The sequence below is a fragment of the Daphnia magna genome, linkage group LG9 (genome assembly GCF_020631705.1).
Source record: "Daphnia magna isolate NIES linkage group LG9, ASM2063170v1.1, whole genome shotgun sequence".
NCBI lineage: Eukaryota > Metazoa > Arthropoda > Branchiopoda > Diplostraca > Daphniidae > Daphnia > Daphnia magna.
The window spans coordinates 9,817,943-9,956,118 of record NC_059190.1 but is presented as its reverse complement, the minus strand read 5'-3'; the positions used below and the strand labels follow the sequence as shown (position 1 = coordinate 9,956,118).

At 39.6% G+C, this 138,176-nt stretch overlaps 14 protein-coding genes and 7 long non-coding RNA genes across 31 annotated transcripts; 13 read left to right on the top strand and 8 right to left on the bottom strand.

Annotated features, from left to right (window-relative positions):
- Positions 1-16,779: 16,779 nt before the first annotated feature.
- LOC123475740 lies at positions 16,780-18,245 on the bottom strand. The gene is made up of 4 exons (XM_045178750.1): positions 17,685-18,245; positions 17,513-17,613; positions 17,327-17,444; positions 16,780-17,263 (listed from the first exon to the last, which is right to left on the bottom strand). Exons 1-4 carry the CDS (start codon positions 18,027-18,029, stop codon positions 17,117-17,119), a joined length of 711 nt encoding a protein of 236 aa, XP_045034685.1. The 5' UTR covers positions 18,030-18,245; the 3' UTR covers positions 16,780-17,116.
- A 7,447-nt stretch (positions 18,246-25,692) lies between these two features.
- On the bottom strand, positions 25,693-28,241 carry LOC116930822 (glutamate [NMDA] receptor subunit 1). Its single transcript, XM_045178823.1, has 9 exons — positions 27,965-28,241; positions 27,773-27,861; positions 27,621-27,702; positions 27,387-27,545; positions 27,112-27,304; positions 26,829-27,046; positions 26,625-26,753; positions 26,400-26,548; positions 25,693-26,321 (listed from the first exon to the last, which is right to left on the bottom strand). The coding sequence occupies exons 1-9, from the start codon at positions 28,118-28,120 to the stop codon at positions 26,012-26,014; spliced, it is 1,485 nt and encodes a 494-aa protein (XP_045034758.1). The 5' UTR covers positions 28,121-28,241; the 3' UTR covers positions 25,693-26,011.
- Positions 28,242-28,474: 233 nt separating this feature from the next.
- LOC116930728 lies at positions 28,475-28,818 on the top strand. Its single transcript, XR_004398540.2, has 2 exons — positions 28,475-28,625; positions 28,698-28,818. It is a non-coding gene; the product is annotated as an uncharacterized LOC116930728 (long non-coding RNA).
- A 1,221-nt stretch (positions 28,819-30,039) lies between these two features.
- On the bottom strand, positions 30,040-30,966 carry LOC116930727 (28S ribosomal protein S33, mitochondrial). The gene is made up of 4 exons (XM_032938130.2): positions 30,720-30,966; positions 30,534-30,652; positions 30,237-30,269; positions 30,040-30,177 (listed from the first exon to the last, which is right to left on the bottom strand). Exons 1-4 carry the CDS (start codon positions 30,846-30,848, stop codon positions 30,111-30,113), a joined length of 348 nt encoding a protein of 115 aa, XP_032794021.1. The 5' UTR covers positions 30,849-30,966; the 3' UTR covers positions 30,040-30,110.
- An 802-nt stretch (positions 30,967-31,768) lies between these two features.
- Positions 31,769-32,273, top strand: LOC123475782. The gene is made up of 2 exons (XR_006651142.1): positions 31,769-31,830; positions 32,011-32,273. It is a non-coding gene; the product is annotated as an uncharacterized LOC123475782 (long non-coding RNA).
- LOC123475783 lies at positions 31,835-32,343 on the bottom strand. The gene is made up of 2 exons (XR_006651143.1): positions 32,287-32,343; positions 31,835-32,221 (listed from the first exon to the last, which is right to left on the bottom strand). It is a non-coding gene; the product is annotated as an uncharacterized LOC123475783 (long non-coding RNA).
- A 21,448-nt stretch (positions 32,344-53,791) lies between these two features.
- LOC123475815 lies at positions 53,792-54,877 on the top strand. The gene is made up of 3 exons (XM_045178902.1): positions 53,792-54,157; positions 54,221-54,388; positions 54,450-54,877. Exons 1-3 carry the CDS (start codon positions 53,989-53,991, stop codon positions 54,494-54,496), a joined length of 384 nt encoding a protein of 127 aa, XP_045034837.1. The 5' UTR covers positions 53,792-53,988; the 3' UTR covers positions 54,497-54,877.
- A 148-nt stretch (positions 54,878-55,025) lies between these two features.
- LOC116925957 lies at positions 55,026-55,790 on the top strand. The gene is made up of 3 exons (XR_004395814.2): positions 55,026-55,132; positions 55,203-55,356; positions 55,426-55,790. It is a non-coding gene; the product is annotated as an uncharacterized LOC116925957 (long non-coding RNA).
- A 7,084-nt stretch (positions 55,791-62,874) lies between these two features.
- LOC116924640 lies at positions 62,875-64,235 on the bottom strand. Its single transcript, XM_032931166.2, has 4 exons — positions 63,756-64,235; positions 63,262-63,690; positions 63,106-63,198; positions 62,875-63,047 (listed from the first exon to the last, which is right to left on the bottom strand). Exons 1-4 carry the CDS (start codon positions 63,820-63,822, stop codon positions 62,875-62,877), a joined length of 762 nt encoding a protein of 253 aa, XP_032787057.2. The 5' UTR covers positions 63,823-64,235.
- Positions 64,236-77,277: 13,042 nt separating this feature from the next.
- On the top strand, positions 77,278-87,716 carry LOC116925135 (formin-binding protein 1-like). Of its 2 annotated transcripts, none has more exons than XM_045179391.1 (11): positions 77,278-77,480; positions 79,024-79,139; positions 79,206-79,256; positions 81,934-82,081; positions 82,805-83,077; positions 83,525-83,695; positions 83,800-84,057; positions 84,710-84,933; positions 85,512-85,808; positions 85,883-86,088; positions 86,417-87,716. In XM_045179391.1, exons 1-11 carry the CDS (start codon positions 77,457-77,459, stop codon positions 86,575-86,577), a joined length of 1,929 nt encoding a protein of 642 aa, XP_045035326.1. In that variant the 5' UTR covers positions 77,278-77,456; the 3' UTR covers positions 86,578-87,716. The 2 variants fall into 2 exon arrangements, with proteins under 2 accessions (XP_045035326.1, XP_045035327.1); XM_045179392.1 differs by having other exon boundaries at positions 77,279-77,480; positions 84,740-84,933.
- On the top strand, positions 77,512-79,017 carry LOC123476030. Its single transcript, XR_006651603.1, has 3 exons — positions 77,512-77,602; positions 77,682-77,886; positions 77,944-79,017. It is a non-coding gene; the product is annotated as an uncharacterized LOC123476030 (long non-coding RNA).
- LOC123476031 lies at positions 79,271-80,685 on the top strand. The gene is made up of 2 exons (XR_006651604.1): positions 79,271-80,046; positions 80,131-80,685. It is a non-coding gene; the product is annotated as an uncharacterized LOC123476031 (long non-coding RNA).
- Positions 87,424-89,476, bottom strand: LOC123476028 (protein obstructor-E-like). The gene is made up of 10 exons (XM_045179394.1): positions 89,311-89,476; positions 89,204-89,246; positions 89,086-89,119; positions 88,988-89,015; positions 88,887-88,905; positions 88,743-88,828; positions 88,577-88,662; positions 88,395-88,509; positions 87,955-88,159; positions 87,424-87,731 (listed from the first exon to the last, which is right to left on the bottom strand). Exons 1-10 carry the CDS (start codon positions 89,474-89,476, stop codon positions 87,713-87,715), a joined length of 801 nt encoding a protein of 266 aa, XP_045035329.1. The 3' UTR covers positions 87,424-87,712.
- Positions 89,435-92,031, top strand: LOC123476027 (protein obstructor-E-like). The gene is made up of 10 exons (XM_045179393.1): positions 89,435-89,575; positions 89,635-89,901; positions 89,986-90,089; positions 90,173-90,272; positions 90,784-90,854; positions 90,959-91,082; positions 91,175-91,265; positions 91,339-91,383; positions 91,477-91,554; positions 91,647-92,031. Exons 2-10 carry the CDS (start codon positions 89,730-89,732, stop codon positions 91,861-91,863), a joined length of 1,002 nt encoding a protein of 333 aa, XP_045035328.1. The 5' UTR covers positions 89,435-89,575; positions 89,635-89,729; the 3' UTR covers positions 91,864-92,031.
- A 914-nt stretch (positions 92,032-92,945) lies between these two features.
- LOC123476029 (protein obstructor-E-like) lies at positions 92,946-94,400 on the top strand. Its single transcript, XM_045179395.1, is given in 7 exon segments — positions 92,946-93,107; positions 93,185-93,373; positions 93,458-93,646; positions 93,766-93,836; positions 93,920-94,024; positions 94,026-94,045; positions 94,208-94,400. Coding segments are annotated over 7 exon segments (669 nt in total). The 5' UTR covers positions 92,946-93,055; the 3' UTR covers positions 94,251-94,400.
- Positions 94,401-97,975: 3,575 nt separating this feature from the next.
- Positions 97,976-108,445, top strand: LOC123466264 (epithelial discoidin domain-containing receptor 1-like). Of its 5 annotated transcripts, none has more exons than XM_045178811.1 (24): positions 97,976-98,414; positions 99,742-99,925; positions 100,387-100,492; positions 101,299-101,419; positions 101,490-101,600; positions 101,684-101,791; positions 101,863-101,902; positions 102,236-102,334; positions 102,462-102,518; positions 102,667-102,806; positions 103,465-103,602; positions 103,763-103,835; positions 104,083-104,199; positions 104,473-104,639; positions 104,735-104,987; positions 105,114-105,418; positions 105,770-105,846; positions 106,008-106,205; positions 106,289-106,381; positions 106,447-106,588; positions 106,657-106,704; positions 106,801-106,908; positions 107,080-107,209; positions 107,271-108,445. In XM_045178811.1, exons 2-24 carry the CDS (start codon positions 99,817-99,819, stop codon positions 107,291-107,293), a joined length of 2,763 nt encoding a protein of 920 aa, XP_045034746.1. In that variant the 5' UTR covers positions 97,976-98,414; positions 99,742-99,816; the 3' UTR covers positions 107,294-108,445. The 5 variants fall into 5 exon arrangements, with proteins under 5 accessions (XP_045034746.1, XP_045034743.1, XP_045034745.1 ...); XM_045178808.1 differs by having other exon boundaries at positions 97,977-98,352; positions 102,233-102,334; XM_045178810.1 differs by having other exon boundaries at positions 97,977-98,414; positions 102,233-102,334; positions 104,738-104,987.
- A 2,000-nt stretch (positions 108,446-110,445) lies between these two features.
- On the bottom strand, positions 110,446-114,507 carry LOC116925129 (uridine-cytidine kinase 2-B). 4 transcript variants are annotated; one of them, XM_032931755.2, is made up of 9 exons: positions 114,282-114,507; positions 114,169-114,208; positions 113,983-114,102; positions 113,781-113,877; positions 113,578-113,723; positions 113,423-113,520; positions 113,268-113,316; positions 111,919-112,044; positions 110,446-110,801 (listed from the first exon to the last, which is right to left on the bottom strand). In XM_032931755.2, the coding sequence occupies exons 1-9, from the start codon at positions 114,489-114,491 to the stop codon at positions 110,776-110,778; spliced, it is 912 nt and encodes a 303-aa protein (XP_032787646.1). In that variant the 5' UTR covers positions 114,492-114,507; the 3' UTR covers positions 110,446-110,775. The 4 variants fall into 4 exon arrangements, with proteins under 4 accessions (XP_032787646.1, XP_032787645.1, XP_032787644.1 ...); XM_032931754.2 differs by lacking the exon at positions 110,446-110,801 and adding an exon at positions 111,121-111,170; XM_032931753.2 differs by lacking the exon at positions 110,446-110,801 and having other exon boundaries at positions 111,393-112,044.
- A 1,101-nt stretch (positions 114,508-115,608) lies between these two features.
- On the top strand, positions 115,609-119,067 carry LOC116925127 (poly(A)-specific ribonuclease PARN). The gene is made up of 14 exons (XM_032931752.2): positions 115,609-115,847; positions 115,915-116,049; positions 116,158-116,394; positions 116,486-116,633; positions 116,750-116,866; positions 116,977-117,160; positions 117,228-117,279; positions 117,342-117,411; positions 117,587-117,705; positions 117,777-117,884; positions 117,968-118,040; positions 118,126-118,181; positions 118,241-118,327; positions 118,732-119,067. The coding sequence occupies exons 1-14, from the start codon at positions 115,829-115,831 to the stop codon at positions 119,055-119,057; spliced, it is 1,731 nt and encodes a 576-aa protein (XP_032787643.2). The 5' UTR covers positions 115,609-115,828; the 3' UTR covers positions 119,058-119,067.
- Positions 119,068-119,799: 732 nt separating this feature from the next.
- LOC116925131 (mitochondrial import receptor subunit TOM20 homolog) lies at positions 119,800-120,973 on the top strand. The gene is made up of 4 exons (XM_032931759.2): positions 119,800-120,045; positions 120,104-120,198; positions 120,264-120,437; positions 120,767-120,973. Exons 1-4 carry the CDS (start codon positions 119,913-119,915, stop codon positions 120,824-120,826), a joined length of 462 nt encoding a protein of 153 aa, XP_032787650.1. The 5' UTR covers positions 119,800-119,912; the 3' UTR covers positions 120,827-120,973.
- Positions 120,974-123,062: 2,089 nt separating this feature from the next.
- LOC116925132 lies at positions 123,063-125,451 on the bottom strand. 2 transcript variants are annotated; one of them, XR_006651599.1, is made up of 4 exons: positions 123,970-125,451; positions 123,863-123,904; positions 123,324-123,802; positions 123,063-123,245 (listed from the first exon to the last, which is right to left on the bottom strand). It is a non-coding gene; the product is annotated as an uncharacterized LOC116925132 (long non-coding RNA). The 2 variants fall into 2 exon arrangements; XR_006651598.1 differs by having other exon boundaries at positions 123,448-123,802; positions 123,970-125,443.
- Positions 123,696-128,398, top strand: LOC123466261 (protein dimmed-like). 2 transcript variants are annotated; one of them, XM_045179390.1, is made up of 5 exons: positions 123,696-123,841; positions 125,453-125,591; positions 125,775-125,998; positions 126,075-126,211; positions 126,906-127,882. In XM_045179390.1, exons 2-5 carry the CDS (start codon positions 125,453-125,455, stop codon positions 127,003-127,005), a joined length of 600 nt encoding a protein of 199 aa, XP_045035325.1. In that variant the 5' UTR covers positions 123,696-123,841; the 3' UTR covers positions 127,006-127,882. The 2 variants fall into 2 exon arrangements, with proteins under 2 accessions (XP_045035325.1, XP_045035324.1); XM_045179389.1 differs by lacking the exon at positions 126,906-127,882 and adding an exon at positions 128,161-128,398 and having other exon boundaries at positions 123,700-123,841.
- The last annotated feature ends 9,778 nt before the right edge of the window (positions 128,399-138,176 follow it).

Below are 138,176 nucleotides of genomic sequence, written 5' to 3'. Positions count from 1 at the left end.
ACGCTCGTGGACGTCTTCGACAAAGCCTTAAGTGAAGAAGAGATTGAAAAGGAACTAGAAAAACACATTTTTATCCCGTCCAGTAGGAAGGCGTTCTGGAAGAAACTCGTCGAAGCTGGTGCCTTGAAGATTCCAAAGATCGGCATCGAAATGGAATGCGTCATCATGTCAGACATTCAGTGCAAAGGCGTACCCGAGCTTGATAGAGATGATACTATCACGCTAGATTTTGGATACGACACTTACGATCGCGAAGTAAACTGCCTTACCATCTAGTATAATCCGATGTACGACAACAAACCGGGATGGGATGACAGCAAAAAACTTATGTTTTCCAAAAAGTGTGTCAAGCAAATCTTGAACTATGAACTTGAAAAGCAAAATTTCCAGTTCAATAAGATCACTCGACTTGACCTCGACAAGCCCGAAAAAATAGAACTAAGAGAATTCAGTCGTCTGCTCGATGATGACTTCTTTCGAGCAAATATTGTTCCAGCTGAACGAAAAGGCGTTAGGGAGGAACTGATAAAGCAAAACATCATCGATGATCAGGGTTTTCTAGCGCCTGATTGTGATATAACCAAAGACTTTGACTATCCGCAGGGCCCAGTCTATTCAAACGCTGTGATGCATCTCATCGGACAAAAGTTTGTCTTAGAAATAGCATGGTCTATAAACTGGAGGTCGAAGAACTGTCGTCTACTAGGGCTGTTTTGCTCGTCTCGTCTGCTAAACCTTGAGAAAATTTTGGGGAATCTGCTAGGGGCGCGGACTAGCCGGGTTAGTCATCATTTTGCCGCGTAAAACAATGGAGAGGGACGGCTGAGTGGTCTCAGTTCGTAGTTTAATCATCGAAAAAATCGGTTTTAAGCTAAAATAATTACAAATTAATTCATTTTGTTTATCTATTTTTCAATATCCCATGTAATTAGCTCTAGTTTATTTGTTTTCGTTCGATGTAAATGACACTATGAGCATGATATGTGATTCATGCAGATGATTTTATGCAGTGCTATTTTCTCTTAATCTAATATTTTAACGTTTCCTTGCAATAGGACAAAGAAGATGCCGAACCGTTGTTATGTCCCCGGATGTAAATCTAGTTTTTCAGATTACCCAAAATATCTTGGTAAATTTACCATGTTTAGAACACCTAAGGATGGAAAATTATTGAAGCGTTGGAATGAATTCATCCCCAGGAAGGGAACTTTGAAACGTTCTTCTAAAGTATGTTCACATCATTTTGCAAGTGACCAACAACGTGGTTTTCAAACAAACAACGCCTTCATAAGAAACTGCTTTGACCAGATCATCGTTGCAGTTGCGAAAGATGGGATGGGTTGGGGGTTTCCAAAAATTTGTTGTTCTGAACACAACCAACAAACGGTCACTTTCTTTATTTTTTAATACGTAGAAATAAGGTATCACATCGAAGCTAAGTGGTACAAATAACATCATTCAGCAGTTGAAAACAAAGCATCAAAATTTACATACATTGTCATTGATGGTAGTTTAAATAAAAAGCCGGAGACGGATAATGAGATGAATGATAAAGCGTCGAATTATTTTTTATTAATATATTATATTAGGTTATTCTTCCTTAAGTCGTATTCCGCATAACTCGTTTGCTTTAAATAAAATAAAAACCCTAAAAGTAAGTAGATTTTGTAATGAAGGCTATGCCTCACGCGATGATGACTAACCCGGGTAGTCAGCGCCCCTAGCAGATGCCCCGAAATTTTCTCAAGCTTTAGCAGACGCCAAAGCAAGCAGACGACAGTTCATCGACCTCCAGTTTATAGATCATGGAAATAGTACGAAATCAATTGCTAAAAATAAAAGATCGGGAAACAATGTCCTAAGAGGATCCTGATTATTTGAAAGCGATCAACTTGTTACCACTAAAACCACACCGAGACATGCTTGGAGATTTAATGGCAGCTCACGTCGTTTCTGGGCCTCGAGTTACGTACGACATGGCAAGTAAACTAAAAGATGTAATTTCGAAAATCAAAGATGTTGACGAAGAAGAACAAAAAGCTCTTTTGAAGTTCTTGGAAGATCGAGGATGTTTGATGATGGCTGAAACGCAAGAATTCGCTCTCAACCCCTTGGAACAAACCATTCGCATGATGCCCTCTGCGGTTAACGTCTTCAGCGAACTTCATTGTCTTCCTTCTAATTGGACTAGACAGTGTCATAGAAGTAAAAGGTTTAGGAACGGTCGTTGAAAAGGAAAGTGTTAGCCCCACTGTTTTCTACACTCATCGTTGCTGGCGGAATCACATGCTGGAGTTTTACTGCTCATTTGCTGCCCAGAACTACCATTTTTGACTTTATTAAAATGTATTATAGGGGGAGGCTTCTCTGACATTACTTATGCCATTACGACTGTATTGTCGCACAAGGACTTCACCTGGGACGAATACTGGCACCAAAGAATCAGGAGTGCATCAGGGAAAGTGTGTCCAATCAATACTGTAACAGATTCACTGGGTTTAAGGGATGTATTCAGTCATAGACAGCTTACACGACACACACACACAGCATTACACAGAAACAGCACTGAGAGCACTAACAACTAGTCTGAATCACTACATTGGACTGCCCCTCTGGCCTGCCAAAGACGGACTTTTGAGTCTTCTGACATCCGGCCAGAGTGGAAAGTCCATAGACATCGCACATTTGCATCTCTTAGCAACTTGCGCTAAGCGACAAAGAACATTGACGCTACATACACACGCTTACATACATACGCTTGCCTGCTGACATAGGTTCCCTAGACTGGATAACAAACCCAACAAGGTATAACAAACAGAGTACCCCATGTTTTCTACTTTAACATTTATTAAAACTAATCCGGGTTAAACGACAATATTCACACGACTACATTTTGGCCAGGCTGGCCTTGATCCTTTTCTCCTGGCTCTCGCACTTCCACAAAACGAGCCAACAGTAGGGTGTCTACGTGACTACTCAGCCTCCGATACTCGATCCACAGGTACACCAACATTGGCAACGGGAACAGGCATCCGATCCACCATTCAAAAGGAAAACGCTTGGAATTCTCCTCTTCTTCCCATTGGCGTTGTAGGCGTTCGACCGCTTTCACATGTGAACTCGTCCCCGCTAGGTCTATACGCGAAAGTGTTCTTAGGGCGGCGGGCACTTCCTCCATGATGGGGCTCTTTGTCACCGGTTGCGATTGCTCGACCATTGGTACCAATAGACCACTCAGCATCCCTGCAGCCTTCTCGTCGATAACGCTCGTTACATTCACTGGCATCTTCTGTCGGAAGCTCGCTTGCAGAACCCATTCGTCCGAAGTTGCCGAACACAACCATGGGATTTTTATGACCCCCACTGCTGGCAGCACTTGCGGTAGGCCAATTCCGCCTATCCTTTTCCCAGGGCTCTGGAGCACTATGGTTACGTTGTCTTTACCAGCGTAACCCCACTTCCCTTTCTCCAATGTAGATCAGGTCAATGCCGGTCCGCTTCTTACTATCTAGGTGACAGTTCCTCTGGATTCCTTCCTGCTCCTGCAGAAAGACAGACGCCGCGCAGCTCTTTATCCTTCCTTTTCGGTCAATTGGCTTCAAGAATGGGCACACACTGCCCATGTATGGAGCGCATTTACGGACTTCGTCCACGTTGAACTCGACGAACAGCTGCTGATCTGGCGATACCCCCAGGTATGGAGCCAATCCCGCGTACGAGTGGGATACCGACTCCTCGTTGCTGGTGGCTACCGGCATAGTAAACACACTGTAAATCTGCAATGCATAATTAAACTCAAATACCGGCAGATGAATGAACAAACGAACGTTGCCGTCCACCCTGCCCTCTCCAGCGATTTCCTCCTTGCAATGCTGGTGTCAGTCCCCATCCTTGGAGCAAGGCTTGTCGAACAGAATTCGGTGCTTTAGCCAGTACATTTGGAGGACAAAGGAGTGGTGACAGTCTCCCTATAGCTGCATCTGCTAAGCCAGTTTGACAGCCGTGCAAGACGTCAGCCTTCCAATCTCGCACCCTATTTGCCTTTTCCACAGACCTCGTTACCTTCTGCAGGCAAGGTGGGTCCAGCTGTCATTAAAGTCTTTTCTCAGCTACACCTGCTCTCTCCGCATCTGACCCGCCGCTGCCATGAGAGCACTGATTTCGGACTCTCCGCTCCGCTCCGCTAGGTGCCCCATGGTCACATTTAACAGGGTCGCCTGCTCCTGGAGAAGGTGTACCACCTCCAGACCTTTCTTGTCTCTGTGACTCGATCCTCGACTGCTTTGATTCCAGGTCCTTTGTCGTAGCGGTCCCGAAGAGCCAGTTAAGCAGCAGGCCACCTCCGTCGAAAAACCCACGCCCCGCTCTTGCTTTGTCAAACGCACGCGCCATATCGTCTACCCAAGCAATGACAAGTTTAATTACTTGCAGGGCTGGGCCTGGTACTTTTAAAAAGGTAGCGGTAGGTTCACTTTTTTTGAAAACTACCGCGGTAACGGTACTGCCGCAGAGATCTTACAAAGTACCGCGGTAACGGTACTTTTCCCGGTACTTTCGAAATTGTAAAAAGAAGCATTGTGGGCCTACTTACTATTCAAATTTATTCACTTTTAGAAAAAGCAATTTTTCAAAGTTTTCATCTGAAAGATTGGCCCTTGTCGGAATGAAAATGAGACCTCCGGCACTAAATAAACGCTCAACGGAAGCGGACGATGGGAGAGCAGCATTGCACTTCATGTACATTTTTTTCAAAGTAGGGTAATTCTCCAAACCTGAAGTCTCGGTGCTCTCGTCGACCAGGAATAAATCCACTTCATTCGCTTCAGTACAAACTTTCTTCTTTTTTAGGCTTCTAAAGAAATCCTTTCTTTTCTTTGGTTGTGGACTGTTGAAGTCGCTGTCAGTATCTGAACGGTCATCGTTTTCAGCAGAAGCCAATCTAAAAAATAAACAATTTTTTTTTAATTCTTTACAAATTTCTAACAGAGAAATATAAAATAGATCAAAGATAAAAAAAAGCAATATACCTATTCGCAGGATTACTTTTTTTGAAGGAAAGATAAACCGAAATTAAAAGATCATTGTTTTCTTTTTTATCGATATCATCAATCCACGAAGTTTTAAATTGCGGATTCAACATTGCAGCGATCTTAAGCTCTTCATCATCGAAACATTCGGCAAATCTCTTCTTAACGGAATTTATAAGATTATTGACAACAGACTTGCAGTGCTTCACCTCCGAATTGTGCTTCCATTTTTCCATTTTCTCCAACAAAAGCTTTAAAGTGGGAAGGAGGTAACCGACATTAACTTTAATTGGCTTGCAAAACATCTAATGCTTCCAAAATCGGCCTCATAGCTTTGACATATTCTTTGATAAATCCTTCTTCCGCTGGCCGAAAATAATCAATTTTGAAATGAGTGAAAAGTTTTTTTAAGTCTGCTTTCTTGGTGTTGAGAAAGTGCCTCACTCTTACGAGGGCGTCGAAATAAGAATTCCATCGAGTTTCATTGTTGACAACAAAAAGACCGTCCAAGCTTGCATAAATATTGTCTGCAGCTTTTGAACTTCTATTTTGCTTACTCCAAAGAGCAAGTAGCTTTTTCTCAGTAGAATCCATTAAGTTTTTCAAAGATGCGTCAAGGCCAACAAACATGTCCTTTTTGGCGACTAAACTCAATAAATGACAGGCACATCTTCTATGCTTTGGAAGGCAATAGATTTTGCGAGACGATGCTTTCTTCTTCAAAATGTCCGTCAAGAAAATAAAGTTTACTGCTCCTTCATCTGGTTTTCCACCTTGAACAAGTTGTTCCTTATCCTTTGTGCCGTTGTCAGCGCCAATTTTACGGATACCTGGGACCAAATCTGCATATTCTGCATCATCTAATCCATCTTCCTCACTACTTTCGTGGAATTCGGATTATATGTCGCTCAACATGTCCGTAATAGATTCCTCGTTTAGATAGTCATTAGTTTGTTGACGAAAAACTTGATAGTGGGATAGTGGCCGTGGAAAATATCGGGAGGAGAGTCTTCAAACAAAGAAAACCCAATCCAGTAGAGCAAATCAACGCAGTGGAATTGGCAGTTCTGGGCACCTGGAAAGGAGCCCCACTCGTCAAAATAACAGCCCTGGAAACGGACTACATCGGAGACACTGGACCCTACTCCCACACGGCATTCGCAAGACACTTGTGGTTGGAAGACGAAAAAATGGCTGACGACAGGTTTGAAACCAACAGCCAAGAAAAAGAAGTTGGCATTTTAATCGGAGTCGACCAAATGTTTGAGATCATTCCTAACCAAACGGCTATCCAAAGTCTGTGCGGTTTTAGAGCACACAACACATAAACGAATATTATTTTACGAATTCATCCGAAGATATGGACGTAATGGAAGCCGGCAAGGAGGCCAAAGAATTTTCGCCCGCCCAGCCTAGGCCTATGGAAGAAATTTCCAGTCAGGAGCACAACCATACCTCCAAAAACAAAAAGGAAAAACGGAAAATCGTAACAGAAGAATTGAAGCGGCAAACGGACTTTGACTTATCTCTGTTCTGGAAGCTGGAACACTTCGCCATTTTAGACGATTGTGATGCAGTGGAGTCAGACGTTGCTCTCAGCTCCTTTGGCGACAAAATCACCCGTAAAAAACATGGGCGATACTGCACCCCAATCGCGTGGAAGACGGACCAATGGAGGCTAGAAAAGAATTTCCTAATGGCAAAAAGAAGACTGGAGAGTTTATTGAAAGGACTCAAAAGAACATCAGAGCTTCTATCGGCCTACCACAAGGAAATAGACCAGCTGCGCGCCCAAAACTTCGTAGAGGAGGAAGACCAGAACTACGAAAGACTCCACACTTATCTGCCACACCATCCTGTCATCCGAAAGGACAAAAAGCCCACGAAGATTCGACCGATATTCGATGGGGCGGAAAAATTGATGTATGGCCCAAGCCTCAACGATGTCTTGGAAACCGGCCCGAACCTCAACCCCGATCTGCTAGCCGTCTTAATGTGATTCCGTTTACACAATATTGCATGGGTAGCAGACATCGAAAAAATTTTTTTAAACATCGCCCTGCATCTGAAGACGCCGAAGCTGTCAGATTTCTGTGGATCACGGAGCCAGAAACTCCATATTCGCCTCTAGTAGCATACAAGTGGAAACAAGTCCCATTTGGGATCAGCTCCAGCCCATTTTTGCTGCGAGTTACCCTAAACAAGCACCTAGACGGCATGGAATCAATCTACTTCACAACAGTAAGACCGTTCAAGGAGAAAATTTATGTTGATGACTACCTTGGAGGCGACGACAACATCTCCACAGCTAAAACCAGGATACAGGAGACAAAATCCATCTTCCAGGATGCAAAACTCAACATGCAAAATTGGGTCAAAATGACCAAACAGTTCGCAAATTTTTCAGTGAAAAGGGGCTCATCAACCCCATAGTGAAAATCTTCACTCAGAAACTGGAAGAAGGTCAGCCTAAGGTCCTAGGGATTCAATGGGATACCGAATCCGACACCTTCCAATTCGATCCCGCACCTATCATCGAAGCTGTGACGGAATTGGGAGAACTAGTGACCAAAAGAAATATTTTAAGAATATCGGCAAGAGTATTCGATCCCATCGGGTTCTTAGCACCCACAACGCTCCTGCTGAAAATATTCTACCAGAAACTTTGGGAAGCCGAAATTGACTGGGATGTGCAAGCGCCTTCTGAAATACGGAAGACATGGATAGCAGCCATGACCTGGTTGAACAAGTTTGCCAACTTAAAAATCCCACGTTGGATAGGCTACTCGAAAGAGTCATACAAACTCCAGAAATTCATGTGTTCGGCGACGCATCCGAGGCCGCTTACGAAGCCGTTGCCTACGCAAGGCTCCAAACCAAAAACGGCGACACAGTCATCCATTTTCTTGCTAGCAAGAAAAAAGTGGCGCCTTTCCCAAAGAAAATGGTCAACTCACCTAGATTTGAGCTATTAAGCTCACTTCTGGCGGCACGATTGGGAGAAAAACTCAAAAACTTTCTCCACATCGAATCGTGGCGAACAATATTCTGGGCTGACTCTCTAGTGGCACTTGGCTGGATCCGAGGAGACACCAACAGGTGGAAACCATTCGTCAGGAACCAAGTCGAAGCTATTAAGAAACTTTCTGGCCCAAATTGGTGGCGACACTGTCCAGGCGTCCAAAATCCTGCGGATCTCGCCTCGTGGGGAGCGCCAGCCGTAACGCTGGTACACTCCGAGCTATGATGGAACGGACCATCATGGCTGAAAGAAGACGAAACCAAATGGCCGGAATCAACGCCCGAGGTAGAAAAACCCAGTGTCCATGAAAGAATCGAAGCGGAAGCAAAATCGAAAACCATCATCATGTCGGTAGCTTCCGTGGAGCCAGCCACTCCAGTGGAATGGGATCTGGATCGAATTTCGTGTTGGAATCGACTACTCAGAAGAACTGCTTGGATACTGAGATTCGCCTAAAACCGTCCCACAAACGCCACACAAGTGAAGACTCCAATCAAGACAGGAGACGGAAAACAGATAATGGTAGAACATCTAAAAGTAGAGAAACTGACGAGGGCGGAGCTACTTATTTATAGGCAGCTGCAAAAAGAAGCCTTTCCCAAGACGTTTCAGGATCTGCAAGAAGGGTGGCAACCACCCCATAAGGAGAAAATTGCCGCACTCCGACCCGTGTGGGACGCAAGAGACAAGTTGATTAGAATAACAGGAGGAGTAGAGCTAGCGCTAAGAGACAAGGACATTGAACCCGCCATCTTGCTTCCCGCTCAACATCCAGCAGTCAAATTAATCATCCAAGATCGACATGTCTCGCTAAAACACGCTGGAGTTAAAACCACCCTATCGGATCTAAGAGAACGATTTTGGATCATCAAAGGACGCCAACAAATTAATCAGTCTGGCACGCCTGCGTCAAGTGCCAACGGCTATCTTCACCACCATTCAGAGAAATAGCTGCACCTCAACCGATTAACCGACTGAAACAAGCGAAAGCCTTCGAAATCACGGGTGTTGATTTCGCAGGGCCGCTGTATTACAAACACCCAATTTCGCGTAAGAAACGCAAGGAAACGGATCCTATATCCTCCACGGATCCCTCGCCAACGGATGGTTCGGCTTTGAAGCCTACGGTAGAGCCTCCAGCGATGGAGCCCGTTGAAGAACCTCCAAGCACAGAACCAACGGAGGAAAACGAAGAAAACCTCCAATTGGGCGAATCCTCAGCCAAAAAGAAAGGCACAATTTAACAGCCGAAGAGCTATGCCTGCCTATTTACTTGTGCTGTAACGAGGGCCGTCCATCAGGAGCTAACAAAAACGATGTCCGCGCGCGACTTCCTCCTCGCATTTCGAAGATTTTCCGCCAGGAGGGGTAGCGTCTCTATCATGTATTCGGACAATGCCCAAACATTTAGATGCGTCTCCAATCATTTGAAAGTCCTAAGATTCGATCCATCGATCCATGACCTTCTGGCAATGCGAAAAACCGAATGGATTTTTTCGGCCAGACTAGCCCCATGGTGGGGAGGGTTTTGGGAGCGCATGGTGCGGACAATGAAGGACTTATTAAAGAGCTACCAATGGTCGTGCTTGTTTAGAATACGACGAGCTAGAGGTAAGTCTTATTGAGACCGAGAGCATGGTGAACGCACGGCCACTTACCTACGTGGCGGAGGGGAGCGACGACCCGCTCCCCATCACCCCGAACCAGTTTCTCAACAATAGGCGTTCGAACTGCACTCCGCCGGAGCCAGCCGTAAACCTCATGGCTCCCGATGCAACCAATTTGAAACTGCTGGAAATGGATCGTCAACGTAGGGAGTATGTCAGTGACATCTGCGAGCGTTTTGTCACGGACTACCTACTCCAAATCGACAAATTCCACTGCAAGGGTGCACCCGGCAGCAAGATCCGGGTAGGAGAAGTTGTCATCATTCACGATGACAACACTAAGCGCCTTATATGGACGGTAAGAGTAGTGGAGGAGTTAATCACTAACAAGGACGGATTAATCCGCTCGGTTATGATCAAGACGTCGAACGGAAACATTATCAACCGCGCCATCCAATCCGTTCACCCCTTGGAGCTACGTGAGGACCAACCGGAAGACGTCGAGGTTCCACCTGCGCCGGAGCCGGAGCCGGAACCAGAAAGGACACCTCCATCCGTGTCCGCCGCGGATCCGGTCGAGCACTTAGAGTCGTGGACCACGGGCTCTAGTGGGGAGTGTGTTGGGAATACACCGTATTCCCAACATCCGACAACGCGAGCTGGACGACGGACGTGACTTCCACAACGTTTTAATTTATATGATTTGGGTAGCCCTCGCTAGGAGGCCACCATCTTACGATTTATTTTGTGTAGCCCCGCCCCTCGGCCTACCGGCCGGCAAATGTACAGGGCAAGGGGCAGTCAGTTACAATACACACCTCACACAGTCGAGACCACAGCCAGTGCTCCCGTGTTTTCTTCTTTTCATCTTTATATTTTCATCTTTACTAAGGTAAGTTCAGTCACAGACTGAACTAAATCTTACACTGAGTTAAAACGTGTACCTCATCAGTGAACAACGCAGGAGCATCTCAACCATGTAATAGATTCACTGGGTTTAAGGGATGTATTCAATCATAGACAGCTTACACGACACACACACACACAGCTTACTGTGTAAGTAACAGCACTGACAGCACTAACATTTAGTCTGAATCATTACATTGGACTGCCCCTCTAGCCTGCCCCTCTGGCCGGTCATAGACGGGCTTTTGAGTCCTCTGACATCCAGACAGAGTGGCAAAATCCATTGACATCGCAGATTTGCATCTCTTAGCATCCGGCGCTAAGCGACAAAGTACATTGGCGCTATTCATTTTTTCATTTCCCAATTTTTTTTTCTAGCCATAGTTCATCTAGTTTATTTTTATTTTATTATTGTTTGTAAGTGGCTCGTCTCTTTTAGCCGAAGAATTTCGTTTGTTGCCAGAAATTCGTCTGCTACAAGGGGATGAGCAACAAACCATTCACAAATAATAGCTAAATAAAAATAAACCAGATTGAACTGGGGCTAGAAAAAAATTGGAAAATGAAGAAAGGAATAGGGTACCCACTGCTAGGAAGAAAAGGTGGGAAATCTTAATTATAGTTATGAAAACTTATATTTTAACGTGAAGAAGTTGGTTTCTCCATAAGACGCTGCAACCCAATCTGCAAAGTATTAATCTTAACCTGTAACAATAATTACGCTAATACCTGCGATTAAATATTTTTGAAGGTTAAACTTAGGCTTGTTCTATCACTGATTTATTTTAACTGACTTTTGACACAATAATGGCATCTGCTTCTACAGGGGGGGGGGGAATTCGAACAACGGCTATTGCTGATATCGGCCACCAAGAAGGCTCTGCTTGGCAGCGCCCCTGGTGGCCTACACGAAGTTTACAATTACAGCATAGTTTACAAGTAAAAAATAATAGGTCGTCTCACGGGCCTTCCAAATTTAGAGACCCTATCTTCTAACAGACTTTGACAATCCGCAACATCCTCCCCGCCAGAATCGCAAGCGTCCTCGCGCGATTCCAAATTCTTCTTACGGAGCAGATTCTTCTTTTTCGTATACGTAGTCTTCTCCACTAAGCCGATTCCAGTATCATCGACGGGCGAATCGGCTTGGAATTCTAATGGATAGACAGTCGGATGCTCCTGGTGGTTTCCTTACCCGAATGTAGTCGTAAAACAACCGCTAGCACCATGCACTCGGTTCCAGGGATAACTCCTGTAACAATGGCCGTCGGCCACGAAACACGTTTGATGTTAGGTTCTTTCAGCAGGACGATTTCACCAACACGCGGAATTCTGGTGCCGTTTCCCTTGCGACAGTGAAATCGCTTAAGATCAGACAGGTATGACTCTTGCCACAGCCTCCACCATGTCAAGGCTTGTTCACTCCTCTGTTTGTCCAGCTCGATGAGGTCGTCACGGCTCAACTTCGTTGAGTCGAGTGACTCTGATGTAGCTCCAGGTTGTCTTCCGGTCAGCAACTTTTGTGGAGACAAAACTTCGTAGGAATGTGCGTCGCCAGACACATAAGTAAGGGGCCACGAATTCACGATAGCTTCAATTTCCACCAGTATGGTGTGAAGTTGGTCGAAACTAACCTTCATTTTCCCCAGCACCTTTCTTAGCAGTTCTTTAACGGAGTGAACCATCCTCTCCCAAAACCCACCCCACAATGGAGCTAGGCTAGGAGAAAACTTCCATTCCATACCCTTACTTGAGAGCCAGTTGGCTAGGGTAGCATCTTCTGTCACTAATTTCGCTGCACAATTAAACGTTGACGCGTTGTCACTGTAAATAATTTTGCAATCTTCTCGACGTGACATCATTCTTCTTAACGCGTACATAAAAGTTTGTGTAGTCAGATCAGTCACAAGCTCTAAGTGCACAGCCCTTGTGACCGCACAAGTAAACAAACACGCATGTACTTTCTTTTCGCCAACACGAGTCTTCTCGATATCGTTCCCATCACTGTCTTTTTTAATAAGAATCACTTCTTCTCGCACATACATTGTGCCGAAGTAGTCGATCCCGATCACTTCAAATGGGTGCGCTTTCTTGGTTCGATCCAATGGCATTGCAGCAGATTCTTCATTAAAGGGACGCGATTGAACTCGTTGGCACTTAACATACTTTTTATGTCACTTTTAATCCGTTGGCGTGCATGAATGATTCAAAAACGATTTCGTAAGAACGCCAAAGTGTTTTGAACCCCAGTATGCTTCCGTTTAACATGATGATAGTGAATCATCATGTTGACAATCCTCTCGTTTGATGGAAGAAGAGGGGCGGATCGATGAGCAGCTCTTTTAGGGCCGGGCCTACTCTTCCAGTCACTCGGATGAGTTGCTCCATTGCATCCCAAATAGGCCTTAGTGTATCAATACCGTGAAGCAGTTTACCACGTGGTTTTCCCTTTTGTAGGGACTCGTAGATTTCTGCAAATGCCTTTTTTTTTTGAATGAGTTTTAAGATGTAGTTCTCTGCGACGGCGATTTTGTGAACCGAGAGACAGGAAACTTCCACTCCCCTGATCATTTTGGTTGCTTCGCCGGGCGACTCCTTCCTAAAAATCCTAAACATCCAGGCGATTGTACGTAAAACTCGCAGATAACTGCTTGCTCTTGATACCAGTACGTCAAACCAATCCGAAGTACTATTAGCTGCAACAATTTGCAGTTTCTGCTTCAATTTTGCTTCGATCTCCATCAATTGCATTACTTCTGATGGGATATCTTGTTGCAGCCATTCCGTGTTTTCCAGTCTCAGCAATGAGGGACCTCCCCACCAGGAGGAAGCCGCAACTAACTTCTTTGCTGTCAAGCTTCTTGATGCGTGGTCTGCTTGATTGTCCTTCCCCGGACAATGTTTCCAGTGATCTGGTTCAAACGTCTTCAGGTTGGCTTCAACTCTGTTTCTGACGAACATCTTCCAACGGTTTGCTTCTCCGCGAATCCATCCAAGGGTTGCCATGGAGTCAGTCCATAAATGCACTTCCCAATTTACTTTGTCAACTGCGTTGACGATTCTTTCAGCTAGAACACTGCCGAGTTCGGCACTAAGTAACTCTACCCATGGTAGAGATACCTCGTTCTTCAGGAGTGGTGCTGCTCTGGTTTTGCAGCAAATTAGCCGAGTGAAGTTTGGATGTCTGGATTTCACGTAAACAACAGCTCCATACGCTTTGGTTGAAGCGTCACAAAAAACATGCAGTTCTTGCGTGTTTTTGCTAGATGCCATAGAAATCAACCTTGGCACTTGTAACTTGTTAATGTATCTTAAATCTTTAACAATTGTTCTGAATTTGTTTTCCGTGTCTTCGGGCACCTTCTCGTCCCATCCAATCTTGACTTGCCACAATTCTTGAAAAAAAAGCTTAAATTGAAGCGTTACGGGTCCAAATAATCCAAAGGGATCAAAAAATTTTGTTTAAATTTTTGCAAAAGCTCGTTTAGTCAACACTTGAACTTTTGCTGCTGTGTCTACGATAACGTCTGCCTTGAAATAAAAGCAATCCGTGCTAGTATTCCATCTAACTCCAAGTACTTTTTGTGGGTCTAAATTAAGACATGAGTGCGATTTGGCTGAGTCATCAGTTAGGCCTTGTTTTTGTAGATATCTACGCAGCTGTTGGTTGTTTGTCACCCATTTTCTTAAGTCCATCTTTGCGTCAGCAAAAAGTTTCAGCACAATTCCGATTACGGCCATTGCTTCTTCTACTGTAGATGCATTTGACAAGTAGTCATCTACATATAGGGGGCGTAGAATTTGTTTGCTGTTTTCTGATAAGTCACCTTCATAGGACTCCAAATGTTTCTTCAGGACGGTCCTGAGCACTGCCGGGCTGCATGTGAGTCTAAATGGAAGCCTGTTCCATTCATAAAATTGCAGTGATCCTGGGACGTTTTCATCCTCTAGAAAAAACTTTAACGCTTCCGCGTCTTCTTTAAGCAGTTTCACCATTACAAACGCTTGTTTAATGTCAGCTGTCCAGGCAATCGGGTTGAGCCTAAACTGTAACATGATGTCAAGAATGTACGGGTTCAGATTCGGTCCTTCTTGTAGGCAATCATTGGCGCTGAAACCCGTTTTCGGTTTTGCTGAACCATTGGAAACTGGCCTGACTCTACTGGTGGTTTTTTCTTTTCTGAAGACCGGATGATGGGGCAGAACCATGTAGTTACCGTCGAATGACAGATCCGCCTTGAAAATGAACCTAAATTCCTTTAATTTGCCGAACTCGGCTTCGTATGAAGTCTTCATCTCCTGGTCTCTGTCCAATCTTCTTATCAGTGCCTTTGCCTGACCTTCTGCCATGGCTTCATTCTTGCTAAGGTATCTTATGTTTACATTCCATGGGAGTGGTGCTACATAATGACCATCATCATCTTGAGTGATGGACTCTGAATAGGTCTTCCATTGTACTGAAAGTGGCACCTTTTCCAATGGATCTAGACTCTGTAGTTTCCACCATCTGGCAAAATCAATTTCTTCTTTTTTCGGGTCAGTGTCTCCATGTAAATCTTTGGGTGTTCCTAGTTTAGCTTTTAAGAGAAAGCTGATAGCCGTTGTAGACGATATCGCCACCTTCTCATCTTGCCCTAGTAGTAGCCATCCCAATTTACTTTCTATCGCTCGAATACCTGTATTCGACACGATCTGTTTTGAGCCGAGAACCTTCCAAACTTGATTCGCTCTGATCAAGACGTCTATTTGGCAGGTTCCTGCTTTTACGCTCAGTATTTTGTCGTCGGCCAGTTGGTATCCTTTACTGCAAAGTTCGCGGACAAATTCTGTCTTACTTGACCCAGTAATTTTCCCGATTTCTGGTTCCTCTATTGCTTCCAGATCAATATCTTCCGCCTGTGGGATTGTTCCGCGAAGTCGTAGCCTTCTTACGCTTCTTTCCTTTTCTGGATGGATGTATCCCACTGCTTGCAGCTTCAGATGGATTTTCCCGACCTCTTTTAGTCCTAAAGTCTGTGCTAATTCACTCCTAACAAGGGTTGCATTCGATCCTTGATCGATATAGGCAATCGTTTTATGCCACCCGTTTGGGCCCTCCACTACCACCGTTGCCGTTCGGACGTATACGCCACCAAATAGGCGTGCTTCGATTTAAAGAGGAGCGCCATCTGCTACTTTTAACATTGGAGACGCTGCCACAGTTGCTGTCACCGATTTCGGCTTAACTGAGGGCCAATCGGGGCGCTTTTTTGTCAATCGGGTTTCTCATTTCAGGCCATTGACGCGTGGCTCATGGTGGAAAATTCTTCCTCCCGAATTCAATTGGGGTTTAATCGAGGTACTTAATCAGTGAAGTACCCCGATTGCAATCAATCGTTCCATCAATGCCAAAAACATTATCGATTGACTGTTTCACCCGATCGATCCGATAACAACCCCGATAATAGCTCGTTCTACCCGCTTGCCCCGATTTTTACTCTGAAACCGAAGAACGGTATTTTTTTTAAATTGCGTCGGGGCAACGGGTTTACCTCAAATTTTTCCCCGCACCGCCCCGGTTGAAAAAGTGGCACCTCAATTCAGCCCCGAATGCACTTTATCGGTGCGGGGTGGTTAACTCGATTAGAGCTAATTGGGGCCGATCGCTAAGTTTCATTATTAATTGTCAAAATTTCTTTGTTTCCAAATGGGAGGAACTTAACCGTGTTCAAATTATTCCCTTGAACGTATTTTTATTTGAAGTCCGGCAGTTAATATGAAAAAAAAGGAGTAGTTATCTATTTGCCGGAGGGTTTATTTTTAAATTTATTACAAAAAATGAAAAAAATATGTGTAAGTCGTGAGTTTGTTTGCACAGACTTGCCGTTTAGCTTACGGGAACCAAGCCATTGGAAATTAACTTACAGGAAATAAATATTATTCCGCATTTAATAATATTCAAAGCATGTATACTTATGATAGGCTTTTAATTTCAGATAATAAAAAACTACTTTAAACTTAATATTTCATGCTGAAGTTTAAAATTTAAAAATATTTAGCATAAATTGTTTAATTGCAATTTATACACTTCAGGTTTAACCTAAGTTCGACATCATCTTGACTTCTTAAAAATCCTGTTGGTGATTTGTTATCGAAAAAACCTCAAGTGTTTTACAACAATTCAATTGTATTGTTCGAAAACCATAATAGAGCAAGGGCAAAGCGCGTGTGTGCTTTTGAGCGGAACGCACAATCCGTTGGGTACGCCACTTGTTGTAATAGGGATTTCGAAGGATTACTCAGGTTGGTTTTTGACACGTCGTAAACTTTACTGGCAGTAACTCTACCCTCTCTTGCCTTGTTTCACTGCTTGCAGCTAGCTTGCCTCCTAGTCAGCAGTTCAATTACATTTCGTTGCTCAACGGTGATGGAATACCGGACAAGTAGATCTTCGCATTTTGTTTGTATTTCTCAAATCGGAAGACGTGCCCAGCTCTGGTCGAAAAGTGAAGTCAATCTTTCAGGGAGTGGCGTTTTCACTTCAAGAGGAAGACAGTCGGCACTAAACGGTTCCATCAACCTATGCAATCCAACATGGTGGGTCCTTTTTTAAGGTTTTCCAACAATGCGTTAAGTGTCTCGTCTGTGACTGCATCATAAATTTTGTCAACGATTGCACCTCTCTTAGCGGTTTTTAAACTTGAAATAGTGGTAGGAAGTTCCTTTTGAAATAAAGATAATTTCACTTGAAATAGAAATAAATAGGAAAATGTGCAATAACCTACAGGATGATTGGTAGGGTTCTTGTTATGCCACCCCTGCAAAGTACTGGTACATGTCTCTTCTGACAGATTTACTATTCCCCATAATACAACACCAACATGTGAACATGATCCACCCAATCTGGAAATAATAATGATAAAAATATTTTTAATTTTGCTATAAGAATTAATTTTAAAGCATAACCTTACCCAGCTTTGCAATCGCAATGTCCACACAAAATCCCTCCTTGCCGTTCCAATGCAACCCAACAATTTAAAGGTGGCTTTGTGTACGCCATAGAGTGTGTTACCTATTGTAAGCATAACATTAGAATGAGGTAAAGAAGAAAGTAATTTACGAAATCTAAATATTTAAACGTACCAAACCTTTTACAACCACGATCCCATTGGAAATTTTTGTGGCACAATAGTCTCTCAGGTAACCATCTACAAATTTAACGTGAGAATCTAAGCTTTTCACACTTTCAATTGGCTTCCCATCCAGTTTACACTCCCGATAGATTAAATAATAGAATAGTTCATTTCGGTCTGTTTTCTTCACTAGAGACTTTAAGTCATCTTTTGTGTTCGTCCAATATTGTCGGGGTATTTTGAATGGGCATTGCTTGAGAGTTATACTAGATAGTTTCTCACAATATTTTAATTGTTCTGGTTGTGGAAGACTTAAACCGTACTCAGACAGATCGAATGTTGAAACATCTATCATGTTGCAAAAGCCTACCACAGTTAAAAATGTAAACACATTAATGTAAATTAAATTTACATTAATACGTGCATGTTTTTTAACGATAAATTTTATATAGAAATGTAGCTTGCTTACTTACCTTTGTAATGATGTAGTTTTAGATAATCAAACTGTTACGCAAATATTTTTTGCGAATATTCTTAGAAGACGGAGTTCCAATCACGTAAGGAATGCTAGGACATAAAACCGCAGAACACACTCAAGATACAAACATGGCGGCCACGTGTTCGTGAATCAGAAGGGAGTACGCGCTTCGCCCTCGCTCTATAATGATATCTGTAGATTGGCACAGTGGAATAATAATCGACTGTGGTGTGGGAGATCCGAGTTCGAATCCCGCTATAGCCTAATGTTTTTCAAGATTAGAGGTCCAATACATGTCATATTTATAGCCACAAGATCTCCATAATTGCTTCATTCTGAGCTGTGTGTTGGTCTAAACTGCCGAGGTTCAAAGCATGGCCCATTGCCTTGTCATGTAGTTTCCGTTGTCCTTTAAAGTCGTCTTGACGTTCTACTCTTGGAAGTTCTGTTATGGCAATATAATGGTCTGCTTTTACCGATCTCGGCTTGTTGTACTTTCCAGTCAAAATATCTATAGCTTTATTATAGCTGTTATCTGTCAGATCCAAGTACGATATCGCACCAGCCGCGTCCTCCGTTAAATGCAACTTCAGTCTGCTGAACTTCTCAATCGGTCTCAGACGGATTCTGGTGTATCAGTGTGCGAAAAATTGCCCACCAATTCTCCCACTTGTAGAGATCCCCATAAAATTTGGTGATTTCTATCCGTGGTAACAGATGCGCGATGTTCATCGGGCTTGAAGATACTTGTAGTTGCATCGCATTCATCGGTGGAGTAACGGTAGTACTTGGAGGTGTATTGCTTCCACTTGGAGCTGCAACTTGAAGTGTGGGGCTTGATTGTTTGATGATTATTTCGTAATTCTTGATTATCCTTTTCATCCTGTCATCGGCTAGCTCAAATGCAGTTTCAGCTATCTGCAATCTGTTTTCAGAAGCTGCGGTTTCATAATTTTTCAAGTCTTTATGAAGTTCTTTCTCCAAAACTTCTATGGTCACCGCCAACGTTGCTTGATTCAACCTCTTGGCAGCCATTTTTGTTGTGGAGTTTCACTGGTGATCTGAAAAATTTGTCTAAATAACAAATATAGTGGGATATCCCAAGGCAATATTGTGTCTGAGAAAGCAACACAAAAATGAATTTAAGAAGAAACAAAAGACTGTATTTTTGCATAATTGCACACCTTTAACGACTTGAAATTAAAATGCAACTGTTAGTTAGGTAACAAATAGGCCAAAACACTTACACTATAAATTAATAGTGGGCTGAAAATTTCCCCAACACGTGATTCCTTACAACACGTGTTGAATCTCACACTCAAAGTCTACACTTTTTTAAATTACCCAATTAATTGGACGATATCGTCAGTCTCAAACGGTTCGAAGGACCCTGAAAAGTATTAATCTTAACCTGTAACAATAGTTACACTAATACCTTCGATTAAATACTTTTGAAGGTTAAACTTAGGTAGGTTCTATCACTGATTTATTTGAACGGACGTTTGACACAATAATGGAGTCTGCTTCTACAGGGGAAAAAATTCGAACAACAGCTATTGCCGAACTCGGCCACCAAGAAGGCTCTGCTTGGCTGCGCCCCTGGCGGCCTACACGAAGTTTACAATTACAGCATAGTTTACAAGTCAAAAATAATAGGCCGTCTCACGGGCCTTCCAAATTTTGAGACCCTATCTTCTGACGGACTTTGACAATCCGCAACAGAAGCAGACCAACTTCGACACAAATGAGATTTTTGCATTTGTGGAGAACGTGCAATGTAGGATGTTTTACTGCTCTATTGACACATGTTGATTTCTTTTTGCTACTATGTACACTCGACTTTAGTTTAGAAAGGATAATATCACGGTACCGTTTGGATTCGAAATGGAAGTGAATAAGAACATAATCCATGGTCAATGAGGCAATGTATCAGGGTGGTTATTACAACGAACAGGAATTAAATTAAGTTCACATATTTTTGAAATAACTAGTTCGTAGCTGCCCCTTATGTATATGTGGCGACCGTCTTGAAAATGTCTCCTGATGATCCTCTACACTTTTTGAAACGTCTGGAACATGGCAGGAGTTGCCAATTTCAGCCCACCACGAGTGCTTGACGCCGACATGTTTTCTCAGCTAGTTTGATACTAACGGTCACTGAGCCAAAACTTTGTTTTATTTTCGTAACCTAGATGGCGGAAACCACGCTTTTAAGTTCTATTCCCATTGGCTGCTGGCAATTTACGTCACATGAAAAAAGCTCCTCCCCTTTGAAACACTAGGACGTCTTCCAATGTAAAGATCTTTTATGGCGTTGAGCAACAGTAGCAACCCTGATAAGAGGTTGCAACCAGTGGCTGGCCAGTGGGCTCGGCCCCGGTTCTCAAAAACCCGGGTTACCCGCGGATCGCCGCCAAAAATAGTCGCCCATGGGCGATAAGGGTAGCATATTTGCCAAAATGGCAAATAGGAAATTGTGTTACCCTCATGAAAACCGGGTAGAATGTGGGCACGAAGCCTCAAGAACCGTTACCCACCGGATCCAATTTTTTTGCCGAGAAAGCCTACCCATTCGCCCAAATACCTACCCATTGGACACGGGGCCGAGCCACAGCAGCCACAGCAGACCAACTTGGACACAAATGAGATTTTTCGCATTTGTAGAGAACGCGCAACCCTGGATGTTTTACTGCTCTATTCGGATGGATAGATGTTTTTCACTCCTTTATTGGGTGGGTAGAGTTGGGACCGTAGCGGCTGTTGCGCTTTGGTACAACACCCCTAGGGTGTCAACCCTGACGCACGGCAACGTCCTTGACGCGTCGTATGCCCAATCACCAAGACTTGTCTTTTTTCATGGAAAGCAGTCTGCCGTCTGCTGTCTCAATTAAATTACCTCGAAATTCGAAAGAGACTCATGGCTTGATTAGTTAAAATCGTTTTTTTTTTTGTTGTGAGTAAATAGTGTATATTGTGAATTATTGTGGAAAAAATGACTGAAAATTTCAAACTATCGTCCCATTCAAACAGCCTTGACGTTTTGGAAAAGGCGAGATAGGGGAGACCGGACCCATCTTGGACACTGTACCACAGACTACGAAGTAAAAACCGCGTTCCCCTATACCTCTGTTGAAGCTAGGCACCTGCCTACCGCTAGGGGTCAGGCCGTACGGTTTGGGACGAGTTTTAGTCACTTTCCAGTTTCCCTACTGATTGCGTGCTTCACACACACGGAAGATTAGGTAATGTAATGCTCAGAATTTTTTGGATTGTACACCATAATTTGATAGAGCCCTTCCCTGTTTCGCATGAATTAATTCAGAATATTCCGTTAAAGTTTGGGTGCGTTTTAAAAATGTTTTCTTTAACCCATTTTCCCTTGAATATTTGATTTTTATACGAAATCATGAAACGCTGTTTCTTATTGTTTCGATTTTAGCACAGGTTACCAGTAGAAATAAACATACTTTAAAAGATAGACTGTGTGTGTATTAATAACCAAAATTTATAAATACCTTTTTTTTCTTTTGATGAACACAACAAAACACAAACAAACAAAAATGTATCCTTAGAAATACACTTTGTAAATAACACCAAGAACTTTCCCACGATTCTTTATGTAGTCAGAATACGCACCAGCGCTTCACGATTTCATATTAAAATTAGATTTCCAAGGGAAAAAACGCACCCAAACTTTAACAGAATATTCTGAATGAATTCGTACAAAACAGGGAAGGGCTCTATCAAATTATGGTGTAAAATCCAAAAAATTCTGAGCATTACATTACCTGATATCCCGTGTGTATGAAGCCCGCAATCAGTAGGGAAACTGGAAAATGACTAAAACTCGTCCCAAACCGTACGGCCTGACCCCTAGCGGCAGGCAGGAGCCTAGCTTCAGACGATTCCTCTCAGGCTTATGGAATCGTTCTCAGTCTTTACTTCGTAGTCTGTGACTGTACCATGTTGGACCGGTACGGGAAAATTAGTTTTAAAAATTTTAAAAATCAAATTTTTACACCGTATGTTCCCATTTATGAAATCTTCAACTGTAGAAAATTTCATGTATCCTCGACTGTTATTTCACTAGATATTTAGAAGGAAAAAAAACACGCGAAAAATCGCAATTTTTTTTTTGTTCTTTTACTGGCGTTGGGCCGATTTTGAGTTATATCGTCAAAAAAATTTTTTTGAATCTGTCATTACACAAATTATTTTCGCACAATATTTTTGAAATAGTTTTTTACATTTCTTTTCTCCATTCTGGGCCGTGTCTAACCTGGAACAGGGGTTTGTCCAATCCCACCCCGGCTCGGCTCAAAAACACAAAAAAATTTAATTCGATGTAACTTCTACAATTTTGAAGATACATCGTTGAAAAAAATCAAGGGGATGCAATGACCACAATGGATTGATCCTGAAAAAAAAATTAAATAAAATGGCTTTTTAAAAAATGGAGATATAAGGGGAAAACCAGAACTGTCCAAGATGGGTCCGGTCTCCCCTATATTGAAAAACTCAAACTAGTTCAGTGTGACTGCCCATATATCATCCCAGAAAACTTGTGGAAATATGGTCCAGCTCTTGCAGGTTTCATTCCACCAACCAACAAAGAAGAAATATTCATATTTTTGATCGTGAAGCATAGTCATTTTTTCCACAATTCTTCACAGTAGGGGAGGGTGGGGCTAGTTGGTACAATTTTTTAAATTTCTTCTCTGGTTTCTTTAATTTTTCATATTTTGACACCCAAAAAATTGTAAAAGAAAGCTCAGATAACCAGCTTTCTCGTGCTATTTTTTAATTTGATCTACGTTGAAGAATTTATATCGAAATCAACGTTCAAAAAGCTAAAAAAAAATTGCCTACATGCCCCACTAACGGGGTAAGTTGGCAGTGGTAGTGGGGTAAGTTGGCCCCATGTATTTCAAATACGGATTTCAGTGAAATGTTGATGTTGTAAACAAACTAGAATAAAATTACAATAAACAAAAATCCCATAGTTATTTTAGAGTGGGAAACTCAGAAATAAGTTGTGATAACTTACATAAAGATTAAATAGCCTTAAATGCAAAAAATAAAAAATAATGTACATAATTCAGGCAAACATTTCACAGGTGAACATCGTATAAAGTGAAACACCTAAAATGTGCCAAATTTTGGCCTCTAATGCATACCACTGTTCACCATAAGTCATATCTAGCAAAAATTCGACTTACAATTCCCTGACATTTGGACAGGCCATGTACTATACATATGCATGTATAATGCCTATGCCGACATGCCCCATCTTGCAATGTATCAACTTGCCCCAACCCGGGGTTTATTCAAATACAAATTTTTATTACTCCTTTATAATTGATTAAAACAAATCCATTGTTACAGTTCAATAGAGGACACAATTTTCTATAAAACTAATATTTTTTAAAAATTATATGCATACCAAGAAAAGATAAAATTGATGAATACCAAGCACGCAACTATTGTGGATTTGACGCAAAAAATTTCGTTATTTTCTATTTCCTAAACTATTTGAGATAAATTTATAAAACTTTTCACAAATGTGCGCACAATAAACATCTTTGACTATGAATTATTTCAATAAAACCTCTTTCACACAATTCTTCTAAATTAGGAATTGCAAACTTGCCCTCCTGCCAACTAGCCCCACTCTCCCCTATACACAATTGGCTCACAAGAAACACGTTTTTAACTAATCAAGGCATGAGTCTCTTTCGAATTTCGAGGTAATTCAATTGAGACAGCAGACGGTGGTCTGCTTTCCATGAAAAAAGAAAAGACTTGGGGATTGGGCATACGACGCGTCAAGGACTTTGCCGTGCGTCAGGGTTGACACCCTAGTGGTATTGTACCAAAGCGCAACAGCCGCTTCGGTCCCAACTTTACCCACCCGATAAAGGAGTGAAAAACATCTATACCCCCCTTTCACCCGAAGAAATCCATAAGTTCGGGGGCTGCTGGACGTCCAGCGTTCCATCCTCGTTGCAAAAACGCATGCAGCTGCTTATTAACCATGCACTAATCGGCATTTCCCTGAAGGTTTCGGCTGAAATTGATATTAGGCTACAGGCTGAGCGCACACTTGTTATTGACGTAGCCTAATACTGATCGATATCCTGGAAAAACTAGACTATTAAAACACCTTTCATCAATCTTTTTATTTTATGGTTGTTCAATAACTTTGAAAATGCAATTTTTCTATTTGTATTCGTCGTGTTAATGGGGACGTGGAATTTTGGTTGCTTTTACCTGAATCGGGCTGTTTCGACGCAAATTTTTTTCGATGGGATTCGCTGATTGTCCTAAATGTGCCCTTTCTACTTTATGGAATTAAGAAATAAATCAGTTTCTAAAATTTGTTTTGCATTGCTCTCCTCTCCACAAGCATTTTGGAGAAACATGATGATCAAGCGCGAAGAATTTTCTGGCTTATTATTGACACTTAGGGAAATTCAAATGCCGACCATTTATTCATTGCAAAGCGTCGGTCTCTAGGAAGAGAAATAGCCTGAATTGTCCAAAAGAAACAATATGGTTGAATTACGATAATAAAAAAAATTACATTCGATAAAGTGGTGTTTCAAACTTCAAGCACGATATAATAGGAAAGGTACACTCTCGGCTATCCCCAAGACCGGCGGGTGTTCAGTAAAGGGTCCCAAGATTCCCCGCCAGGTTCGCTAGTATAGGAGGCCCCTCGCCTCTCGGGGTATAGTAAAAATTGGGGTTTTTCGTTCGTTCGTTATCTATAAAATTACCAATCAATGTGTCCAGAAATTGATTTCATTTAAGCTTAATTTAATTCCCTATCCTTAAATACCTAATTCATCTAGATTAGGCAATTATTTATATGTTAAATTTATGATTGAAATTCAAAATTTTTTGAAATTTGCGCCTTTCGTAACATTGCCTATTTCATTATATTAAACACGCTTGTCTTCTCTCTAGTGCAGAATTCATTAGAAATAGAATTCGTCAATATTTATTAAATATATCCATTTATAACAAAGGTGTAAAAGTTGCTGCACTAGAGAGAAGACAAACGTGTTTAATATAATGAAATAGGCAATGTTGCGAAAGGCACAAATTTCAAAAAATTTTGAATTTCAATCACAAATTTAACATATAAATAATTGCCTAATCTAGATGAATTAGGTATTTAATATTAGGGAATTAAATTAAGCTTAAATGAAATCAATTTCTGGACACATTGATTGGTAATTTTACAGATAACGAACGAAAAACCCCAATTTTTACTATACCCCCCAGAGGCGAGGGGCCTCCTATACTAGCGAACCTGGCGGGGAATCTTGGGACCCTTTACTGAACACCCGCCGTTTCTTCCAAGAGACTGGGATAGCGCGAGAGTGTACCTTTCCTATTATATCGTGCTTCAAGTCTACAAATCGAGAATGGGAACGTTGTTTTCTTAGGTTGGATAATTGCCCATTTCAATCCAGCATCGCAGTGTATATGCGAAATATCCTATTAAAATAAAGAATACGTCAAAACAAATTTGTTTAATGCTTTTGGTTTATTTTTAATCTTTGAACAACGAAGCAGAATAGTGAAAATGTTCCAGGAGGCTGTTTAGCGCTCCAAGTCTGTTAGTTAGGATATTCGAGTGGAAAAGCAATACATGCAATATGAGTTAGCTGTAGTTTTTTTGCGAGAAATATATGAAGTGAAGCAGTTATATTGTTCTTGAGGTGACAGCGTGGAAAACTGAAACTTCTCTAATGTTAATATCGATTGCAGACGATGGCAACAGTCATCTGTGACCGACAGCGGCTGTTTGGTTCAGAGCCATGTATCTACACTCGCTCGAACCTCTACGTTTATTCTTGTGCTGTTTTGCGTGATGACTCAGTGACGTGAGCTGTTATTTTTTGTAATCTTCTACTGCGGTGTTGGTGACGGCGTTCAGTCATAAAAAATACTTTTTCGCCAAGAAAAGCTAAAAAGGATAGGCACAATCCAATTAAAAGGACGAGGAAAGCACCAGTCAAGTTCTTGAGCGATAGAGGTGGATGTTTGTTCTTGGGCATCGAGTATCCACTTTTAATGTTTTCGATGCATTGACCAGGCATTGGCCGGAACCATATATCCCAGTAGTCGATTAAGCCAGTTTGATGGAGCTCCAATAGACTTTTGATTCAACCAGCATTTAAAAACAGCAGAGATCTGAAGACATCAAAAGAAATTTCAGCTTTTTAATTTGCTTACCCTTGGCTAATAGTTTTGGTGAAGGGACTGCCTTTGGGAAGGGCAAAGGTCGTAATGATGCTGATGAAACCATCCCTAGCCAATTGCAAATTACATTTCTTTGTACTCTGAAAATCTTCTATGATTGCGTCTAGGTGATAGATATTCGCCTAAAAAACGTTCGAATCATGATTGTTCTTTTTTATGAGATGATGTAAAACGAAAAAGATGGGAAGATTCATTTACGTCAATGAAAACTTTTCTTGATCCGGGGTTAACCAGTCGGATACAGTCTGCTACCAGCGTACATCGGGAATGGGGGAACGAGTTGACCCTATCACGCAGTTTTGAATATAGACCTGTAGCGTTCGAATTCTGTTTGAAAGTTGAATGGTAACAATTAACTAAAAAGTATAAATCATCAATTATTAAAGTGGTGTTTGAACGTTCCGAAATCAAAGTGTCGATTGTCCCCGCTTTTTTGACAAGTAGAACGATGTCAGAACTTTCAGCAATGTCGTAAACGGAGTTGATTAGCGGTTGATTCACTGGAGCCACAACGTAAGTGAAGAGCGTCGAGTTGTAGCCTTGGACGAAAATAAAAGCCGCCAAGGTCCATACGCCGGCTACGAGGCGAAATGATAAACGTCTCGAAGTGCAAGGACCGCCTTACGAGATAATCGACCACTTACTAAAGGCTTACGAAAACCGCTAGTTTTTTTGTACGTCATACTTTGTGACAGCAAATTGCCCAGTACGTAGAGGTACTGGCTTCCTGGCTGTCCGTGTCCTCTAGTAGAATCAGCATTTTTTCCGTTGTTTGATGTCGAATCCCTTTCCAAACCGTCTCGGTCATCCAGATGACGTTGAATCAAAAACAGAATGACGATGACAATAACCGAGGAAATTCCAAGGCCAATCCATACCTATATTCGGAAAGAGGTTTCGTCATTTATGATGTTGATTTGTTGTCCTTGTCAGATCCCTTTCTAAAATACGGATTTTTACCGGCCATTGAAAAGGTTTGATAACTGCGTCTATATTAGCGGCCTCGTCGTGAACAGGAATAAGAAAAGAAAAGTAGTCATAATTCCAAGGCAGCGTCATGTCGACAACCTGCAGACGCCGAAATGTTGGCTGTACATCTTGCAGTAGCAAATCACATTGCTAATTTTTTAAAAATGATGCAACAGTAAAAGGACGATCAACGAAATCTTATGCGTCTACGAAAGAGAACTCAACTTCATCCCACAAGTAGCTGAAAAGTCCTTTCCCCTTTTCTGGGGGCTCCAAACGGTTTTCGGCTACTCTGACCATCTCGTACCTGATCATAAGAAAAGATATAATCATCAGGTTCAAGCTTATACTTAGAAGCTAGTTCTTTTATCCTTTACGTGAAATTAAAACGAGCTGCCAGGTATTCGAGCACCACGCCTCCTTTAAGGGGGCCTGACAATCCTTTTGGATTACCACTCCAGCGCGGCTTGGAAAAAGATGAAAATAAATAGAACTACCGGGTTAACCAAGGTTTATTTAAAAACTAAACTAGTATATATCAGGCAAACAAATTATGACACATGTATTACCCAGATGGTTCGGAGATGTTTACCATTGAGCGGATTCAACGTCAATGCTAACGTATTTAGTGCATTGAACCAAATCATAAGAGCTAGGAAAAGCACAGCTAAACAAGACATGACGGAGAACGTGTATGTCTGGTACTCGAGAAAGTTCTGGCACATCTTGTGGTTCTGTGGTGCTAGTTTAAGTACCCGAGATCAAACCTAGCCCTTTGCACTGAATTCTGATTTCACAGACACCGCATTATAGTGCTTAGCAACCTGAATCCAACAAATTTGAAATTCTTGCACTTGCACGTATCTGTCACATAGCATTTTGCAAGGGTGCACCTTGTATAAAAAGAAAGAAATGACGGGGCATGATAGGGGATTTCAGTTTTTATTCAAGTGGTCTTGCATAATTGACGGGCGCTTTGAGGCATAAAACTGGTTAATAACAATGCTCGATCATATGAAAAAGATTATTATTCATGTAAAATCTGGCTGTCTGGATGATTTGTTGTTCGATTTTCTCAAGTCCGCAAAGTGCCTCGACTGTCCATCGCAGTTCGTTGTACCATTAAATCCCGAGCACTCCACGTCAGAAATCAGTGTTGCAAAAATGCATCATTTGTTCATAACATGACACTGTCAAGTCGCGATCATTTATGTAGTTACATCACTCCTGGTATACAAAATGTGAATCATTCAAAAACATTTATTGATTTGTTTTCTCTTTTTGGTCTGGTTCCAACGTCAGCTTGTTGAAATCGTAAGCCCACGGCACCGTTCGGTAGCCTATACAGTCTTTGACTTCGTCAGCAAAGTGCGTAAATCACTGTACGAATGTCATGTATAAATAACACTGCAGCCCCGTGTTACTCGCATGTTGTATTTATGCCTACAAGCCATCAATCTAAAAGTCACTCGACGATTCTAACATTGCATTTGAAATCGTTCCTGTTAAAAATTCCTGCCTTTTTACTTTGTCATCAAATATGTCGGTGTTTTATGAGAAAATAGAAATCATGTAAAGAATTTCCAGTTAATAATTGGAATGCAATGGAGAAAAAAAGTAAAATCATTTTTGCATAGCCTATAATAATGAGCTTTTCTATTCCAGGCATAGGCTACGTACATTTTTATATTTCTTGGTGAAGTAGAGCTCAGAACACAAATGTGTTAGGCTTACTGGATACTAGTTTCCATACTTTCCAACCTCTTTGGTTGGTGGAAAGTGGTTTCAGCTACAGCAGGGTTAGCGAGGGATAGTTCAGCATCGTGCAATTTGGACAAATTTTGAACGCCTCCTCGCACTCAGTAAAAATGTTGATTGCTTTCATCCTGGAGGTAAATGGATGTTTATAATTTCGTTCAGATTTCATTTTGAGGAATTACGTTTTCTACTTCTCTCATATTGTTTTCAGTTGGCATAGCTATTTGACACAACGAAGGCACCGAAATATTTCGTTGTATTATTCGACTCCTGTTTATTTTAGTTGTTTGTGAGTTTATGATTTTGGGTTAGCCAATCGCTAACAGTTTCATACGGAAACGGCATTGAACTTATCACTGAGATATGGTACACAATTGTTGTTGAAGAACGGAAACTTTAATCACCGTCGTTAACGAAAAAATTGTTTTACTTTATAGACCATGCAATCTGGGCTCTTCCATATGATAAGCATTCATCCTATTGAGATTCCGTTGTAAAGACTAAGACAGCAATAATGCCAAATTGATTTTAGGAAAGGTCTATTGCCAACCGAATTTCGAAGGGTAATAGCATTATTGTTCACTAATTTGCCACAAAGGCAAAACTGTTTCCTAAATGCAACTGCTGTTTGATGCTAAATTTTTACGTACGAGACTTTTTAGTTAGCCATTCTTCCGCATGAAGCCATCTCGTGATAACGCGAAGCGTACCAAAACTTAAAATCAGGGTTCATTGCTTCCTGTTCCTAATTCGCAAGAAGAGAAAAGTGACCAAACAGATTCGCATTTGTCATCGTTTTTTCTCTCTATAAACAACAGTTTGCTTGCGCTGAGCAACGCAAAAATGAAATTCTAGAATAGTCTAAAGATTTTTAAATATACACAACCATGTTTTAACTGTTTATTTTACAAAACCTATGACTAAAGAAGGTTGGCCTACGAACCCTTTACACGTCGATCACTTCTTGGATCGTTTGCCTTCACCTTTCTTGGGTTTTCCTTTACCTCGCAATTCACGAAGACGTCTACGTAGAAAGAAGTTTTTTTAAAAATTTTATAGCTGTAACAGTTATGGATATATTACGTGATTTCTTCTTTGAAGTCCTGATGCTCATCTCTAAAAAGATAATTAACTATATTTAGCAAGCATTAAAAAAGGATATGTGATTATAAATAACAAGAAAAATAGATTGTTGTGGACAAAAGGTTAACAGGAGGTACTAACACCACATTGAAAAATTCAAAATCTGGTGAAGAATTTCTCCTTTTAAATGTTACACACTCAACAGTTGGATGGTATCTGTTGCTTTTCTTAGTTTCTTCATCTTCCATGTTAAATACTATCACACTAATAGGCATCTTGTATTATTTGAAGTATTACCTGAATAAACCATAATTCCGTAGATTTCTCATCAAAACATGGATCTCAACATGGCGGGGGTAGTAGTTCTTTATGTCTGGTCGTTGTTCAGTGGGTTGAGAACTAAACATATCAACAACCTATGAAGCAATAAAATCTTTACCGGCTTCAGTATATTAAACATGTATGAATTTGAATGCTACATGCCTTCAACGATTTTGCAGATGTTGGTCTAGCCACTTCACCAAATATTCTTGAGCTTAGTTGTTCGATCCGCTTAGCATATGGTGTTGCAGTTTGTACTAATTTTATATAGTTGTAGAATTTTGAAGCCATCTTAATGGACACTAATGTTGTCAATTAAAGATAATTCGGACCAAATCAGAAGGACATCTTAGCCGGCGAAAACCACGAGCAAATTGTGTTACATTCGTTTATGAACTAGCCAAGGCCTACTTAATGCTTAAGGCCTGTAAACTCGATACCTCCTATGGTGGTGACGCGTTACCTGGCAACAACTTATCAGGGGAGAAACAAGGGTTACGACGACACCATCTGGCGCTCGCTACTGCTTCGAAAACCTAAATACAACTATACAAGATTAAGCAAAAACAGAGTTTCCTTGTATTTTTTTATTAAGAGTATCTTAGAATCCTTAACTTTTAGTTAAAGAATTCCAGTAAGTGTAGAAAATCACCTCTTTGAAAAAGATTTGTGTCCACTAAGTAATATTTGCATCATTACATTTCACCATTTCAATCAAATTTGCATCGGTATAGAGGCAATTCACATCGCGGTTTCGCGTGTCAATTGTTTCGATGTCCGCCATTTTCTCTGGTTGTTTATGTCATGTTTTGCCTTGTTTGTATTGGCTGAAAGTGTTATTTCCCAATACAAAGTGGATTTTATGAATCAGTGTTTAATTTTTTTAAATTTTTTTTTGTGTCAGTTAATTGCTACGTATCTTGGTTAGTATGTGTAGCAATTTCTGTTTCCAGATCACATTTCTTGTATTTTTTAAAAAATCTTTTCTGTAGGGCTGTCATGGGTTTTCAATATTGTTGTGCCCCGGGTTGCAAAAACAAATAACATTAGAGTTTGTAATGCACATTTTGTTCTAGGTAAGTCTCAACAAATTTATTAATAGTGAATGTGTCTATCTAATTCTTCTATTTGAAATCACACAGGAAAACCTTTTTAGTACACTGGAGAAACACACCCAGACTGGGCCCCATCCCTGAATCTTGACAAAGTGTATGTTAACGCTAAGTCAGCCATGGATAGAGAGTCAAGAAGAGTAATTTTAAATGTTCAAGAGGTAATACAAATTATGAAGTATAATTTATTTATACGTTATGACATCAAAAAGTTATATGTTATAGTAATGTTACAAATAAACAAATGAAGAGTAATAACCTTCGCTTTCATCAACAAATTTTTGTTTAAAAGACTGATTGCACAAAATGATCCAATTCCCCCATCGATAAATCTCTTGTAGGTCTCAAGGCCCTTGTAAGCCTTTAAATCTTCATGCGTGTATGGAGACTTGGAACATAGCAGGTAATTTACCAAATCAAGATTGGTTACCAGTGGCATTTTTCCTGCGATGCTAAGTCCATTGCACCAATACTCTTCGTGAATTGTATAGGGGCAATCACAACCTACTATTAATAGTTTTGCTGCATACTTACGTTTATCTTCTGACAGCCCTACAGAAAAGATTTTTTAAAAAATACAAGAAATGTGATCTGGAAACAGAAATTGTTATACATACTAACTAAGATACGTAGCAATTAACTGACAAAAAAAAATTGAAAAAAATTAAACACTGATTCACAAAATCCACTTTGTATTGGGAAATAACACTTTCAGCCAATACAGACAACGCAAAACATGATATAAACAACCAGAGAAAATGGCGGACATCGAAACAATTGACACGCGAAACCGCGATGTGAATTGCCTCTATTGGGATGGTGGGTCAATCCACGCGAAATCGACCAATGCCGTGCGCGACCAAATCACAGATTTGCATGAAAATTTAACCACCTACTGGTAAAGACGTCATGATTTTGTGGTGTAATTTTTTTTTTCAAACAATACAAAAAAAGATATCGAATTTTAAACTTTTTCGTCTTTTTTCTTGCGCGTTTTGCGCGTTTTCCTTTTTTTAAATTAAGTCTTTTTAAATAGTAATGAAAACATTTAAAAACTTAGCAAATAAACGTTATTTATTGATATTGACAAAGTTCATTTTTGAAATATAAAAAAAAATTTAATTAACCTACGTTTTTAACCATTTATCAGTGCCCAATGTGTCCTCCAGGAAAATTGATATAGCTTAAAACGGCTTTTGAATTTTTATAATTAGATTTTACGAACAGCAAATTAACATGTTTTTAAATGTTTTCATTACTATTTAAAAAGACTTAATTTTAAAAAAAGGAAAACGCGCAAAACGCGTAAAGAAACAGACGAAAAAGTTTAAAATTCGATATCTTTTTTTGTATTGTTTGAAAAAAAAAAAATACACCACAAAATCATGACGTCTTTACCAGTAGGTGGTTAAATTTTCATGCAAATCTGTGATTTGTTCGCGCACGGCATTGGTCGATTTCGCGTGGATCGACCCCCCACGCCCCTACACACTCGCTCATCGATTAAGAACACGAGCTTTCCCCCATAATCGCTGTGTTAAAACCGCGTTTTTCACCAAGGAAAATAAAATATTTTGAACTGCGTGAAATTATTTTTTTTGCACCAAACAATTCGGTGTTCTTTATTTAATAGCATAATTTTTTTATTTTATTAAAAATATTTTTATTTGGAATCCTTTCCTATCCCTTGAAGAATTCGTCTTGGCCATCCATGGTCAACAGTTTTGAGTAGCGATCGGCCCCGATTAGCCATAATCGGGTTAACCACAACGCCCATCCCGGGAAAAATCAATCGGAACTGAATCGGGGTGCAACTTCGTCAGCCGGGTCGGGGCGCGGAAAAAATCGAGGTTAACCCGCTTGCCCTGACGCCATTTGCAAAAATGGCGACTGAATTCAAACTACGAATTTGGGTCGGTTTTTTATCGGGGAAACCGGGGCGAACTCCCCGATTTTCATCATAATAATCGATTTTGACTCGATCGATTATGTTTTTACGTCGATCGATTGATTCAAATCGGGGTTGCATCCCCGATTAGGCACCACGATACAACCCAGATTGATATCAGGGTAAAAAATTTTAGCAAATTCGTTCAAGAAGAGACTTTACTTTTTATGTTCCCTTACTTTGAAGTTTTCTAACCAAGATCTCAGGACATTAGTGGTGTAATCATAATCTATAAACTGGTGGTCGAAGAACTGTCGTCTGCTAGGGCTGTTTTGCTCGTCTCGTTTGCTAAACCTTGAGAAAATTTTAGGGCATCCGCTAGGGCCGCTGACTACCCGGGTTAGTCATCATTTTGCCGCGTAAACCATGGAGAGGGACGGCTGAATGGTCTCAGTTCGTAGTTTAATCATAGAAAAAATCAGTTTTAAGCTAAAATAATTACAAATTAATTCATGTTGTTTATCTATTTTTCAATATCCCATGCAATCAGCTCTAGTTTATTTGTTTTCATTCTATGTAAGTGACACTATGAGCATGATATGCGAATCCCCAAGTCTTATGCAGTGCTATTTTCTCTTAATCTAATATTTTAACATTCCCTTACAATAGGACAAAGAAGATGCCGAACTGTTGTTATGTCCCCGGATGTAAATCTGGTTTCCCAGATTACCCAAAATATCTTGGTAAATTTACCATATTTAGTGCACCTAAGTATGGAAAGTTATTGAAGCGTTGGAATGAATTCATCCCCAGGAAGGGAACTTTGAAACCTTCTTCTAAAGTATGTTCATATCATTTTGCAAGTGACGATGTTTTAAACAAACAACGCCTTCATAATAGACTCCTTTGCTAGATCATCGATGCAGTTGCGAAAGATGGGATGGGGGGTGTTCCCAAAAATTGTTGTTCTGAACACAACCAACAAACGGTCCCTTTCTTGATTTTTTAATACGTAGAAATAAGGTATCACATCGAAGCTAAGCGGTACAAAAAACATCATTCAGCAGTTGAAAACAAAGCATCAAAAGTTACATACATTGTCATTGATGGTAGTTTAAATAAAAAGCCGGAGACGGATAATGAGATAAATGATAAAGCGTTGAATTATATTTTATTATTATAATATATTAGGTTATTCTTCCTTAAGTCGTATTCCGTATATCTCGTTTGCTTTAAATAAAATAAAAACCCTAAAAGTAAGTAGATTTTGTAATAAAGGCTATGCCTTATGCGGTAAAATCGGCAAAATGATGACTAACCCGGGTAGTCAGCGCCCCTAGCGGATGCCCCAAAATTTTATCAAGTTTTAGCAGACGCCAAAGCAACCAGACGACAGTTCTTCGACCTTTAGTTTATAGATCATGGTGTAATTAAGAAGTTTTTTTATGTTGTAACTCGACGACTACGTCAATAGACTATTTTCCATATATATTTTCTTGTTGCTTTCTCAAAACTTAAAGTAGTGCCAAAACATTTATAATTTGCTTTCTTTTTCTCAAAATCGATTTTTTTAAATTCTTACTGTACTGAAATTAGTCTAGTTCCACAAAATGGCGACCGCGACTAAAAAGCAACAGGTGCAGGCCTTAGCCATCTTAACAACAGAGGCTTTGGAAAGGGAATTACACAGGAATTTGAAAGTTATGAAGATGCATACAGAGACAATTTGTTGGATAATGCTGAAGTAGCCTGCGAACTCGCGCGGGATAGAATGAAGAGACTAATAAAGCAGTATGAAGTAATCATACCGCAATCGGCGCCCAGAATCAAACAACATATATCGACAAACACGACGGTTCTGTAGATTGTCATCATAAAATGGTTATCGATTGGAGAAAAAGAAAGCTTTGGAAAGGGAATTACACATGAATTTGAAAAGTTATGAAGAGGCATGCAGAGACAATTTGTTGGATAATGCTGAAGTAGCCAACGAACTCACGCGGGATAGAACGAAGAGACTAATAAAGCAGTATGAAGTAATCATACTGCAACTTGACGCCGAGAATCAAACAACATATATCGACAAACACGAAGATTCTCTAGATCGTCATCATCAAATGGTTATCGATTGGAGAAATAGAAGACCAACTGTACGTCGGCAAATAGAAGATGATCCCGCTAATCAATCGGATGATGAAGAAGAGAACAATTCGACAACATCAAGGGATGCTGCACAGGCAGCAACAGGAGTCGCGCAAGTGACAACGCAAGCAGTCAACACGATTGCATTGAAACCACAGCAAAACATCATGAGCATTGCTCACTTGCTGCCGAGAATTGAATTTGCTAAATTCGAAGTGGATTCACACAAATGGAAGGATTGGTGGGCGATTTTTCGAACGCTTATCCCCGATAATCCTTCACTACGACCCATCGAAAATTTCAGCCGGTTAAAAAGGCACATTGTAAGCTATTAATATTTTAGCTTACATTTTCATTGTCTTTTCTTGTGAAGTCTATTTTCAGTAGCCCAAAAAATTGGGGAACAACTCTAGAAGGAACTGAATTGTGAACGGTGTCTAGTCTATTTTCTATAGAACCAAAAGTTTTTATACGGGGTTCGTGAAGGTCGAAATACAAGAAAATCAAGTTGAAACGTTTGAAGGGTAAGTCCGTCTGTAAGAAGTCTAAGGAAGAAATTACATAGAAAAGAGAGGCGTATAAAAAATAATGCTACGTAGGAATAAAGGGTAGGGAAAAAATAAGGAAAAGAATAAAGAATAAATTGTTTTGGTTCTTTACATAGCTATCCGGTTCAAAAAGATTGCGTCTCGCAATCAATCAAGGTCAAATTTGGAACGGAATAGAAAGTAAATCAAAACACTAAGAACTAAGAAAAGAACAACAAGGTATGTATCTTGCAATAAGGAAATACTCAACAAAAATAAAAATAAAACGAATCCCATAGATCCCATCCCTAGAAGACTACAAATGCTACTTGATCAACTAAGAATCTTAGACGACATGGAAACGTTCGTTTCTTTTTTTGGGGTGAGGAAAGAAGAGTGCTCATGTGAAAAGGATTTCCAAGGTCGATGCTATGTTCTTCTTTAGCAGCAGCAATTATCTCGGCGATTGCAGCTGCAGTGCTCATCGGGTGGGGGGTTAGCGCGGGATGTAAACTTAGTGGGAGTAACTTATAAATTTCGTACGGCAAAGTGTTGATCAAACTATGTCCTCAACTTCCTCCTTTGGATTCTTACACCGGGGACAATTGGATGCCAAAAACTGTTTTTGTAGAAATGTGCTCGGCCGTTAATGTTGACGAAATTTTTGTGCCAGTAACAGGGGTTGTAAGGCGTCAGTTCCCATCCTTTAGTGTCTAAAGTGTAGTCGCCGTGTTTGGGTTGACGACCACAGCTTATGATTTCAGTGGTGATTGTTGAATTTTTTTGGAGCATTGATAGACGCTGATCAATTCACCAGTGGCTATCAATTTGCTACATGTGGGTAAATTAAGATAACTGGCAGCAAGCCATTCACTGTGTTGTGCGGTGGCGATAGCAGTTTTGTGTGCAAGCACCCGATTTTCACATTGTAGAGCTCGAATTTCTCGAGCCACTCCATTTATTCCATCGACAGTTCTGTCTCGTGCGTATTGAGAATGTGCCGCTCCACTGATTTCAGCCCGGATAATGCAAGCAATATTTTCGATGTCTTCTTCCAGTGGTTTACTCGGATGAGCATTGGTGTGAGTTAAAGAATGTAAACGTAAGATAACTTTTTCCATTCCGATTACTTGTTTGTAGCTTTGTTCTGATGAATTACAATATTTCTGGTTAGTTGTAATTTAAACAAAGTCAAATTGTTGTTCGACGTCACGAATTCTTTCTATTCCACTATTGTTAGTCAGGTAACGTTGAGCGAGCTGTTTCCACAAGCCTTAGTTTGCACTGTGGAACTTCTCTTAACGTTTCTTTCCAGACAATGGTCACTAATTTGTGAGAAACGAATCCGTTGATCCCTCCCGGTATATCGCCAATGGGTGAGCTTATCGTACAGTTAGCGCACTCAGTTTCTAAAGTAACTTCTTCTAATCAACAGTTGATCAGCTGTTCAGCTGTGATTTGTAGCCAGCTACTCTGCACGTTTGGAAAACGTTCGAACGACCACTTATTGTTTCCTAAGTAGTTTATGCTTTTGCCATGGCACAATCAAGATTCTTGCATTTTTTTCACATGCATGTGCATTGACTTCTATTGGCAATCTTGATTGACTTGGAGTTTGCCAACCCCAGAAGTCAGTATAGATGTGTTTCTTTTCCAGCCACATGGTACAGGAATGGCCAACAAAACGAGTGATTTGGGGAAGAGTAGAATAGACATCATAATATACTGGAAAAGCGGGAAGGGGGCATATTTGATAATCACAGACATCGCTAGTGAATTTTAGGAAACCTTTTGGCTGAAAAGTCGTACAATTGCAAATAGTATTGTTAAGAGCATGGAGGCAACAGAAAAACGGTATGATGAGGAGAGGTAGAACACATAATCTATGAGAAAAGTAATTTCAAAATCATTTTTAGGGATCCCTTTTATGAATTATTAAGATTGCTAATACAAAGTTTTTTTTTATGATTTATTTATTTTTTATTTATTTTTTTTTAACAGAGTGCTCTAAGGGATATTGTTCAACGATTACTAAAAATTAAAGAAATCCGTTAATACACAATAATTAGAATTTAATCACGGCTTAAAGATAGTTTAAGTGATTCTAACGTGATTTTAAAAAACAGCAATACATTTTCAGAATTTTACGGCTGGTTTTAAAAGATTCCAAGGACGTAAACCGAGGCGACGCTCTGGTTGTATGGGTAAGGTTGACGCCTCTGGGATTGGGTTGGAAGGTAACGAAATTGTTGGTGAAGTAATCATTAAATTTTCAGTAGGAGGAATTGTGGGTGGGAGTCTCATCAAATTTTGAGTAGAAGTTTTTTTTCACAAGGAATTTGTTCTAACTCAGATTGAAGGTTTGTTTCTAGGGGTGAAGGGGAAGTTTTGAGTTCATCTGCGGTTTCTTGTACGAATTTTTCGGCCTGTTTCTCAATTCTTACATCTAAAAAGTCGACACCTGGTTCGTCTTTCCAGATAATTCACTCAAATAGGGGTTTTATTCGATTTACATGTACAAGTTGAGTTTGTTTTCCTACGTCTTGTTGTATTTCTACAGTACTGTTGTTGCTTACTTTCAAAATTCGAAAAAGGCCTATAAGACGTGGAATGAGTTTTTTACTAATTCCCGTCAAGGGCGCTCGCATATCCAGTAAAACTTTATCTCCTACGTTAAATTTTTGCTCTTTTACGCGTTTATCGTACTGGGCTTTTTGTTGTTCTTGAGCTTGGGAAAGATTGATTTTGACAAGCTGAAAGGCTTTGTGCAAGCGTTTCATTGTTTGACTTTTATAGTCTGAGGGAGTAACTATTACTGGGGGAAGAGTACGGAAGGAACTGATCAATCGGCATGACTGGATCACGACCGTGATTTAGAAAATATTGAGTCTCAAGTGTTGACGAGTGGACAGAATTATTATAAGCGATAACAGCGGGGCCTAAAATATCCTCCTACTGCTAAAATCCATTCTCCAAATATTTTCTTATCATTTCAACAACAGTTTTGTTGAATCGCTCTGTTTGCCCATTAGTCTGAGGGTGATACGCTTTTGTTTTCATGCGTTTAATGTTTAAAGCTTTAGAAAGCACAGAAAATAATTCAGAAGTAAAATTACTGCCTCAATCGGTAATTATTGCTTTTGGGTGACCATAATATAAAAAATTTTGATCTACTAAGGCTTTGCTAGTACTGAGGGCGGTACAGTTAGTAAGAGGAATGACTTCTATCCATTTAGAAAAGTAATCCGTGATTACTAATATATAATTGTTTCCTTGAAGTGAGTGAGGTTTGATTGGACCTAGAAAATTTAAGCCCAATACTTCAAAAGGTCTTGTAGCGAGGTCTAATGGATTGAGATAGGCTTTCGCACTGTGCACTCGACGTCCCAGCGCACAAGGTTCACAAGAAGTGCAATATTCCTTAACATCCCGTAACATGGTAGGCCAATAGTATTTGTCCCTTAGACGAAGGAATGTTCACCTAGTTGCAATATGTCCTGACAATGGGGAATCATGGTATTCTTGTAAAAGTTGCTTTCTAAGAGAAAGCGGAACAACCACTTAACACTGTTTAAAGTTTCTTCTTTTCACTAACGTAGGTTAGTAGTGTTTACATAAAAGACCATCTTCAACAAAGAAATAATCTATTTCACTGACCCAAGAAGGCATCGGGCCATCTTCTTTTTTCCAAGGTTCATTTTGTTCCAAAAACGTAACGATCGCCTTGTACAGAGAGTCTTTCTGCTGTTCTTGACACATTACGTTGTTGTCTGCAGGAATGACAGATATTAGATTCATCAGTATTCTTGAAAAAAAATCAGCATTCTCGTGTACTCGACCTGGTTGGTACTGAACAATCAACTTCATATTAGATAACAAAATTTCCCATCTACCTTGTCACCCTGTTTCGTCTTTAAAAGTCTGAAACCATTGAAGAGGCCTGTGATCGCTTACAATAACAAAAGGTTGATCTTGTAAGTAATGTCAGAAACGGTTTATCCCGAACACTACTGCTGCGGCCTCTTTTTCTATTGTCGAATACTTGATTTCCCCTTTATTGAGATGTCTGCTTGCATAGGCTATAGGTTGGTCCTTTCCGTCTCTCATCTGAGAGAGGACGGCTCCTAAGCCATAGTTACTTAAGTCCGTGTAAATCAGAAATTCCTTCGAAAAATCCGGTTATATCACGATAGGTTCTGATATTAAACATTGTCGCAAGTACTCAAAAGCTGCAATTTCCTCTGTTTTCCAAGTTACACTATCAGTAGGTTTTCCTTTAGTCTGTGATAACAAGGGGTGGGCGACGGTAGAGAAATTTTTTACAAATCGTCTGTAGTAACTGGCTAGTCCCAAAAAAAAATTGTAATTCTTTGACTGTACCAGGTCTTTTGTAATTCACAATGGTTTGAATTTTAACAGAGTCTGGTTTTATTCCTTCAGTCGTGATTACACTTGTCCAAGATAAGAAACAGATTGCGCTAAAAATTCACATTTTGACTACTTCATTTTTAGGTGCGCGTTTTCTAAGACGGAAAACACAGTATTTAAATTGGTAAAATGCTCTTTGATTGTTCTTGAAAGAATTATTATGTTGTCAAGATAAACGAGACAAATCTTTCCAATAACTCTTCGTAAAACTGAATTCATTAGTCTTTGAAACGTTCCATGGGTGTTGGTTAAACCAACCGCCAAACGATTCCATTCGTACAAATTGTCATCGACTATGAAGGCTGTTTTTTCTTTGGATTCCTCCTCGAGCTCAATTTTCCAATATCTGGAGGCAAGATCCAATGTGGAAAAATTCCTGTGTCCCACCAGTAAATCTAAAACGTCGTCAATACGAGGTAAAAGAAAAGAATCTTTTTTGTAATTTCTTTTAATTTTCTAAAATCTACACACAAACGGACATCCCCTGTTTTCACCGATATCCCCTGTTCTCACTGAAGCACAGATAATTACCAAAATTACTTGTACTCTTCCTCCCAGTTTTAGGCCACTCTTATCTGCATGGGAGAATCTAGAGACAAGCAAGAAAACTTTACAGCTTCTCACAACTCGTCTTATCAAAGAAGAAAGTATGAATAAAGTTTTTGGAGATAGCAGCTCGTCAGATGCAGCCTTTTTTTCCAAACAGTCTGGTTTTAAGCTCAAAGCTGATGCAAGTAAGATGTCTAATAAGCAAGTAAGATTCAAGAGGAAGTGTAACTATTGTACTGAAGAAGGCCATATTGAAGAAAGATGCTGGCAGAAATCTTTTGACTTGAAAATGGCCCAGTCACTCAAATTGCATGGTGACGAAACGCAAGCCAAATTCGCCCACCATATGTCTCCTACTCGCAAAGAAGAATCACATCAAGACTGGTCTGGTGACTATGCTTTTCGTTCCTATAGTTTCTTCTCAAAAATTAAAAGGCGTAACTGGATTGCTGATTCTGGAGCGTCAAGGCATATGTCTGATCAAGAATGGTGTTTTACGAACTATGTGCCCGTGAAAGCAGGAACCTGGCCTGTTTCCGGAATAGGAGAGGTTTCCCAACCTTTACAAGTTGCTGGTTATGGTGACGTCCCGGTTATGTGTTGTGTAGACGGAAGCTACAATCGAGGAGTCCTTCAAAAGGTTTTGCACATCCCTAAACTCGGTGTCAACCTATTTAGCATCAAGGCAGCCACTAGTCAAGGATTTAAAGCTGTCTTTACAGACTGTAGAGTTGAATTGATCAAGAACGGTGCAGTTCGTTTAGCCGGAATGAGTAATGATAATGATCTGTACACTCTAGATGTCATCAGCTGTCATGGGAAGTCAATCACACTCGAACCCAAGATGGAATCTTTCTCAGCCCTGGCGAAATCGACACCCCAATCAGTACACCTCTGGCATCGACGCCTCGGTCATGTTGCAGTTTCTACAATAAAGAAGATGGCTGAAAATCTCATGGCTGATGGACTTGTTCTCAGCGAAGATTTTAAAAAGGACATCGTGTGTGAAGGGTGTATTTATGGAAAACATCACCGTCTCTCTTTCCCGACCGGTGGTCGAACTAGAGGCAAGAAAATTGGTGACCTCATTCACTCAGATGTCTGTGGACCGGTATCAATCCCCTCCCCTGGTGGTGCCAAGTATTTTGTAACCTTCAAAGATGACTACAGTAGCTATAATGTCATTCACTTCATCAAACAAAAATCTGAAGTTTTTGAACTCCTCAAGCAATTTGTGAAAAGAGTCAAAGTTGAAATAGGCAATGAAGTTGTCTGTCTAAGAAGTGACAATGGTGGTGAATATGTTGGCAAAGAGTTTGAAACATGGCTTCTCAAGAATGGCATACGCCATGAAACAACCGTTCCATATACCCCAGAACAAAATGGCGTGTCCGAGAGACTCAACAGGACGGTACTAGAATCGGCTAGAAGTATGCTTCATTTCTCTTCTTTACCTTTAGAGCTCTGGGCGGAAGCATCTTACTGTGCCGTTTATCTACTCAACCGGGTGGCGACCAGATCCGTTGAGGGAAAAACTCCATATGAAGTATGGATGGGAGTCAAACCGAATGTTTTCACGTCAGAGTTTTTGGATCCACGGTGTATTTGCACATTCCAAAAGAAAAAAGAAGCATGTTTGATCCCAAGGCAGTTAAATGTCATCATGTGGGCTACTGTGAAACTCAAAAAGCCTTTAGAGCCTGGGACCCTGTAAGTCGTAAAGTTTTGATTTCCAGGGATGTTGTTTTTCAAGAATTAGATGATCGGGCAGTTGAGATCGAGCAGCCAAATAGTATTTTTGAGCTTGTGGCCAATTCCTGTTTTGAAGAGGAAATGAGACTGCCTCAAGCCTCACAACTCGATGTCTCCATTCAATCAGAGAACATTCAAGATGAACCGGTTTTATCCATAGAGTCGCAAGAAGTGGAAACTTCCAACCCCAGCCGTGAAGAAGCTAACACGAAAGAGTTGGCCGGCAACCCTAGAACTGGTGAAACGCAAGAACCTTCCCTTGGACGAAGAATTCGGAGACCACCGGTAAGGTGGATTGACGAGTCTACAAACAAGTTCTACACAAAATTCGCTGCAGTGGGTGCCGTGGAAGAGCCGACAAATTTCAGGAGCGCCATGGAATCCCCTCAAGCAGACCAATGGGAGATTGCGATGGAAGAGGAAATGGATTCTTTGATAAATAACGAAACCTGGACGCTGACGAACCTGCCACCTGGTCGACAAGCCATTCAAAACAGATGGGTGTACAAGTTGAAGCTAGATGGAGAAGGAAAAATTCGTCGTTTCAAAGCCAGGCTTGTCGCCAAGGGCTTTACGCAGCGCCCCAGAATTGATTTTCATGAAACCTTTTCTCCTGTTGTGAAGTCCCAGCCAAAAATCTGAGACAATTAATTGTACAAGTTTACAATGAATCGCATACTAGTATAATTAATGATATATTAGCCTGATTTTATCATACTAGTTTGCATTAAGTATGATCATAAAGTAACAATATGCAATTTAATACATGCTAATAAAACAGAAGCAATTAATTATGCTAGTTTTCAATAAATCGCATACTATCAAAATTAATTATTTGTTACTTTACAAACTGGTAATAAAATGTGATAAAAAAGTAATATTATGCAGTTTGATACAAGGCGGAGGCAATTATTGCTTAATGTATATATTATTAGAAGTCAATTATTATGAGTTATATTATAGTTTTCAATAGATCGTGTTTCACACCGATGAAACAAAAGTTAACATAGTGCATAGATATGATTAGTGCGTAAAATTTTGGAAAATTATTATATGACTGTTAAAAAGGATATAATTCTTTCGGGGTTAGCAACCCAGGAATAATGAGAAAAAGCAAAATTTTTACATTTTCTCAAATTTTTGGGGGTGTTTATACCATTCATTATATTATCAAATAATGTCCCATAATTTTTTTGGACTTGTGAACGCCTGAACCGAATAAACGAGATTATACCCAGAATATTTTATGGACTTGGAAAGTTGGGAAGAACCAATTTTTCAGGGTATTTTTATTTTGTTTAGCCACTTCTATTCCAAGTATCCGCATAAATACGAAAGTTTAACTTTATAATGTCGATTTATCTGTTTCAAATTATTATGTTAATTCAATTAAGTTAAGTTATCATTATAAATTTCACAAAATCAATTTTTATGAATCGTTGATGTTCGAAAACCAAATTCTATCACGTAAAATCAAATGTTTCCAAATATTAAAAAAATCTCCAAAATTTTTCTATCACCTAACGCACTTGAATCGAATTTGGATAGATATTTCTTGAGTCAATTACTATCGAAGGTGGCACAGTTGGTAGCACGTACGGATACCGACATATAGTTCCGTAGTTCGATACGCATGGAGTACAATTCTTCCATGTTTCAATTTATTATTTTACTTATGCTAGTATACCACAAGTGGGACACAATTCATTATTCTTTTTATCTAAAAATTATATTTTAGACTTTAGTATGATTCAATACATAATTTATATCGTCCTAAAGTGTGCCAATATAAACATGTATTAAAACATGCATTTAATTGTGTCGGATTTTTGCCTGGGGTATGAATCTTAACGTGCCATTCTTTCCATAGCTGCTGTGTTGGACCTCGAGATGCTACAGCTCGATGTTAAGACTGCATTTTTGATTGTAGATTTGGACGAAGACCTATACATGGTTCAACCCGAAGGATTCATTTCTCCTGGTCATGAAGAAAAAGTGTGCAAGTTAAAGCGTAGCCTGTATGGACTTAAACAGGCTTCTAGAGCCTGGAATCTAAAGTTTCACAGTTTTCTCACTAGTTTTGGTTTTGTCCGCAGCAGTGCAGATCAGTGTGTTTACGTTCTAAAAGAAGAAAAATGCCTAACAGTGATCGCGATCTGGGTCGACGACGGCTTAGTCTGTAGTAGTCATCCCTCAAAACTTGCCAGTGTGGTGGATTTTCTAGCCAAACAATTTGAAATGACGTCTGGTCCTGCCGATTGTTTTGTGGGGATTCAGATAGTTCGACACAGATTGAAGAAAACTATTCAGATTTCTCAAGAAAACTACATCAAGCGACTTCTTGAAAAATTTCGCCTATCTGACTGCAGCACACGCGTCGTCCCTGCGGATCCGTTTACGCGTCTATAAAAAATCTTGGATGCGACTCGTCTACCTGTCAAACGTTGTTGGAGCCATTTCGTGAAGCTGTCGGCTCTCTTATTTATGCTGTCACTTGTACCCGACCTGATATTGCATTCGCTGTCAGCCAGGTTTCACAGTTTCCTAGTTCTCCAACAAAGGCTCACTGGGACGCCGTTAAACGTATTTTCTCGTACCTGAAGAGGACCCTGAATTATGGAATCATTTTTGGAAATTCTGACTCTCAAAATGAGCTCCTGGCCTACACCGATGCAGATTTTGCTTCAAATCTCGATGACAGGCGTTCGACGACTGGAGTTGTTCTGCTGCTAAATGGAGGCCCCGTGAGCTGGAAAAGTCAAAAGCAAAAGTGTGTCTCATAATCAACCACTGAATCCGAATTTGTGGCTGCTGCCACGGCCGCCAAAGAAGTGGTATGGATGATACGTCTTCTTCAAGATCTTCGTCTGCCGCAATCTGCACCTACTACTCTATTTTGTGACAATCAGTCTTCAATAAAGCTTGTTAAGAATGCGGATTTTCATCAGCGAACGAAACACATCGATGTTAAATTTCATTTCATCCGCGCTCTGCAAGAGGAACAGGTTATTGACGTCACCTACATTAATACTGATGTGCAGCTGGCCGACATTCTGACGAAAGCCCTTAATGGACCAAGATTTACAAAATTGAGAGAAGAGATTAATATTACTGTCCATGATTGTTAAAAAGTTTATTGCCTATGCTTGAGTGGGTGTGTTGAAAAAGGAGGCAAGCAGAGGCTTCTTTATTATGATGCCCGTATTCCTTTTTGTCGTCTGAATACTCATGTCATGTTCATGTCAAATGTGTTCTCTCTCTATGTCATCTCAGTTGCAATAAAGGTAATCACGCTGGAACTAAATTGTCCTGTCATATATTTTATTGGGCAATTTCAACAGTGTTCGGATATTTGATGACTAGCATGCTAGTCACAAAATCTTGTAGGAAAAGAAGTAAATAAAATTTACTTGATAGCTTATTGTTTATTTAACACTAGAAAATTTTTTCGTAGCTTTATTTTATTTTTACTACCCCATTTCCCTATCCGCGCTACACACCATTCGCCAGAAGACGCTGGGTTAAATGGCTCCAGCGTTCGGATACTAAGGGCGGGTACTGTACATGCTTGGAATTTTTACACTTCGTCCCCTTGACGCAAGTGGTTGTGTATGTAAAGGGGTTGAGGTAAGATATGAAGGCTGAGAGCTAGTTGTAAAAACTGGCTGTCCATTATGCTTCGTTTTCTGAGAGGAATTAATGCAACGTTTAGTATTCGTTAGAACGTGTTGCACAATACAATCAGCTGCTTTAGAGGCATCCTCATAATCCATTCCGGATTCCATCAAACGGCTCAATTCTTTTACGTATATTTTTATGGACATGTCTTAGTTTGTTTCTTCTGACGGTTTGTTTTGCATGATTTATTTTGACTGGTCAACGATCGACGCTGTACTAAAGGAGACTTTCCGACCTTGTAGTCCTTGATGAGGTAAAAAGCTACACGGAGTGGACGACGCTAACTGTGATTGAGGAGTTTGAGTATTCATACTTGACTGTGAATGATTAACCGCCGGACACGTGATTGTTGTTGTACTAGGGGTTGATTTAAGACAATCTAAAGGAATCTGTTCAACTTGCGTGTGGATTTCCGCTCTTACAATTTTGGTGGTTACGCTGTTTTTAGAAGTTTCCTCCTCAGTTTCGATTGTTACTAAAGATTGGGGCATTAAGTCTGATTCTGAGCTACTTGTTGTTCTTCCGAATGCACTGATTAATACTCTGAATCGGTACTTTCGTAGTATGAACTTAGACCACAGTGTTTAAAGAGTTCAATTGGTGTCAAAATTGTGGGCTCGGTTAAGAGTAATGCTCTTAACGCTGTTCCTACTTCTTTGTTTGTTAACTCAGTTTTTGTTTTTATTTTGAAACAAATACTGCAATTCAAAAATAAGACCGTCAACAGGAATTTACGTTATTCTCGTATTTCCGTATTGATGATAAAACCATACCCGATCTTGGTTCTCTTCATTTATTAGTTCTGGATTTTGGAAATCTTAGAGATACTTCCTGTGTTTTCTACCCTATCTGTTGTTTTTTCAAGGTTCGTAATCACCCGAGCCTGTTCTAGAAGTTGATTATATGATAGCAATTTTCTTGTCTCCTCGCCTATCAGGGGTTCGACTACGGCTTCGTTTTGTTACGATTCTTGCATATTAAGTACTTCGTTCTACTGATCATCATTTCTCAATTCTTTAATTTCATTGGAATCAAGAAGATCAATATCGGATTGATGTGGGCTATTACTATCTAGTTCGACACCTAGATTTTCGTTATTTTTAAAAATTGAGGTCGACCTGCCTCCTGATCGTAAGGGAGTGAACCTTTCACGTACTGATCGAACAAATCTTTGTACAAGTGGCCCTTTTCTTACAGATCTTCTTTCTAAAGTGGTTTCTAAACCGCTATCCTCATTTGTTCTCATCTTTTCTAACGAACTAATTTCTAATAAAGCATTTTCTTTTATAACTATGAAAAGTTATCACAAATTTCAACCAAATAGAAAGCCAACAAACGAAGAGAATGCAATAAGTAACACTTATTACCATAAAAATTTAAAACAAACAACAAAAGTAAAAACACACGCTATTCAGCTTAACACGGAAGCCGAGTTCGACTCCGCTGCCACCAAATGTAAGCTATTAATATTTTAACTAACTTTTTCATTGTCTTTTCTTATGAAGTATATTTTCAGTAGCACAAAAAATTGGGGAACAGCTCTAGAAGGAACTGAATTGTGAACGGTGTCTAGTCTATTTTCTATAGAACCAAAAGTTTTTATACGGGGTTCGTGAAGGTTGAGCAACAAGAAAATCTAGTTGAAACGTTTGAAGGGTAAGTCAGTCTGTAAGGCGTCAAAGGAAGAAATTACGTAGAAAACATGGTTGTATAAAAAAATATTGTTACGTAAGAATAAAGGGTAGGAAATAAATAAGGAAAAGAATAAAGAATAAATTTTTTTTGTTCTTTACAAGGGTGCGTTTTATCGTCATCTTTTTAGCTCAACCCAAAACTAAATTGAAAACAATCAGTATTTTTTCGTTAACCAATTCGTCACGGTCACGGTTGAGCTCGATTTCCGTTTTATGGTTAACAAAAAGTTCAACCAAGGTTGTGCTCGACCAAATTTTGCGAGCTCAATCACAAAAGTTCAACCACAGTCTATACTGTGGTTGAACTTAATTCAAGTTGGTTGACCCTCCCACCAGAGTCATAGAACCCTTGTTCATCCACTCCGAGAGAAACCGCTTCTCTTAGTTTTCTGCACTGTAAAGAGGACCAAATTCGCTGATCGATAATTCGATAGGCTAACTATCGATTTTAAACTTTACTGTAAGGGAGCTATGTTCGATTTTGAAAGCAAAGCAATGCACCGGTTTCATGAAGCTCTAAAAAGAATTCGACTTTAAAAAATAACTTGTTCAAACTTTTACAGTGTCGTCGAATCAACAAAGCTACCTGGTATAATAGACCGCAGCAACTCCTCCCAGCAACAGCAGCCCCACCCAGCAAGATGGTCGTCACGAATGCAACCTTCACTGGAGATAATAGTTTATGATAAAAGTAAAAGTTATTGTAAACCCCTCCCTTCTTAACCTTCAATCTTTTAGTATATAAGTGCATGGTTGTATCATCTTAAGTAGAGTTAGTTTACTGGCAAATACACAGTCTAGAAACTATTACATTTGGAGGTCCCAACGAGACTGTCAAGTTTACCAACGAGACTCTGGAAGAAAAGTTTCTGATTTGCGCTTCATTCGCCAGCTGCAAGTGTTTTACGCTTCTATCACCAAGTCTTCAAGCAACCGACATCGGAACACCATCGAGGTAAGCGAATGCCGTTTGATTCACCTGTACAAAAGACTGCTCTCAACGAGAACAAACTACTACCTTTATACCCCGTACTACAAGAATCTGATTTAACCGACCAAGACCCAAACCTAAGTCACCATCGAGAACAATTTTTGGACCATTGGAAGACCTTAATAGACTTAGAATTTAAGCAAGACTTAGAAAGAAGTAAATCATACCAGACAATCTCAACAACTGAAAATATCCAACAGTTACAAACACAGAAACAAGAAGCAAGTCAGGCGACGTAAAATTCGCTGCATTTTTACACTTATTACCTTCTAGAACAAACTTTAAAAGTAACAGATGGTGTAACGGCAGAAACCATTGCAAATGCTACTAAAACACTCAAAGACGATATAGTCGTACAAGGTGGGAACACCAGAAAACTCGATAGTTTACTCCAACAGCTACACACATTGCACGGAAAAGAAAAAGAATTTTTGTTCGGTAACATCAGTGTATTGCAGAACGAGTCAGTAATTGCACTAATTGAAGATAAAAAGCAGATATCTACGCTAAAATTTGAACTTTCAAACGCGCAAAAACAATTGGAGAGTAACAAAGAGAAGGCAAAAAGTTCCAAATACACTTTAAGCAGTTCGTTAGAGCAACTTCAAGAAAACAACGAGGTTCTGAAAAACTCCCTTGAAAAAGCCAATTCCCGAATCGCCGACCTAGAACAAAACCTTGAAGCCACCTTAGCAACCGAGAGCCAATTGCAGAATCTTCTCAAAAGAAAAGAGGAAAACAACGCAGCTGTCGAGACCGAAGGGCAAGAAATAATTAACAAACTTGAAGGTGAGAAGACCAGACTGGTCCAGAAACTCAGCACTGCAGAAAACCAGATAAAACAAGTATCAGAAACAGCAGAGCAGCTCCAGAAAGAGATAAAAATTTTGGCAGACAGATTAAAAAAGGCTTCAACAGAGAAAATCAATTTAAAGAAAAACTTGCTAGATTTTACTTCGAAGAACAAGAATCTTGAAAAAGACCTTCAAGAACTACAAGATCGGGTACGAGGACAAGAAAATCCAATAATATTTCTAGAAAACCGGGTAAAAGAATACAAAAACTTCAAGTTAAATTAATCGAGACTGAAGACTCCAACGACTCAAGGCTAGACGAGGACGAACCAGGAGAAATAACCAAACTAGTGGGAGATATAAACGAACTGACCTTGCCGACAGACAGTAGAGACAAGTCACTCCACTACGAGCTAGAAATAGAACAAACAAACGATTTTGAACAAACAATAGAAAACCTCAAAACGCAAATAGAACACTTAAAAAAACAATCATCTATTTGGAGCAAGAAAATCAACAGCTAAAAAAGAAGGTCGACATGGGCGTAACACACGACGACGAGGACACTTCGGAAAAAACGTTCGCGAATAGCTGCAAGAAAAATCCCAAGGATAGCGATATTCCAGCAACTGAGCAGGACGACGAAGACGCAAAGAAAGTGAACAGGTACTTCACTCAGCCAATAGTGAAGGCCCTAGGAGAGCTATTCTCCAGAGAAGACAAAAAGGCAAATCCAATCTTTAAAGGAAAAAGCACTGATAAACTAATATCAGAGTGGCTACGCGGCACTGAGCACGTAGCACGGAACAACGAATGGGACGACAATCAAAAGATACGTTTTTTCTCTGATCGATTGAAAGGCGAAGCCTTTGAATGGCATGAAAACTACGCTGAGGAGGAAGGCGATGATCTAAATTACCAGGATTGGAAAGAAGCACTAATAACAAGATTTCAAGACACCTACGACTTAGCTACGCTAGAAAAAAACTTTCAAAATTAACTCAAAAACCGGAAAAAAACTGCAGAGCTTTCGTGTCAAGGTTAAATAATCTTTACGATACCATCGCTGGTAAAGAAGAAAGGGCTGACCATAACCAAACTATTATTGAAGGAAAATTACTAAACAAAGTGAAAAAGATGAGGGATAACAGAAAAAGCAAAATCCTACTACAAGGATTACTACCAAAGTATAAAGCAGAACTTTTTCTACGAATGCCAGAAAACACAGAAGACTTCGACGCATTATGTAAACAATTTTTCATTTCTGAAAAAATTCTACACACAAAAGAAGCTACAGACGACAAGGAGATGTCAGCTGTTATAGCAGGGAAAACGCATCACGAAAAACAACAAGACGATAAAATCCAACTACTTGAGCAAAAATCACTTGAAAAAAATCACAAGTATCTGTAGGAAACTGCAGTAAAGTAACTAACAAAGGCTAAGCATTCGAGTATACGTTTGATTTCACTATTAGACCATTCAACACTAACGCTTGCATCAAGGCAAACACAACGATGCTTATTCTACAGGAAAGCGCCAACACCAGTTCAATTTGGTGCTTCCAGTACCCCCACTCATCTACCGCCTTCTGCACGAAACTCCTACTCCCCCACCAACGACCGACCGTCGTTGCCTGACGGATGACACTCCGTCTACCCACGATCCCTAGATCGTCACCCACGACCACCTGCCGCTTCCCGAAGAACCCCTCTTCGTCCTAACTCCCGATTTTTCAATCGTTACCGGCGGTCATCTACCGCCGAGGAAGCAGGGAATTGCCCCCTTCCCTACCAACGACCGACCGTCGTTGCCTGACGGATGCCACTCCGTCTACCCACGATCCCTAGATCGTCACTTACGACCACCTGTCGCTTCCCGACGAACCCCTCTTCGTCCTAACTCCCGATTTTTCAATCGTTACCGGCGGTGATCTACCGCCTTGCAGCGCACCACTTTCCGCCTCTACACCCCCTTAATCACCACTAGGTCCCACCTACCTCCCGAGAAATTCTTATGGCCATCCCCGCGCTATCACACCCTAATCGCCCGTTACACGGCCGGTGCTGTGGCTTCGTACCCCAACAATTTAAGGCGCGTAGGCCAGTTGGGTCGACGACTCTCGGAAGCCCCTAACAGCCTCCGCATCCGCACAACTAGAGCACAATAGAATGAAACAGCGCAAAGACTTACCACAAGTTCTGCATCTCCACCATGTAGCACGGAGGAATAACGCTGAGACTCAAGTAGCGATTAAGATTGTATTCACTGTCGATGCGCTCACACACACACAGTACTAACAAACAGTTACAACTAGACTGGGGGCACAGCAAGGGACACACACAAGTATTTATGCACTAACGTAGACAGCAGCTACCGGGAGAAATATCTACTGACAAGACTGCCGGACATCTCGGGTAGAGTTGCGGTCAATAGCCGATACAGAAGCGCCGGACGTGACAACTAGTCCATGGGGCCTCAATAACCGCGACAATATTGATGTCAGAAAAACAGGATAATCAGATAGGAACCATGTTTTCATGGTTCGACACATAAAAAATTCTTATCCTATCTATTATCGGATTCATTATATTCATCGTATGCCTACGCATATTCATCATTTGTGACCCTTTCACAAGAATCATGGAAAAAATTTGTCAAACTAGAAGATTAAGACGATACGGAATCAATATGGAAGAAGCACACGAATTAACGTCAATGATCGCAAATTCAAACACTCAACCACCAGAAGAAATAATAGAACAACCATTCACTAGGATGACGGCTCCTACACCTCATACCATGGAAAGACCCACACAATCACGCCCAGCTCAACCAAGCGCACCGAAACAACGTAGTATTTACCCTATTATGGAAGAAAACTGGGAATCCGATCAAGCTCATAAATGCACAGGAAAACACACGACGTGCACTTACGTTGTGGGTTATGGAATGGTATGGGAAGACCTTTGCAGATGCTCAACGGAAACTGAATCTAAAAACAACTAACCTTTAAAAAAAAATTATAAAAATAGCAACAAGCAATAACAAGCAAACACAAAAACGAACGAAGACAGGAAAACAAAGAACCGACGTAAAAGAGCGTCAAGAAAGAACTAAAGGAAGAAAAGAGAAGAAAAGCATACAAGAAAAAAAATTGATTGAAATCTGTCGTAGCATTCCAGTAAAAAGGAACGTAGACCATCATTTATTAACTAACACTCTTATTAGCCTAAAGGCAACGAATAACGGTACAGGAAACATATCTTGTATTTTGTGTCTCTAACCATATACACATAGCCCAGCAAACAAGGAAAACGGTGAAGGAAAGAAAATAGGTTAAGCTGGTGACAGGTAAAAACAAGTTTTCATCTAGCCATTGTCACGCCACATGCCGAAAAGAAGTAAGGAGAAGAAGAAAATCAAATGACAAAGAGGAAAATTGGAGGACCAATTTCTTCTTGCCTAAGGGGGGAAGGAATGTAATAGACCGCAGCAACTCCTCCCAGCAACAGCAGCCCACCCAGCAAGAAGGTCGTCACGAATGCAACCTTCCCTGAGGATAATAGTTTATGATAAAAGTAAAAGTTATTGTAAACCCCTCCCTTCTTAACCTTCAATCTTTTGGTATATAAGTGCATGGTTGTATCATCTTAAGTAGAGTTAGTTTACTGGCAAATACACAGTCTAGAAACTATTACACTGGGATAAGGAAAATGGAATTACTTATTTCATAGTACCGAAAAATTCCTTTGAAAAGTGGAAAGATATCGTCCCGAATTTGAAGAAAGGATTTCGTTTGTGCACTCGTCATTTCGATGAATCGGATATCATAAAAGAATTACAAATGGGAAGTATATTTCACGAATACTTACGATGGCAGCTGAAAAAGGTGCGTGTCCCAAACGATTTCTACTCGACAGTGATTATCCTGAAGAAACAAGACAGAGCCAGCAAAAAAAAATTCTTCTGGATAAAACATTATATGGAAATGGACAGAAAAACTCAACACCCATTACAAAATGGTCTTTTGGAATGGCAAACCGTAATAAGTTTCATTTATTTTGTTTTAATTTTGTCTTGCAAAATGTATTTGTACTTTATCTAGTTTTGAACAGAGACGAATCTGCTGCCGTTTGTCCTGCTGGGAAATACAAGGATTTAGCTCCTGTACAAATTGATCTTGATTTGGCACAAGTAAACAATGCCATTACGGCCAAGGAATGTGCTGCACCAACCAGTTGCGAGGTAGTTCCTCCAATTCCACTTGACACTGGTATGTGATATATACTTGAACATTTATTATTCACGTCTCTAACATTAAATTTTGTTTTTAGATTTGAGTAGGCTCACAGGCAAATCTGCTGCTGTGTTGTCCGGCTGAGAAGTACGAGGATTTAGATCCTGTACAAATGGATCTTGATGTTGCTCAAGTAAACACCCAGATAGGAATTGTTGTCTCATAGTGGCTCCAAAGCCGTACCAATGGCACCGCTGGGACCAGTTCATCCCAATGGATGAACCAAGGGATTGGATGACCCAATCCAATCCCTTGAAAAAAGAAGTACTTCCGTTTTTCCGCTATATTTCGTTTGTCCCCCGTCGATGTCCCCAGCCCGTCCCATTTCTTTTCTTTTGGCTCTCTATCAACACTTAGAAAAATTCGTTATTATCATGTCTTTGTTCAGCGCGGGGAAATTTGCTCACTCCCTTTTACGACAGAGTTAACGTTTCGCTCACTAGATGGCTAGTACAATAAATGTTGTAAGCAGTTTCTATTATTTTGTAAAATAATTTTTTATTTGCTTATTTTTATTATTCTTCTTGCTGTAGATTTCTTATTTTTTATTGGTAATTTATGGAAAAAATATTTTTACTTGGCTGTTCACAAACAGTGCTTGGCAACGTTTACGCTCATTCTTGACTTGGATTGTAGCGTCTGTTTTCTGCCTCATGCGAAAAGCTGGAAAAGAGTATCTCTGTTTCTTACTTCAGTTAATGGATATTTTTACTCAACAAGGTATTATTTTTACTATTTTTCCATGATTCTAGGGCTCTATTTGTTGAATGAGCTTATAACGTTCTTTTAGAAACATCCAACGCCGATTGTGTTATTGTAGTTGAGTCACGAGCAAGTCAACCAATGCGTTCTACAATTTTAACGCTAGAATGCTGACAGATATTTATAAATTCTGAGTTGTTTGCTTTGACGTATTACAACTTACATTTACGACATAATACGACGTAATACGGCATTAAATTTACTTTTGGTCTTATTAATTTACATTTTTCTGTGTGATTTGTTATCGATAGGAAAGATACCGATACTGACGCATCGTTTGGATCTTCAAAGAGTCATCAGTGTTGACAATAATGTTGGCAAGTGTTTCGTCAAGACATAAACGAAGACGCATTCAGAAAAAATTAGTTACCGATAGTGCGTTTTATGAGGAAGATGCCGAAAAACATTCATCTGCTACTGAAAGTGTCACAGGTGCGAGTGAATGAAACAGTGGTCAAAGTGATTCATTCCCTAACAATCTATTTCAAGATGATTTCATTGCAGAAGTTGTCGAAGTAGTAATGCACTGATTAAATTATCTATTTTGAGTTTCATATTGTACCTGATAAGTTAAACTTTTTTGAGTTTCATATTGTACCTAAAGAAATAAAATAAATTTGAGTTTTTTTAGATAAATTACTGAGTCTCTTTATTTAATGGAAAATAGCGAGATTGCCGCAAATTCATAAATATATGCAGCAGAAAAATTGAGAACGAATGAGGATACTATTCGTATACAAGACGTTCATTATTCATCTCACTTGTTCCATTGACATCCCAATTCCGTCCAAATGACGTCCAAGGTTTATCCAATGGGACAAGATTCGTACGAATATGGGATCTCGGCGAAGCGAACATTACCCATACGTAAAAGACGTCCAGGGAATGTAAACTTGGAAATCTGGTATGTTCCAAGTACATCTCAGACTTCTCAAAGTGACGTGTTTGGGACGTCTCTGGGACGGCACTGTGTTATCTGGGCAATGCCATTACGGCCAAGGAATTTGCTACACCAACCAGTTGCGAGGCATTTACTCCAGTTCCAGTCGGCATCGGTACTTGCTTCTATTTGTACATTTATTATTCACGTCTCTAACATTAAATTTTGTTTTTAGATTTGATTTGGCAGGCATTTATCAAATTACCATCGTCGTCATGGATCTGGTCTTTTAGTAGTGAAATGACTTGTCCCACATAACACAAGGCAGTCCGTCGGATGTCCGACAGATGTCGTGGTCGGATGTTGAGTACATCTTTTTGATATCCTCCGGACAGCCCGATATCCGATTTGGATGTCCTATGGATGTATTTTTTTTTTTGGTTTTGACCGCCCTCAACAGCGCCGTCGGACATTCTAAGGATATCCGAACGGGCTTTCATTTGGCTATAAATATGACATGTATTGGACATCTAATCTTGAAAAAATATTAGGTTAAACCAGGATTCGAACTCGGGTCTCCCGCTAATCCCGCATCACAGTCGAACATTATTCCACTGTGCCAATCTATTGATGTATTATATATCATTTTCGGACAATACAATCGAATTGTTGTAAAACACTTGAGCTTTTTCGATAACAAATCACATACAGGATTTTTAAGAAGTCAAGATGATGTCGAACTTAGGTTAAACCAGAGATGTATAAATTGAAATTAAACAATTTATGCTAAATATTTTTGAATTTTTAATTTCAGCATGATATATTAAGTTTAAAGTAGTTTTTTATTATTTGAAATTATAATCCTATCATAAGTATACTTGCTTTGAATATTATTAGATGCCGAATAATATTTATTTTCTGTGATTTAATTTCCAATGGCTTGGTTCCCGTAAGCTAAACGGAAAACTTGTGCAAACAAACTCACGACTTACATATATTTTATTCATTTTTTGTAATAAATTTAAAAATAAACCATCCGGCAAAAGAGTTGGCTAACGTCCGAAGTTGCCAGTTCGATTAATAGTGAAAAAAAAAATTGGACACAAACTAGTAACAGTTTCTGCATGGCGGCTTACGGAGTTTCGCCCGTTGTAGTTTTAGTTTTAATTTTTTCCATTGAATTTATCTTTCTTTCCATTCATAATTGGATCACGAAATTCCTTCGTTATCAGGTAATCTTGTAATTTTTATTTGACCTCGATATAGACTGTACTTTATTTATTATTAATTTTTTTGTAGACGTGTTTACTTTCTGTAGCAGACAAAAACTGGCGGGCTCCCTTATCAGCCCGCCAGTTTCCTCTACAACATCCATTTTTGTCTGCTGCAGACAGAAAATGCTAAACGAGGACGCGGAAGCGTTAAGGTTCCTTTTAGAAGACGAAAACGTCTCAGGAACGCTGCAGACTTACAAATGGAATAGACTACCATTTGGGCTAACATGTAGCCGGGTAATGCTCAGGACCGTCCTAAAGAAACACTTTGAGTCTTACGAAGGCGAACTAGCATGAAGCAGTCGCCAAATGTTACGCCATCTATATGTAGACCACTACTTGTCAAATTAACCTTAGAAGCGGCAAAGACCGTAATCAGTACAGTGCTCAAGCTTTTTGCAGACGCAAAAATGGACTTGAGAAAATGGGTAACAAACGACCCGCAGCTGCGTAGATATCTACAACTAAACAGTTTAACAGACGACTCATCCGGATCGTACTCGTGTCTTAGTTTAGACCCACAAAAGGTACTAGGAGGAAGGTGGAATACCAGCACGGATTTCTTTTATTTCAAGTCTGACGTAATCGTAGATGCAGCTGCAAAAGTGAAACTGCTAACAAAGATATCTTTTGCAGAAATCTCTACCAAGCTTTTCGATCCTCTTGGATTCATTGGACCACTAACACTGCAGTTTAAGCTACTCTTCCAAGAATTGTGGCAAGAAAAAATTTGATGGGACGACAATGTGAATTCACAAACGGAGAACAGATTCATCGAAAGCCTTGAGGGAATTTCTAAATCCGCTGGTCATGTAAGTAATTTTATGTTGTTATATTCTGTTTTCGCGATAATTACAACATTTTTCTATCCAGTCAAATACCAGAAGCCGGATTTTGTTCTCGAAGGATAGCAATGAGTATGAATTATTTTTGTATAAAACAGAGAAAAAATTACTTCAACAGAATCACAGCAAATGTGACGCTTGTGGAGACGAACCCCTAGCTGACAGTTTGGATGAAAACTTCAAATTGCCTCGCTATTCAAAAAATCAACCAAAGAAGTAAACAAGTCAAAGCTTTACTATATTCAAATTCGAAATCTTTAATTGTTCTTAGAGAAGCTGACCAGTCGCTGTACGGTGGTTCCATTATTGCCTTAGATTCAGATCCTGAACACTATATAGATCTCATTGACCAAAAGTTTCCAAAGGTTTATTATAAATACACCTTGTATATCTTTACATCATTGTTTGTTAATTTGGTTTAATTTTTAATTCTTTTAAAATTTGGTGGGCAGAATACTGGGAAGAGCCCTTGCGATGGTAATGTATTTAAGGCTGCTACCGATCATGCTGCCCGGCTAATAAAACAAGATGAACGTGAACTGTCTATGCTTTGCTGCAGTCACGGGGTTGTACTTCGAGCAGTCAACATGTTAAAAGGAGAAACGTACCGACATGTTCATTATTTGCACAAGCATGAACATGAAATGGGTTACAAAAAACTAGCCTACGATGTAATTTGCCAGTTGGGCGGAAAAGGTAGGACAAGTTCTGTCACAATTTCAAGAAATGTGGGATAAAATGTCCCCGTTGAGCGTATGCATGTGACTGCCCATGTATGGTATTGCTACGTATGTAGAAATTTAACAGTTTAACAGAATTTTCTTTCTTCAATCACAAGTTATCTTATTACTTTATTCAGATCCTTTGGGTTAGCCACTGGCAGGAAGGGGCAGCAGCAACACTTGGTGAAGAAATGGAACAAGTGAACTCGACAATGTCACGTCATAGGGGAAGGAGCAGACATATGACGAGTGCAGGTATTTCACAATATTTTTCTTCGACAGAAAAGTGTATGTTAATAGTCTATCTTCATTAGGTCGTAGGGATCATCTAACAACAGCCATGCAGTTTTGGAACAAAACAAAAGATAAAAGAATGACCAAAATGCTTGTTGGTCCCCTTTGTCGGGTAATTTTTATTTCGTTTTTGCTTTTATATTTCACTTAGTTAAGAAATTTATTGTTTATGCTACAGGCAAAAATTTTACTGCCTGCATATGAGGAAGAATTGCGATCTCTTTTGACAAAGATGAAATTGGATGAATCTGATATTTCTAATGTCTATCAAAACCTGATCGACATGGCTACTGAAGTCGAAGCCGGAGAGAGAAGTTCGAAAAACATTGAAAACAATCCTGTAGATTTCCATAAAAGATGCCTGGAAGAACTTTTTGTCGAATTGATGAGCCAGCAAAAGCTTTTTGAAAAGTCTGCAGGTAATTAGAGTGGTACAGCACTATTTATTGTTGTATGGGGCAATTTTAATTATAATTTTTTTTTGTATGCAGCTGGTTCACATTCAAGGGTGCAATGCACGTCAGCAATGTCGAAAACCAAGAAGAAAGCTGAAGAACTGATAGATATTATCAATACTCTCGTTACGGAAACAGTGTTAGAATCCACACCCAGCCCTCCTGATTTAAAACCCGAAGCTTACCTAACTTTCCAATACTTCCTAAATGGGATTTTTCCCTGGCAAATGGAAAGAGAAAAGGGTTCATCAACTTACGCTAATAATTTATTACTTAAAGTGTGATTAATTCTTTTTTGGCTTATAGAAACGTACAAGGAGAATCTATTTTAAATTGATACCTGGATGCTCAAATTGAGGTAGGCGAGACTGGAGTAAGCCGGGACGGTTTTCGTTTTCCCTCTATATCTCCCAAACTAATCATTAAATTAATTTATTATTTTGTTATTATGTATTCCATACGGTAATGTACCCCCCATATTTTTTATATAATTTAATAATAAACCATTTTCCCATATAAGACCTTTAAAGTTTTCTTAGATTTGTGGGAGGAGCCTATTTTGAGGGGTAAGTGAGGACACTAGGGTAGGTGGTGAGGGACGTCCTCCGCTTTCGCCTTAAAATTCATGAAAAAAAATTGTAAAAATTGAAATAGCGTCCCACTGCATAGACTCTATAGACCTTATTAAGATCCAAAGGTATGGGTCAAGCCTACCCCCTAGCGGTGCGTTTCAGTGTGAAGGGGTGCCGTGAACAGCCGCTTTTTATTTGGCTCGCCGCATGTGGCATGGTAAGAAATGTGGAAAACATTTGTTTTCCGCATGCCACATGCGGCAAGCCAAATAAAAGCGGCTGTTCACGGCACCCCTTCACACTGAAACGCGCCGCTAGGGGGTAGGCTTGACCCATACCTTTGGATCTTAATAAGGTCTATAAGTTAATAAATGTTTCAATTTGATTATTGTGTTAATAAAAATTTGTTCTTATATGATAAAAAACCCTTATTACAAGATAGGTGGGGGTTGGGCTTATTGTAATCGATTAATATGATGAATAATCGATTGTTTGTTATCATTGTAAGGAACAGTAATGACGTCATGAGCTCGGTGATGATTGATGGGCTTGAAGGCCAAACCCGCCCACTAAAATCCCATTTTAGTCAAAAACAGCTGTCCCGATTTCCCGATAAAGACTATTTTTTTAAAACGTTAATATTATCTACAGTAATTGTTCGAAAATTATAATTTTTGTTTTTAACAATAAAGAAATGATTAAGCTTCATTTCCATATTAAATTTACATGCCATTTGCAATTATTTTTTTCTAGAAACATTAAATGGCGGAGACAAAATTAACTAAAAAAAAACCGTTTTTTTAGTTTTGTCAATAACTGTATCAGTTATTAAAACTAAACCAAATTTCATGCCAAAGTAGATTGTATGTATCTAAATAACATACTAAAAAAAATTTTCATTCTATTAAAATCTACTATTTTTCCCCCTACTGTCCCTCTTGACCCGGTGTCCCGGCACCCTCCAGTCTCCCCTATCAAGAGGAAATCTGATGAACAGAAAAAGAGATGGCTCAGTTTTTTATACAAAAAGAGGAACGAGTCAATAGCCAACTTTCTTTTCAGTTAATGCGAGAATTTGAAGACGTCGCTGTTAATCCAGGAAAAATCGCACTACTAAGGGAAGAAATTAAGCGACTGGAAGTGGTTTTGCAAGATTCCACAAATCAATTTTAAAAAAGCATTGAATTTTTGCATACTGATGATGTGAAGGTAGACGGTGAAATAGGACCGAAACGAAATAGGACTGGAGAAGTAGGACTGAAAATTTCCAGTTCTATTTCTCCTATAGCAATAGGACTGGGAGAATTAGGACTGATTTTTTTAAATCTTTAAAGAAGTCCTATTTCTCCTTTTGCCAGTCCTATTTCTCCTTAGGGTTAGGCCTATTTTCTTATTCCTAGTCTATCATATTTCTGGACAATGAGCCTCCAAACCGGTAGGCAAGATGGGAGGGGAAATGATTGAGCTAAGCGGGTTGGCTTATACCTTCAGTCCTTGAAAATTACCGTTGACAAAATTTCAGCACTTTATTCATTTGCAGCTTAAGAACTCCTTATGATAATTTTTTTCAGTATGTTTAACCGAAATTTTTTACAACATATAGTTAATTTATCAAAAAATTAATCATTTCATAGATGTGAGTACGATTTTACTTTGGTTATTATTTATTCTTCTTACGACTTGCATCATAGAGGGGCTACGATGGGTGTGGTCCTCACCCTTCTAGGGAGGGGGATGAGTCACCAAAGGGGCTGAGATTCCCAGATAGGAATGATCCCCTGCAACTCCCTCTGTATTGCAAGATGTACGAATAATTAACAATAGAAAAAGTTAAAAAACATTTAGATTTATTAAATTTAACTATTTGTTAAATGAACTGAATTCAGTCAAAAATGACGGTTAATATTCTGCAATAAAAAGTTAAATAGGATAAGGAATTCTTAACATGCAAGCGAAGTAAGCGTTGACATTTTTGTCAACGGTCATTTTCAAGGGCCTAGGAATATAAAGCCAACGCTCTTCTACTATAACTTCCACTCCATTTTGCCCACCGGTTTGGAAGCTCATTGTCCTTAAAGATGTAAGATAAGGGCAAGCGAAATAGCCTTAAATCAAAGGAGAAATAGGACCCGCCAAAGGAGAAATAGGACTGTTCAAAATGTGTTTAAAAAGCAGTCCTGTTTCTCCCAGTCCTATTTGGTTTTGGTCCTATTTCACCACCAATCGATGTGAACGATGATTTGTCTGATAATGAGAATTTTTTAGTGTAGTTGAAATAAACTGCTTTTGATGTGTCAAAGATTCGTTCAGTGATTTTCATTTTTTCTTGTGCTTTCATATGATGTTATTAGATATAATCTATATACATTGGTAATTACGAATTTTATGATTTTAAATTATGGAGGATGCGCACGGTGCGCATATAATCATGCTCTATAGGGCTGTTCGACATCTTTTTCGCATTTGGTTTTATCGCCCAACGCAGCATTCGACGGCCGATTCGGTCTGCTATGACTGTATTTTGTTATTGTGCGAAATATGAATAAATTTAAAAATTTCGCTGAAAAAGTTTGTGTTGCGCTTCCGTTATTCATCGTTTTGTTTTTTTGTGTTAGTGCAAAACTATGTCGTGTTCCGACTATGCAAATGGACTCGTAACTAAACATTGATTCTGTATATGCTACCACAACTGCAACACATCAAAAAAAAATATGTGGTGTCCGATGCCGCTGCAGGACACAACTGGGCAGCTAAATAGTCCTCAATCGTAGCTTCAACAGATGAGTTAGATGACTCTCTATAGAACATAGCACTTTTTAAATCATAGCGGCCTGTAAAAGGAATTACAAAGTCAATTCATTGCGACACAAAAATAACAAAAATAATAACCTCCTATGGTGACTACAATTACAGATTTGTCTTCTGCAATTAGAGACATATCGTCCTCTTTTGAGTGTGGAATAAAGACTGGAACAGGGACACCTTTAAAACAAGAAATAAATATTATAATAAGACCCATTCATCCAGATCAAATTATATTTATACTTAATAAGGATTGTTGATCATTTTCGTTGACGAAAGCCTTTGGCAACAGAGTTTCAGAAGAGAAAACTTTGGCATTTAACAGTCTTCTTTTGTGAAATGGGCTTGTAAAAAGCAGCTTTCTGTCACAGCTGATATAAAGATAGTGCTTGCAGTCAGTGCAGGTAATCATCCAACAACTGCTAAAAAGTAGTCTACACGAACAGCACTTTTGTGATCCTGTACTTCTAGAACCATGGGAAACAGCCGCATGTATTGCTTCACGGTGATAATTCCATTTTTCAACCTGTTTTTCAGTTCTTTTTGTCCATTCGGTTGCTGTAATTGGGGGTAGACAAGATCCGTTGAGTGTCTCCTGATACTGCTGCTGCTGCCTTTCCAAAGCAGCCATACTTTTTATAGCATTGAGTTTTGTCTCAAGGACTGAGGATACTGCAGACAGGAATTTGTTTATTAAATTTTACTCTGATAGCAAGACATAGTATGGATATACTTACTTTCCTTGTGTATTGCTGCATTAGATTCTTTTGCTGAACTGCACGCTTGATCTTCTTCTTCGGACATACCAGCAGCAACAATCTCTTGTTCAACATAGAACTCAATTGGTTGGGCTGAGTTTCCTGAGTCCCTGAGAGGAATGGCAGGTATATGTTGACACTTTACTGGCTCTGGTATTTTTTGAATATCGGAATCGGATTCAGAATCGTTGTAAAATCTGAGTCCTGATCCTCTTCCTTCTCGAGCCTTTCGTAATTGTTCGGCCGAATTTTTCTGTCTAAACGAGCTCTTTTCACATTAACCATTTTTTTTTTTGGACGACCTGCCATTTTCCGTGTTTAAATGTAAACTTAAAGTTTTTTTTTTCACTTTAAGGGTGTCACTGGCCATGGCTGGTTGCCACTGGTTTTAGTTTACGGTCTGCCATTTTCGGGGCCATAACACACCGTTTTGTTTATTTCTGTTTAGAATTTAGATAAACTTCTAGTTCACGTGATAGCTTGCACAACGCATGCAGACGATCAAAACATGATGTTAAAGTATTTAATTGTTAAAAGACCTGAAAAGAATCGATTCTTTGGAAGGCCCTATCCTGTAGATTGGGGTATTTATCGTCTGCACGTTAAGACGCCGTCTCAGAGACCTTGTTGCAGATTGTTGGCGAAAGTTTAGAATTTTACATATAAATAATTTTTCCTTATCTATCTGTTTTACTTCATTTTCTATTTATTGCTTTTTTGTTGAACTGTCATGATGAATAACTAGATTATTCATGAGCGAAGAAACTCTTCAACATGTCACTCTCATGTAGCTAGCAGACAAATTAGATTTTTTCTAACAGCTCGTCATCTGAACCTTGCCCATTAGCAGTAATTTTAGCCATTTGGATCCATATGTCTAATCATAGTCAGAGTCCTAAAAGATTGTATTCAAATTATTCATAGGTAACCTACTAGCTCAGTTTCAAATAAATGAAAAGGTAATGGGAAGAACAAGAGAAAGTCTTTATTTCAATCAAATCCTAAACCGTCCTAAGTACATGCCAGGGGTTGTCAACTCGAAAAAATATTCGTACACCCCAATATTTTTAAGCAAAAAATACGAAAAATACAAAAATACAGAAAAATATGAAAAAATATGAAAATATAAGAAATATAAAAAATATGAAAAAATATATATAAATTATAAATCTGGAATAGTTGTAATTAGTATATTGAAATTCTCATATGGGCGCAGTTATGATCCTAACGGAAATAGGTAAAAAAGAAGAACTCTACCGTAAAATAATATTTAGGCCAAATAATAAGTTTTTTTGACAAAATTGTTATGTGGACCCAACATATGCCTTCCAACTGTAACAGGTATAGATGGCGCAGGTCAACAATAACATTACATCAAAGCTAATCTCGCATTCAACAATCGAATTTCAAAAAAAAATTTGGGTCGGGTGGGTCGGCTCGGGTTTTGGGGTAAACCAGGGCGCCCACAATCATTTTTATTGACGAACCGTCAATGACGGTTTAGGAGTCAAAAATTTTAATATTCGAGATTTTTATTCGTTATTCTTTTTTTTTTGGTTCTTTTTTTTTAGTTTTTTATTTGTAAAACGACTTACATTTTCAAGGGTTCTGAAGTTCAAGTCCCGGCACTTATTTGCTTTTATTTTACAGTGAATTAAATTTTTGGCTTCATTTGCTGAAGAAAATGCACATTTTTAAATATTTTGGGTTAATAGAGTTTTTGTAAGAAAGCATGAAAATCATGTAAAAAAAAGATCAAAAAAAGTTTCACAAAATTTAGCAAACCTGGAAAATATGAAAAATATTATTATGCACTGCCATCAAATTAGATGACAAATAGCGATGTATTTCAAACGTGGAAAACCGACATTAAGGGAGCGTCCACATAATACGTCACGCTTCAAGGGGAGGGGGGGGGGGTAGCAAAATTGTGACTCTGTGTTACATGGGGGGAGGGGGGGTGAGCAGAAATTTACGTCATTTTGCCATCGCCATTGCCCTCCAGCAAGAATTTTTTTTTTTAATAGAAAACAAGCCCAGACACGTTTTGTCTTCAAATTCTCATTTTTAAGCAGTTGATGCTTTATAGTTTGGACCACTTCGGTTGACTTTTCATCCAATATGAATAAAAACAAACTGTTTCCTTCTCTTTTGGAAGCCTATATAAAGGTATTTTCCGGGGAAAAAAAGACAAGATTGTCAAAAAGAAGGGGTTCGAGATTTGGAATAAGATTAAGAATGAAAGTGACTTGCAACTGCAAGTGGATTTACTTTTAAAGAAATGGAATTCTATTTGTTTAAAGAAGAAAGGGTTGTTGCTGGGTTTATGGTCGAAGCAATTAAGTACCACAGCACAGAAGCAAAATGCCGCTGAAGATAAGTTTGGCGATTCATCGACGAAAATTAACCCAACAACTGAACACATTCCCCTTGAATTTACCCCAGAATCAGACCAGTTTCGTGAGCCTGAAAGTGAGACAGAGATTGAACAAATGCCTGTGGCGTCGAATTCAAAAAAATCTATCAATACTGCAAGTGTTTCAAAACCTAAACCAGCTGAAGAAGATTTCAAAACTCAAATTTCATTAATAGACGAGGATCTAGTTGGTCTGTATTATAAAAAATCAGCCGGTTTTCTCACTGAAGAACAAGAATCTGAATTGAAAGAAAAAAAGACCAGAAAGAAAGAGTTGGAAAGATTGTTGAAAAGAAAAATTTATAATAAAAAAAAGGCCCAAAAATCACGTGACTCGAAAAAGATGAAGCTGTCCAAGCTATGTGAAACTCATCTTGAAATCCAAAGGCCTTGAAAATAAGGAACGTACGCGGAAAACCAAGATTTGAAGTTAAACAGCCTCATCTGTTAAAGGCTATTATTGACATTGCCATTCATGGATCTGCGGCGCACGAAAAACGCAGGGCAGATATCTACAGGAGTATAAATTTTGGACGACCTAACTCAGCAGCATAAGATTGATGGATTTAACATCAGCAGGAGTGGAGTGTACGTGAGACTACTTCCGAAGCACAGTACCTCACACGAAGGGAAAAGACACGTTTCAACAGTACCAGTAAATACGTTTTATAATTACTAATTTCCTTTCTCAAAAACCCAATTTGAATTTACAGTGAAACCTAGTCTGTTATTTATGAATGATAGTCCTGCTATAAATACATTTTAATGTTTTTATACGAATGATTCTGTAGGTTAGACAAATCTGTGCCCAAAACGATCACCACTTCGATCACGTCGATAGGAAATTTTGTACCGCGACCATCAAATTTTTAGAGGAGATTTCGTCAATTCTGGGGCCAAAAGAAGTTTGTTTCTTGTCACAAGATGACACAGCCAGGGTCCCGATTGGCATGACCGCAGCCAACAAACAGATTCATTTTTTGATGCACATGGAGTACCGAGTTTCTTTACCAGATCATGACTGGGTTGTTGCTGAGAAGCATAAATTTATACCCTCCGTGTACGCGGGAATGCAGATTCAACCAAATGGCATCGGGAATCCGGCGGCTGTTGGGTATTTTGGCCCAACATATATTGGTGTAAGATCAGGCAAACAGTCATCATCAACCGCTTTCGCCCATGGATTAGACTTGGAGAGATTGCTTGAGCTTCCGGAATTTGAAGAGATTGCGAAGACTGATGCGGTTGACAAAACAGTTAAGCCAATAATCATATTCTCCATTGATGGGGGGGCGGATGAAAATCCGTGATTCCAGAAAGTGATAGACATCGCTGTCCATAATTTCTTGAAATATAATTTGGACGCTCTCTTCATGGCGACTAATGCCCCTGGCCGCAGCGCCTTTAATATAGTTGAACGCAAGATGAGTAAAGAATTAGCTGAATTAATCCTTCCGCACGATCATGTTGGAAGGCACTTCGATGGACAAGGAAGAACTTTTGACACAGAACTTGAAAAACGAAACTTTGAGTTCGCAGGAAGAATGCTAGCCGAAGTATGGCCGGCAGTCAACATCGATGGATTTCCAACGGTTTCGAAATACATTCTGCCTGAGACGTCTGAACTGGATGACGAAGCTTTATTAACAAAAGACGAGAAATTGTTTTCTGATCACGTGAAAACCAGCCAATATTTCCTCCAAATTCTAAAATGTAACAACTTGGAATGTTGTATGAAACCAAGAAGTTCATACTTTTCAGTGATTCTTGTTCGTTTTTTGCCTCCGCCTATTCCTTTGGAACAATCATCTGGCGGCTTGAAAGCTCCTGACAGAGCAAATGACGAGACACACATTTTTCCTTTGTTGTTTGTTTCAAAAACAATCAAGTGGGACGATACTACTTTGCCAGAGTCAACTTGCTCATTCAAAGTTCTACCCTACGACCTATATTGTCCCTCTGTGCAGTCGTCATTATTAGATCGTACTTGTAAGGTCTGCCATATCTATTTTGCCTCGATAGTGATGTTGAAGGCTCATTTCGTATTGCACAAAAAAACACCTGTTCCACAAATACCAAAAGTTAGACCACAAAGAATTGCAGCTCGAAGACAGCGGGAGCTAATGGCGATCATTGTGTCCGAAGAAAATGGGTCAACAGATGCTGAGTGGTTTGACGAGGGTGATTTGGATCTTAATGGAATCGAAATGCCTACCGAAAATCCTGATTCTTGAATTCCAATCATCACAATAGAGAACCATTTAGCTCAACCATGGGAAGAAGTTGAAAAGTAGACGTGGAAGTATCAATGGAAACAGTCGATGGTAATTTTAACATGATATAAATTGTCTTGTAAAATATTGTTGCGGATGAAAAGGGAGATTGGTTATCTCTTCGCAGAGATGAGTCATCCGCTCCTTGGACAACGCTGCGATCGTGGTGAAGAAATTATCGGGAGAAGTCCGTTCTGAGAAAGATGCGCAGATACGCAGTCCCGAAGGGGAGTAATTCACGCGACGGTATAAAACGCTGCCCCGAATCTGCGTTAGATGAGTCTCCATTGGGTGAGCTCCCGGTGCTGGTGGGCTCCGTTAGAGGAGTTCCCTGGTTTCCCTAGACGTCTTCAGACGCTTCTCCAATTTTTGGTAATGGTTATCCCCTTTTTGTTCGAGTAAAACCATTGTTTAGGTTTAAGTCATCACTTGTTGTATTCATTTGTGCTTGTTTAAATACAACCAGTGTGACAATATTGCGCAAAAATGCTAATGTCTAACCAATTTTTTTATTATTGAATAGGTTCGTCTTCATTGAAAAGTTTGCCGAGATAATGATTTGCCGTTTTCTCAGGATTACGAGTCCAGATATTTTATTTTTTAACCCAGTTGAAGATGTAGTCATGAGTGATTGATCGTTACAATGAATACTAGTTAAATTGCAACAAAATTTATATTTAAAAAGGGGGGGGTCAAGCATTTTGTGACGTAATATAAGGAGAGGGTATAGTTTTTTGTTACGGGCTGTGACCAAGGGGGGAATGGGGTAAAAAAAAGCGTCAAAATCACGTGACGTATTATGTGGACGGCCGTTTTACTAAGAGTTCTTAGACTACTCACATCGACTTCTTTTAGCAAGGCAATCAGTCGAGGAGCTAGAATTACATCATTGCTTCTTAACAGCTTAAAAACACACTGTGTTTCACTTTCAGCCATGATTACAACCACAGAAACACGCAAGTAAGCGATGTGACTAATGAAAACTGCAAAGAATCGTTTCAGGTGTTGCGTGCATCAAATTCCCCTCAAGCATGATTAAAATTTTTGTTTTCCTCCTAAATAAATTGTTTTTTCACCAAAATAATTTATCTTTTTGTCAGCGGAAAGAGAAAAATTTGTATTTTTTCCTTGTTTTTTTACTTTTTTTCCCTTTCTCCATTTCCTATTTCATGTTTTGTCATTTCACGGCAACAAATTTCTTTTACCGCTTTACCTTTACCTTTTTTGGTTCATATTGTCGCGCCGAGGAATAACGCTGAGACTCAAGTAGCGATTAAGACACGTTTATTCACCGTAAACGTACATAACACTACAACAGATATAAGTAGACTGGGGCACAGCAAGGGACACACACAAGTATTTATGCACTAACGTAGACAGCAGCTATCGGGAGAAATATCTGCTGACAAGACTGCCGGACATCTCGGGTAGAGTTGCGGTCAATAGCCGATACAGAAGCGCCGGACGTGACAACTAGTCCATGGGGCCTCAAATAACCGCGACAATATTTTTTTTTTTACTTTTTGGAGTTGATGCCCCCTCTGTTCTTGTAGCAGTCAGAAAGAGGTCCAAGTTCCTTCAGCAACCAGGGCATGAAATCAAGCAACTATTTGGCTATTCCATACTGGGGCATGGGAATACCATTTCGAAATTTCGCCGAAATGCTGCCATTACCGTGTCATCATTCCTTAGCCTCTCGGCCTCTTATATTCTTTTTCCCCTTATTTCCTCCAGCCTTGTTTTCATTGTCTTCTCTCTTTGTTCCATGTCTTGTATTCTCGCGTTTAAACGGGCTTCAGATTGAGCTGCGTATGCCTCTAATCTCTGCGTTTCTTCCTCTACGTTTTTTATCCTGTCTTTTGTTCCTTGGAACTCGTCTTCGTCGGCCTTTTCCAACATCTCCTCTGGAACTTTCCCAATAAAGTCCGTGACTGATTTCTCCAGTTTCTCTATCCATTCTAACACTCGGTTCACCTCTTCTCTTAATGCGTCAAGTGAAATTTCCTGCAATTTGACCCTATCTCCAATACTTGTTTCAAACCTCGTGACTCTCTTCGCTTCTGCCATTTCAACAAAATTTCTTTCCGTTTAACTTTTGTATTTCACTCAACAGAAAAATAGAAAAATCTTTTACAGCTCAACAGGTATACCGAACAGTTATGCAGAAAATGGACTGCCGGTGGGTGACTTAAGCACCGCTTCTTCGTCGCTCGTGCTTTGGATCCCGTGTTCTTTGAATTGCCGAGCTAAAGCCTCCGACGTCGCTTTTTCCGTGTCGTCTTTTGACTCCTTCCTTGAGGACCTCAAACTTCTTACACTCCGTGTGCTTTTCGGAGATTGCCTGACTCTGCCTTTTCTCTCTGCACTGCTCTTTTTCTTCTGCTCGCCGGGTTCGGGTGTCTTGCTCCCGCTTGGTCCGGCTTTGTCGGTCGGATCTTCGGGTAGCGTAATTGACAGCACCGCTGACCGGATGATCGGTGTCGGGGTGTAAGGTTGATGCTTTGGCGGCGATTACTACTCTACATGCTACGGCGGAAAGAGCCAATTAAGCATATCGTGATTCCAGTTCCTCGCGCTCCTTTTTGATCAAGCAGGTCTGTGTAAGGTAGGCTGTGGTTTCCGTAGCATCTCTCTCTTTCCTTTGAACTACCAACACTACCAGTGCGTGCTCCTCTTTTATTTTCTGTACCACCTCTAACTCTGCTTTTTCTGCTGGACTCAAAAATTTTAGATCGGAAGTTTTCGGGTAGGGCGTTAAGCGTGAGTTAGTGACGGCTTTTACTTTTTGGGCTGGCGTCGCGGCCGTTGCTCTTAATGGAAACGGCTCTTTCAAGCGAAGTCTCCGGAACACTTCCCTTGGAACGCACCTGTCCAGATCGACCCAGAGTGTTATTACCCCATTATTATTCCGATCTAGAGTCGGATTGCCCGACTCTAATCATCGATTTAATTTTTATTTTTTTATTTTTTTTATTTGTATTCCTCTACCTTAATATCTATCGATTTTTTTAAACTTGTATTCACTTAACTCAGTGTCTATTGCTTTTGTCTTTATTTAATTATTGTGATAAGGGCAACATTGTCATATTTGTCTTTCTCTCCCCTTTATACGATGTTCATCGAAAGATCAAATTTATTGTTTATTTTAGTTTGAATTTTTTTTGTATTATAACAGTAGAAATGAATTTCAACTGGGATAAAAGTTTAGATATCTGTTCTAATGGGGCTTTATATTGCTGAATTTCACAGTGAAGTTTCATTGATTTGGTAATAATAAGCCGACATGGCCGAGTGGTTCAGGTGAAATACTTGAAATTGTTTTTCCATTTTGGAGAGTCAAATCCTGTTGTCTGAGAATCGCGAAGTCATGTGCAAATTTCCTTAACAAATATTTTAGGTATTTTTGTATGATAAAATAAGCGTAACACCGTCAAGAATCCAAATTGTTTATTTGTCAGTAATATTGTTGCAGGATAAACATTTAAATTTTGAAAAAGGAATTAAGAGTTAATAATAGTTCTTTACTTTACGAGGATAATGGCTGATTCTACTTACCAATCCCCGTGTGTTTTTCCTTGCGTTTGTAACTATAACAAGTATTTGTTAAGTTGGTTAATATGCCGTGGTAATACCGCGGATATCATGAGTTTGATCCTTTTAACTGGGGAAACTGATTGTTCTTTCACCAATTCATATTTTTTAATGTTTTTAGAGAATTATCAAACAACTTAAAACAAGAAAATACGGCCCCCATAGCAATCATGAAAAGACCAAAGAACCATTATAAGTCTCTGCATTAAAAAACAACTATTTGTCTCTCCAAGGATGCAATATACCCGTCAACTAGCATAAATTGAGCCTCATTTTCACCATCTAGCCCTGTAGATTCCTACCCCCTGGCTTCAAACTGTCTAGTGGTGTGCTAAGATACCAGTACAGAAGTAAGCACTGAAGAAGAGGAAAGCCCGTCTCCATGCACCTTAGGAAAACCAAGCCGCCTACCTTAAGAACAATTCACATATTTCTGCTAGCAAATTCATTTTTGTTCTTGAAGTCATGAAGTCTACGTCAATTCCATATTCGACTCCATATTCGACTGTACTTGGAGGTATTCCTTTACTTATCCGGTCACTGTGTACCATCTGGCATTGTGGCTCCTTTCTCCAAGTTTGCCGTTTGCTATTCTCTCTCTTGCTAGCGGGTAGCTTGTTTTCTCTCTTCCACTATCAATGAACAGATGTCCAAGTGTCGGGAACCTGCAACCAAAAGTCGTAAACCCTGGAGTCCTTTTGGTAACTCGCCCAAAAGATTGTATAGACCAGTTTCGGATGCTGCGTTGCAAAATTTAAAAAAATCCAGGGGGGTTTCGATTGCAGGGGGAGATAGGAAAAAGGGGGTTTTTGATTTATTTACCCTAGTAATACTTTTTCAATTCAGGAAATGTTCTAGAATACTACACTTTAAGACATTCTGCGTCTTCTCCAGTCTTTATAAATAATTAATCATCCCTAGTTTATCCATTATCCCCATATCCACATTTGAATCACCCATGTTTACATATTTTCTTGACACTAGAAACGCAAAAAATTCTAAACAGCCTCCCTAGCCTTTTACTTGAATTAATTTTTATGGATAAACTAGGGATGATTAATTATTTATAAAGACTGGAGAAGACGCAGAATGTCTTAAAGTGTAGTATTCTAGAACATTTCCTGAATTGGAAAAGTATTACTACCTAGCCTTTTACTTGAATTAATTTTCATGGATAAACTAGGGATGATTATTTATTTATAAAGACTGGAGAAGACGCAGAATGTCTTAAAGTGAAGTATTCTAGAACATTTCCTGAAATGGAAAAGTATTACTAGGGTAAATAAATCAAAAGCCTCCTTTTTTCCTATCTCCCCCTGCAATCGAAACCCCCCTGGATTTGTTTAAATTTTGCAACGCAGCATCCGAAACTGTTCTATGCCGTCGCCTACTCTATTTATCGAGGTTCACCCCTTGAGAAAAAGCGGAAAAAGGGGTAGAAATTAATAATTGCACTTCCCGGTGGGAGCGCCTCTTGTGGGTGTGTTGTTTTACTCCACGCAGAAACTCATTTGTCAACAGATGGCAGTCCCACGGGGCGGAAAATCACTCATACGGCCCCGATCCAAAACCCTCGTTTTTTTTTTTTTTGTATAGCATTCCCCGCAAAAGGGTACCTCTTTTTGAGAGGGAAAATAGCCATAGTGGAGGAACCAGGGGTCTATGACCAGAGTCATGGAACCCAGGTTGGTTCACGCTGAGGAATCCCTATACCACGTTTCGTTGGTCTTTGTGTCTAAAATTTCGACGGTTTTGGGACGGGACACAGTGGTGGAAACTCGAATCAGAGTCATCTATTGCGAGAAACTGAGTTCTTCAACGGCCATTGTCAGTGTTTCTTTTCGAACTTCAATTTTTCAGGTGTCGTCTGCTCCTTTCGTTTCCTTTATCACTGTTGTGATTGGCTGTTGAAGTTTTCAAACATGTTTCCTGATTGATGCATTCATCACACACCCGCTGGAGGCTCTGACTGCTATTTCCGAAATTGGACACAACGACAGACGATTTTCCACATGTAGTGATCTCGTGAACCAACCAGGTTTCCATGACTGTGCTATGACTGTGACAAAGCGCCATTATTTGGAAGCATTATTTTGTTATGTAGCTATATGGCAACTCTTTAGTCACTAGATAGCAAATATAGCAGACAACGTAAAGACGTGAAAATGGCGCGAGGAAAAATCTAGAATTGGACGTTTTCTGTCTTTTGAGGAAGAATGGATGAAATCTGGCGTCTCATGTGGTCAATATCCTTAAACAACTAAGATATAACAAGCTAGGGATCAACCACGAGCCAATCGGAGCTTTTTTTGCCCAAGTGGGTTCACATTTCAGGGCATCGGGGTGGGGCTTTCGGGGCTCAATCGGTGTACGTAATCAGCGATGCAACCCCGATTACAACCAATCGATTTAAGGTAAAACCTAATAGATCGAGTATTTCAACCCGATTGCCCTGATTATATCTTATTCTGCCCGCCTACCCCGATTTTTTAACAATAAATGTGGCTTGACTTTATTTTATAAATAAAATAAAATGAAATCATTTTTAATCAATCAATCTTTAATTTGATTCCATTTTCTCTTGGTTTATCCGGTGTGTAATAGGAGGAAAAGCTAGAAATCGCAGAAAAATGGAGAAATCACGGAAAAATAGGGAAATCGCAGAAATTTAGGGAAAAGTACGGGAATTGCGGAAATTTACGGTATCTTGGGGAAAACTAGGAATCACGGAAATTTACGGAATTTACGGAAATCACGGAAATAGAAAAAAAAGTAAATACGGAAAAATTTCTCGAGATTCATCCTGGAAAAGAGTCGGCGACCCCTCGCGTAACACAAGCAAAACCCGCTAAATATCTATCAATGGTCAATAGACATCAAACAAGCGATGGGTAAGCCCTATTATTAGAGGAGAGTGAGGCCAATTGAAACGTTTTGCGTATTTTGGGTACCAAGCGGAGGTCTGATTGCACTAACAAGAAAAACAGAATTTTTGAATACTAGCACCAAGCGGATGTCTAGAGAGATAGTGTTGTAGTGCATAAGATCTTCGCATGGTGCAGCACTTTCGGAAGGACCGAGCCCGAAAAAGCCTTAAAAATCGGGTCCGCGAAAGTGACGTGGGGCGTGGCTTATTTACAGGCCTTTTACATGGAGTTCTCAAACCATGTAATGATGACTCTGGAAGGGTGCTAAAAACAGGGGTGTTTCATTTGCCCCTCTCGTGCGTTTTCGCTAAATTAATTATTTTATGTTATTTAAAAAGCATTTATTTAAAAACAAATACAATGAACTTGTAGAGAAATGAACACAGATTCATTTAGTACTATTTAAAACAATTGTTTTTAATCTTTAGCGGGTTAAATTGAAAAAATAAAACGACAAAAATAATCAAGCGGAAGTCAAAATTTAATTTTATTAAGATAACTAAGAAACTTTGAGAGCTACTAATTTAAAATTTTTCTAAAAATCAACAGCCCCTATTCTTATTACCCCAAATTTTTTCAAATCTCTACCTCTCATACGTCGAGAGCCAGATCTGTTGTTTCAATTGCCCCGCGTTTCAATTGGCCCCACTCTCCCCTACTTATACAATTTACCGCGATTCACAAAACTGAATTGAACCGTCTCTGATAAACCAGGTTTACGTAGACAAGACGGTGATCCAGCATCATTGAACATGTCAATTTAAAAAATAAATACTCCTATTTTCGTTATTTTCGCTTGAGTTTAGTGTAATGTCTAAATTGTCTAATGTGTGATATCTATTTACGAGAATGCTAATTGTCGTTTGAAGCGGTTTAATAACCAAGCCCTCAACGCGTTGGAAGTTCCATTTTGGATCCGACATCCAAAAAACCAATAGTGAGACATGAAATTATTGATATGAGTGGCTTCACTTGATTTGATCAAACTGTTCAACCTAAGCAGGTTTTCGATTGATGTACCGCAAACAGTTTTTGTTTCTTTTCGTTTGTTTGTTTTTTATTCGTTTGTTTGTTGTTTTTTTTAAGTTTTTTTTTTTTAGTTTTTATTCTAATTTATTCTGATTATTTCTTTTATTTATTTGTTAGTATTATGTTTTCTTTCATGGGCTACATTTGAATGGTGATAGATATTCATAAACAACATTATGGTGGCTATTCGCCTAGTTGCTGTTGCGTCGAGAAAGCTAGCCGTAGCCGGGCTCGGCCCCGCGTCAAAGCTTTTTGGCCGATCGCTTAGGTCGTTTTGGGTTTCAGTGTGGTTCTTTCCCCACCCTTGGGCATTTGAGTCGGCTTCCGGTCCGGGTCGGTCAAACCGGTGCAAGGGAAAAAAGCCAATCGGTTCCAAAAACTGGTTACTATTTTCAAATTACACCACTTTTTGACCCGACTTTTACCCCGATTCTTACACCGAAATTTGATTAAGGTTCAAATTTAGTGTAATTCATCGCATTTTACTTTTTTTATTGGCGCCACTTATCCGCCATTTTCAAACATGGTTGAGGGTCTATCAATTTCACCGGGAATTTTGAACCGAACCGAACCGCTTGAAAAGAACCTACCGGTAGTAGCCGATCAGCCATTTTTCGGGTAGCTCGGTGTGGCTTTTCGGGTTTCAGGTAATCGAACCGTAATCGTCGCCTCAATGACAGATTGTATTGGCAAATTGAAGTATAACAGTTTAACAAACTAAGCTTTTTAGATTGTTTTGTTTGTTTGTTTTTGTTTTTCCTTTCTTTTTGTTCTGTTTTAATATTATTTTTTTGTTTTTGCTTTTTTTTAAATTATCAATTTGGATATGACAAACGAAGACAATATAAGTACTATACTACCTTCATGATTCCGCATACTCAGTTGCCACCATAGTCCTGCATTCCAAAAGAAACAGCAACTTTTCGTATCAACGCTGACAGATTTTCTACCGCAAAGGTTTTTTCCTTTACCAGAGGCTGCATTTTATCGCATTCCTATAACGTCGCACCGCACAAGAAGTTGTTTTTTTTTGTTTTTGTTTGTTTTTTGTTTGTTTATTTTATTTTTTTGTTTTTGTTTTGTTTTTTTGTTTTCTTTTATGTTATTAATTTGTTACTTATTATTTCTTTTCTTTTATATTTTTTGCTTTTGTGCTTATTACTTTCAGCGGCAGTGGTTAGATGGCGTGATTATCCAGTATGTTTTTTAACCTGTTCGGCTTCCTTCTAGCTTTGGCCACTAGGGGGCCGACAGACTTGGCATGGCGATTGCAGGAGCAAAGTTTTGCCGAAGTGGCGTTAGAAGCAGAAGTAAGTGCATGTTGGTCAGCATATTAAAGCTAGTTTGGTGTGTGCGTGAAACTTGTGTTGAATTTTGAATGTTTTATCTGCAATGTCAATTTGGAACTTGATTGGATAAGCCGGATACGAGCATTGTGAAAAAAATGAGTTGGGGAATCGAACTTTGGGTAAGTTCTTTCCTATTTTTCAACAAGAATCGTAAAGCGTAACACACCCCTGTTCACAGTAGCCTTGTGTTAACGAGACGACCCATCCCTAGCTTGCAGCGTTTGAATTCTACCATTTCTAGGTTTTAAAACAAAAACTACGATTATTGAGATTTATCATTATTGTATTTTCTCCCTTTTTATTGTTATCACCACGACCAGTGTGAATATCGTTTATCAAAGCTTTTAAAGGAGAGTTTGGTTGTACACCCACTCAGTTGGGTTCTTGTAAATCTGTCAGACTATGGCGTAATCAAACTCCATAACTAAGGCTCACTGTCATTTGGCTGCAAAGTTTTCCTTCTTACCCAATGCTTTTGCATTTTAGACTTCCGAGGGCGCCGGAAATCTAAAAGTTATATCATCAGTAAGCATAGTTTGGGAATTCAATGCAACAAAATCTTTAGGTATTTTTATTTTTCAGGATCAACAATCAACCAAGTAGCTCATGAACAAGGAATGGATGTTCCATATTAAACCTTCAACAGGAAATTGCCTAGGTTCTTCATAGTCAGGCGACATATTCCAGCGTACTTGTAGCATTAAATTTCCTGTCGACTGATCTGAAGACTGTGTTAAAACTTCCCATTTCATCTTCTTTTCGACAGTTCGTCAGTAGATAGAAAAGGACTAGCTATATTTGCTCCTAGCTATAGCTGATAGCTATAAACTATATTTGAGTCCTTGTATACGCAAATGAGAGACGGAGATAGTGGGGTCAGTAATGCACAAGATTCCATAATCGGCCAAAAGCTGCCACAAAATCTATTTAGACCGAGTCATCACTTACGTTCTAGCAAGCGTGACTCTTATAGTTTATTTAATACCAGAATATCACTGTGTATTATTGGGTTGATTCGAAAATGGCTTTATCGTCACCTTGAATGAGAACTGCGTCAAGGAGGAGACCGTGCTGGAATGCACCTTGTTGTTTGTTAGCCGATCTTATTTCCTTTCTTGCCAGTACCAGCTCTGGTTTTAAACTCACTCCAAAAGTATTTTGTTGTTATTCACCTTCCGAATCGCACGGATACCGGCGCTCGTCGTTGGCATTTGTTTGCCGGCCTACAACCAAGGTTTCTTAATCTTCTTCGGCGTCTCTTTTACATTTCTTTCACTTGGCTCGTTGTGTTCTAAATCTGTTCGAGGGGGGCGGATGTTGCAGTAGCCAAAGATTGTGACGTCTTTAGTTTGAGTCATGTGATTCGAGAGCTGCCGAACGATCCTCCCGTGCGCTGAGGAAGAAAAGGATCCAATTTTATCTCTGGCAAAGTTTCCGTGACTTATTTTACATCTTCGTACAGCGGTCAGATCTGCGTTTGCCTTTCCCCCAAAAGTCGTTGAAGTTGATAGAACCTCTTCTCGCCCTCGTCTTTATCGCCGATGATAACGCCGTTTTGTGTTAAGCAGTTTTATCTCATACGTGTCACGTTTACTGTTGATTGGATCGGTGCACCGAGAGATAACGGCTTCATACGTGAATTTTCCCTTATGACCTTAATAGGACCAATACGACAACGTTGCTGCCCACACCCAAAAGGGCATCGACTTTTTGGAGCGATATGGGAACTTTATCCGGGACCGATGTGCAATCGAATCGGAGTACGCCGGAAAACTGAGGTGATTACTTTCAGAGTTTGAATAGCTTTTTGGTGCATTTTGGTTTAACGCTGATGTTTTATCCAGGCGGCTGGTGAAGTCGTATATGCCGAAGAAAAAGGAAGAAGAAGACTATCAGTAAGTAGGAATTTTTCTTTTTTAAACGAAACGTAATGTGCCTAGGGCGTGCCTCTAGCTGTTTTTGTTGCTTGTGACGCCTCCAGCAAAACGCTCGCGATATTCCAGATCATTCGAATTGGTTCCCGAGAAGGAAAGGCCTACAATCTGTTATGTTGATACAATTTCCTTGTTTATAGTTGATGGTTTTCGCCATCCTCCGCACCCTGTTTCGGATGCTTTAGCCAATCTTTCACGACGAGCAATGCGAACATCGACATACGGTCGACGGTCGTGTTTGTGTTCTGTTGTCGTGTAATGTCTAGCGTACTTCCGCTAGGTTTGTTTCAGGATGACCAATCTTGTCGAATGTTGAGAGCTAAAGAACAGAAAGAAGAAAGATCCGCCTCGGAATATCAAAATGGTTTGACCCACTAAACTCGAATGGTTCGCCCGTTATTTTATTTTTTTATTTTGTATTTTTTATTTTTTTTTTGAGAGGGCAAGCTTGCTGACCTTGTCACTTTTGCCCAATCTCTGAAATGGGGCTAGCGGATCTAGCGAATTCTTCACCTGGCATATAAAGCTGTGGCCGCCATGAGCCCTCCCACCCTTGCCACAACTATCGATTATTTATTTATGTTTGTTTTTTTCTTCTTCTCCTTCCTTTTTCTTTTTCGTTAACGGGGGTGTAACTAGCAATGACGCTGACTCATCGTGGGATGACGTCACCCCTCTGAGGAGCCTACCCCACATGTCCGATAGCGATCCAGCCAAACGTAGCTTCCCCCTTTCCACTAACCTTTAGGAGGTAAACACAGCAAAAATGGCATCATTCTTAGAAAAAACATGGCTCATGATTATAGTTGTTCGTTTGAATATCTTGATCGTGTAGCATTCCTTCCACCTCGGCTCATTACTCAAATACTTCTTCTCGGTGGGGGAAATGCGACTAGATAAGAAGACAAGAAAGACAAGTATCCAACGACAATTGATCATGTGCATGCCATATAACGGTTCAGTCGGCTCTCGACAAGATCAATGTTTGTTGTCGATCGAGATGAGTGGGGCTAAACTTGGTGGCCTGTTCCGGTCGCAACCCGAACGTTCTTCTTGTTTTGTTTTTTTGTTTTTTGTTTTTTGTTTTTTTTAGCCTGAGATAGTGAGGCAACTGAAGTAAAGAAGCTCTACTCCACTAGCGTGGGTACGACCGATTTCGGTGAACGTTCAGCGAATCGTGCAATCCGAAACGGTAGAAAATGAAACGAACTATCTTCTCTTGGCCGACAGGTTTCGTCTGTTTTGCACCGCCGTTACGCTCCCTAACCATTGCCATCGACTACAGTAACATTTCAATAATACCTGTTAAATTTGTTTTGATTTGAAACATTTCCCAGTGGAACACGACCTGTTGTAACCGTAAATTGTATTATATCAATTTTTTCTTTTCTTTTCAGTTTTAAGTGCGCAACTCTTTGGAGGCCCTTGCTGTTTGGCAAATTGGTAAACAGCAAAGGAAAAGAAAACATGGCGATTTAACACACTTGGAAGTGCGAGCCTTTGTGGCTGTACATGTTTCGCCTCCTTTTGTTATTGGGCTTGGGTAGTGTTTGTTTTAAAATAGCAGTTGACTTTTCACTTGGGCTTTCAAATAGGTCGCCACTAGCTCAAAATGGACGACAGCCAACTGGAAGATAAATTTTTAGAATGCTAATAAGATTCACTTTAGTTTGCGATTTCTATTTTTTACTGCGCCGCATTAAGGGTTGATACTCTACGCGCAATCTTGTTAAGCAAAGACGAAACCTCTGATTTTCCGTCACTGTCTCGCAGTCGAATTACTCAGTCACGCACTGAAAGCGGGCTATGTCGTGCAGCTCAACGACCCCTCCATCTAGCGTTTCTCTCATAATAGCGTTTCTTCCCGTTGTACTGTTGAATCTGATTGGCAATTCGTGCCCTTTTTTTCTTTTCCCTTAAGCACCATCTCTGCCCTTAACGGAAGTTGTCACTGAAAATCTAATCATGCCCGCTAACATCCTAGGTCTTGACTCTCTCCTCTTCAGTTGTCTGGCAAGATAACGAGAATAAGGCATGGAAACCATTTGCTAGTGTGTCTTGTATTCAGACTGCCCATAGGTGACAAGTCCAAAGCCCAGATAATTAGCCTTGAACGACGGAAAGACGATAGCCTTTTAGCGTCAAGCTGATAGTCCATTTCTGGGGAATGCTTCAACAATATTTGGAGTTTTTTTATTGGGTTGAAAGAGAACAAAAAGAGATAGCTGTTTGGCCAGAGATATGGTCGTCTGACGCTGAATATAGCATCCTTTTTGTTTTCCTTCCCTTTTTAATGAACTCGGACGCGGGCGTGCGCTCGCAAGAAAAGCCTGGGAATGGGTTTGTTTCGTCTGCTTATCCCTCTCTCTCGTTTGCTTTCTTTCTTCTGTTGCGTCGTTTAAACAACTTTTTTTTTTTTTTTTTTTTTAATTATTTATTTTCCTGCATCTTTCTCTTAACTATTGCACCGTATCCATAGTACTCTTAATAGGTTCCCATGCGGCGCACCGACATCCCGGGCGCCTGTGGTCAACCAACTGTGCGTTCGCCACAGCTCTCCACTGTTCTCTTGGCCGTGTTGAATTTAACGTGCGGTATGAGAGAGATCTAATTTTTGTTCTCTTTTTCATTGCAACAGATTTTCGTGCCAGAAAGCGTTTCGTGATGTTCTGACCGAGGTGAATGATCAAGCCGGACAACATGAAGTCGTCGCAGAGAACCTGACCTCGGCCGTCACCAAGGAGATCGTAGCGCTCGTTAAAGACTTGAAAGAGGAGCGCAAAAAGGTACTTGTCACACCTTTATCCCTTTGTAATCATCTCGTTAACCCGTTTTTACAGCAGCCGCCCACCTGTTGAAGAGAAGTGTCTCTTAAATTCCTGGAGTTTAGACAGAAAAGGAGATATCAAATGAATTCCCTTTATTTTTTGATAGTCTAGTTTTTGGTTCGTAGAAAATGAAATGGCAACAACGGAATTCGTAGGTTTCTTCCCACCATAGTTGAGGCGTAGACCCACAGCTTGGGACAGTACACACATTGGGCTTCAAGGACGTGTTGCCTTCGAAAGTTGAGATAATCATCGGGCGGTTTAAAGGCATTGTCTTGCTTTGAATGGTTATCCAACCTCAGTACGGGCGTGCACGTCCCATTCAATCTAGTTTTCTCCGCCGTTGTAGCCATAGTTCTCTGGCTCCAGATGTAGCGTAAAACAAAGAAAATAAATTAGCATCCAACAGATTAAATTATGGGTCCATGGCTTCAGCAAGTTGCAAAACAAAACGAATCTGAAAAAACATCAGACGTACTATATAGTAGCTTGCGGGCGTGTCACACTTTCAAAAAAAGTCGGGTTTTCAACCTTGGCATCTCCCAGTTACTTTCCATCCCTTTGGAGTTTGGACCAAGCTCTTGTTCTGCTTTCTCCCAATAGTCGCTGGGTGGGCTCGGCCCCATTTATAGTATAATATAACGTGACGTAGAGGGTGTTTGACGTTTCTTATATTTACAGGCTCTACAGGAAGGCGCTAAATTACAGTCGTCGTTGAACCAGCAACTGTCGGCGCTGGATCGAGCTCAAAAGAATTATGAAAAGGCTTTCCGAGAAGCAGAGCGGGCCGAAGATGCGTACCGTAAAGCTGATGCCGATCTGAACCTCTCGCGAGCCGACGTCGAGAAGCAGCGTATTAACTCGTCCATCAAAAGCCATCAGTGCGATGACAACAAAAATGAGTACGCCAAGCAACTCCAGAAAGCCAACGAGATTCAGACGTGTCATTACCAGGTGCGTGGGAAACGGGTGTTTTTTTTTTTCTTTTTTTTTCTTTTTTTTTCTTTTTCCCTTTTTTGTTTTTTTGTTTTTGTTTTTTTTATTTATTTCTACCGATAACCAAAATGAGAAACGTCGTACCGTTTTCGGCAAGTTTGTTCACATTATCGCCAATAAGGTTTCTGTACCTCTCTCTCTCTCTCTCTCTCTCTCTCTCTCTCTCTCTGTCCCAACCTAGTTCCACATGGCAATATCGTTGTGATGCAATCATTATTTATCTCAATGCAACATTGCCTTATTTTGGCTGGGAAAAAAGTGAACCAACAGATGTTGCATTATTATCAGTGCAGCTTGCATAGTGGTGAAAATTCCAATGATGACTTTTGATGTGTTTTCCCTACTGCTTTTCTAATTTATTGTTTTTAATCATCTGGAATGATGGCGTGCTTTTGTTCCAACTAGACGTCCCTTCCAGGTGTCTTTCACGCTCTACAAGAATTGGACGACAAAAGAATCAAACAAATTGAAAATTTCATACGAAAGGGTGTGGACATAGAACGCAGCGTCTTTCCTATTATAAACAAATGTTTGGACGGAATTATTCGAGCAGCCGACAGTGTCGACCCAGAAAAGGTAACTTTATTATTATTTGACACGTTCATTCATTTTGAAGTGGAATAGAACGTCTTTTGTTTTTCCTTCATTTTTTTTATTTTTATTTTTTTATTTGTTCTAAGGACTCGCGGTTGGTTATTGAACGGTACAAGTCTGGTTTTTCGCCACCGGAAGATGTGCCGTTTGAAGACCTAAGTAATATGCGGAGTGGCAGCGTTGGCTCCGACTCGTCCAGCAATGGTGGCGGTAGCGGCGCCATCCCGTCCACCATCAGCCTGACCTCGAGTGGTATCCTCAAGTCCGAATCGAAAGTTGGCACGTTGACAGCCATGAAACTCAAAAAGCGAGCTGGCATCTTTAGCATCTTCAACGCTGGAAAGGTAACGTTTCGAATACACAAAAACATCTTCCCTAAAGAAACAGGAGAGAATGGCGTGACTAACAGAGGATTCGTTGACCAACATGTCGTGAAAAATGCCTATTATTTTCAACCAATCCATTTTCATTTTCAGTTCATTTTTTGAATTGTTGTTTTTCCTTTTCTTACTTATTCCATCTCACCCGTATTTGTTATAATTTCTTTTCTCGTTCTGCAAATGCGGATGCCGAGTGTGGAGACGTTACCATACGTAGTATTGTAGCACGCCACACGTTCAAGTGCACTAATCCATTATCGTAAGTATTGATTCCAAAAATTTTTTTTTTACGTTTTGCCTCCCCGCAGCTTGCGCTTCCGTTCCCATTTCTCCGCTTTGATTAATTGATTAATCGAAGAGGAAAACAAAAACGTTGTCGTCAGCATGCACTCATCCTCGTCCATTTTCCCAGCACGTTTTCCTTCATCCACCATCCGCTTTTGTCGCCAATGTCTTTGAATTAATGAGTCTTGCAAGATTTTCATCTTGCACAAACTGCTGAGTGTAAAATAGGATGGCACGCTCCGTCAGCGCTTGGCTGCTTCAAATGAATTGCGATTGTTTGTTGACACATTTTTTAAAATTTTTTTATTTGTGTTTACTTTCTGCTTTCCAGTCGTCTCTGATTGCTCTCGTCGAACCAAAGGAGGACTTTAGCGATTTAGCGCCAAACCAACGACGAAAGAAGCTGCAGCAGCGGCTGGATGAGATAAACACACGGCTGTTGCAGGAGACGGCGACGCGAGACGGACTCATGAAAATGAAGGGCGTCTACGAGCAAAATCGTGCCTTAGGCGACCCGCTTTCCATCGAGGGCCAGCTGACAGAAAGTGGACAAAGGTATCTCAAGCCGAACGATTTATTTGATTGTCAGTTGGCGCTCGTAACTCAGGAGACCTGCGAGCCTCGTCTCCATTTCGATTTGGGCTTTCGTGAAAAGTAGTATGAAGCCTCTGGTAGTCTGGTGGTTATTTCATGCTAAAAATAAAGAATGAAATTTCGTGAAGGGCCAGCATATCGCGATATGGTTGGACTTGTGGCCGAAATCAGATTGCGATTACAATTTCCAATGGACTTGCTAGGAAAACGGCAAATTTCACGTTTCTTCATTCTTTATCTTGTACCAACCCTGAGGCAAGCGCCATGGCCCGCTATCTTGAAAATCAAATATGGATCGCCCGTTGTCTTTTCGTTCGAAAATGAATGACCTAACGACGAAACCATTGTCATTGCTGGCTTGACTGACAACTATTAAGCGAGGGCTTTGCATCGTTAATCCTTCTTGTTCATCTTCTTAGACTTTGAGCTGAACTTTTTTCGAAGGGGATTTTGCCAGTTTGTCATTGTCTTGAGCAGAAGCAATTTTTAAGTAGATTATTGTTTATTGATTTTCTGTTGTCGGTTTTCTTTTCACCCAGGTTGGATAAACTACGGTTAGAGCTTCACAAGTTCCAAGGCTATCTGGATGAAGCCGAAGGTCGAGTGTCGTCGCAAACGCTAAACGCGCCTGGTGTCCGAACGTCTTCGGCTATGGGCATGAACGGCAGTAGTGGAGGACTAGGGCTGAGGAAACTGGTTGGATCTAAAGGATCGAACAACGCCCTGACTCGGCACGGAGGCTCCGACGAATCGCTTAGCCGGAGCGCGTCCGATTCGAGCGTTTCCAATCCTAACAATAAACCCTCTCTACCTGGAACGCCCCAACCTACTCACGGGTAAACATTTACAGAATTAACATTGTTTAAGGAGGAAGCTGTTGGAAGAAACTATACATTCCCTTTTCTCGTAGGTCTTCTCATAGTCCTGAAAGCGGAGTGGGCTCGCACGCGTCGCACACAAGTTTCCCCGATTCGGAGGTAGAGCGGCTTTACGCAAACGCTGAGGCGGAGATTGACGCCGAAGAGGACGACACGTTGAACGAGAACGAGAACGAGGTGTATGAAAGCGAATTACTGCCAGTTTTGGGTACCTGCCGAGCACTTTATGCGTTTGAAGGTTAGTCGCCATTTTTATCATTCGGAAACAATCGACTACTCTGCGGCATTTCCATTCTCAATGTCAAACCCTTCCTGTTTTGTTTTTCAATCATCATCCTTGTGCATGTTTGCTTTCGGGATAGCATTGGTGATGGGCTTATCTGATGATCAAACTGTATACTATTTGAACCGCAATGGTGATGATGTTACAAACATCTCATGTCACTCTGAAATTGGCCTTCACGCCACTGCTTCCATCACGGAACAGAATCTGCTGCGCAAATGACGTTATGAAACTTAAACGTTGTTTTTTTTTCTGTTTTTTCTGTTTTTTTTTTTATTGGTAGCCCAAAGCGAAGGTTCTATCCCTTTACACGAAGGCGAAGAACTGTTTGTCATTGAAGTCGACCAGGGAGACGGTTGGACACGAGTGCGACGGAATTCCAGCTTCGAGGAAGGCTTCGTTCCCACTTCCTACATCCAGTGTACACTGTATAATACTTGCTAGTTCACCCACAACACTTGCCCCATCAGCGTCTCCTACTATTTATTGGCTATTAAAAAAGCAAAAGAGAGAAAAAAAACAAAAAAAAGGGTCCTGTTGTATCGAATCGATTGGAAGGCAATCTGTGAAGTCTGATCATTCCGTCAGTGCGTGGCGGTCATTGGTTACAAATCACCAATGGTTTTTAAAATCGGAATTACAAAATTTTTCATGGCCTTCTTACTTTACTGAAATTCCACAAATAATGTGTAACCTTCTCGCTTTTCATTGGGGTTATTTAATATCTGTAATATTTTTTTTTTTTTTGCCACGAAATTCATAGTTTGGGGATTTTTCTTTTTCTCATTTTCATTTTCATTCAGTAAAGACAAGTTATAGTCGTTTTTGGCGTGCAATCGCTTCTTTTTCCTTTTTATTTTTGTATCGCTGTGTTTTGTCCGTTCGCTCTCGTCGCCCAAAATTCGGTCATTGCTTAATGCGAACAATTGACTTTGACCCGTTACATTATAATTCTGATTTTTTTTCTTACCATGAAAACAATTCTTTTCTAAGGGTTTGTGCGCTGCCTTTTCGTGTGTTGACATTTTGCTGCCTTTCAATTTACACCTTTTTTTCCCCCTGTTTTATAGTCCCAAATATTCTTTCGAGTTTAGAAAAACGAGTGACGTCGCGATTCGTGTACAGTGTACTGTTTGTGGGCCGCTGAGACTTGGGTGTAACAGGCCGTTGAGTAAACAAAATATGTCCGTTACAGGACAGCCTCATTTGTCGACGAAGAGGGTTTTTTTTATTCGATGGAAAAATAACAATTCCTTTTGGCGACAAGAGAAATGGTGAAGAAATTCCACGCTGAATGCCAATGTCAGTGTATTATGCGTTCAGTGAAAATTGACAGTGATTCGTGCACTGCTTTGTGTTTGTGTAAGTACTCTTCAGTTTTTAATGCCTCGTTTTTGGGGGGGTTTTGTTTGTTTGTTTTTTTTTTTTTTTATCTCCTGTTCTTCTTTTTCTATTTTCTTGTATTTTTATTTTTTTTCCTGATTGGCATCCACGGAAGGTCTACGTTTTGTCTTGTAATTCGTATATGCTCAATGCGACGCAGTAAGTCTCAGTCGGGAATAAACGTGTCGGCTTCCCTCTAATGATGGGTACTGGAACTGCATGGGAAAAACAAAATTATTTGTATGGTGAGAAATCATTAATTTTTGTTCTTTAGTTTAGACGTAATATTGTTCTCTCAGCTAGCCCACTAGGGTTTTCCTCGACAAGCGTTGCAATTTTCCAAATGTTCAGGATGAAAGATGGCATTTTGACACTGAACTCTCGACCTTGAGTTAAAAACGAAAAAAAAAAAAAAAAAAGATTAATATCTTTAATTACCAGCGTTGAACTTGTGACTTGTCGATGCAAGATAAGGTCTCCAAATCAAAGGCCAAATGTTCCTCGCAAATGAGTGGTCGTGGAATGGTCGTCTCGCAGAAGAAAAACCTACGGCAGTCGTCGGGATGAGGGAGTAGACGCTTCGTGATGTCCAGTGATGACGAGAAAGGTTCCTCATCCCGACAGGGGCAAACCACCGGTGACGCTACAAGCCACAAATATAAAGCGCATAATTCAAATTTGCCTCTAAATTTTAAGGTGAAAGGTTAATCAGCAGTTTCAGTAGCAGGGCCGATGGCGCCCAGCGTAGATTTCTACATTAATAGCTTGTGTGTGCAGAATTGTTCGGTTAACGTCCAGTATCGCGAAGCATCAAGATCGACTATGCATAGTTTAGTGCAAAGAAAGTATGGAGTTGACTGACAGATTGCAATGCTTACGTTCAAGAATGCAGGAGGAAGTGTCGGCCAAATCAGCATAATCGCAAACACCTCTTGCGCGATCAAAAAGCAACATTTCTGGGCATGTGATTAACGTCTGGCGCCCATCTAGACACTAGATCGATAAAGGGTGCGTGTTTGATCGATAATGGTAGAAAGTGATGGATATTGTCTTGGAATACTTGGTAATATTTATCGCACTGAGTAGGATCTTCGTGGGGGAAGAGTCCGGTCTTCTTGAGGCATTGGTTCTTTTTAATCGATTCCTCTATATTTTCAGAGTGAAATGCAATCGAATTTTACAACTCGGCGAACAATAAAGCAACCGAATTTGAACGATTATCTTACGAAGTATAGGTCGACCGCTACAGTCTGCCCCGTTTATCAGAATGCAATTCTGAATTGGAAAATGAAACACCGTACCATCTGGACAACTATTTCGAAGAAAATGAATCAATGGCTGAACTATTGACGACTGACCAAATGACTTACAGCTGTGGTATGGCCACACCTATCAAGTTTACGAAAATGGTAATCAATTTTTAAGAATTAATTTCTCACTGCCAATGTCACTGCAATAATGTAGAACTCACCGTTGTCGCAGATGTAGTACTTATCACACTGTGAAATGATAACGATTAAAGGAATTGAAGAAACACGTTACAGATATGAATGCGGCATGAATATTTACCTGGTTTTGGTCAGCGATTTTGTATGGTCGCGGACTGACGTAAACAAGGTTTCACAGGTATTAATACGACTTTGACAGGTAAATGGGGAAAAAAAAGGTACGTAATTCAAAAATATACCGTATGACGCATTCGACTAATCCTGGCACGAGCTTCCATAAATCTTGTGAAATTGCCGCGATTATTATAGGTTATATTCGGTGGCTAATTCTGAGAGCATTTCATACCTCGCTGAAGTTGAAACGATGAAACCATTGAGAGACATAGGACGGCCGCTACGAGTGACAACAGATGAAGCGTTCTCTGCATGTTGAGCTGATTTGGGTAGCTACCACTTTCTGACCAAGCAAGGGGATGAAATGGATTTGTGGAAACGTAGCATTTTCTCTTCATTTCATGAATCTGGAGGGCCTGGAATCTTTTTCGAGACTTGGCACCTCGTTGAAGAATAGCGCAAAATCTAAAATTTTGCCCTCGAGCCCATTTTAGCTGGTGGGATACTCGAGACAATGACAAAAACACGCACCCTACTAAAATATGAATTCCCGCAGGTAAAACAAGGTCGAAAAATAATCTCCTAGTCTCGTGTCTCTTCTGCCCATACGTCGAATCAGATGCATAGGTTCACATTAGCGATTACGCTTTAATGCACCCTCAAACTCCCCAAATGAAACACACAGCCTTGATTCGAAGGCCATATAATTCTTATTTAAAATGGAGTGAGATGAACAATGTTCATCATTCGTCAATTGCATCATTCACCGAGAAGATGTGGTTCAAAACGCTCCTTGCCATTGCCACCTTCGTTAGTTGTATCGGTGTGTAAAACGAGACAACATTTGATCAATTTCACAAGGTGTTGGTAAAAGTTTTCATCTATTTATTTTTTAAATTATTTTTAGCTGCTGCTACGGTGAGGACTCCTCCATGCGAACGAAGTCATCGACCCTACATGCTGCCCGATACAGAATTCTGCGACAAATATTTCGTTTGCCAAGATGGAACGGTAAGCGTTTTCGGCGAAGGCAAATTGTAGCAAAAAAGCTGTTGCAATTTTAATTGGCATTCTTGTTACACATCTGTAATTAGGCAACCGAAGAATTTTGTGACGATGGGCTTGTCTTCGACGATGATAAGGAAAAATGCGAGCTACCCCATGCTGTCCAATGTGGCAGCAGGACAAAACAACGTAATCTTGTTTTATTGTCTAATTTTTTAGTTATTTACTAGTGGTTTGCATAGAATTCTGGGGGTTTTTTAAACTAGAATTTCAATACTAGTTCTTTTTATTCTCTTCGCACTGTTTATAGAATTACTTTGCTCTTGGTCTTCTTTTTTTTTATATCTTTGATTGATCAATAAGGGGAAAACTTTGCGGGCCTTGACAGCGTCGTACGCTGCTGCCATCTGATGGTCAGTAGTGAACCGTTAGAAGGAGCCTCAAGGTCGTTGTGCAATCATCGCATATGCATGCAGACACCACCTTTTTTGTGGCCCTTTTACTGCTATATCCTTTTTTCGTAACCTACATCTAGTTCAGCAAAATGTGCTGATTTTGATGAACTAGATAAAAGTAAAAAAAAAAAAAAAATTCAAGACTAGTTTCTAGAATTTTCGTAGACTAGTACAATAGTACATACCCTGGCGTTAGTCTTGTAACAATCAAAATAATAATTATAATTATATATTTTTTAAATTAGAAAATCCTCGCTCAACTTTGAATTGTCCACGTCGTAACGGAATGTACCCAGTGCCCGGATCGTGCGACAAGGTAAATAGCTATTATGGGCCTTGTTTGAAATTTCGTTAGAAACAGTATCCGTTTCCATAGTGATTACATGTCATTATGTATACTGACTATATCGTTATTTTCAGTTCTATCACTGCACCGACGGGCAAGAATCTCTTATTGCGTGCCCACCTGGTGTTATTTTTGAGCCGTTAGTTGGAGCTTGCGTTCACGCTGACCAAACAAACAGGCCGAATTGCAGTGCCTCTCGTAAGTTGATGTCACATGAACGGGCGGAGGCATTTTTCTCGGTCCCACACGCACCTCGCAATTTAATACAATGGAATTAATTGAATTTACAGAGTTCCTAAATTTCGTGTGTCCCAGTATTGGAATTGGGGCGAATCCCACCGTCCTTCGTTTCGGTGATCACGATCGCCTCGCCCATCCAAGGTAATAAATTATCATAAGAAACAAACAATTGTTTGGTTTTTCTTTTGAAATTCCGTTTTGTTTTATCCATTAGTTCCTGTCGCCATTTCTACATGTGCCTGTTGACTGGAATGCCACGGTACGTGTTTCGCCATCACACACTTGGACGTTTCTACCTGAAAAATAAGTTTCATCTAAAAATAGATTTTAATCTGTGCCTTTTCTGCTATAGCCTCGGAGGATGCACGTACGGATTGGTCTTTAATCCGGTGTCTGGTCGCTGTGATGAGCCTCAGAATGTCCGTGGCTGGTAAGTTTTACAGCAATCGTCGTCTAAATGGGGCCCCGCAATGGAACTGAACAAAGTACCAATGTCTCTTTTAAACTGACGTTTTGACACAGTGAAAAGTGGTATGGCGAAGGTGATCCGATTGAGGAGGATGGCGTTTCCGATGACTCCGTCTCGCCAGCTCTCTCGTCTAGGAAGATCAACAACTCAGCTGTCCGACCATCAGCTGGAACGGTGTCTGCCAAAGCCGAGTCCGAACAGACGGTGAAATCCAGCCCGCAACCATCGCGACGTTTGTCTAGGGGAGCCAATCTACTTGGCCTACTTTAGTAGCAGCGTTTAGTACACACCGTATCATTCCGCTCAATCCCTTGTGAGCATTGACTATAGCGTTTTTAATTCAGTCATTCCATTGTCTTGTCGCATTTTTCTTTTTTTTTTGTGTGGCCATTTTCTGTATCATTTGATCCGTTTGGAGTAAAAATTCTATTCGACCAACTGACTGCCTTGCGATTGTTTCGTGGGGTTTTTTCTCTTCATAGAATGAACCAATATGAACTCGGAGTTTGAAAAGAAAAAGAAAGCTTTTCCAACAGAGGCGTGGCAATCGGTTACAAGTGGCCATCGGGAAGGCAAAGCAATTGCAGAAATTCAGCTCTAGGTGCGGTCATCGCGTATTTTCCAATGTAATTGACGTGCGTTACATATTGGCTCTCCGTCCTCCGGTGAATGAGAGACTCGCCGATTCACAAAATAAACCATAGCTGCTCTGTTTTAGAAATCATGAATTAAGGAATTCTTTGTGCATCGTTTCCCACGTTTTCCCCTCAGCGTATTGGCTTCCGACCGGTTTGACTACTTTCACTCAACGCAGAAGGTGACGCGCCAGTGTCTTCCAAATCTCTCGAAAATGCGAGACATTGCACTGAAATAAAAAAAAATGTTCAATGAACACACCCGTGAAAGTGTTTACATGTTTTGCATTTGGCCAAAAAAGGCTTACAATTCTATTCATTGTCAAAATCGGACTGCTATTTACTCTACGAGTGTATGTTGTAACGTTCGTGGCCAAGTAAGCCCAAAGGGAAATATTTCATCTAGAAACAAAGACGATGGCGTTCGTGAAGTCCTTGAATATTAAATTGAAAATGCATTCGGTTGTCTGTGGGTATTTTTTTTTTTTCTTCTTCTTTCTACGTCGGCTTATTACGATATATCGTATAATAATAGGGATTGGCAAATGATTGTTATGCGAGTGTATACGGAACTTCTTCGAGTCTCTCGCCCAATGTGAAAGGCGCCTTTTCCGTTTGTTTCCCTTCTCCAGACTTCATACATTCTAACCTTTTTGGAGAACGTCATCGTGTTCGTTCGAAGTAGCGAACCTTTCTCTTTTCCCTTTTTTTTCATTAAAAACCTTCGAGAAACTAGATTCAACTGCAGTTTGTGGACTTAACTCTGCAGCAGTGTGTGGAAGACTCGCAAGTGAACAACACCTCAACGTACTCATCCTAACAAAGACATGGCCGCGTTGCAGCTTGTTATTACATTGGCTTTTCTCGCCTGGGCTCAAGGTATTTCTTGTCTGTTTTCCACTCATTGTTTTCGCTCTTTCAATTGACATTTTCCTGATTCGGAACCCCCCGTTCAGCCAACTGCCCGTACCCGAACGGCTATTTCCCAGATGCCTCTCGATGCGACAAGTTTTTGGAATGTCGTGACGGTGTTGCCGAAGAGGTGACCTGCCCCGATGGTCTTTTGGTGAACGAAAAAGCGGCTGCTTTCCGCTACCCTTGCGACTACCCGAATGAAGTCGATTGCGGCAAGAGAACCGAGCCTCGTAAGTCCAAAATGAAAACAACAATCGATATCATTGGAATTGGATTGCACGCCATCATTTTGCCTTTGATTTGATTGTTTGTAGCCGCGTCTCCGTCGTACGGTAACTGCGCCAGAAAGTGGGGCATGTTCAAGATCGGAGATAGTTGTGGAGATTTCGTCAACTGTGTCGATGGAGTTGAACACCAATTCAAATGTCCCGAAGGATTAGCCTGGCACCCAACCCTTTGGCGGTGCGAATGGCCAGACCAAGTGCCCACTTGCGATGTCGAAGGTATTCATTCATTTTTGGCCATTTTTTTATGAATTCAACGCTGCTGCACAAGCCATACATAATTTTACAAATTTCGATACATTCTTTATTTAACCAATTCTCCTTAATGTTAATGTCAGCATTCCTCGGCTTCAAGTGCCCCGCTGTTGATGAATACGTCGCTGCCACCAACCCCGTCTACCCCCACCCGGTAATCAAACAGCACCGTTAGACGTTTGATTTCCAATCGGCTCCTTAAAAAAATGAAATTGCTTTTTTGATGAAATTAATCAGAGTGACTGCGCCCGTTATTTCGTCTGCGTTGAGGGAAACAAACCACGCCTGCAGGTTTGCGGAACTAGGACCGTATTCGACAAGGCTATTGGCGCCTGCGGAGCACTCGGAGAACGTGCCAGCTTGGTGATTACAATTTTTATACGTTTCTTTTAACTATATATTTCTGACTTTAGCCAGTTAGTTGAGAGTGATGCTTTAAGAACAAATTGGAATGCTAATACTTTGCGTTTCTTTATTTTTATTTAATTATTATTTAATTATTTGTTTTTCTTAATGTTTGTTTAGTGCCAACTACTACCCACCGGAACCAAAAGAGACCACCTACTAAAAACCCTTCCATAAAAAATTTATAGGCCGCAACTTGTATAGCAGGGTCAAGGGGAAAATTGCGAATCGAAATGGATGAAGAGCGGGTCGTATTAACGTATTGTTCTGTCTTATGGTTTACATCGAATACACAGTCTTTTGTCTAATTTTATATCCATATCCACGTATTAATTTTTGCGCGGAACCCGCTGCTGTGCAGCGAAAATTGTTTTGCGCTACCTGCGGAACCGATACATCATCTTGCGTAATGGACGATCATCTCAAAACATCATTCGCGATTTATCAAGTCTCCTTCTTTTGATCTGTCACTGAAGGTTCACTGCCTCACGATGAATGATCGATAACAAATCATGAAGGGTTTGAAAATCTGGAATGACAGGCAGACGGCTAATGCTGCGCTCGTTCCCACAGCCGACTCACCATTAATTCATTGTAGCTGCCATTTTTCTATGAGACGTGAAGTGTATAGGAAAGTCTACCCGACTGTCAACTGGTAGGTGAAAAAAGTTGGCCAGCAAATGTGTTCTCCCTCGAGTTACACAGGAAACTTTGACGGAAAATGTGTCGTAAATTTTTTCCATTTCATAATTATTTATTTTTCTATACCACTTTTATATGTGTTTTTGAAACTAAAAGCAAACTGTTCGTTCGACGTCGAATGGGACTCGGCATCAAACAGCTCAATGCCGTTGTGATACTCGAAGTGCCCACTTTCTCGCTGTTGATAATAGGATCAAAGAATATTCATAATCAATGGATGTAGAGCGTTTATAAAGAAACAAAGGGCGAAAACGTGAGATGAACAGGAGACACATGGAACAAAAGGGTGTACGGTCTCACACACGATTTAAATCAAAACGTGCTATTAGAGAACTTACGTAACGGGGGCTCCCTTTGAATTGAGAACATGCAAATTTTTAGGCGAAACTGTGCATTGATCACGTACACCGTTCATTTGAGTGTCCTTGTTGAAATCTCAAGGACTCTGGTGTTTTACAGCTCTGTTGTAGAAAGGAGGCCGGTGTTCACTTCACTCGGACAACAACGAAATGAAATGATTTGGTTCGCCAGTCGCCACTTGTGTCACTTGACGTTCTTTTCTTTTTGTAAGGCTTTGTTTTTTCTATGCTTTCTGCGGGTCGGTACTCGGTAGATAGCCAACTTTGATTAGTGCTGCCCTGTGTACAAAAAAAAAAAAAGAATTGGATAAGGCACATATTTCTAAGGAAAAAATAAAACGAAGAGAGCGTGAGAATGAGAACAAATATTCCGAAGAAGAACAACGTTTTTGAGTTAAAACTAGAATTGTAATTTAATCTCGTTCGTTGCTGCTGCTGGCGGAACGGGTTCGCATCTGAGGCATACATAAAACAAGCGTTCGCTAAACTTTAGAAAAATGACGAGGAGTTGGTTTTGATCTTTTCTTGGTTTGTTTGGTGCATGATTCGAAAGCCTGGAACTTTGAGAGTCGTGTCTCTTGGAAAAATAGATTGGGCATGCTTCTATTTTATCAAAGGGTCTACACGACTAAATGTTTTGACATTGAGGATCCCGAGAGCGAAGCTCTGCGTCATCGCCAAATAAGATTTAACATGCACTGTTTGCCATTTACCATTCGTTCTTTTTATTGAAATCTGTTTTGTTCTCTCCAACGCTCATTTGTTGGAACAAGGAGGAAAACTACTGACATGTTCCCAGGCAACTTTTCAGGTTATCGATCAGTGCTTTCTGGAGATACAAAGCCATTGACGAATTCACGACTAGCATTGTATAGTTGATCAATATTGGTAGGCCATGATTATACGACTACCTTTCATCCATTGGATATTAGACTACACGTACGTATGTTTTTCAGTATATTGGTACGCAAAACGAGGCATTTGTGTATTTGACTTTATTCGATGTCTCGTAAGCTTTTGAAACTCGCGAAAGACATCGGCGTTAGCGATCGAACAGCACACCACCTTTGGTCCCGATTGATCGGGATTGAACCGAGGTCGGATACCGAAGACAATGGCTCGATTATTTGTTTCTCTCGTTCGACGATGTAGTTCAACAGATCTCGGTCTCAGTACAAGCAACGAAATTCTCTTCTTCGGTGTGTCCACATAATGTTTTCGACTCCTATAGAAATGGGATAATAACAGTATCATCACAAATCATCATATCAGTATCATTCACGTGTTTGTGTGGTGATTTGATACTGGACACCAATCAATCGACGGTCAGATGAGTGACGGTGGTCTTCCTATTAGCCGCGTCCTATGTTTTTTTGCACCTCGCGATTTGATGCCGAATGATTCGACGATTCGGATCTCGTTGATCACCTCCGATTGATCTAATTCCCTATCAGCATTTTATCATTGACTCTATTCAACAAGCAACGGGTGAAACCCATTCACATTTTAGAAGGGCTTACCTTGCAGTTTGGTAAGTTGGTGCAGTTTGCAGCCGTAATTAAAAACCAAAAACAAATGAAGAGGCTATAGCCAACAGTATCAGGAAGACCGTGTAAATTGTTTTACAGCCCCTAATATGTTCTGATCATTTCCTTACCTGAAACTGCGTGGGAAAAAACAAAAAAACAGCGATTCATTTAACAATACGTAAACAGGTTGTTTGGACGCAAGAGGGACGGATTTTATCTTCTTGCGCGGGCTTAAACAAATTATTCTGTTCATATGTGGATCATGTCGTGCTTTTAAGACATTAAAGTGGCATGCGGCTTTTCGGAATTTATAGCGCTGTATAGTGTGTTTTCCACAGCTTTTTTCCTATGTAAATTTTAATTAAGGGAACAAAAAGAACGAGGACATGTGCAAACCAAAAGCATTGGATGCCATCGCGATTCGCGGTAGATGCATTTATACGGTTAAGTGGGACATATTTACGTTCCATAGGGAATCGGCAAATTTTGAAAGTATTCGTTAGCTTTTCTTGTATATATACACGTTAGAAAATGCCGTAAGAGGGTGCATGTTTATTGTTAGCCTATAATTCCCTTTTATATCCATTTTTCTCAGCATCTTCCCCTTATAGTTTCTTTACCTGCTGGAACTGCCAACGGCTGGATATGTTCATGCCACAATTATATTCAGTGAAAATATCTCACGTGATCCGCTTACGTTGTTGTTTGCGTCCACAACTAGTCCATGAAAAAAAAAAAAGCTCAAGTGCCATAGCGATTCAAGAACACTGTTGGCATGCAATCAGTTTAATGCCTTTTTTTATTTTATTTATTATATTCTTCAGCCTAAACAGAGACGTCGATTGGGGAGGAAGCGTTTACCTTGCTAAGGATGGCAGTTCGTTTATTGTGAACAATCGTATTATTCGCCCATTTAGACGTCGATGGGTTGAACGCCTCGACTCAATTTGATTTACTTATAGCGCCAAATTCACTTCTGTTATCAGGGATGTGGGCGAATCGAAAAAGAGCCTCTTATTTCTCGTTCGGCTTTTGTCTTGATCGACATCGTCAGTAACCTTTTGTTTCCATTTCCGGGGTAAGCGCTTGTTTGAACAAACCCCATCTTATATCCGCTGCACGTCTTGGAGCCCGGCGGGGTACATAAGGGCAAAACTCCAATGATGTGCCTCTCTGTCCCAATAGGCCATAGTCCCGAGTTGCTGCCTTTGCCAACGAGTCCCGGATTCCCTTCTCCGCCCTCTCGCTCATTCTTTTCTCAAGCTGCTCCCCATGAAAGTTTGATCGTCGAGTTTTCCCATTTATTCCTGCATTGCGCTGCACTTGCTTTCAGTCGAAAGCCCGACACGCAACCGACAACAGCCCATCCGTGTGGTGTCCAGTGTTTTCCGTGTGGGGATGCCTTTGTCGTGCGTGTGGATTTCATTTCCCCTGCTCAGCATTTATACGTAGACGAATTCTACTTTGAAGGCTGATTAGTTCTCCTTTTATGCTTCGTCGCTTTCTCACTTGCTCGGCACAGTTCCATTGGGGAATACAGTTTCGTCAATCATATGGAAACGTGAAACCGGGAATTTTTGGAAGACAATTTCAACTTTTAGGAACTCGTTTGTTTCGTTTTTCGCGTTTATTTTAGGCTTCAATTGAACGACACCGAAGGTTTATGCAAAAAGTGGTACGTCAGAAATAAAACTATACTTTCAAAGGAAGGCTTCGAAGGTGTTGACTGTTGATCAGGTAGGTCACACAAACCAACTGCTATACTCGTTTACGCTTCTGTCAAGAGTGATGAATCGTGGGCGTTTGTAGTGCGACTGAATTAATAGCATAAAGCAAGTTCGCAAGCTGCTCTTCAACGTGGGTTTGCTGCAATGCTTGTATGTACCATTGAATCACCTAAAAGAAGCGCCATTTGCTGAGATTATGACAAATTAACTAGTGTCTCATTTTCAATAGTCGGTTTACATTATGTTAAGTTTCCATCGAATTCTTTGCTCGAGGAGGGCGTACACAGTCATCAACATACGTTTCTAAAACGAAATCAAATAAGAACGGTAGACTTATATTGGTTGAACCATTAATGAGTGTGAATAAAGCGAACCCCGCCGCACTTAATACCGCCAATGAATTATTTGATCTTCGCTTTTTGCGTGACTATTTCAACACCTTCAACTCCATCCGTTTTCTAAAAGGCAATTTATACATACTGCTGCAGAGCAAGAGTCAAATGTGTTGCAGGCCAATAGTAAAGTCGACAATCGTGTTCGCTAAACGAACACATAAAGCGGTGTCGGTCGCTGACGCAACATCTGACCTGTATCGCCCTAACCCTTTCGTGCCATTTGGTTGTCGTCTGACGAGCCCTCGCAAAGTTCCCGACCAGACATTATTTCACGTCTTATGGTTTCATTACGCTCGCTGTGCCGTTGGATCAATGCTGTTCAGTCACAATCTAGCACGGCCTATGCCGACTTGTATTGCAGCCCTGTTGGTTTTCTTCTGCGTATTCCAATACGATGGCCAAACTCTCCCCAGGTAAATTGCTGATACGGGTCAATAAGCTTGTCTTTCCGAAAATGCCGCTGATGGTCTTTCATATTTGAATGTACGTACAATCATTCACCTATTGATGGGTCAATCCAACATGCAAAACTCACATAATGTGTTCGATTTGATTCGCCGCTGGACACGAGGATTATGCATCAATCGTCATTTCCAAATACTCCAATAGTCGTCAAGTTGCTTGGCACACGATTTTTCCTTACTGGAAATCAGCCATTCAGCATGCAGGATGTCCATCGACTGCGTTTACTTTTATTACAGTCGTTTTTTTTTTTCATTTTTGTTTCATTTTTACAAATTACTTACAACTTAACTACTAAAAAACAACAATTCCTACCATCCGTTTTTCCACAGAAAGGGTCACGGAAGAAGCATGACGTTTGTTACCATGCAAGGACTTTGACTGAATCTCTGTAAACGATTTAGAAGTGACGCACTTTTCATTTCGTATAAGACGTTGACGCGGAGAAATGATATACGCTTTCCTGATTTTTGTCTTTAGGAGCCGGCAAAGACTAGGACCGATACATCTTACATGTCCGCCATGGAAGATCGTGTTTAATTTTGGCATAAGAAGATGTGCCACGCCGAGTCTACATTCACGTCTTCATTAGCGACGATGCATAAGTTGGCTGTCTTGGTAGTCGTCATCTCTGCAGCTTCAAAGTCATTCGCTCTCAATTTAGGTACATTTTGTTGCGGCAAGAGGGGAGGGTGGGGGGATTATTGCATCTATCACGGTGACTTTAGACCTACAGCATGCAGACACTGTTAACTGGCAATTACTGCAGTCACCTTTAGGCTTCAAACCTATAGACTGCTGAAGATGGAAAAATTGGCATTATCTCTTCAATTGAACTTCATACCCCTTTTTTTTATTTGTTTTTCTTTAATCGCTCGTTTGGATTGAATTTATCGAACGGCGGAATAAAAATTAATATTGTAAACTTATGATAATATTTCTTGCTGCTGCTGTCTGTCATGTTAAAGGGAACGCTGACAGAAATTGAATTAGATCACGCTAGTTTTTCAAATGCACTTGTTGTATAAGCTTATTAAACTGCATGCTGGAATGCATTTGCCGGCATCCGCGTAGCTTGCCAAAGGAACGAATTAACTTATTTTCAATAACGTGTGATTTTTATAGATTCGTGCAACGCATCGCTCGGCCTCGAATCGGGCTACATCAAAGATGCGGCCATCACGGCCAGTTCATCTTACGATGCCAGCAACGTCGGACCTCAGTTCGCTCGGTAGGTATTAGAGAATCATGTGCGCCTTTGTATACGTTAACGATTATTGAAAATGCGTTGCACGTTAAACATTTGACAACCTACAATGAGCTTGTATTATTGCTTACAGACACGTACAGTACGTAAGTGCCTGCTAAGTAAATTCTACATCTTGATGCTCTATTTTTTTGTTTTGTGCGCGGTTGAAGCGATAAGATAATTGAATTGAAACCAAAGAACAAATTTCGCTCCGTGCCGTACCCGCACAGATTAGGATTTGATGAAATTTAGGAAAATAATAGTTATCCATGCGATTGTACATTTCTTGCTTTTTTTTTTATTATTTCTAACAATTCTAACGTAATCACAAAATGTCCAAAAATAATCGATTTTGTTGTCTCTATTTATGGTTGGATTTTCGTGGATGACGTCCAACTAGAATGAAAGGGCGCTATGAGTAGTCTACACTGACGAAACAGACCATCAGCAACCCACATTACTTTAGTCTACTGTGCGCTCTTGTGCTACAGATTTATTATTATAAGCTTACACCTACAACGAAAATCGTCTGTTCCAATCTCGCCGTAACCAGTGTGGGTTTTCTATACGTATATACACGGCTATATTTACAAATGCCCGTAAATCAACAAAGTGCTCTTTTCCGCAAACTTGTGCTGGTCTTAGCGTGTACACGTCGAGCAAGAGACGTAGATCATTCTTAGTGTCCTTGCTTTTTTTAACTGTACTTTTTCACCGGTTAATGGCTGGACTAAACTATATATACCTTATTGTGCGACCATTAAAAAATATATATATAAAATTAACAGATTAAACAAGGACAAAAATGGAGGAGCGTGGTGTCCCAAACAGCAAGTGATGCGCGGAGTCAAAGAATGGATCGAAATTGACTTGAAAGCGATGCATGCCATTTCTGCTATTCAAACGCAGGTGAATTGGCGCAACAACAGCTCGAAAACGAAATGGAATGGAGTGTTTAAACGATCTGATAATTTAATAGGGTCGCTTCGGCAATGGACAAGGTCAGGAGTACGTTGAACACTTTAAAATCGAATACTGGCGGCCCGGAATGGAACGCTGGGTCCGCTATCGAAATCAAACGGGCCTTGAAGTATGAGAAAAATATATAATCTACATACATATTACATTTTTCGCTGTTCGATATGAGCGCGTTAACCGTGTTTTTACGCACAGATTTTCGCAGGCAATACCAACACCTACATGGTGACATCGAATGATTTAAACCCAGTTATACTCGCAACCAAGATCAGGATCGTCCCACATTCTATACATCGTAGAACAGTGCGTAACAGATATGCGTATTTTCACAAGTCTTTAACCATGAATTTTTTTAATGATTGATGAAATCCAAGGTCTGCCTTCGTCTGGAGCTATCCGGCTGTCAATTTGAAGGTAAAAATTCAACGTTTCTTTTTATGTCATAGTTCGTTGTATTACCTTTAGCTTCTACTAGGAATCAAGATATTTTTACATTATCGTCATAGAAGTTTATGGTGATTTTTTCAGTACTTTCTTTATGTTGTTTTGAAACTAAAAGAATTTATTGAGCGATGAAGATTTGCCAATAATCATTCGTTGTTTTTTCTTTCAGTTTCCTTCCTTTGTTTTCAAATCCGTCTAAATGTACAATTTTTATGAGATAATAGCTAGACTTATTGGAATTCTTAGAAAAACACATTTTGCCAATGCAAAACTGACATGTAAAGCGATTTATTAATACAGCAGGAGTTGTTAGCTATTCAGCTCCTCAAGGCGATGTTTTCCGTAGCGTTGACCTGATCGATGAAAGTTATGACGGAATAATAGAAAATGGATTTCTCAAGGGTGAGCAACAATTTCTTAGATTTTATTCCTAGACACACACACACACAAAAGTCTGTGCATTCAACAAGTAAAAATGAAGATCACTAGCATGTTTTCTGTTTTTATTTTTGTTTTTTGTATTCGATAGGTGGACTAGGCCAGCTCACTGACGGACGCGTTGGAAGTCACGGCGTCGATGATTTTGGTAAAATCAAGTTGTCTAGCAATGCCCAATTGTCGAAACAAAACTTCATATAAATACCGCCAACTATAGTTTTACAGCTACAGTGGTTTTGATTCAATAAAAGCAAATACATAGTAGTAGCTACATGGCTATTTTTATTTGACAACAGGTTACGAATGGGTCGGCTGGCAGAATAAAACGAACGCGCCTCGTCTCAGCCCCTTAGAACTGACTTTCGAATTCCAGGGGGTCCGTAACTTCTCGCGAATCGATGTCTTTGCTAACAACGACTACCACAAAAACATCCAGGTAGGTTAGGGCAGTCTCAGTGCGCACAGTGCTTCTTTGCTGACCCTGTCACGCTCTACATGCTATGCAATGCAGCTCTATTGATTTTACCTCACAAAGACCTGAGCAATGCCCATCACGCCCAACTATATCTAACCACCCTCCCCTCTCGCCGCAAAGGTATTGCTTGTGTATAATGGTGGAGAGCCAGCAAGCCTGATCGATGTGCAAGGTGGGGAAGAAAAATCGTGTGGGGTTTCCTTTCGATTAAATCTTATTTTATAGTGGAATGAGTGAGACAACCCTTCGTTTAAAGCAAAGTCCTACAGGGGAAAGTGAACAGACTTATTCGAGTTATACGGATGCTTTAACATCGGCCGTATAACTATATTCACCTAATGCGCTGATTCCAACTCGATATAGTCTAGTATGGTCCAGCATCGTCAGAGCAGTAATTGAATTAGTCATCTCATCAGCTTTGTTTGCTTTTCCTGTTCGAAACGGACGGCCTTGCTTTTGTCCACCAGAACTTTCATAATTGAATTGATTAAAGCATATAAGCCAAATTTGTCTTTTCTTTTGGTTCATTTATTTAATCGCAATTAAAGCTTTGTCAACGATTGACGATTGTTGAGCATTTTATTTTTAATCGTGTTTTTTGTTTGTTTTGGTTTACCAGGTGTTTTCGGAGTTGCGAGTTCTTTTCAGCATTGGTGGTCGCCAGTTTCCTTCCAGTAGCTGCGTCATTTATTCCTACATGCCCGACCGTTTCCTGGCCGATGCCCGCAACGTATCGATCCATCTGGGCTTTAAAATGGTATACCATTCTAAATTTCTCGATAATTGCCTATTCCCTTTGGATGGTTACGCTCCATCAACCATTCCCATCACATTTTCTTTGTCGCGTCAGTTCACCTACATATTAATAATCTCCATTTTTTAAAATTGATTAAGAGGTCATTATGAATTGGTTACAGGCGCGCTATCTTAAACTGCAGTTTACTTTCGCCGCGGAGTGGCTTGTCATCTCGGAGTTATACTTTACGTCTGGTAAACCTATTTACAACTTTATCCTCATTTGATACGTTTAATTTTAGAAGAAAAAAAAAATGACATCAACATTTAGCTAATAGATTATTGGCTTACACCCCGAACAATATTGGTATAGTGTCAAAATCTGTCCAAGTCTTGCACGAACTTTTGAAAAGAAAAAGACGATCGTCTTGACGGATGAAGCTATAACTTATAAAGTCTCGCGTCTTAATCGTATCTTCTTCCTTCGGTCCGTCTGGTGCAGAACAAATCGATGGAAACTTTAGTGATGACGTTCGAGTCAGGGGACGCCAAACGGACGAGGGATTCTTACAGCGGGACGCAGTAGCTCACATCAAAACGTCAGAAATCGAAGACAATGGTAAGTCACGAGACTATTCCTTACTTCCTAACGTGTTGACAGCTGCTGTGCCGTCTTCGTAGCTATAGTCGCATTTGATTCTACTTAAATTTACTATCAACTATGTCTTGTTGCAGAGTCATTTTTAATGTGAATCTACCGTCGGTACAATTAGAGTTCGATAAATCAATGAAATTAAATCTTTCAATAACGCATTTTGAATTGGGAGTGGAGGAACCAAATCCAAATGGACGTCAACTGTTGCATGTGTTTTTTTTTGCTTCTCTGTTCCAGTTTTGGCCGAAAGCGACACTCATACGGGAATCATTATCGGAGTCATGACTTCAATCATCGTTGCATTGGCACTCGCACTCGCCATCATCATTTCTAGAAGTGTACACAACGTCAGACAAACCGTAGGTCGATCAGTTCTATCTCCGCCGTTTGGAAGAACAAACCCGGTAATCTAACCTCCTGTTTTACGTTGAACACGAACATTTTTTTAATGTTGGCCCAAATAAAATGTTTCAAATGTTGATCCTTTTTAAACGTTTAGCAGAATTTGGGTTTGGTTGCAGAACACAACAAATTAGAGACACATTTGGGAACGCTCAATTATTCCAATCACGAGCCGGCGATCTACTCCCCCATTGGTCAGCTCAACGCAACGGATTCAGGTAGAAACGGTTCCTCTACGGAAAATTCTTCAACAGTTTACAACGAGCCATTCTCGGACGACTCGTGCTCTGTTTGTTCAACCCGGAAACCGGAAACGATGTCAGATCCGCCAGTCAGGAAAATCGTTCCAGGTACTAAATAGCGCGCATTGAAATTTAGGCACTTGGATTTTAATAAAAACCTATATTAGTCTATAGAATGACAGCAGAAGCTGTGAAGAACTCTATAAATATTCTTTTAACTTGTTATTTTTATAGCCCAACCGGATTACGATATTCCGATCCATTCAGGTCAAACTGAGCGTAACACGATCACGTCACCGTCAGTGAACGTCTCCTTCATGTCCCGGCTCTACACGCATATGAATTGCATCTCGAATTCTGCCAACGAAATGCCGCCATTCTTTTCGTCAGACATGGGCGGATTCTACGCTACGGCAGACTTGTTGCAGCAGCAAAGTGAACAATCATTAGCACGTTGCACGTACAAACGATTGGCCGAAATTCCTTCAACGACGTTAAATCGCCTGGAACATTTATCGAGCGGGCAATTCGGCGCTGAGGTTTACTTATATTTTCACCGTTTTTTTATTTTTTACATCAAATTCTAACAAAAAGGGTGATAAGATAAAAGGGTAAAACAAGTTGCCATATGAAATCGCAATGTTTGACATTTTTTTTCCCCCCCTTAAAAAAAACTCGAGGTTGGATATCAACGATTTTCATTGGCCACTTGATGTTTAATAGAAATCACCGGTGCGTGTAACTATGGTAGCGCTGCCGTTGCTAAGGCACACCGTGAATTATATAGGGACTTATCGATCTATCACGAGAGATAGAAAGAACTAGCAGTAACATACCCACACTTAGGTTGTTGGAAGAAATCTCAAATCCGTTCTTGTTTGTGATTGCAGGTATATTTGTGTCAACTGACTGATGACTCAACGACAGCAAGCGTAGTCACTCGTCACTTCCCGTCTTATTGGACAAAGTAATGATGACACATTAAACGTATAGTTCAGCTTACTACCGCCCTCTCTAATAACACAACGACAAACTCTTATATTATTGTAGAGTATCAACTTTACGAAGCAGCAATAAGACCTTCTGTTATTGCACAATAGATTGACCTTGTCTTTGACATTTTGACAGGGCCGACGTGGATAAGGAATGTCAAGCGCTAGGCGGACTGCGGCACGACAAACTGTTACCGCTTCTCGGCATAGTGTCGTTACAGCATGCCGAAGACGGGGTTTCTTTAGTGTTTGCCTACGGAGGTGTTGGGGATATGTACCAGTTTCTGCAAGATCATGTCGCAGAAACGTCGTCCCTCAGTGAAAGGAGCCTTAGGTGAATACCGTATATATAATACCATCATTTCTATTTGTGTGTGTCTTTCTTTTTGACTGAACGTGTGCCAATAATCGGAATAGCTACGGATGCCTTATCTACATGGCGAAGCAAATTGCGGCCGCGATGGAGTATTTGGAAATTCGGGAAATCCCTCATCGAGACTTGGCCGCCAGGTATTCAAAATAATTCGTTAAGCAAAACAGACACTTTACATCGTGTTCCTCGGGGTGGGTGGTAGAAATTGTCTTGTGGAAGCCAATTACGGAGTAAAAATAGCGTCTTTCGGCATTCATAGCAAACGATATCCAGCCGATTACTTTGCGATGGACGACGGTCGATGCGTTCCTCTTAGATGGATGGCGTGGGAAAGTGTTGCCCTGGTAAGAATTGCTTCGTAATTAACCTAATATATATCATCCATTAACAGATTTCAATGCTCTGTATATAGCGAAAATATAGCTCAGCTAGCGACGTCTGGTCTTTTGCGGTTCTCTTGGTAAGAAATTTCTTATTTGTATACACAGAAAACGATGAAAATGCCAAAGATTAGTATGTGACTGAATTATTGATTTTTTTATTTTCTAAATCCAAGTGGGAGATACTGACATTCGCTCGGGATCCGCCCATAGAGGCTCTAACGGACAAGGAAGTGCTTAATTTGCTATTGCATTACCAACAGCATGAAACGGGATTCAACGAGGTTAGCTATACCGTTATAACGTTGTGCGATTAGAAAGCCTTATTCATGCTGATTACTCAAATTAAATACCTACCCCATCAGCTAGACAAGTCAATCTGAAAATTTTCAATCGTACAATAAAATTTATTTGATTCTATTTTCGGCTATTTTCGACATCACAAACTTATGTAGATGCTGCTGGCCAGCCCGATCCTTTGTCCCAAGGAGATTTACGACTTGATGTGTGAATGTTGGAAGTGTAACTCTAACGACCGGCCAACGTTCAAGGAGATCCACATGTTTCTGATGCGTAAAAATTTAGGTATGGCTATTGCAAAGTCATATATATGTTTTTCATTGTAACTTCTTTAAACGTTTATTAGGATACCATCCCAGCGACAGATAACCAAGCCAAAAGTGACATTCGCCAAAAGCACGAAGCTGAAGCAGTCGGTGCATCGGCAGTCTCTCAAATTACAAAGGGAAGGCTAAGTCAACGACCATCACATTATCTGATTTTGAAAACTATGTGTCTTCAATAGTATTACGTGAAAAGTGATTGTGCTTCTCTCAAAATTTAACTGCAAACTGTGTAGTACAAAGTAGGCTACATCATGCGATTGTCTTAAGGTAGGGTATAGGACTACAGTGAGGCCTTGTTCTCATTGATCCTATGTCTCATCAGTAGTTTTTTTTTTTTTTTTTCAAGTTGTCATTGAAAAGTTCTTGGCACAGTATGGATTTTCCCTTAGTTATTTTTTTGGGAGATCGTATTCTACCCAGTGTTGGAGGGCTAAAGAAAAAAAAGTCCGTTGCTGTCCTCTAGCTAATTTGGGGAATTGGCAAAAAGGCTCGAAACTTCTTAGCATGGACTGCATTTTTGTCACTAAAAAAAAAACGAACGTTATTAGCTAAAGTGACAAGTTACTCCAAGTGCCAGTAAAAGAATGATAATAACCAAAAGAAAAAAGAAAAAGAACTCAAATGACACTCGAACTACCAGCTAACAGAAGTCCGCAGATGTTTGTGGTATAGGGGCTATCTACAGGCACATAGTTGAATTAACTTCGCAAATATGTGCGGAGTTCATATTTCCTAAGCTTTGAAAGCCGAGGTGCAATAGGATTTCAAGAATCCACCCAAAACGTGTTGTTTGCATCCGTACCCTATACAAACACCACTATAATCATGTTTTAGCGGTTTTTTATGCAGTTGGCGTAACACCCACGAAAACTGTCCACAATTGTTTAGTTTTAAGTTTTCGAACTGATGTATGATGCTCCGCTTTTGCACCACGAGTAGCTAAAACATGTTCACCTGGTAGCTATTTCTAAATCATTCTGAAGCCTTTATTCTAAAGAGCATATTGTACGCGTCAGACTATATCATTTGTCTCACCTTGGCACAAGGTAAAGCAGATTATTTATGCGAAGGGTTTTATTTTCCTCTGTTTTCTTATAAATTCCTAAGCGACTAGTGAATTTTCAGAACAGTTATTATTGTCGTACTGTAAACATTCACGATCCCACAAACAATACATTAAGCCTTCCAGAGTGTATATCGCATCTTTCGTGCATTCGCTAATTACACGACACACGCTGCCTCAGTTTCGGATTGGATTTCCTTACCCCGTCTAATTATACAAACCAGAAACCAAAGCTTGGTACTGCTGCTCTTCGGGGACACGAACAATGTCGTATGTTCTCCCATATTCAAAGGGAAATTAAATGGACCAGAAAAGCGGAGAACGATGGCTTTTCTGCTCCAGTTCTACTGTATAGATTAGCTGTTAGACCGCATGTACTGTAAAAATACAAAACATAAGTGTCGATAGTCGGATACGGAAGTGTTTCTGCTTTCTGCAGATGGTCGTATGAAACAGGGAAGTCTCGGCTCCTACCATTTTTAACACGTTTTTATAATTACGTTTTTGCGTCCCCTCTCTTTCAACTGGCTATGTCGGCGACGCGTCGCCAGCTTGCGGAGCCCTTCTTGTATGGCGCACGATGGCACATATAGTGTCTCATGTCTATTGACTTGTCACATACTTATCTGGCGGAAATGAAAGATGCAATGACGATACGAGTGACGTTCCCCCTCATCCAGCAGCCTTGCATTACCGATATAGACACAAGAAGCTTCAATGTTGTGAACCCATATGGAAATAAAAGTAAAACAATAAAATCTATATTTTCACAACATTTAGTTTTTAGTAAACGAGTTCATCGCAATGATCGACAATTGATGATATCAGGTTCCACATATTTGCTACGACTGGCTCTGAGAAAATGATAACACCCTTAGGTTTTCGACAGTACCTGTGTGACCTCGAGAATGCGAAACTTGATTCACAATAAAGATGATGTTGACGATTCTAAATTTTCGTCACAAACTAATGAGATGCATGAAATAAAAATGATGACTTCTTCGGAACACAAGTGTTGGTTATATTCGCTCGTAAATAAACTTGGTAGCATCACGTTTGCGTATAGGCAAAAAATAATGAATGATAATGGACGAATAGGTGATGCGTCTATAGCTGCAGAAGCAAACCACGTAAATGTTTAGAAAGCCTAATTAAGAGTTAAAGCAAATAAAATTGGTCACACCAAGCCGTTAATCGATTGGTTCATTTTATTTTTAAAATATTGCAGATCTGACTCAGGAGGACGACGAGTTCCGAAAATCTGTGTCGTAGTGTACGTATTCAGGACTAAAAAATTTACACGGGTTAGAAATATTCTACACAAGTTTTTGATGAAATTTAAAACAGAATTTACGTAAGATTCGCGGAGTTGAAAACCCCCCGGCTGACTTTAGCGAAGGAACGCTTTAATCAGCCTCTGTCCTTAGTATTTTCAACCTGTGCCAATGGCAGGCAAATAACTTGAAGTGCTTTTGAAAACATACGGGGAAAAAGGACAGAAATTATAACGAAACTGGTCGATGGAACAGAGAAATGTAAAGAATTAATAAATAAGAAAAAATATACTTAATAGCCTACGGTTTCTTGCTCTTCGGGTTGGGCAGCGCCATAGGCGGTGCAACACGTCTTAGGTTAGGCATCCTTCATTCCATGCCGATAAACTACGGTATCGAAGCCGACACCGGCAATTGCTACAGCTTCTACATAGTGGCGACATCATTGCTTTACGTTATTGTTAAGCTGGATGTTCAAGTGCGCTTGGCTGCTAGGGTACGTTAAAATTGAAATACCGTAGCTACTGTTTTGAAACGAATAATTTAACCTCCATGTTAACTATTGCTTAGTGCTTTCGTGTTTAAAAAACAACAACAATATGCGCACGCTTTAAAGTGGTTCTTTAGAACGCAGTGATTTGTTCCCGTGGTCAATTTTCCCCAATTAACGATGGACCTATTTACGCATTATGGCATTACGTAGTGTTTCCGAACTAAGAAGAAGAAGACGACACTTAAATTCAATTAATGCGAAACCAAAACTCAAGTGAAACGAAACTTAAAATAATGTATTCTAATTTCTTTAAGCATAATCAGGAAAAACAAGAGCTTTCCTGTGCGTTTGTTCATAGTTTCCAATGAACGCCGTTCAACTGCATTTATTCCAATACAGAAAACATCAGAATGTTTTGAAAAACAAAGAAACATTCGACCAAGAAAATCTGAACAATTGACATGTTGTAGACAAAAAAGAAAAAAAAGGATATTGGTCGAAAAAAAACTGATATTGACCGTAGAAAATAAAACCTAAAGCATCCGGATCGGGATGGAAATCTGAGAAGTCTAGATTGAAAAATAATAGCAAAGAAAGACTTTAAAACGACGTAGATGAAGGTTTTGGTATGTCTTTTTCCCTCTTTACGGATGGGAAGGTCACGATGCGAAACGATGCGTTCGTCAGTAGATTCATCATCGTCGGGCTTGATCGCTTCGTCCTAGAAGGTTAACAATAAAAAAACAAAAAACAAACACAAAAAAACAACAAACAAACAGCCAATTCTTCAATCCGAAATCGATAAAAGGAAGAAAATGTTCTTCTCGTCCTTAAACAGGAATGCCTTATGCAGTAATAGAAGGCCTTCAACATAAGAGTTTTTGCCTCTTACAAAGGAAACTGTTTTTTTCTCATTGTGCAAACGAATTATAATACAGATCATCAATATCATAAGCAGGTGACGAAAGCCCGAAGACGCTTTTAATTGTACGAGCGACAAGTGGCTTCTTGTGGAATTCCCCAAAAATGTATTAATATTCTTCACGCTGTGCCTTTCATTCGTTCGCCTTCTGATTAAGGTTATAATGCCCTAATAAAAATAACAATCTAATCAAGTCTATACGTTAACAGTCCCACTTCAGTGCAAATACGATTCAATCTTTAAACAGTTCTAGCTATGCTAAATTTTAAGGATTGCCACATTCTGTTCTAGCAATTAAGGAATTTCGGTGGCTACTCAATCTGCAGTTTGAACACTTCTATAAGAGTATTTCGACCGGGCGGCGCTACTAAAAGATAGATCACAAAATCACACATTTTCGGTATTTTCTTTTTCCTATTTTTTTATTATTCAAATAAGGGAGCATTTGAACAGTTACTGGGTGAAACACGGGTAGCCTAAAAGTTTTCATAGAGCAGACGATAAAATGTGTTGCGAATAATGTTTGGAAGAAAACAGATGTGAAATTCTATACGAAGTTTGCAGAACCAATCGACTAAGAGAAACTCAATAACGACTTCTACAGTATCCATTCCCTCCCCAAATAACATTACGTCATTTGTGGATGACGACCAATTAATACACTGCATGATGGCCGTCTAAGCGACACGTGATTACGGCCTCCAGCAAAGAAGGAGAAGAGATCCATCAGACCCGACTAGCTGGGATGTTCGCTAAACACGACTAATACATTTGTGTACATCCCACCACAAAAGTTGAAATAGCCCACGGGGTTCGTATGAAACAGGGAGGGAAGGAAACCAGATCACTTTGACTTATGAAATCAGCTAATGAGGCCGCGTAAAAAAAGAATCTGAGTTGTGTCGATTTCTTTTACCATTCTCATCCAACTGTGCTTGCTGTTGCTGCAGCGCGATCTCACGGTTCCGCTGTTGCTGTAGTCCGTTACCGTTGCGATAGTTTAACAGTTCTCTTATGTGCTGCACGATTAATCCAATGGCCACTGAAAATATAAAAATCCATCATGAATATTGATTTGTATTCCATAATTTATTGTTTTATAATATAATCCATAAATAAGTTTATCGAAAAAAGAGAACCGGCCGTATTTCACGTCATATAATAGAGATCGCAATGCAACCCAAGAAATCGGACTGCCGCAGCCTCATATGCACGTAGAACCGATTTGAGCTGAAACGCATATATTTTCAAATTTATTTTAAGTTCAAACGCAGTAAATATATGAGAAATCGCTGCCCTAATTTGTCATTACGTGTACATCAATAACAAAGAATTCAAGTCGATTTTGAATACTACATAACGACTTCAACAGAACGTCTGAAAACGCAGACGCTCTGATGAGAAAAGAAGATTCAACAATAAAGTGTATTATCGGTCCATTTCAATTACAGCCCCTTCCACGAATTCAGAAATCCAGCAGCGTTATGTCACAAATGAATCACAGATCTCTGAGCTGTCAGAAATGCTTTCGTCTTCCACTTCGTGATGGGAAAGAACGCAAAATATTACTTTGATTTAGTACACCAATCAGAAATTGAGAAAATTAATAAGGCACAATTGAATCGTCTGAGAAAAAGAATCAGACAAAAACAGATACATGTTCTCTTACAAAACAAAGGAAAAGTCAAATGGGTATGATAATCGGAATGAGGATTTAAAACCATCGTATGTGAGGTGTTAAAGGGAACGCATATCAAATGGTAATGACTTGGGTGCCGCCAGTAGTAAACTTAGCATCCCAAATGCCTAACCCCACATTTACAAATCTCCCGAACGAGCTTTACTAGGTCCCTGGGTATATCCCATCTTCAAGACGACATCATAGCAGCACTTTGTAAATAGGATCCCCTACTTCCAGTCAGATTCGCATTGCAGATAACAATGTCTCTTATGTGCTGGACGATTAATCCAATGGCCACTGAAAATAAAAATACAGCCTATAGCATATATATATATATATATGCCCTATAGCAAACTAATGAAGGATGACAGCAAATAATTTTCACTGTTCGAATACTAGAAATGGGAAGCGATATTCTCTAGATGACAGATTTGTGCCACCATTCATGAAATTATTTTTCAAAAGCGTGCTATAGACACTACTTTCTGCATGTCATAATTCTTCACCGAAATATGTTTCTTTATACTACATCTTACTCCAAGAAATTAAACAACTAACTCTGCTACTGTACCAATTAAACTGACCTGTGTTGTCTGCCCCACGTGGAATAATGACATCAGCAAATTTTTTGGTCTAAAAAAAAATTTAATAATTAATTCCAATAAGATCAATCAATTATTACTTTTTACTGTTCTTATTTACACATAGTGAATAAATGTAAAATTATCAAAACTTTTACCGGTAAACAGAATTCCTCAAAAGCGGGTTTAACTAATGTGGTGTATTGAGCCAATACTTGCTCCAGATCCCTTCCACGTTCGCGTATGTCACGAAGGACTATAATAAAGCACATTGATTATGATTTCATATAAAATTTAGCAGTAACAACAAAACCTCTTCTGGATAGACGAGTATCAGCATCTGTATCAACGAATAGCTTCATATGGAAAACTTCTCTTATCTCAGGGAAATAAAAGACCAATATCCCTTCAAACAGTAGTACATCAGCAGGGTAAATTGTTACAAACTCATCCAATTTTCTGAAAATAAGATCTGTTATAAATTGTTTGTTTGTTGTAACATATACATTTTCACACCTTGAGTTGGTTTTGAAGTCGTAAACAGGAATTTTGCAAACTCTCCCATCCAGAATATCTTGGAGTGTCTTCAGAATGAGTGGGTTATCAAATGCATCTACAAATACAAAACAACAAACAATAAATTCAGATAACCATAACACATAATTTATCCTTGAATAAAACTATTTGAGAATTAAATCAAATTCAATGCAAAACAAACCTGGATGATCAAAGTTAAAAAGTCCCTTGGAGGCTTTGATGCTTTCTGCGGGATTTAATTCTCTATAGAAACTGTCCTGACTGATGCAGACAACTTGACGTTGCCTATGGTCTATTTCATCTGGAACAGTAAAAGTAGATCATATGCTTTTTTAAACTGATAATGCAGCCAGCAATTTAAACTAACCTTGTCCAAGTTTCTCCATGATTCTTGAACAAACTGTCGACTAAAAGGTTACAAGAGAAAAAATAAAGTCAGACGAAATTTACCATATAAATATAACCTATACAACATAATACTTTGCCAGATGCTGTTCCACCGGCTACGCCAATTAAAAACGGTGTTTTCGTTCCATAACCATTGAAATTTTTTAAACCATTATAGGAAAATCTTCTATCTGCAGCCATTGCTGACATTAACAGAGTACGCGGAGGGAAAAGAAATTTATGAGGATTTTTGCTCCAAGTTTCTAGGCTAAGACTCACTACCGCATGGCGTATTGAAGCCATTCTGATCGATACCTCCAACGTTGCAGTCTACACATTTTTTGCTGGAAAAAAAACCACATGGGAAAATTCGTATATTTAGAAACACGGAAGAAGATGTTTAACGAGGTTTTTTAACATACGTAACTTTTGTGCAAATGCATTTTTAATTAACACACTATTAAAGACACTTCCACCGTAGCAATGAGGCAACAGCTAACAAACATGTAAATTTTGAATTTGAAATAATAATTTTAAAAAACCGCACTTGGATTGCACGAAATTCTTTCATTAAACATCACAACACTAATTATTGTTCATGTTTCACGTTTGAAAAATCACCTAATAGGCTGATAGACTGCATAAGGGTGCAAGGAGCCCGAACTACTGAATGAGCAGTAGTTTAGCGCCAAATAAAACATCCCACCGTCTTGTTAGATTCAGCTGATGTACTAGTTTTATCCACAGCTAATATTATGTTTACAGTCAGTTAAAACACGTGTAGAAGTTTCATATCGACTATTATGTAGTAGTTTCATATCGACTATTATGTAGTAAAAGAGTTAGCTTTAGGTTTTTCTCGATGTATACAAGTAATATGTGAATGCAAATTACTATATGGATGCCACATTGTAACAAGAACTAGTCGATGTGATGTGACATGATGTCCCAGCCATGTGCAAGGGTGGGGTAGCATGGTAGCAAGACTTAGCGAGTTCATTCAATAGCGGCCAAGTTTATGCATATTTTAACTGCATAAATAAATGGTAACTTATACGTTTCATACCACCCATTAACTGCAAGTAATACTTAACTGAGGATTTGTGCTAAAAAACTTTGAGAAATTTTTTTAGCCACATCACAAATAATATTAACATTTTTTGCCTATAATGTTCTTTCTTCTAAGCCTTTTTTATCTGGGCATCTGAGTATGAAATAGATAAGCGTACACTCATTTTACGCTACGTAAAAAACCAATCCCGTTAGATACAAAGAGGTTCTCAGACGACAATTTGTTTAAATTAGTTGCTCAAATTCTTTTCGTAGAGTCCCTTGGGAATTGTGCTTTAGGTAATTTTTTTTCCACACGAACGAGTAGTTCACATGGTAGGTGCTGCCACCACAGAATTTTATTTTTGCCCATTCTTTTGTTTTTCAATAATTACAAATAATTTAGTAAAAACAAACATAAATGATACATTTAAAAAATTTTGTTGACAACTTGTGCTGAAAGCATTTGCCATGGCCGTGTCTTGTAGTAGTAACCGCGGTAACTGTTTAAAAATGATTTTGTTTTGGGAGTGACGGGCCGTCTTTACCAAAGATGTGATGGTCCATGTGGTTGTTTTCGTTTTTCAACGATGGACGTTACCAAAAGCAGTATAAACTATAAAGTTTCTGAAATAAACCATAACTTATTAAATATACATCTCCTTTTCTACATAAGATTTTCAGACAGTATTGGAAGCGCTTGACGATGAATTGGAAAATGCATCCTTTGTATCCATCGACACGGAATTCACAGGATTAAATTCCACCGAAGGAAGAAGCAATAAACTCTCTTCCTTGGACACACCTTCAGGTTAAAATACATTTATAGAATAATGTGTAATCAGTTCTGTTTTATATTACAATTACAGTTTTCTTCTGTTGATTGTAGTATTAATGTGTTATTTGTATGATTTTGCAGAAAGATACAAGAAGGTTCTAAATAGCTCGCCACAGTTTATCATTATCCAGTTTGGCTTGAGCATATTTAGGTTTGATAATAGTATCTCTAAGTATGTAAATAAAACATATAATTTTTACATATTCCCCAACACTTCAACATTGCCTGGCCTACCGGACACTAAGTTTTTGTCTCAAGCTTCCTCTCTGGGCTTTCTTGCATCTCAGGGGTTTGACTTCAACAAACTCATAAAAGAAGGTATATTTTCAAGAAACATGCCTTTTAATTATAATGCAACATAAAATATAGAAACATAGTAAACTGAACATTATATTCTAAAATTGATTAGGAATCCCCTACCTTAACTTGGTGAATGAAGAAAAACTAAGGGTGATTTTAGAAAAAAAAAGCCAATCATTACATCTTCATTCGGATGCATCTTCTTCTCAATTGTCTGAGATTCCTGCTGATCAAAAAAGATTCCTTAACAATATCACGTAGGTCACTTATTTTTATGTTTCGCAAACATGTTGCATGCGTGAGCTAATACGATTATATATGCTACTCGACTTACGTCTCTTCACGGAAACTTAAAAGTTTGTTTTTGGATTAGTTCGAGGGTTGAAACCTTCTTGCAGAATGAAGAAAATGAAGAAAAGAGGAATGCCGTTCTAGAGCTTCATTGCAATACCATTCAGAATGAACTTATCTTTTCCCATGTAAAATCTAGGTAAAAATTTTTTTATTTAAATGTCGCGCCTACAAATAGGTTTATACAAATACGTCTAATAACTTATGCCGTATGAAAGTTATTTATCGTGTGTGAAATTCCGATATCAGATACCCAAATCTATTGTTTGAGAGTTCCAAAAAAACTTGCAATGGCTGCACAGTCATTGTTAAAAAAACTGGCATTCAAAAATCGAAGACGGAGCCCTCCGAAACAGACAGTTACGTAGCCGAAATGCAAAAAGTGGAAGATAATGTCGGATTTAGTAGGATTATCCGCAAAATCACCGACTCGGTCTGTTTTATACTTTATCAACGAAATATTTTTCTAATTAAATATATATAATTTTTTTTATCTGTAGGGTAAACTTGTTGTTGGACATAACATGTTATTAGATTTGTGTCATATTCTGGGTAAGGAAAAATGTTCATTTTCTGGAATTATTAAATTAATTAACTGGACATTGGAACATGAGGTCAATTTTGTGCGCCGTTACCTGAAGATTATGATGACTTCAAAGGTATGGTTAACACGTTTTTTCCAAGGTAAGGTCAAAGTTTTTCCCAAAAACAATATTTTTCCCTGTAGGTATCGTAAGTTTTTATAGCTAACATAAACCAACGTACATCTAATCAACACTTTCTTAAAAAAAAAACTACTGGAAGTCTGAACGAACAAGTAGGAATGTCGAAACGATTAACCCGGAGTTCATTTTCGTAGATTCATCGACACTAAGGTCATGGCTACAACTAAGCCATTTCGTGATCTTCTGCAAAATTCGGCCCTTGATCGGTTGCTAAACAGTCTACTTGCAGCCCCGTTTCGAAACATTGAAGTCAGTAAGTATTTTCTTTTTAGTTTATTTCAATTGATACTGCCATGTTTTAATAATCTCAAATACTTTGTTTAGTTCCTGCTACCGGTTTCCCTTCCTACACGGACAACTTTAAGAATCATGAAGCTGGTTATGATGCATTTATAACAGGCCGTTGTTTCGTCGCCATGGCCAATTATTTAGGTTGTATAAAAATATGGTCTTCAAAAAGTTTGATAAAAAGAATTTTCTATAAATTTCATTTTTAAATTGTTTTTATCTAACAGAAGACATTAGCTCTAGCCAGTCAAAAACTGCAGCTGTTCATGAATCATTACTCGTCACGCCTTTTTATCAGAAGTACATTTTATTCGAACACTTGATATCTCAATATTCGCCTCCATTTATTACAATTTTCATACATTAATTGTTTTCTTTTATCTAGGATCTTTATGATGATGGTTCCTGATATCCCTTATATGACCATCTCCGGCCCCGATTGTACGGTACCACTAACGTTTAAGTGTGATATACTTACCATTTTATTTCGATTTTGGTAGTGGAACCGTCACGTGAACATGTTTTCCATGTTACTTTTCCAAGTGAATGGAAACTTCAAGATATTTTCCATTTATTTTCAGTTCATGGTATGTAACTAGCGAGCCATTGTTATAGTTTTGCAATCAGCTGTCTAGTTTTGCCTTCTATTTTCTTTTTGTTTATATGTTTAATCTACATTTGTTAGCTTCGCGTTCTTGGAAAACTAGCACATATTGGTGCTCCGTAGCGGAATGTATAGTTAAAACCTTTAGAGTAACCTAAGGCACAAAACTTTTTTCGCACAAAGGAGAAAACATTTTTAGCTGGAAAGAAAGAGATACCCAAGTTTTCTAAAAGCGCCCAATTGGCTACCTGTTCGTTCGAATGTGCGCTTCCTAATTTGTGATTTCGAAGACATTAGTGGAAGTTCAATTGTTGTCTAGTCTTGCAAATTAACGCTTTAGCCACTAGCTTAAAATTACTTTTTGACCATCTTTACTGATTTTCACAGGTACAGTAAGGGTCGACTGGACAGGAGATACTTCAGCGTTTGTGACCTTACACAGGAAAGAAAACAGTCATTTTGTACTAAGTGCCATGGCGGAGAGTAAGCTGCCTGTGGGATGCTCCGTTATTTCGTATCAGGCCTATTTGAATAGGAAATCCCAGATTGCCACGCTGTCTGCTGAAGTTCCAGACTTATCGTCAAGGAAACGGCTGAGTTCTCCTGTGCAGTGCAATACTTCTGATGTTCCGTCTCCTAAGAAAACACGTGAAGATGTTAAAAACATGAAATTGAATAAAGAGCAGTTTGTGGTATCTGCAAACTGGGATTAAAAGATGAAAACACAGCTATTCATTTTCCCTAGTGGATTGTCCCATTATCAACTCCGCTTTCGAAACATGTGGTATTATTAGATTGACGCAAACATAGTTTTTTTTTTAATATTGCTTTGCCTAACGGTTAAAAAGGTATCCACGTTCTCAAAGCTGGTCGTGCTATTTATTCTAAATACCTTGCATTACACCTCACAACCTTGAGGGTTGAAGCGTGAAAGTCCCGCGGTATGAGATGGTTGGCTGTAGCTTTCATCGGAAAATGATAAACTAGCATTTGGCACAGGAATCCAAGGTCTTTAAAAAAAGTCTTATGATCGACTATTACTACCCATCATCGTTCTTTTTAGTTGTTACTCAGTTGTATTGATTATTGTACAAAATTTAAATTTACGTAAATTATGTCTTTGTTGGCGCTAAAAGTGTTCCGGCAAAGGCCAAACGCGTAACCCTGCTCCCCTTACTGCTTTCTACGTGAGTAGCCATTCTCTTTACTGGTTATATATCTTCTATGCAGATTACGAAAAATAAACCTTAGAAGCAAATAGTGAGGTGTAAATCTTTATTGTATTATTGTTGGATTATTATTGTTGGATAGCACAAGCAACAAATAGATCTTTGTCTAGATGATGGGTGCTAGAGAAATATGGCTGGAAAGAAGAAGGACTATGACACAGAGACATCTATCGTTTTTAAATTTTTGTATGCTTTTCTTTACTCATTTACTATTCGAATTTTAGTTAGGCCTGTTTCTCTAGCGAAGGTGAGCTCATTGAAACGTGCTCGATGAGCGATCGAAGCTGAATTTCTGATTACGTCTTAATGTTTAAAATTTCATAAATTTCAAAAACCACAATGTCTGCACTCGTTTCTAGAGCATCCATTTCAGTTTTGGCTGCTGTTGCCGGTACTGTGTTCGTTTCCTATTGTATCTATTTTGATCGTAAGCGACGCTCAGATCCAGAATTCAAGAAAAAACTCCGGGAGAGTAAGTATCGTTTGTAGAACGTTTCTCATAGAACCGGTTATATCATAACTTTTTTTAGAACGCAAACGCCGAACGAATGTCTCAAAAGATGGATCTACAGCTCTTCCAGATCTGAAAGATCATGAGGCTGTCCAGCAATTTTTCCTTCGTGAGGTAATTACATTTTTCCTAGTTAATTTTCAAGAGTACTGGTAACTTGGCTTCTTCTACAAAATTAGGTGCAACTTGGGGAAGAATTATTGGCCCAAGGTGATATTGAGGAGGGAGTGGAACATCTAAGTAATGCAGTTGCCGTTTGTGGTCAGCCCCAACAGTTACTTCAAGTTCTCCAACAAACTCTGCCACCTCAAGTTTTTCGTCTACTTCTTGAGCGTCTGCCAGTAGTTGGACAGGTACTCAACTGCAGGATTTTTAATAACAACTTTTTTTTTTTTTATCCTCATTGATGTGAGCATTGAAAACCATTCATAGATCTATTATTAAAGCATTACTAAGAATTTGAGCCATGGATTTGGATTGAAAGGGGAACAACTATTGTTTCATGTCTATCAGTGAGAACAAAAACTAGCCTGAGAATTATTTTCTTCAATGCTAAAACCTTTTTATTGGTTTTCATTATTATTAGTTCATTCAGAATACCAACTTAGATTGCCAGTTCTTCTCTACTATAAACCTTCAAAGAATAAGGATTATTTATTATTAATTGTTTGTATTTTTTTAGAGGCTGATGGCAAACGCGGCTCAGTCTGGATTAGGAATGGCCGAAGATGATGTTGAATAGACAAATATAATTGGTAGGCTCCTTGTTAAATTGAAGTTCAATTACATTGTCTTGGGTGTTATCTTTTTCAGTAACTACCCATCATCTGTGTAGCAGTTAGTAATCACATTTTGAAATCGAAGGAATAAAAGTGAATAATGTCGAAAACTCGATGGCTCAATAGCTCAATTCAAACATTTACTAAAACACCACCCAAAATCTTCGACACGATTTTTTGAGTATGTTGCTGATGCGAATCAGAGTGCAAAATATTTAATACTTCTTCAAAAGAAAAAAGAAACGTTACTGGGAAATTTATATGCATTTGTTCGTATTGCGATAAGCCGGTAACTTTTTTTTCATACATGCAAGGTTCCACTTCTTGGGACTTAGCAGGCCAGTATTTTTGCATAATATAACAACTGTTCCACTAAATCCCGAAAAGTAAAACTTCAAGTTAAAGTATTTAAAAAATTAATTTTAAGGCATTCTATGGCGCTTATAAAAGTCTAGAATTGTTATTTGACGGCCACAGGTATCTTAGCCGACAGCCACGATTCTTTCCGTTGCGCACAGAAGATATAGTTAACACAGTATTTTTCCCCGTTTTTTGCTTTTTTTCCACGTTTTGGCCAGAAGAATTTCAGATTTTGCTTGCCTTTGAAATTCATCCCTGTCCGGATTGTTGAATTAAAATTTAAATGAAACTTTGGTTGCGTAACTGGATTTAAGGGAGACGAAAATAACCAAAGTAATCTGCAAGTTCTTTTTGAACCAGGTACAAGCTAAAATGGCAATTTTTAGTTGTCAAGCATGTTCAAGGATTTTGGTGCGAAATTTAGCAACTGATCGTTGAAGTGTGTAATGATATCTAGAAGTTGAGCAGTGCTCGCACTAGAGGCGCTTGATCGAAGTGAAAGCTTGTGTTAAAAGCGTTGAATCAAACCTGTGACGACTACCAGTAAATGTTATGTCAATTTTGCCATTTCGTAGCAGTGAAACATTTGCAAAGCATTAAACTGTGATGTATGCAAAACCGCAAATTTTTGATCTTTTAAACGAAAGTTAAAAACAATTTACCGGCTGGTTATCACGTTTGCTAATTAACACAATGCTGCAACAATAGAAACATTTTACCACAACGGTTAAATTTCGTAACGTAGCAAGTCTCGATTTTTTAAAATCATACAACCAAAGGTTACGGAAGAAGGTCAAACTGAAGTCATGATCACGATACAATGGCAATACACGTACATCAATCCAAACATGCGTACGAGATACCAACCGACCGAACCATGTTCGCTCTTGGGGCCAACTGGTTGCATACGGTGAATTAGTAGATTTTTCGCTTCCACTTGCACGCCTTCACGTTTGACCAGCCACCAAGACCGTTAGCTAACGGACACATTCTAATTCTGATCTACTTTTGCTTCTCGTAAAATTTAGTGATGTAACTCTGTCCTTCGGTGGACGGTGCAGTTTAACAGTCGAATCCAAATTGATTGTTTCACTTGTGAAGCTTGTAATGCCACGGTACTAGGAAAAAGAAAAAGTACAACTTCTAAAATCGGTTTTATTCCCCAATTCTTGTCGTTCTCCTCCTTTCCCTACTTTTCCCTCCGATCACTACTACAGAGATTATCTTCGCCTAGAGCGAGGTAAATGAAATCGGTTTCTCTGGAAACATTGTTTTTGCCCCATCCCTTTCTCCTGAAATTCATTAAATAAGACCAAGCCACTATTTGAAATAAGAAAACTAAGAAAATTAAAAATAAAAATAGAACAAATAATTGAATTAAAGCTGTCCCGTACTTAAGGTCTAGCTACACATAAAATGTAGAATTCGACAAAGAGTTTGACTGGCGAATGTTACCTGACGAAAAGGTTGCGTTTCTTGAGCCCCGCCCAAAGAAAGGAAACAACCGGTTCTCTAATGCTATTTTACAAACACGTTCCTTAAGATAACATCAAGCTTTTCCCAGTCGGATTTTTAGTAAACTGAATCCTTTTGGAAACCGGGTCTCCTATAGTGGAAACTGGGTCCTTTTTTGAATGTATCACTCTACCCCAAAATTTTCTCCGTTCAAAACCGAAAACTAATTTTTTTGTCACCCTATTTCGTTTGCAGTCAACGAACAGCACGCATTTTTATTCTCCGAAATGCATCTTCTTAATGTTCATCTTCAGTTCAGGACGACGTAAGTGTGTTTTTTCTCTCTAAAAGTAGCAAAAGTGCCAAGATGACGCAATAGTCCCCTTTTATTTGTCCTGTATTAAGTTTATTTTTAAATCCAATAGTTATGTTTTGGAATGTATTTCACTCCAAATGACGTCCTAGAGAAGTTTCAGGTGAGTCCATCAACGGATTGCAAGTGAATATTCACGAGATTTTTTAAATATGGCCTGTCGACCCAAAACGTTAAAGATGAAAGTGAAGTTTCTAGGAATAAAAAAAAAAAGAAATGTAGAGGTAAGTCAATGGTAAATCAATGGTAAATCAATGGATTGATTCAATTACAGAAGACGTCTTTGGCGGATAAATTCAGATTGTTTCGTTTGATATTTTAGACTTCTGTATGGATGTTGTAATAGCAACGGTAATATTTCGTGCTTCCATCAATCTCGCATCTAAGCCGACCTACCTTTACAGCCAAAGGCTTAGTGATTCTTTAACGAATGATGGATATTGAGGTTGATTCCTGATGAGCACGAATAGTAGAACAGTGAGAAACGTTTCCTTTCTTTTCATACTGCTTTCTCCAAAGTAAATGTACTGGAAAGAGCAAAGCGAAGAAATCGAATTAATGACAAGAAAAAGAAAAAGAAGAAGAAGAAGAAAAAAATCGTCCTTTCGTCCTTTCCAGTGGTTGATAGCGGTTCGTAAGGGTCGGCCTCCTTTCCCTGGCGTCTAAGCTGCCATAACCTGGTGAAATGAGGTTCAGTTTGGTTCCCAATATTCTCGCGTTCAGCACGGAGCAGGTTTCTCTCTCCTGAACACTGTTGTTACACATCTTAGCCGGATTCTTAATATTAAAAGTAAGTAAAATGGCGTTTCACTCTATGCTTGGTGTGTTTCCTTTTGGATTTAGGTCCTTGATACTGACAGTCAATAAAAATTAATTTAAATTATATGTTATGGTCATTATATATACATGTGGTACTACCTCGAGTGAATATTAGTTGTTTACCAGTAACGCATGTTCGATGTGTTATTATAAGAATTAACTATTCCAAAGTTTCCTTTAAATGTGTTCCATTAGACTATACTTTACTTGTTCAAAGAAATTTTCTGTCCTGACTGTAGTAAATCCTGGATAAAGAAAGTTCAAAAATCCCAAATTATTTTGGTTTTTGGTTTGTTTCGCTGTTTGCGAGCAGAGCAACGAAGGAAAATTGATTGTTGAAATATTGCGTGAAGAGTCAGCGACAAACAACTGGTTGTTATACGGCGTGTTTCTTTTTTAATTTTCCTTGTGCATGGATAACAATTCAGCTTCCATTTGAATTGTTTAACAAATGCTGATCTAATTTCCAAACCGGAAAGTTTCAAAGTGGGGCAGTCAACTTAGTGGTTGAAAAATGCCCGTTCATGCCCCGCGGATGAGGGTGCGGTCCCCATCGCTTTAGGGGAAGACATTTCCCTCTGACAATATTTATTTTATTTGATTCAATTGGGATTTATAGGTAATAAACGTCTAATTAGATACAAGTAATTTTTGCCGTCGTTTATCACTTTGATGTGAAACGTACAATAGAATATAGATTTATGTAGTGTTTCAATTCAAAATAATTAATATTATTTATCGAAATCAAATGATTTGGGTTCAAGCTGCCAGCAGTAGAAGCAATTGAACAACAAAGAGTGGAAAAAGACAACACAAAATTTTAAGATAAATTGAATACACGAATAAAAAGCAATGAAAAGTATCAATAGGGATTGAAAATCTCTTAAAAAAGGATCAGGGACAAGTGTTTGTTCTACCTCAATTTTGCAGTTAAAGTTGGCAAAAACAATTGTAATTTGACAAATATCCGGTTAACCATGTTTTCATATAAATCTTCCTTAAACGGCTTTTGGCTAAAGGATGCATATTACTCTTCTTGTATATAAATTAAATTCAAAGTTTATCAACACGCTTGTTACAATTAACGATATAATCCGTACGTAAAAAAAAAATTGTCATTAATAAACAGCATGTGGAACACTGCTGGAAAAATTTGATTTCCTCACTAAGCAAAGCTGTATGCTATGCTTTCAGATACACAGCACGCGTTGATTCTTACAAATCAGAAAGCAAAAATACTGCCACAGTTATTACGACCTATTGTCGATTTAAAAAATATTCAGAGAAAGAAATACCGTTAGATTTTCGACGAAAAAACTGTCGTGCACTCTCGTACACTGTTTCGCTAGAAAAGTCCGCTAAGATCGTTAGGCATTTCCATCTTCCCGTGGTGAAAGGTACACACTTGCTTGGTTGAGCTGTACACTTGACTACTCCTACAACAATACGAAACAGCCGTTTAGGACAGTGTTGCAAACTTTAAAATGTTCGCTCGAGTGCAATTCTCATCTGCCTCTTTTAGTTTCGAATAAAGAAATGTGAGACTGGTTGCATTTCGGACTTAACGTTTTTTTTTCCACAGATGATGAAAGCGAGAAAAAACAATTACTCTAATGCTTTTGAGGATGAATCAAGTCAATCTACCTCAGACGACGATGAGTTAATGGACTCGGAGAGTGAGGTAAACACAGCTCTGAGGGACGACTCTCTGAAAGGAAGAAGTAAGTTAATCAATTTGTTGCACGTAAATAATTAATGTAAGATGTCCTATCAGTCATCGTGACTCAGAACTTCAACTAAATCATTCATACTGTAAAAATATGGCATCGTTTACGGCCGGATTGATATTCTATGCCACAGTTTCACGATGTGGCACTAAAATCGTGAAATTCCAATTTCCCTAGAAACCGCTGTGTTTGAGAAGCTGACGCATATTCCCAGTAAACCTATCCAACCTCAAAGCCAAATATCAGTGACTAAGCATGACATCAGTACTGGTAATATAAGCTCCTCGGTTGAATCGAAACGGAAACGACAAGGAGCTACAGCGAGAGAGCGAAATCTTCGGCGTCTGGAAAGTAATGAAAGGGAGCGACTGCGAATGCATGGCCTGAATGCTGCGTTTGAGGTATTTATTACTACAAAATCTTTACTGTGACCAAATGGTACGCAATGAAGTTTGCTGATGTTGCCCTTCTGCACAGGAGTTAAGAACTGTGATTCCTCACATCCAAGTGGAAAGAAAGCTGTCGAAGATCGAGACATTAACGTTAGCCAAAAATTATATAATGGCTCTTACAAACGTGATTTGCGACATGAGAGGGGACAAAAAGCCTTATAGGTAAAATCTATTTCTGTTCAACGTAGATTATACAAAGAGAACCCTGAGCCATTACGTAGCTTAAAATGTAAAGACTCCCGTGATCGAGGCCGAAACTACCTTTTATTCAATGTAAATTCAATGTCCTATCTATTGCGAAAAAGCGCATTAGACTACTTGCTTCGAAAAAGTGAGAGAATCTGTCACTATTGCACCAGATACGTAGGCCACAGTCGTGGATGTAAGTATTTATTCATTGCTTTTTTTTCTTCGCGGTTCTTTTATTTGCGTGATGTTTAGTACCATAAAAGACACACATGTTATGTCACATAATATAAGCATTAGAGACAGATTATTTAGCACAAGCTGACAAAAGAGCTAGGATCGGGTTAGGACATAGTACAAATAGCATTCAAAACACAGCTAAAGAACAACGATTAAACCGATGGCCAAAGACAATTAAGCCTACGATTGTATTTTGCGAATGCTGTTCATAACTGAAAATGAAACTTACCTCCAGATGGCTTCATTGTAACTGATGCGATCTTTCATATCGCTAGTGCGGGCCAAATTAGTTGAAAAACCTACCATCCAAATAAGATGCTCTGAAAATGTTTTTCTGTTCCCGTTTCCAATAATTTTTGCTAAATTTGTCTAATAGCAACAACAGTGGTTAGCCTACTTCTAATTGAGTTAATCTTTTGATTTTTGGAAGTTTTTGGGACTCAACGTGTTTAAGATATTTGCACTTGGGACAACCCTCTTCCAGGACTTTTGGAATCGTTATCTCTTACGTTTTTGTAAAAAGAATTTGAATCATACGCATGAATTCTCTTCGCCTGCACATGACAATACGGGATTTTGATTATATAACGCACGACACTAGTGTAATTCTCACTGTTTTGCCTTTCCCATTTCCTTACCCGATTGATAGTTGTTTGGCTTGCGTGCTTCCACGCCCGAAGAAACAGTTCTCAATGCGCTTATAGGCCTACACTGCTCTTTTTTTTACAAATTAAATCTATGGTTTTGCTTGACATTGCCTGCTCAAAATATCTGAATTTGGAAATTGGAGTCCCAGAATAATCCTTTTTCGCATTTCATGGTAACATTTAGAAATTTTGAGTTGGCTGTCATGTTAACCGCAATAATTTATTCAAAGGCCGAAATTTGTAAATAAGGTTAAAATTATTCCACTAAGAAAAGTAGACCCTACAGATCAATCGGGAATCAACGAATAGTTGGCTCAACAACAGAAATAAAACCAAAACCCCGGGGTTTGAGGGAATGTAACTCGGATTTCTGTTTAGTTTTTAACTGCAGGATTAATTGTGGGGTTCAACGAAACAAAAATGAGGCTTATAAAAATACTTTCTCTGCATGCGGTTTTGTTAGTTTTCCCTCTTCTCCTTATAATCGAAGTATAGAGTGCACCGGGTCCGACAATGAGGCAATTAGGCATTCATGCACTTTCTGAGATAAAATTTGAATAGGCTGAGAAGAATGACATCTAGTTTAGTGGCAGAGTTGTTCTAAGACATAGGAAACAGCAAGGAGATGCGAACCGTCAAGATGGAAAAACAAAATATACTCTTGTTATATTGGAATGTATAGAACAAGTGACTGACGCGTACCCCCTACTGTTTTGCGAACGCACCTTACTATTTTAAGAGAGAAATTGCGGTTGGCGGCCATGTTTGTATCCCGATACAAACATGGCTTCCAGCCGCAAAAGCTATCTTAAAACACCAAGGTACGTTCGTAAAACATTGGGGGTACGCGTCAGTCACCTGCTCTATAGGTTCTATCTACGCAACTTACACATAAACTTTAAAATCTTATAGATGATGTTAGTGGGAAACATCTATTAGGTCAACCTATTCAGTTGCAACTTGCAGCAAGTTAAAACAAAAAATCAACATTTCTGGCGTGCTTGAAAAATAATTGTATGACTGTTATTATTTTCGTAGATTCATCACCGCAGAGATGGATGATAGCGATTGTGAAGTAGGACAGATTAGTGAAGAACAAGCAAATGCAACGGAGGACTATGAGAAGCAAGATTCCAGCAATGATTCTGATTCCGCTAGAATTTCCACTGCCTAAAATTGTCGAGTTCGATCAACACGAGAAGAATCAAGTGAAAAAGATATGTAATTATATTTGAATGTATCTCAATGAATGAATGGAATAACGAATATGATTTTTAAAATTGAATGTTTTGAAACCCCGTTCGTCCTTATAGTTATAAAAACAGAGGTCTCATGAAGTGGACGATAGGCTTGAGGCACGACTGTCAGTCATTGTCAAAACATCAAGGCAAAAAAATCTTTAACTGATATTAAAAGATAATAATCGAAACTATTAGAATTGGGTCTTGCTCCTAGGGCTCGGCCCCGCGCCGATCGGGTAGCTTTTTGGCGATCGGGTAGGTAATTTTGACTTTCGGTGCGGATCTGACAGATCGCAGATCGTCTATTCTTACCCGTGGGTGAACAGATCCAAACCGGCTCCAAACAAAAAATGGACCCAGATCCTAGAACCAGTTCCTGTACCCAGTTCCACTACCCGGGTCTAAGAGCCAGTTGCCAAACCTGGTTACACCAGTTCTTTACCCGTTTACCCGGACTTTTTACCCGATTTCTAGCCAAAAATATGACCATTGTTCAAACCTAGTTTGGCACTTTTTAATTAAAAAATTTTAAAAAGTAAGAATCAAAATGGCAATGCAAAAATTCAAACTTATCTTTTTTTTTTTGCTTTTTTAAGAATGGCAAATGTAGAGAATAAAGCTACGGCTAATCGACTATGGTACTAGAATTGACAGTCAACGTTGCCATACCCTAAACATATTTCAATTTATAATAAAAAAAATACGTGAAAAGTATTAAACTCAAATATTAAATGTTTCCTAACTTTACAAAGGTGCAAAAGTGCTAAATTCATTACTGTTAGTAGTTAATTTCATAAGTAGTTTTTAAGCCGCCATCTTAAAAAATTGCGGCAGGTCTAACCGATCGCACCGAAGAACCGCACCGAAAACGATCTGTTTCTGGAGGACCCGAACCGATCGCAACAGATCGTCCATTTTTCGGGTAGATTAGATCAGTTATCTCGGCCAATCGGGGCCGAGCCCTACTTGCTCCGATCGCCGAAAGATCGGCAGTAACCGAGGGGTCACCAACTCTATTTCTCAAAGATCACCCTTTGAAAAAAAGCGGAAAAAGGGGTAGAAATCACGGAAATTTAGGGAAATCACGGAAATTTAAGGAAATTACGGAAATAAAAATGAGTGTCCTAAAAACGTCCGATAAAGTGTTTTGAATGATTATTTAGTTAATTTTAACTAATTCACCCGTTAATTCAGGTTTATTACAGGTGAATTACTCGTGGACTGTTGGTAATTTCATATATTTATTTTACATAACGCCATTATTTGGAAGCATTCTTTTGTTATGTAGGGGAGAGTGGGGTCAATTGAGACACAGGGAAATTGAAAAAAAAAATTGTTTCTCGCGCCGTATCAGAGGAATTTTCTTGAAAAAATTTGGGTTAATAGAATGATGGGGTTTACAAGTTTAGAAAAATTCACGAGTTTTTTTATTTAAAACTTTTTAAATTATCTTGAAAAAACAACTTTTTGTACTCCGTCTGTTAATTTTGCATTTTTATATTTTTTTGTTTTGAACCCTAAAATGGTACGCTTTATCAATAAAATTAGTTTTAAACGATTTGCAATTCATTTTTCTATAATTTAATGTCATTTAGTTTTTTCCTGCATTCTTAAATAATTTTAAATAATTAAATGTATGGCAATTGAAACACTTTGTTAACATTCCCAGTCCATGAGTGGGTGCCTTTTTTTGCAAGTATTTGATGTAATTCATTTCAACAAATGTAAATCATCACATTAAGACAACTATAGGGCCAGAGTAATAGAATACTGGTGTAGCCACGGCCATGTTGACTCCCCCTCTTGGATTTTTTCCCAAAAGTTGTTGCCAATTTTGCGTATCGATTGTGAGAAAATGAGGCAAGATATCGATTTAAGTGTCCCATAACCGTAACTGCCACCTATGAATTGAGTTTTAAGGGTTGTTAAGAAATCTCTTAATGCTCTTACTTTTTTCACACTAATTAATTAAGCCACTTTTTGTTTACTTTCTGAAGTACAGACGACGAAAATGAGCGAAAACATAGCGAAAACGTAATACATCACAAGTTCACAACACAGCCACTGTGGCGCTTTCGTTATGGGACAGAAAGACTCTCAGGCCAAAAAGGCAATGGGAGGGCCCGCCATAAGCGTGGCTACACCAGTATTCTATTACTCTGATAGGGCTGTTCGACATCTTTTTTCGCATTTGATTTTATCGCGCAACGCAGCATTCGACGGCCGATTCAGTCTGCTCTGACTGTATTTTGTTATTGTGTGAAATATGAATAAATCTAAAAGTTTCGCTGAAAAAGTTAGTGTTTCGTTTCACGTTATTCATCGTTTTGTTTTTGTGTTAGTATAAAACTATGTCGTGTTCCGACTATGCAAATGGACTCATAAGTGATGCCAAAACTCGTTACTTAGATAAGTTAAAATTGTTAAATAGTGAGTGTCCCTATTCAATTCCCAATTCTATGTGGAAACACGGATTAGATTGTTGCCCAATTGTTCCCAGAATCCCCCCCACCCCAGACATATTTATCTATTTGGTTGAAACCAAAAGTTATCAAAACCACTTGGAGGCACTTCACCAAGGGCCTTGGTGAAGGGCCTATTTTAGTTACGAGTAAAACGGGTAAAATTTCCCCTACGCCTCAGGGAAAAAAGGGGATAATTGGCGTGGGGTACGCGGGTATTTCCCCGCCAGACGCGTGGGGAAGCTACGGTAAATGAATTTTTTCAAAGTGGATTTACTACCTCAAGACATCATTTGCACCCCCATAAACTAGGTATGGTTAAATTCGTCTAATTAAGACGAATCTTTCTATGCTAACTATAAGCTACTTCTATGCTTACTTTTCTAACTAAAAGTAAGGGATATTAGGATACTGCCCCAAAAGAATTGCGAGAAGCCATTGAAAATTGACTACGTACAATGTTCTACGTTTGAAAAATGTACGCTCAGTTTTGACTCCGTTTTGGACAGATATAGAAACAAAAGATATAAAGATATTGTAGCGTCGAGGAATAACGCTGAGACTCAAGTAGCGATTAAGATTGTATTCATTGTCGGTGCGCTCACACACACACAGTACTAACAAACAGTTACAACTAGACTGGGTGCACAGCAAGGGAAACGTACGAGTATTTATGCACTTATGTGGACAGCAGCTACCGGGGAAAATATCCGCTGACAAGACTGCCGGACATCTCGGGTAGAGTTGCGGTCAATAGCCGATACAGAAGCGCCGGACGTGACAACTAGTCCATGGGGCCTTAAATAACCGCGACAATATAAAAGATATTAAATTTTCGTTATCTTATCTTATCTTATTTTATCTTATCTTATCTTATCTTATCTTATCTTATCTTATCTTATGTTATCTGCCAGATGGAAAACACTGATACCAACAAAAAATAAACAAAACAAAATCATTTTGGTCCTCGGATGCAGACGATATCATGGAAAAATAAATTTTTGTTTTCAATGTTGGGGATCATAATAATAAAAACAATAATACAAAAACAAAAACAAACAAATGCATTTTACATTCTGGTGGAATAATAAAAAACAAACAAAATTAAACAAAAACAGTAGACGTTGGGTTAAAGTGATACTATAACAAAAATAAACAAACGATATTTGATATTGGGAAGGGAAATTGAAATAAACAAAATTAAACAAATTATAATAAAATTATGATTAAAATTAAACAGGAAATGGAATACTTATCTAGGGTTACGAAGGGTTTTCTATAGACTCTCTACTTCTTTTTGATGTGGGATGCGTAGATGATTCCTTGCCTTCCAGTTAATGAAGAGGTAGTCAGCCAGAAGAGGAAATAAAAGCTGGAGATTACCAATTGGCCCAAAATGGCCACGAATCAAATCTTCCTTTGACGACTTGCAGCCCATTTGACGCATGGTTCCTTCCAACCAGCTCCAAACGCCTTTGCCTTTGTCCACTGACAGAACAAGTCAAGAACCCATCCTGCCCTGGTAAAATCTTCTTCACACGATATGATAATGGTGACGTCATCAACAAAGGCTCTGAAAGTAAGTTTTTCCTTAAATAATGATATGCCCTGGAGAACTCGAGATAAACGCACCCCCACATAACAAGTTAATGCAGGAACTCATCCTAAATCTGTCTTACTAGGACGTGCAGTACTGGACGGCCAATGGAAGTTATAAGGACGCGCATAAGTCATGGTCCTTTTAAAAAATAAATCACGTTCCTCTGAAGACGTCTTTTTTTGATCCATTTCTTTAAAAGCCACGTTTCCACAATTAACAGTGTAGCGTTTTGGTTCAACTTTGTAAGAATTACGAACACAAAATAATAATACAGAATTGCTTTTTCAATACATAGTGATTGGTTAACAAGAAGAAGCTCAGTCTATGATGCGAGAGTCCAATGATCGAAACTCATAATAGTTATGTTTCTCTTCTGGTATTTTGGTCAAAGAGCGCAAGGTGTAGATTATAAATGTTAAATTTTATTCAAAAATTCATTTCTTAATGATTGAAGGCAAAACTATTTCACTGTAACATGTGTCAGTCTAAAATTATCGAAATATAAATGAATATTGCGTATATGGTAGACTACTCGACTATTGTAAAGGGATCATGTATTTAACCATTCTTCCCTTTACGGAATAATTAAATTAAAAGCGGTGTAAATAAATAAAAAGGAGACGGCTGATCCACAATGCAAATGTATTGGTTACTAAGTCTAAGCTACAGACATAAATAAATAGAGGTGTGACATACCAGTTGGAACAGTTGGGTAGCGTGCGGGTAAAGTCTTCACTTCACAGATCGGCTTAACGGAACTTTACTGATGCTTTAACTGAGTGTTTTAGCCACGGAAGGAAGCTAAGAGGAACTAAGAACAGGTGGATGGAAACGGAAGAAGGCGACTGAGGTGACTGAGGCGACTAAGGTGACTGACTATGAGAGGAAAAGTCACGGCCTTTTATATGGAAAAGATGCGGCCGTGACCCGAATAAAGAAAACCATAGGGAAAGAAGGCTCCGTGCAAAAGCCACCCCCGACTGGAGTTGACAGTTCTGTCAACTCACTTAAGTCGAATTTTAGGGAGGTTAAGGGGTACCCATCCGCTCGGATGAGTCACGGAGGGGTGAGAAGAATTATAGTTTAAAGTTGTAAGATTTACGGGAGAATGCGTGAATTTGGAGTATAAATTAGTATTTAATAGTCCTGTGTTAAAGCCACCCCCGAACTGTGGTGACAGTTCGGACAGGTCACTTAACTAGGATTTAAGTGAATAATTAGTAAAAATATTTCTAAACCTACGGTTATTTATGCATTGGGATCTTAATCTAAAAAAAGGGTGGAATGTCTTGGCGCGTGCGGTGCAGGTGTATGAATATTCTAGACGTGGGAACAGGTAGGAAGATGTTTCGGAAGTTTTGTGGCTAGACGAGGGTGCTTCCGTGTTAGTCGGCTGATGTAAGAGCTTCGGGCGATGCAGGTGTCTTTTGGGGAGTCGATGGGAAAAAGGTCTATTCTGTTGCTGCTTGCAGTCTTATGGTAGGTTCAAGTGGAGGCTGTGTGACGAGGGATGGGGGGGAGATAAAGTGAAGAAGCCATGCTTGCAGAATGGGAATTCTGTTACACTATCATGCGGGACACCCGTGTTCTAATCCGATGGTAAAGAACTATTTTTTGCATTTTTTTGTAGAGCAAAAAGTCGTCCTAGTGAACGCAAAAATGAGAGCTTTGGTGACCATAAAAATACGTGTATTAGAGCAGTTTTTGCCGGTCATGAACACCTGCTAAAATCGTCTTTAAGTCGTCATTGTAGGATTTCAGTACAGAATAAAGAAATCTTAGTAGTGCCGTTAGGATGAATAAATATCCGTTAAAAGACGTCAGTGTGCTGTATGGGCCAGTAACGGCTCAATATATAGAACAAAGATATGGACAGATAGGGGGCATCCCTGGCGAATAGATTAGATATCAGAAAGCACCCCAGCCACCTCCTATCCGTTGAGGATAGACATTCCTGCTACAGAATACATATGTAACCAACGGACGAAAGTGGTCGGATAGCCCATGACCTCCAGAATCCTCCAGAGGACTTCCCTGTTAACCAGGTCGTAGGCCTTTTCAAAGTCAACTCCAACAATGGCAGCGCCCATACCCCGAATCGAAAAGTTGGAAGAGTCATGACATCCCTGGTCATCAACGAATTGAATGACATCTCTATAAAGCATTAAATTATCAAAAATAAATCTACCAGGTACCTCACCTTATTGATGAGGTCCTATGGTAGATGACAGTGTCTACCTCAATCGTCCTGCTAAAACAGATGCCATGACTTTGTAGTCACAATTCAAAAGAGAAATTGGCCGAAAGTTAGAAATTCCACAAAGCCCTGAAGACTTGGTAATTAGCCTGATTGCCGCTTGGTCCTGCGATGACGTCAGAGATTCCCTTTCAAGGATATGGTTGAACATATCCAGGAAATGGGGTGCGATCACGTCCCAAAATTCTACGTAAAACTCGTAAGGAATGCCATCGGTGCCAGGGGACTTGTTTGATTTCATCGCCATGAGAGCAGCTCTAATCTCAAGGAGGGAAATTGTTGCTGTCAGGTTCGCGGTTGGTTTAAAGCAATCTCTTACTCCCTCAATAAAATCAGTACCTGCCGGAGTGTCAGGAGAAGGTTGATTTTTAAAATTTTTACTGAAATGTGAAACAATCTCTCCTGAAATGTCCTCTTTGGTCGATAAGCATGTGCCACTAGAGGCATTGATTTTATCAATACGACACTTTCGGTAGTTAATTCTAGCTCTATTTACATGAAAAATATTGGCTTCCTCTACTTCTTGGCCTTCAAAGCAGCGGGAACAAATCCCATACCCTTTAAGTGTGCTCTCCTCCCAAGACTTTGAAAATTTCCTCAACTGGTGAAAGGCAACCCAATCAAAGGTATATGCTTCGGCCAACTCCTGAATGCAGGACTGGTAGAAAAAATTCGTTTCGCTAATCATTCTAGCTCTTTGCCTAGAATAATCTACCGAAATGCGTTTGATACCCGGTTTCAGGACACTCTCCCACCAATTTGCGACATTACTTTCCCTAAGAGGATGATTGGCAGATTCTTGAATAAAATTCGTTACATATTTCTGATAACCTTCTTCTGGCAACATGGAAGTATTTTATTTCCACAAACCAGGAGGAGATCTAGTACGATATGGGAGACCAAGACTGCAAGTAAAAGTGGACTTTACCGACTGATGATCACTAACCGATAAAGATTGCAATAAAATATTAAAAAAAATTCCTGCAAAAGATCGGCTAGCATATATCCTATCAAGCCGAGAAGAACCAGAGGGATGGTAAAAGTTGTGTCCTGGATCATTATTATTTAGCTTTTTCCAGATACCTACCAGATCAAGACCAGTAACCATCTTTTTAAAAGCATAGCTGACGATATTACTTTGGGAAGGAAAGGAGTCGGATGTTGCCTTATCTTGGATGTCGTCTACGCAGTTAAAATCACCCATCAACACGAAGGGCAGTCGAGTAGTAATTGTGTAAGCAGGGACGGTTTGATGAAGGAAGTTGTTTCTCTCAGTTTTTACGTGACTACCTGACGGGGCATAGATATTGTCGCGGGTGAAAAGGGAGATTGGTTATCTCTTCGCAGAGATGAGTCATCCGCTCCTTGGACAACGCTGCGATCGTGGTGAAGAAATTATCGGGAGAAGTCCGCTCTAAGAAAGATACGCAGATATGCAGTCCGGAAGTGGAGTAATTTGCGCGACGGTATAAAACGCTGCCCCGAATCTGCGTTAGATGAGTCTCCATCGGGTGAGCTCCCGGAGCTGGGCTCCGTTAGAGGAGTTCCCTGGTTTCCCTAGAGGTCTTCAGACGCTTCTCCAACTTTTGGTAATGGTTATCCCTTTTTGTTCGAGTTAAACCATTGTTTAGATTTAAGTCATCACTTGTTTTATTCGTTTGTGCTTGTTTAAATACAACTCGTGTGACAATATTAATGAACGTGAAACATTTCACGTCAATAGAGATGAGCCTTCCGTCGGATTCTAGAAGTAATCGAGAATAGTCCAGACCATGTCTAATTAGCATGGCTGTTCCATTTTTGTTGAGACCGACATTTGACAACATATGGTAGCGACTTTCAATAGTTGGACAAGAATGAAATGCTACCTCTTGAAGTCCCACAATATTTAAGTTACCGTCCCTGCAGAAGTTAAAAAGGAGTTGACGTCGCTCGACTGACCTAATCCCTCCAATGTTGATAGAAGCGATTTTTAGCTTTAGTAATTTAAATGGTTTCTTGGGTTGGGAAGTGGACAAGGAAGGTCTTGAATTTTGGGGCGTCAATGTCGGTTTTAACGTTTTTTTTGTGGCACAGTGGGAGCTTTCAGGTGGTCTCTTGTTTTGTCAGTTTCCATGACCTCAACTTCCCCCAAATTGGGTTCCATCGATTCCATGGAAACTGTCATTGGTTCAAAGTCATCAGGTTGTGTTTCAGGGATTATTATTTGGGCCAGCGGAATTTGTCGTTTGGGGTCGTCTGTTCAGTGGGAGAAATTTCTAAATTGGGAGTCCCTCCTGAGGGGGAATCTTGTAATCCACACTCAAGAAGGGCCAAGAAACCACGGGGTCTACAGCTAAGGGTATGATGACGGTTTTTTCTGGGATTGTCTCTGTATTTTTAGTCATTTTATTAACGGGTTTTTGGACTACGGTAGGTTCCTTATTGCGTCTCAAAGTTGGGCAGTTATAGCTAAAGTGGGTTTCGTCGTCACACAGTCTTCAAGTAGGTGTTTGTCCCTCATACTTCACCATTGCACGATAGCTGCCAATAGTAATGTATGCGGGAATATTCTTAGTCAACGTCATTTGTAGGGATCGAGACTTTGGACCCCTTCGACATAAGACCCCAGGGGGGGTCGACTTTAGACCCCCACGTTGCGACGCAAGACCCCCAACATAAAAAAAAATATTTGTATTTGTTAATTAATGGACAACGCAAAACCCCTAGCCCCCGACGCAAGGTCCCTGTGTCTTTTTTTAATTTAATGTAACCCCGACTTAAGACCCCGTGCCTTAAAATGTCTTCATATATTACCGACTTTAAGTCCCTGTCCCCCGACACAATGTCCTTGTATTTTTCGCCATTAAATATTATCCCGACTCAAGACCCCGTTTTAAAAAATGTGCCAACAATTCCTAACTTTAAACCCCAGACACAAGTCCCCGTAATTTTTGCAAACGAAATATTTTCCCGACCAAAGACCCCTTGCTTAATCATGTTATAGTAACATGTACTTGAAGCCCCGCTTTAAAACCCCCGAAATTTTAAATTTACCTAAAAAAATTTTTCTTTTTCAAAACCATCTTTTCTGCCCCATTTAAACAAAGCGGTATCATTTGTAGGGATTACCGACTCTAGAATAGATCGCACACTTCAGCTTTAAAATATCCTTTAAAAGGATCTTAAAACAATCATTAATACATCCAGGCATTTTTAGCAAAAGTGATTGAACAGAGAACGGATTACGGATAGCTTAATTTGTTTTTATTCGAATTTAATTTTATGTGTCAGATGAGGAAAGAAAACAGATCATACTGATGAATAAATAAAAGTAATCCAGGGAAAATAATTGAAAATTTGAGCGACTGGAGTACGGCAATAAAAGCAAGGATAGCTGGAACTTCATCGATATTTTCAGCTGACAGCCGGCGTCTACGAACAGGTTGACGATGAACTGAAGCTGGCTCTTCAGCAACTATACCAACCTGGCCCTCTAGATCGTCATTTTCTGG

Coding starts and splice junctions, on each gene's coding strand:
- LOC123475740 (XM_045178750.1), bottom strand. CDS start 18,029: ATGATAGATGTTTCAACATTCGATCTGTCTGAGTACGGTTTAAGTCTT. Junction 17,614..17,684: donor TCGTGGTTGTAAAAGGTTTG/GTACGTTTAAAT, acceptor TGCTTACAATAG/GTAACACACTCTATGGCGTA. Junction 17,264..17,326: donor AGAACCCTACCAATCATCCT/GTAGGTTATTGC, acceptor TTATTTCAAAAG/GAACTTCCTACCACTATTTC.
- LOC123475815 (XM_045178902.1), top strand. CDS start 53,989: ATGGCAGCTGAAAAAGGTGCGTGTCCCAAACGATTTCTACTCGACAGT. Junction 54,158..54,220: donor GTCTTTTGGAATGGCAAACC/GTAATAAGTTTC, acceptor TACTTTATCTAG/TTTTGAACAGAGACGAATCT. Junction 54,389..54,449: donor TCCAATTCCACTTGACACTG/GTATGTGATATA, acceptor TTTTGTTTTTAG/ATTTGAGTAGGCTCACAGGC.
- LOC123466264 (XM_045178808.1), top strand. CDS start 99,817: ATGTGCCACGCCGAGTCTACATTCACGTCTTCATTAGCGACGATGCAT. Junction 102,807..103,464: donor ACTACCACAAAAACATCCAG/GTAGGTTAGGGC, acceptor TTGGTTTACCAG/GTGTTTTCGGAGTTGCGAGT. Junction 106,705..106,800: donor GGTCTTTTGCGGTTCTCTTG/GTAAGAAATTTC, acceptor TCTAAATCCAAG/TGGGAGATACTGACATTCGC.
- LOC116925131 (XM_032931759.2), top strand. CDS start 119,913: ATGTCTGCACTCGTTTCTAGAGCATCCATTTCAGTTTTGGCTGCTGTT. Junction 120,199..120,263: donor AGCAATTTTTCCTTCGTGAG/GTAATTACATTT, acceptor CTACAAAATTAG/GTGCAACTTGGGGAAGAATT. Junction 120,438..120,766: donor GTCTGCCAGTAGTTGGACAG/GTACTCAACTGC, acceptor GTATTTTTTTAG/AGGCTGATGGCAAACGCGGC.
- LOC116925127 (XM_032931752.2), top strand. Junction 117,706..117,776: donor GTTTCGAAACATTGAAGTCA/GTAAGTATTTTC, acceptor TACTTTGTTTAG/TTCCTGCTACCGGTTTCCCT. Junction 117,885..117,967: donor CGCCATGGCCAATTATTTAG/GTTGTATAAAAA, acceptor TTTATCTAACAG/AAGACATTAGCTCTAGCCAG.
- LOC116925129 (XM_032931753.2), bottom strand. CDS start 114,491: ATGGCTTCAATACGCCATGCGGTAGTGAGTCTTAGCCTAGAAACTTGG. Junction 114,103..114,168: donor CATGGAGAAACTTGGACAAG/GTTAGTTTAAAT, acceptor TTACTGTTCCAG/ATGAAATAGACCATAGGCAA. Junction 113,317..113,422: donor TTGAGGAATTCTGTTTACCG/GTAAAAGTTTTG, acceptor ATTTTTTTTTAG/ACCAAAAAATTTGCTGATGT.
- LOC123466261 (XM_045179389.1), top strand. CDS start 125,453: ATGATGAAAGCGAGAAAAAACAATTACTCTAATGCTTTTGAGGATGAA. Junction 125,592..125,774: donor CGACTCTCTGAAAGGAAGAA/GTAAGTTAATCA, acceptor CAATTTCCCTAG/AAACCGCTGTGTTTGAGAAG. Junction 126,212..128,160: donor GGGGACAAAAAGCCTTATAG/GTAAAATCTATT, acceptor TTATTTTCGTAG/ATTCATCACCGCAGAGATGG.
- LOC123476027 (XM_045179393.1), top strand. CDS start 89,730: ATGCACCCTCAAACTCCCCAAATGAAACACACAGCCTTGATTCGAAGG. Junction 90,855..90,958: donor TGCCCGGATCGTGCGACAAG/GTAAATAGCTAT, acceptor CGTTATTTTCAG/TTCTATCACTGCACCGACGG. Junction 91,083..91,174: donor GCCGAATTGCAGTGCCTCTC/GTAAGTTGATGT, acceptor TTGAATTTACAG/AGTTCCTAAATTTCGTGTGT.
- LOC116925135 (XM_045179391.1), top strand. CDS start 77,457: ATGAGTTGGGGAATCGAACTTTGG. Junction 82,082..82,804: donor TGAAAGAGGAGCGCAAAAAG/GTACTTGTCACA, acceptor TTATATTTACAG/GCTCTACAGGAAGGCGCTAA. Junction 84,058..84,709: donor GCATCTTCAACGCTGGAAAG/GTAACGTTTCGA, acceptor TCTGCTTTCCAG/TCGTCTCTGATTGCTCTCGT.
- LOC123476028 (XM_045179394.1), bottom strand. CDS start 89,476: ATGAAGAGAAAATGCTACGTTTCCACAAATCCATTTCATCCCCTTGCT. Junction 89,016..89,085: donor AAATCGCTGACCAAAACCAG/GTAAATATTCAT, acceptor ATCATTTCACAG/TGTGATAAGTACTACATCTG. Junction 88,510..88,576: donor AGTGCGATAAATATTACCAA/GTATTCCAAGAC, acceptor TTATCGATCTAG/TGTCTAGATGGGCGCCAGAC.
- LOC116930727 (XM_032938130.2), bottom strand. CDS start 30,848: ATGGCTTCAAAATTCTACAACTATATAAAATTAGTACAAACTGCAACA. Junction 30,270..30,533: donor CGGAATTATGGTTTATTCAG/GTAATACTTCAA, acceptor TTATCTTTTTAG/AGATGAGCATCAGGACTTCA. Junction 30,178..30,236: donor GACTTCAAAGAAGAAATCAC/GTAATATATCCA, acceptor CTTTCTACGTAG/ACGTCTTCGTGAATTGCGAG.
- LOC116924640 (XM_032931166.2), bottom strand. CDS start 63,822: ATGTCCGAAGAAGAAGATCAAGCGTGCAGTTCAGCAAAAGAATCTAAT. Junction 63,199..63,261: donor TGATCAACAATCCTTATTAA/GTATAAATATAA, acceptor CTTGTTTTAAAG/GTGTCCCTGTTCCAGTCTTT. Junction 63,048..63,105: donor AATTGTAGTCACCATAGGAG/GTTATTATTTTT, acceptor TTCCTTTTACAG/GCCGCTATGATTTAAAAAGT.
- LOC116930822 (XM_045178823.1), bottom strand. CDS start 28,120: ATGTGCCAGAACTTTCTCGAGTACCAGACATACACGTTCTCCGTCATG. Junction 27,703..27,772: donor GCAGCTCGTTTTAATTTCAC/GTAAAGGATAAA, acceptor TCTTATGATCAG/GTACGAGATGGTCAGAGTAG. Junction 27,546..27,620: donor TCAGCTACTTGTGGGATGAA/GTTGAGTTCTCT, acceptor TTAAAAAATTAG/CAATGTGATTTGCTACTGCA.